The following is a 144,179-nucleotide window of genomic DNA, read 5'->3' on the forward strand; positions in this document are numbered from 1 at the left end:
CTGCTTTCCCACACTCCCCTGGCTGGGATGATGATGATTGCTTGTCTCTGCTTGGTTGCAGTTCATTTCAATGGCTGCTTGCTCTTTTGTGGAGTGCTTTAGCCAAACCAGCATGGCCTACTTGAGGACTCCAGTTGCTGAGGAATTGCCTCTCCCCTGTGTAGATGCTGTCATTAAGAATATATAATCGCTACCCGTCATTATGTTAGCAGCCATCTTACAATAGATGGTAAATAATTCAGTGTAATAATACAAACACAAATACAATGGCTTAGAATTGGAAATCCTGCAATGAACATAATATTGATGGATGCTGCCTGTCTCTGTCAGAATGGGCATATTGTTAGTTGTGGTTCCACACAGTGGGACATTTATATAGTGACTCATATAGTGGGACATTTATAGATTTTTTGGGACAGGCAGCAGGTACCCTAGCAGTTAAGAGCGTTGGGCCAGTAACCGAAAGGTCGCTGGTTCAAATACCAGAGCAGACTAGGTGAAAAATCTGTTGATGTGCCCTTGAGCAAAGCACTTAACCCTAATTGCTCCTCTAATTTGCTTTGGATAAGAGCGTCTGCCAAATGACATAAAAATGTACATGTTAATGAAGTGTACAACAATACTAAATATAGTTACATTGAAATAATTCCTGACAACCATTCAGAGCTGTAGGCTACTTATGTGGTCCATGAATGACTTTTGATATGGTCAATTTAACCATGGCCTCATCCACATGCAGTAAAAGTAACATGACATGACACACGAGCATGTCAACACCTTCATAAAATATTATTCAATCTACATGGTAAACAGCAGTAACATAAATTACGACTGTTTCATATAAATGTTTTATGGCGTACACACATACAGATAAGTGATATGCTTACGGTTGCCTTACCTGGTGTGTGTCTGTCACTTTTGCAGCTTATCTATTTTAAGGGATCTGTGCATTTGTCAGGGGTGCGTAACTGGTGGCATGGAAGTCAACGCAGGAGAGCAGAACTTGGTAAATAGCCGGAGCCGTTTAATGTACATAACTACCGGCATACAAAAATAACAAAACACATCGGCACAAAAACCCGTATCGCACCAGTCACATAAAGCACACGTACTTACAATAAACAATTCCCGATAAGGACATGGGGGAAACAGAGTAAACATATACAACATGTAATTAAGGAATTGAAACAGGTGAGTGTGACAACCAGACAAAACAAATGGAACATGAAAAATGGATCGGCGATGGCTAGAAGACCGGTGATGTCGACCGCCGAACACAGCCCGAACAAGGAGAGGAACCGACTTCGGCAGAAGTCGAGACAGTACCCCCTCCTTGAGAGCCGCGCGACACCGGCCTCGGGGACGACCCGGAGGACGAGGCGCAGGGTGATCCGGACGGAGACGGTGGAAATCCCGCAGCATAGAAGGGTCCAACACGTTTTCCTCCGGAACCCAGCATCTCTCCTTCGGACCGTACCCCTCCCAGTCCACTAGGTATTGAAGGCCCCTCGCGCGACGTCTCGAATCCAGGATGGATCGAACAGAGTACGCCGGGGCCCCCTCGATTTCCAGAGGGGGCGGAGGAACCTCCCGCACCTCAGCTTCCTGGAGTGGACCAGCCACCACCGGCCTGAGGAGAGACACATGGAACTAGGGGTTAATGCGGTAATCAGGAGGAAGCTGTAACCTATAACATACCTCATTCACTCTCCTCAGGACTTTAAATGGCCCCACAAACCGCGGACCCAGCTTCCCACAGGGCAGGTGGAGGGGCAGGTTCCGGGTCGAGAGCCAGACCCGGTCCCCCGGTGCGAACACCAGGGCCTCACTGCGGTGACGGTCTGCGCCCACTTTCTGGCGCAGCACGGCGCGCTGAAGATGGACATGGGCGGCGTCCCATGTCTCCTCCGCGCGCCGGAACCAGTCATCCACCGCAGGAGCTTCGGTCTGACTCTGATGCCAAGGAGCCAGAACCGGCTGATACCCTAACACACACTGAAAGGGAGAGAGGTTAGTGGAGGAGTGGCGGAGTGGCGGAGTGAGTTCTGGGCCATCTCTGCCCAAGGCACGAACGCTTCCCACTCCCCCGGCCGGTCCTCAGAAACCTACCCACATCCTGGTTAACTCTTTCCACCTGCCCGTTACTCTCGGGGTGAAAACCTGAGGTAAGGCTGACCGAGACCCCCAGACGTTCCATGAACGCCCTCCAGACCCTCGAAGTGAACTGGGGACCCCGATCAGACACTTTATCCTCAGGCACCCCATAGTGCCGGAAGATGTGAGTAAATAGGGCCTCCGCAGTCTGTAGGGCCGTAGGGAGAACGGGCTAAGGGAGGAGATGACAGGACTTAGAAAAACGATCCACAATGACCAGGATCGTGGTGTTTCCCTGTGAAGGTGGAAGATCGGTTATGAAATCCACCGACAGGTGCGACCACGGCTGTTGTGGAACGGGTAAGGGTTGTAACTTACCTCTGGGCAGGTGCCTAGGAGCCTTACACTGGGCGCACATCGAACAGGAGGAAACATAAACCCTCACATCCTTAGCCAAGGTGGGCCACCAGTACTTCCCGTTAAGACAGCGCAATGTCCGACCAATCCCAGGATGATCAGAGGAGGGTGACGTGTGGGCCCAATAGATCAACCGGTCGCGGACAGCAGACGGAACGTACAGACGCCCAGCTGGACACTGAGGGGGAGTGGGCTCTGCATGTAACGCCTGCTCAATGTCCGCATCCAGCTCCCACACTACCGGTGCCACCAAACAAGAGGCGGGGAGTATGGGAGTGGGATCCATGGACCGCTCCTCTGTGTCATACTGCCGGGGCGTTAAGTCCACACTTCCTTTATATCGTAAAGATTTTAAATGATTATTGAAGTTATCCCTGTGGTAATGTAAGCACAGTACATGCGTAATTTGGTCAGGTTGAGATTTGGAATAATGTGTCCTTGTGAAGGTTGTCGATAGAGTTATTTGATCATTCCATTGAATCACTGGGGTACTAGCCATTGGAAAGTCCTTATATTGCAAAGCCTTTAAATTATTATTGAAGTTATCCCTGTGGTAATGTGAGCACAGTACATTTGTAATTTGGTTAGGTTGAGATTTGTAATCATGTGATTAACAGTTACGGGGTACCGATGTTGGAATGTTTTTGTCGGTTTTGGATTTGATCAACCTGTCACGATCGTCTTCGGGAGAAAGAGAGGAGGCCAAAGCGCAGCGTGGTTTGAATACATTCTTCTAAGTTTAATGAAGAACACTTAAACAAAAAACAACAAAACGAATAAGACGAACGTGACTGCTATATAAACACTGTGCTAACATGCAACATAACATAACATAGCCGATACGAGGTGCTGTTATGTACCACACCGGGCTATGCCTGCGCACCGGGGACACCGTGCGCATCTCTGCATAACACGGTGCCTGCCCGGTCGCTCTCTCTCCAAGGTAAGCACGGGGAGTTGGCTCAGGTCTCCTACCTGGCTTAGCCACACTCCCCGTGTTCCTCCCCTCCAAGAAATTTTTGGGGCTGCCTCTCTGGCTTCCAGCCGCGCTTACGTGCAGCCTCCTCATACCGCCGCCTCTCCGCTTTCGCTGCCTCCAGCTCAGCTTTTGGGTGGCGATATTCACCAGCCTGTGCCCAGGGTCCCTTACCGTCCAGAATTTCCTCCCAAGTCCATTTCTCCACAAAGCGCTGTTCCTCCATTTCTCGCTGCTTGGTCCATTGATGGTGGGTTATTCTGTCACGATCGTCTTCGGGTAAAAGAGAGGAGGACCAAAGCGCAGCGTGGTTTGAATACGTTCTTCTAAGTTTAATGAAGAACACTTAAACAAAAAACAACAAAACGAATAAGACGAACGTGACCGCTATATAAACACTGTGCTAACATGCAACATAACATAGACAATAACCCACAACCCACAATACAAAACAGGCTACCTAAATATGGTTCCCAATCAGAGACAACGCAAAACACCTGTCTCTGATTGAGAACCATATCAGGCCAAACACATAGAAATAGACAAACCAGACATACAACATAGAATGCCCACTCAGATCACACCCTGACCAAACAAAACATAAAACATACAAAGCAAACTATGGTCAGGGCGTGACACAACCAATACTTTCATTTGATGTGAAGTTGGCTTTTATGTTACTGTACTGTTTACAGCCTCGAAATATATTTTATATTCAACTTCATACATATTTATGACTTGCGTGTTGGATGATTGAAGTAAACATACTGGTTAGTAAGTGAAATATTAGATTTTCAGCACGTTAATATGTTCCCTAAATGTGGTAGGCCTATGGCTTTTAAGACTTCCATATTAGTTACATTGTAACAGGTAAGCTCAGTCAAATTCAGCTAAAATATTATTTGAACCCAGCTCTGGGATCATGAAGGACATGAGAATAACAAAGGAAGATTATCAGGACACCAATAACGTAGTCCACCAATTTGTTTCCACCATTCCATAAGTTATGATATTGTCATGCCTACTCCCGCTCCCATTCTCTGGCACTCGACGGCGCCAGGCGGCCCATCATTACGCACACCTGTCACCATCGTTACGCACATCAGCGCTTCATTGGACTCACCTGGACTCCATTACTTATTGATTGCCTCCCCTATATCTGTCTATTCCTCAGTTTCATCCCTGTGTCAGCAATAATGTTGTTTCGTTCCCCATGTCCAGACGCTGCCCTTGTTTTGCTTCATGTCAGTTATTTATCAAATTTTCACTCCCTGTAGTTGCTTCTCGTCTGTCCTCACAGAATGCTGACACCACAATTTGAAGCATCAGTGAGTATTGTTTTGGTTGGTGGCGTCGGGTCCGGGGCCAGGGGTGAGCCTTAGCTGGCTCGAGAGGTTTCCTTGGCTCGGCAGGCTCCTGTCCCACGTCATGCCTCAGCCGGTTCGCCAGGCTCCCACGCCTCAGCCGGAGGGCGCATTGATGGTACTGTACACCCAGGGATAAAGTCAGTCAGTCAAAAAAGCCGGAGCTGCTGCTGGATTATTTATATGCAAACATTAACCATCCAGCTAGCTAGCTAGCCAAGGCAAACAAACTGATTGAACAATTCCTCTAACTTTGAGATTGAAGACCACCATGTTGATGTGATCAAAACAGCTTTTTTTTAAATGTAACAAAACACACTTAAAAAGTGTTCAAATATTTACAAAAAGTACAGGAGCTCTCTACCTAGGCGACCTCACGTCATCATGGCAAACATGGAAAGCACCATCAAATGTATCATGTTGATGAAATGTACTAAATTTACTGAATTATGTATTTTCAGTCTATCCTCACCACCCCCTCAAGCCAGGCTTCTAGGTGAGAATATGTCTATGTCTGGCTACATAAGACTAACCCAACTCAAAGTGACTTAGATACACCTTCCATGGACATGTGACTGTCCAAAAATGGACACTGTACGTACAGGATGTGAACCTGCAAAACTCAGTAGTGCACTATGTAGATGGTTGTTCTCCCCTCAAGGCTTAAAGCTGGAATCCTTAATGGTGAAACTGCCATGTCCGTTTGGGATATTATATCAGCATAGAAGTTACTTCAAAAATAACAAACACTGTTTTTTTTCCCTCGGACATCATTTCACCTGCGATGGAACAGCAGAATATGTAGCGCATTTTTTTTAACCACATATCTTGACGCACCACCTCCGTTTCGTCCACCCAACAACAACAATAACAAAGGTGCAGGGACAGACAGCGTCGCTGTTTCCCGTAATGCGGATTCAATATTTTAATAGCCAGCCATTTGCCCAGAGGGTAAATATCTGTCTTCAGGGCTGTTATGTTCTGTTAATTACTGATGTCCCCTTTAAGAATGGAGCATCCTTGGTCATGCGCAGTGTTGTTCTATGTTATTCTGGTACTAACTGATTCCAGTAAAATGTGAAGCTCCAGTACCATTTCTTGTATTCAGAGTCTTTCTTATTATATAAATAAGTAATAAGAGCTAAGACACTACAATGGCGACGAGGATGATTACCTGCAGTGTGCATCACGAATGCAGATGGAGCTCGTAGGAAGAGAGGAAGATTTTGACCCTGTAGCACAACAGCTAGCAAGCAGTGACGACGAGGGGAGAGCTAACGAGAACGAGGCGGCAGATCAAAGACCCGTGGAGCCGGAGGTAAAGAGAATGGCTAGCATCGGGAAAATAGATGTGTTTGATGACACGCAAGAAAACTGGGCAACTTACATTGAACGACTGGAACAGTACTTCATTGCAAACGACATTGCTGATAACAAGAGAGTACCAGCGTTGTTGAGTTTAATTGGCCCAAAAACGTACAGTTTGCTAAGAGATCTGACTGCCCCTCTGAAGCCCTCAAATAAAACATTCACAGAGATTGTGGAGATATTGCAAAATCACCTATCACCTAAACCACTCCTCATCGCGGAACGTTTTCGTTTCCACAAGAGAGATCAGAATGAGGGTGAGGGTGTTAGTACATATGTAGCAGAGTTGAAGAAACTGTCTGAACATTGCCAGTTTGGAGAGAACCTAAATGACACATTAAGGGATAGATTTGTTTGTGGACTGAAACATGAACACATTCAAAAACGTTTGCTCACAGAATCAGATCTCACGTTTGCAAAGGCTGTTGAAATTGCTGTGACTATGGAAATCGCGACGAAAGATGCATTTGAGTTGCAAAGTAAAAGAAATACTGACCTATCACAAACTTCCCTGCACAAGTTTTCGCGCAGCCGACAGCGCCCCCGTTTGGCCGAAAAATGCAACAGGTGTGACAGAGATGGTCACAGAGCAGAGGACTGCCGTTTCAAAGACGAAATTTGTCACAAATGCAGTAGAAGGGGGCACATTCAAAGAGCATGCAGAGCAAAATTCAGTCACAACAGGAAAACTGAGAAAATTAAAGGGTCTGTGAATGCACTAGCAGAGAACAGTGGCAGTGATTCAGATGAACGATTAATTGGTACAATGGAGTTAAACACAGTGACTTCTCCCAGCAGTAGCATAATATGGGTGACACCAGATATCGAAGGCAAACCCCTCAAAATGGAGCTGGACACAGGATCTGCAGTGTCTATAATTTCCACTACTGTCTACAATGAGCACTTCAAGGCTATCAAGCTGAAGAACACAAATGTGTTGCTGAAGACCTACTCAGGAGAGAGATTGAGCCCAATGGGGGCGTTGCAGGTCAGAGTGAGCTATGGGGGGCAAACACAGCAGTTACAGCTGTATGTGGTGCCTGGAACTGGCCCCCCATTATTTGGCAGGGAATGGCTTTCAAAAATAAAGCTGAACTGGTGTGATTTGAAAATGCTCCACACGTTCCAGTCCAAAGAGAAAGACACAGACCAAACACTGGAACACTTGCGGAAGAAATACAACACAGTTTTCAGTGATCAGATGGGAACAGTAAAAGGCTTCACAGCAAAACTTGTACTGAGAGATGACGCAACCCCAAAATTCTGCAAAGCCAGATCGGTTCCATACTCCCTGAGACCAAAGGTAGAAGCGGAAATCGATCGCTTGCAGGATACAGGGATCCTGACGAAAGTGGACAGAAGCGAATGGGCCACACCCATAGTTCCTATTGTGAAGAAAGACGGGTCTGTTAGAATGTGTGGGGACTTCAAAGTAACTGTGAATTCAATGTTGCATGTGGACCAATACCCCTTGCCACGTCTGGAGGACATCTTTGCTGCACTAGCTGGTGGGAAACACTTCAGTAAAATCGATCTGAAACAGGCTTACCTGTAGCTACCGGTTGAAGAGAGCTCCAAACAGTACCTGACAATAAACACACACAAAGGTCTATACAGGTATAACCGCCTGGTTTTTGGCATCGCATCGGCCCCAGCCATTTGGCAACGAACTATTGACCAGATTTTGCAAGGAATCCCAGGAACCCAGTGTATCCTGGATGACATGATCATAACAGGATGCACCGACAAAGAACACCTGGCTAACCTGGAAGAGGTCCTGAAAAGACTGAAAGAGTATGGTCTACAGGCAAACTTACAGAAGTGTGAGTTCTTCAAAGACAAGATTGTCTTCTGTGGACATGAAATTGACCGCAATGGATTGCACAAAACACAGGACAAAATCGAGGCAGTGGTACAGGCACCACGACCACAAAATATCACAGAAGTGCGATCTTTTGCGGGACTGATCAATTACTACAGAAGATTCCTCCCAAACCTTTCAGCAGTACTCCAGCCTCTAAATCAGCTCCTGGAAAAGAATAGGACATGGCGGTGGACAGAACAGTGTGAAAATGCATTTCTGGAGGCAAAACGGCTCATCACATCTGAACAGGTCCTGATGCATTACGACCCTGAACTGCCAGTGAAGTTGGCTTGTGATGCGTCCCCTTATGGCTTAGGGGCCGTCCTTTCACACACACTGAAAGATGGGTCAGAGAGGCCAGTTGCATTCGCGTCACGAACATTGAACGATGCAGAGAAAAACTACTCACAAATCGACAAAGAAGCACTGGCGCTAGTGTGGGGCGTCAAGAAATTCCACGCATACCTATATGGCAAGCGTTTCACACTGGTTACGGATCACCAGCCGTTGCTTTCCATTTTCAGTCCAAAGAAAGGCATTCCGGCAATGACAGCAGCCAGGTTACAGCGATACGCCTTGTTCCTTGCCAGTCATATGTATGACATTGAGTTTAAGCCGTCGTCCCTCCACACAAATGCAGATGGATTATCCAGACTGCCGTGTACAAGAGAAAGACAAAGGAGTGTGGATGCAGTGGACATTTTCCATACCGCTCAGCTCGAGGCACTACCGGTCACAAGCACAGTTATCAAACAGGAGACAGGGAAAGATGTGACCTTGTCAAAAGTGTACACCTACACCATGTCAGGATGGCCAGCTACTGGCAGAAAGGAGCTGACTCCGTATTTCCAGCGGAGAAATGAAATTACAACGTACCAAGGATGTTTGATGTGGGGAATGAGAGTCATGATACCCCAGAAATGCCAACATCAGGTTTTGCAGCAACTACATGAAGGTCATGTTGGAATTGTCAAAATGAAGCTGCTCGCAAGGAGCCACTTCTGGTGGCCAGGTCTGGATCAACAGATGTGGCAAAGAACTGTAGCGGATGTTTGGAAACCCTTCACATGCCTGCTCCTGTCCCAGTCCACCCTTGGGAATGGCCCACAGAGCCATGGCAGAGAATTCATGTGGACTACGCTGGTCCCTTTGAAAAGCACATGTTTCTGGTTATAGTTGATGCCCATTCCAAATGGCCAGAGGTGTTTTGCACTGACTCCTCCACCTCAGCTCAGACGATAGAGTGTCTCAGAACAACGTTTGCACGCTTCGGATTGCCGCTGCAGCTAGTAAGTGACAACGCGCAAGCTTTTGTAAGTGACGAGTTTACAAGATTCATGTCAGTAAATGGAATCAAACACTCAACCTCAGCTCCGTACCACCCTGCCACCAATGGGCTGGCAGAACGCTTTGTGCAAACCCTAAAGCAAGGACTCCGTGCAGCAAAACGAGACGAAGGGACTTTGCAAACAAAACTGGCCAAGTTCCTGGTCTCCTACCGAAACACCCCACATGCCACGACAAATGAAAGCCCAGCCGCACTGATGTTCGGGAGGCCTCTCCGCACACGGCTGGACATCATGAAGCCTAACAGGCGTAATGAAGTGCTGAACAAACAAGCCAAGATGCTCTCCGGTGGCCGGGAGCGCCATCTCCAAACAGGACAGGAAGTGATGGTGCGAGACTACAGAGGAGGAGGGAAATGGACAAGAGGGACCGTACATACACAAACGGGACCCAGAACTTACCAGGTTCAAGTGAGCCCAGACATAATGTGGCGGCGTCACATTAACCAAATGCATTCCACGGAAAACAGCACAACAATCGAGAGAGAACAGGCACAGAGAGCTCCTGAGAGTGACACACAGGGAACTGTAGAGGGCGGTGGAGCAGTAAAGAGACCCCAGGCTGAAAGAAGGGAACGTGTTGATGAAGGTGCTGCTATAGCAGAACCTATAAGGGAGCAAGCACACACTGAGGATGTTCAGGAGCCTCCACACAATCCTAGGCGCTACCCAGAACGAAGGCACCGTCCACCAGACAGACTGGACTTATAAACAAACAAACAAAAACTAAGTGTTCAAGTTCAAATTAAAAGATGCAAAATAACTACAACAAGTTCTGGGAAGTGTTTCAGTTGTGGTTTGGTAAAAGTAACTCTGATTGTATAAGAGAGGGAATGTTATGTTCTGTTAATTACTGATGTCCCCTTTAAGAATGGAGCATCCTTGGTCATGCGCAGTGTTGTTCTATGTTATTCTGGTACTAACTGATTCCAGTAAAATGTGAAGCTCCAGTACCATTTCTTGTATTCAGAGTCTTTCTTATTATATAAATAAGTAATAAGAGCTAAGACACTACAATGGCGACGAGGATGATTACCTGCAGTGTGCATCACGAATGCAGATGGAGCTCGTAGGAAGAGAGGAAGATTTTGACCCTGTAGCACAACAGCTAGCAAGCAGTGACGACGAGGGGAGAGCTAACGAGAACGAGGCGGCAGATCAAAGACCCGTGGAGCCGGAGGTAAAGAGAATGGCTAGCATCGGGAAAATAGATGTGTTTGATGACACGCAAGAAAACTGGGCAACTTACATTGAACGACTGGAACAGTACTTCATTGCAAACGACATTGCTGATAACAAGAGAGTACCAGCGTTGTTGAGTTTAATTGGCCCAAAAACGTACAGTTTGCTAAGAGATCTGACTGCCCCTCTGAAGCCCTCAAATAAAACATTCACAGAGATTGTGGAGATATTGCAAAATCACCTATCACCTAAACCACTCCTCATCGCGGAACGTTTTCGTTTCCACAAGAGAGATCAGAATGAGGGTGAGGGTGTTAGTACATATGTAGCAGAGTTGAAGAAACTGTCTGAACATTGCCAGTTTGGAGAGAACCTAAATGACACATTAAGGGATAGATTTGTTTGTGGACTGAAACATGAACACATTCAAAAACGTTTGCTCACAGAATCAGATCTCACGTTTGCAAAGGCTGTTGAAATTGCTGTGACTATGGAAATCGCGACGAAAGATGCATTTGAGTTGCAAAGTAAAAGAAATACTGACCTATCACAAACTTCCCTGCACAAGTTTTCGCGCAGCCGACAGCGCCCCCGTTTGGCCGAAAAATGCAACAGGTGTGACAGAGATGGTCACAGAGCAGAGGACTGCCGTTTCAAAGACGAAATTTGTCACAAATGCAGTAGAAGGGGGCACATTCAAAGAGCATGCAGAGCAAAATTCAGTCACAACAGGAAAACTGAGAAAATTAAAGGGTCTGTGAATGCACTAGCAGAGAACAGTGGCAGTGATTCAGATGAACGATTAATTGGTACAATGGAGTTAAACACAGTGACTTCTCCCAGCAGTAGCATAATATGGGTGACACCAGATATCGAAGGCAAACCCCTCAAAATGGAGCTGGACACAGGATCTGCAGTGTCTATAATTTCCACTACTGTCTACAATGAGCACTTCAAGGCTATCAAGCTGAAGAACACAAATGTGTTGCTGAAGACCTACTCAGGAGAGAGATTGAGCCCAATGGGGGCGTTGCAGGTCAGAGTGAGCTATGGGGGGCAAACACAGCAGTTACAGCTGTATGTGGTGCCTGGAACTGGCCCCCCATTATTTGGCAGGGAATGGCTTTCAAAAATAAAGCTGAACTGGTGTGATTTGAAAATGCTCCACACGTTCCAGTCCAAAGAGAAAGACACAGACCAAACACTGGAACACTTGCGGAAGAAATACAACACAGTTTTCAGTGATCAGATGGGAACAGTAAAAGGCTTCACAGCAAAACTTGTACTGAGAGATGACGCAACCCCAAAATTCTGCAAAGCCAGATCGGTTCCATACTCCCTGAGACCAAAGGTGGAAGCGGAAATCGATCGCTTGCAGGATACAGGGATCCTGACGAAAGTGGACAGAAGCGAATGGGCCACACCCATAGTTCCTATTGTGAAGAAAGACGGGTCTGTTAGAATGTGTGGGGACTTCAAAGTAACTGTGAATTCAATGTTGCATGTGGACCAATACCCCTTGCCACGTCTGGAGGACATCTTTGCTGCACTAGCTGGTGGGAAACACTTCAGTAAAATCGATCTGAAACAGGCTTACCTGCAGCTACCGGTTGAAGAGAGCTCCAAACAGTACCTGACAATAAACACACACAAAGGTCTATACAGGTATAACCGCCTGGTTTTTGGCATCGCATCGGCCCCAGCCATTTGGCAACGAACTATTGACCAGATTTTGCAAGGAATCCCAGGAACCCAGTGTATCCTGGATGACATGATCATAACAGGACGCACCGACAAAGAACACCTGGCTAACCTGGAAGAGGTCCTGAAAAGACTGAAAGAGTATGGTCTACAGGCAAACTTACAGAAGTGTGAGTTCTTCAAAGACAAGATTGTCTTCTGTGGACATGAAATTGACCGCAATGGATTGCACAAAACACAGGACAAAATCGAGGCAGTGGTACAGGCACCACGACCACAAAATATCACAGAAGTGCGATCTTTTGCGGGACTGATCAATTACTACAGAAGATTCCTCCCAAACCTTTCAGCAGTACTCCAGCCTCTAAATCAGCTCCTGGAAAAGAATAGGACATGGCGGTGGACAGAACAGTGTGAAAATGCATTTCTGGAGGCAAAACGGCTCATCACATCTGAACAGGTCCTGATGCATTACGACCCTGAACTGCCAGTGAAGTTGGCTTGTGATGCGTCCCCTTATGGCTTAGGGGCCGTCCTTTCACACACACTGAAAGATGGGTCAGAGAGGCCAGTTGCATTCGCGTCACGAACATTGAACGATGCAGAGAAAAACTACTCACAAATCGACAAAGAAGCACTGGCGCTAGTGTGGGGCGTCAAGAAATTCCACGCATACCTATATGGCAAGCGTTTCACATTGGTTACGGATCACCAGCCGTTGCTTTCCATTTTCAGTCCAAAGAAAGGCATTCCGGCAATGACAGCAGCCAGGTTACAGCGATACGCCTTGTTCCTTGCCAGTCATATGTATGACATTGAGTTTAAGCCGTCGTCCCTCCACACAAATGCAGATGGATTATCCAGACTGCCGTGTACAAGAGAAAGACAAAGGAGTGTGGATGCAGTGGACATTTTCCATACCGCTCAGCTCGAGGCACTACCGGTCACAAGCACAGTTATCAAACAGGAGACAGGGAAAGATGTGACCTTGTCAAAAGTGTACACCTACACCATGTCAGGATGGCCAGCTACTGGCAGAAAGGAGCTGACTCCGTATTTCCAGCGGAGAAATGAAATTACAACGTACCAAGGATGTTTGATGTGGGGAATGAGAGTCATGATACCCCAGAAATGCCAACATCAGGTTTTGCAGCAACTACATGAAGGTCATGTTGGAATTGTCAAAATGAAGCTGCTCGCAAGGAGCCACTTCTGGTGGCCAGGTCTGGATCAACAGATGTGGCAAAGAACTGTAGCGGATGTTTGGAAACCCTTCACATGCCTGCTCCTGTCCCAGTCCACCCTTGGGAATGGCCCACAGAGCCATGGCAGAGAATTCATGTGGACTACGCTGGTCCCTTTGAAAAGCACATGTTTCTGGTTATAGTTGATGCCCATTCCAAATGGCCAGAGGTGTTTTGCACTGACTCCTCCACCTCAGCTCAGACGATAGAGTGTCTCAGAACAACGTTTGCACGCTTCGGATTGCCGCTGCAGCTAGTAAGTGACAACGCGCAAGCTTTTGTAAGTGACGAGTTTACAAGATTCATGTCAGTAAATGGAATCAAACACTCAACCTCAGCTCCGTACCACCCTGCCACCAATGGGCTGGCAGAACGCTTTGTGCAAACCCTAAAGCAAGGACTCCGTGCAGCAAAACGAGACGAAGGGACTTTGCAAACAAAACTGGCCAAGTTCCTGGTCTCCTACCGAAACACCCCACATGCCACGACAAATGAAAGCCCAGCCGCACTGATGTTCGGGAGGCCTCTCCGCACACGGCTGGACATCATGAAGCCTAACAGGCGTAATGAAGTGCTGAACAAACAAGCCAAGATGCTCTCCGGTGGCCGGGAGCGCCATCTCCAAACAGGACAGGAAGTGATGGTGCGAGACTACAGAGGAGGAGGGAAATGGACAAGAGGGACCGTACATACACAAACGGGACCCAGAACTTACCAGGTTCAAGTGAGCCCAGACATAATGTGGCGGCGTCACATTAACCAAATGCATTCCACGGAAAACAGCACAACAATCGAGAGAGAACAGGCACAGAGAGCTCCTGAGAGTGACACACAGGGAACTGTAGAGGGCGGTGGAGCAGTAAAGAGACCCCAGGCTGAAAGAAGGGAACGTGTTGATGAAGGTGCTGCTATAGCAGAACCTATAAGGGAGCAAGCACACACTGAGGATGTTCAGGAGCCTCCAGACAATCCTAGGCGCTACCCAGAACGAAGGCACCGTCCACCAGACAGACTGGACTTATAAACAAACAAACAAAAACTAACTGTTCAAGTTCAAATTAAAAGATGCAAAATAACTACAACAAGTTCTGGGAAGTGTTTCAGTTGTGGTTTGGTAAAAGTAACTCTGATTGTATAAGAGAGGGAATGTTATGTTCTGTTAATTACTGATGTCCCCTTTAAGAATGGAGCATCCTTGGTCATGCGCAGTGTTGTTCTATGTTATTCTGGTACTAACTGATTCCAGTAAAATGTGAAGCTCCAGTACCATTTCTTGTATTCAGAGTCTTTCTTATTATATAAATAAGTAATAAGAGCTAAGACACTACAAGGGCGATGGCGAGGTAACCGCGGTAGTGCTCATCAGTGAACTTTGCTATTTCAACACCTGCTCAAACTTTTGTCAAAGTCCCTTAATTACATAAATGAATGATTTATTTGAAAGTTTTGTCCATTATAATTGGCTGATCAATGTTAGGTTCAGTGAAGCGTCTGGTCCAAGAGATGATGAAGCCTTATAAGCCGTAGTTGTGAACACAACTGCATTTGGTTTAACTACTGAATGTGCCCTCCTCTCTTATTCATTCCTATACAGACTGTATATCTTGATGACAGGTTTATATTGGCTATAATGTAATATAATATAATTAATGGCATCTAATGTCAACGCTTTGTCGTGTTTGATACAGTATAAATCTGATAGTAAACTGTTGAAAGTGTAAAATATAGCCTTCAAATTAAGATACGTAGAAGTTTGCTGGCCACACACCAATACATGGATTTTACAGTCAAACTATCACTTAAATAGCAGCCAACTGTTGATATCCTATGCAGCGTGATTCATTTAAGTTAACTAACAGAAAAGGTGGTCTGGTCCCCTTTCCGTGATGGTGGCCTCCCGAAATCAACATCTGACAATCTAAAATATATACTGTAGACATAAGCTATCTACAAGTACTCGTCTAACCAACCATGTATAGGTTATTCCAAGTTTCTGTGTGGCCTTTGAATAGTGTTTGTTTAAACAGCTCTTCACCCCAAACGTTTGCCCCCTGTTCTATTCAGCGTGATATCGTTCTATTTCAGCGTGATATCGATGGAAGTGATCAACAGAAAAAGTGTAACGTTATAGTTAATGCGTTGGCGACCCACTTAAATTAAAATGCAACACTTCAAAATGTTGTTAGCCCAGGGTTTCCCAAACTCGGTCCTCGGGCTCCCAAAGGGTGCACGTTTTGTTTTTTTGCCCTAGCACTACACAGCTGATTCAAATAATCAACTAATCATCAAGGTATGATCATTTGAGTCATCGGTGTAGTGTTAGGGCAAAACCCGAGAACCGAGTTTGGGAAATGCTGAGCTAGCCGTTTCTACAAATTGTCCTCTAACCAGTGATGTACACATTATTCCCAAATTCCGTGTGGTTTTTGAGCTGTGTTACTTTTAACAGGACGTGCAACCTCATCTCCCCCCTCTCGCGCAATGGATTTCAACGTGATATCGATATGAGTGATTGACAAATACGTGGTGTGTTTCTCTTTCCGTTTTGGCGACCCCCAAATCACAATGCCTCACTCCAAAATGTAGCTGACTGTCTTCTGCAGGTTGTTCTCTAACCATTATTTTGTTTCAACAGCACACCAGCTGATTTCCCCCTAAACTATATCAGTGATTTATTGCCACTTGTCAAAACACCAGGGTTTTTGGTGCGTGTGCAGATTTAAAAAATACAAGTAATATGATTAGTATTGTTGCACATGTACAGTATGTGTAGATAGTATATTTTATGGTTAGGTTTTCAATATATCACAAACTGTTTCTGCATATTGGTTATTGATTTGGACATGTTAAAGCTGTGTTGGGCTATTTATCAACAGGAAGCAGCAACAGCATAATTTTACACTTAAGTTTTAGGAATATAAATGGAACTTTCAAACCTAATTTCCAATGGTATTGTACTTAATTTGATTAAAAAGTGCTGAATGAGTCCAAAAACGTGCTGCAATTGATTGATTTTGATGGTATACCAGAAATCACTAAAACGGGTTTGCCCTGCCTAGTCTCAGCCACCCAGAGATTACAACTATTGAAACTATGACATTATTGTTTGTGTTGAAATACACTGCAGTGCCGTTATTGAAACCACAGTCGAGGTTCTAACCACATGATTATTTTTCTATCTAGTTTGCGAAGGCCACTCGGTAGGTTTGTCTGCGTTTCTGCCTGCATGGCACAGAAAAACCCACATTTAAAAGTGAAATCCCACCGATCCACACGAGGGTCCACTCGCCGCTGTCCGTGCAGCCAACCATATCCTTTCTCATTAGTGTTTGAGAGTACATGGTACATTTTTTTACTCTCTTTTCTCACAAAATACCTCAACATGATCATTTAGACCGGGTAGTGCTGCAGACTCTTTGGAGTTCCACTCTGAAATTTGAATCAAATCCCTCTAGCGGAAAAATTGTCGAAACACGATTGCGTCTGGAATCTTTATGGTCGTTCATGCAATATGAATGAGTGTTTCACCATTGCCTGGTGGTCTTAAGATTTATTGTAATGATATTGGCAAGACTTACTCGGCTCACGCTTTTTAAGTTGCAGCACCATTATTGGTAGTATGGAATACAATCATACTGCCTAATACATAAAGGTGTAGTGGCACTGTCACTTTAATCTAAGTGACGGCAGAGTGCCTCAGGATTCGTATGCACATTTCAAGACAATGCATGCAGTCATCCATATTAGCGAATTAGCTTAAAATGATGTCATTATGCCTATTTCTATGATCTCACATGAGGTACCAATTATTGAACATTAGGTACAGAACGTCATACGCAAAAACAAGGTGAAAGTTGGAAATGGTTCTTGAATGTTTCACTTTCGTAGCCTGACAATAGAAAACAAACTACTGTTTGATACTTCTCTGTTTGCTATGCTGTCATGGACTACTCATCTGAGGCTTTCTAATTCCCCCCCCGAGCTTTTCAAACACTGTCATGTTTACCAGCTTAGGATGCCACTGCGATGACAAATTTGTGTACAAAGAATTTTAAATGGAATGACATATGTCACCACCTCAGTTTCCACTTTTATATTGGAGAGCCACCGTGACAGTGTCAACTCCATGGTTGAAATGGTACACTAATAGGGATGCTAGAGGGGACTTCTGAGACAAGGTGTCAGCTGAACACTTACTCAGCGCCAACATTTGTTTGACACTAGGCTCTAAGGTTTGCTAGCACCGGTAGTATTTATACTTTGACGTTCAGTCGTGAATGAAGTCTATTGAGCTCTACTTACACAGATGTGAAGACTTCTGTAGGTGCACATTTTGTTGTTGTCTGAATGGTTGTGTACAAAATTAGATTTGAGTTATGATGACTGTATTTTGAGCCATGACTGTTTTCCTTGAATTGGATTAGGAAACAACTCAAAGCTCATTTTGTGCACATCACCAGTTCCTAACCACTTACTTGCAATCTGAAGTAATTGCCTATACATTGAAAGGCTTACATAAGACAGACACTGTACATGTTGATGACACACAAAACTAAATGTTAGATAACCATAAGACCAAAAAATAATTTAATCAAATAGCATTCATTTTCAATTAGATGTCAGAGTAGCGATAGTTCCAAGTCTCAATATAATATTAGTGATTTTGGCAGAAGCAGTGTTTAATGTGAATGTCTGTCTTTTCTAATTTATTGTCATGTGGAAAATGGAGTCTGTGTGTGTGACCGAATTAACTGTGATTCATCAATAGATTGTGTAAGAGAGACAATCATATCAACACGGGCGTCAGAGTTGAATCGAAAATAAATGTTAGAAATTCATGCACTCAGTACTGCTTTTGGCAGAATTGATGTCAGAAACATGTCCCCACTAAGTTCCACAGGAATGCTCTCGATGATGTGCACTGAATACGTGGTGTGAAATAAGTCAAGTCTATTTTTTCTATGTTTTTCAAAAAAGTTACTTTCTATTCAAGGGGGCAGATTCTCTGATACCCATCTGGGATACGCTCTCTCCGACTGTGCAATTTCGGTTGCATCTCGCACCTGCACGTATCTGTCCATCAAACATGTAAACAACTATCATACATGTTCCACAGCAACCTACTCTATCCAAACTAATTGGTGGAGTAAATGATTGAGCTAAATGTAAAAACGATGTTTATTTAACAGGGTAAAAAAATGAATGAAAACTATATGAACCATTATTTTTTGGGGGGCTGTGAACGGTTCAGAACTTTATTTGTTTTATTTATTTAACCTTTATTTAACTAGGCAAGTCAAATTCTTATTTACAATGACGGCCTACACCTGCCAAACTCAGACGACGGTGGGCCAATTGTGCACCGCCCTATGGGACTCCCAATCACGGCCGGTTGTGATACAGCCTGGATTCGAACCAGGGTGTCTGTAGTGACGCCACAAGCACTGAGATGCAGTGCCTTAGATCGCTGTGCCACTCTGCGCTGGTCGGTACACTGGAACGGAAATAAAGAAATAGGGGTTCTGCGCAGAACAGAGCGATTGGAAAGAAAATCTGGTTCCAACCGCTGGTACAAACGAACGCTGGACTGACAGGAAATGAAAACGTTTTTTTCCGAGTAAAATGCCCTGGTTACGCTTTACATTAAGTTACCCTTATTACTATGTAACTACACAGTATTAACTGTGGTAACAACATAGTAGTTACATAGGTATTACTATGTAATGACTTGATAATAGGGTTGTAGCGTTACAGTTATTACACAATAGCGGACATGGATAAAGATGGTGAACCCAATGTAGTTATACCACAAATTCCAAAAAGTAGATTGTGCAAATTTTTGGGCACATTGAACTATGTTGCATCCCGTAGTTTAAGAACTCTGTGGGTAGTGAATTCCTCCATCTTTATGCACCTTCGCTATTGAAGGTGCACAAGGACCGTGTAATTCCACATCCACTTGCTGAATGTTAATCCACATGTGTAATTACTGATGGTATTACACATTTTCCGTGTGTATGTTTGAAAGTCACCTGTGAATTACCATGTCAATACCTCAAACCAAAATGTGTATACTGATACAGCCCTTACAAAAAATGTACGATGGTATTACTATGGTACTTTCATTCATACCATGGTACTGGTATGGTACTTTCACTTATACCACAGTATATTCTGAATCATGGAAATGTACCATGATTTTAGCCTTGAAGTATGATGGTACTACCATGGTACTGCCATTGTACCTAAATATTACCATGATATGGCATCATTTATAACATGGTATAGATCTGAATCATGGAAAAGTACAATGGTGTTAACTTTGAAGTATGATGTGACTGCCATGCACCTAAAAAATACCATGGCATTGCCTCATGGAAATACCATAGTTTTAATCTGCATTATACATTCTACCACGGTAACACACAATTATGATAAATGGTAACAAAAATGATCATATTGTACCATCTTTATTAATTGTGCGTTACCATAGTACAATGGCAGTATAATAAATAAACCCACACAAGGTCAAAAGAGGTTGGTTGGTATTATATTGAATGTATATACCTGCATGGGCAAGTTTCTGATAAAGTCACAAGCAGGCTACTATTGTTGGTCCTAGTTTGTCTGTAACGTCAAAGAAAAGGGAAATACTTGCTATGAAAAAAAAGGTAATACTTTCCATTTTTGCTCCAGTTTGGGTTTCCTGTGTTGCCAATATAAAATGTGGGAGAATGTGAGATGTAATCAAATCCAATCAAATATTATTTGTCACATACACATTTCTAGCAGATGTTATTGCGGGTGTTGCGAAATACTTGTGTTCCTAATCTTTGAAATGCTTGTGGTCCTAATGTAATGTAGGCTAATCTTTGGCATATTGTAATCATTTACAGTATTTATAGTCAAGGGTTGCTGTGTTTGTTTCGACCCAGAGAGGCAGCCGCTCGCTCTAGTGCCGCTCGCTCTAGTGGTTGCTTCACGCGCTCTCACTCTACTGTAGAGTGGCTCTCGTGCTGGCCTGCGTCAGTTGTCAGAGTCAGTTGAATGAGAGCCCGAGCCTGTTGGAGAGTTGCAGCGATGAGACAAGATCGTAATTGGATGTGACGAAATTGCGGGAAAAAAGGGTAAATTAAATATTTAATCATCACGTTGACCGAGTTATAAAGCATAGGATAGAAGCTGACTTTGGATAAAGTTACCATTAGAGAGTCATATTTACTGCCGCTGTTTACCCGCTCTTCATTGAATTTCTTCACTTTGACATGAGGAGCACCGGCGAAACGGGACTTGTCTCTTTTGAATGTCAGCCATTACATTCGGTTGAGCCGCATGGCAGAGTAGACTCTTTTCCGGCTTACAGACTGGCCGTCAGTCGACAAGTCATCGATGTGCTACGCACTACTTACGTGGAAACGAGAACCAAGGCTAATATTTAGGTTCCTCCAGCTGGGGTGGGCATCCGATTCCTACTGCTTGACTCCATCTGACACTCCGAAAACTCAGAGAAACCTGAGGGCGACAAAAGAGAGGGATTACTCGGCCTTAAATCGGATGGTAGCGCCTTCTGCATTGTATGGAACTGTATCACTATGTGTGTATCACTATGTGTACGTATGTATGTTGTGTACCGTGTCATCCCTTTCGGCCTGTATTCTTATCCGGTCTAGTCACCATGAGGGTAATTCTTACTCCCAGAGTCCCTGGAACATGGGACACATCCGTAGACGGTATGCTTTTACGCTAAGGCTAGTGGCTAGGCGGTGTTGGGGAGGTTGCCCTCCTTTCCCCCGCCTGCCCTTTACTAGAGCGCGAGGCCATAGTTCACAAAAAGGTTTGAGGTTGAAACGAAAGCATCCGGGTGCTCCACCGCCACTGTCGCCAAGGCAACGGCAAGGGGAAACATTAAACCTCCGCCTGAGCCGGGGCGCAGAGCGGTCGGTTAGGTACCAGGAGCCACGCAAGGGTCTTGGGCAAGGCCCAAGTGCTTGATGTTGGAGACCGAGGTGGGAAGAAACGGTTCACCGGCCACCCCCGTTCCCCTTCGGACGTGCCTAGCAGGGAAAGGGGGATGGAGCCGATCTGGCGCAACCCAGGCAGCATGGACATACAGGGAACCGAGCTCGGGCGGGAGCCGAAGCCACCCTCCCGGGCCAGAACCCCGCGCCAATGGAAGGGAGAAGCGGAGGGCAAGGGGCCCCTGCAATACCCAGCCCTCATAGAGTCATAAATACTCCCGCCATTTACCCACACTTCAGTGGTCTGTTTTGCTTGACGGCCCTCCTACCTGCAACCATTTTTTACGGTTATATATGTGTTCCCTTTCTTGTAGTATATTTTATTGCCCGCTTTACTATAGATCGAGGTAATCCTTATCCTGAAGTCACAGATCTGACTTGCCGACTTCTCTTACCTACATTGTTCTAAGGCTGTTCACCTTGGAGACCTGCTACAGATATGGGTATGGCCCGGCGCGAGATTTACACCCTCGAGCGAGAGCTCACCGTACACCGCCGGAACCGCAACGCTTTCCAGGGCTTGAGCCCCTCTCTCGGGGCGAACCCATTCCAGGTTGCCCTGCCCTTCACAAAGAAAAGAGAACTCTCCCCGGGGCTCCCGCCAGCTTCTCCGGGATTGGTCGCGTTACCGCACTAGATGCCTCGCAGCGCCCGTCTCCGCAACTCCCGATTCGGGGATCTGAACCCGACTCCCTTTCGATCGGTCGGGGGCGACAAAGGCCATCGCCCCTCCCTTTCGAACGGCGTTCGCCCATCTCTTGGGACCGGCTGACCCATGTTCAACTGCTGTTCACATGGAACCCTTCTCCACTTCTGCCTTCAAAGTTCTCATTTGAATATTTGCTACTACCACCAAGATCTAGTCAAGCTAGCCTGTTGTAGTCATGGCAACAGGAACAACAAACCTTCAAACCAAGTATAAATTTACGAATGCGCAACACCCGTTGAATATGACCGGTGTCAGTAAACGTTGGCAGGTGCTGGTTGAGAGAACGTGTGCAAAGCTGTCATCAAGAGTTAAGGGTGCCTATTTCAAGCATCTCAAATATAAAATATATTAAGATTTGTTTAACCCTTTTTTGCTTACTACTGTACATGATTTCATAATTTTGATGTCTTCACTATTATTCTACAATGTAGAAAATAGTAAAAATAAAGAAAAACCCTTGAATGACTAGGTGTTCTAAAACTTTTGACCGGTAGTGTATGCTTGATTTATTCCACAAAAGAGCTTTATGTGGTGAAAAATTGTGCAGGAAACATATTTTCCAGGACATTAAAGCTTGTTGGTGAAACCTAGCCAATTTAGCGGGTAATCTTTCAGGGATATAATTACATTTCAGTAAAAATTGAAGACCTCCCAACTTATTAAAGACATTGTTTGGAATTAAATACCAAATTGATTCTGTATTGACCAAACATCTTTTCAACCAATTGATCTTGAAAGTGTTATTTATGTCAACACTTCCAGACCTCCTTCAGATCTTTTATTTGAGAGGACTGACTTTTAGTTTGAGACTTATTTTTCCACTGAAGTCAAGAAAGGTATTGTTGATCTCTTTACAGGTAGAGGGATTTACAAATAAAGATAATGACGGGTACACAAAGCGAGACAGTCCCTCTGCCTTGGACAGAAGCACTCTCCCAAGTATAGAAAGATCCCTTTGTAGCCAATTATCAAATATATTATTGGTTCTTAATTTTATGAGAGAAATTAGTATGTTGCCTGACTAAGTGTTTTTTTGATAGTCGTATTCCTAAATATTTAACACAGTCCTTTACAGGAATATTTTACATTTTGTTATCATCACAGTCATCTAAACATAAGATTTCACATTTATTTAGTTTTAGTCCAGATGCAGTAGAGAATGCAGTGATAGCATTAAGGGCATGATCTTTGACCTGGTCTTTGTCTTTTTAAAAAAGAATAGTATCGCCAGTTGGGAAGTTTTGATTTCTCTGTTAAAAATGGATAAGCCATGCACATTTGCATTATTCAGAATATCTAGAGATAGAGGTTCCACTACCAAAATGAATAAAAAGGGCGAAACTGGGCATCCCTGTCGTACACTTCTGTTGATACTGAATATTTAGGATTTATTAAGGTTTAGTATCACATAACCATTTTCAATGCAATCTTGAAACATATTAATAATAGGGTATTCTAGTAACTCCCAAAACTGTCTATAGAATTCAACTGACAGGCCATCAGGGCCAAGTGATTTCCCTTTTTTCATTGAATTCAGAGCCTCTAATTTCTTCAATTGACACAGGTGAATCGCAAACTGAGTGGAAATCATCCTCAATTACAGGGACATAATTCTGAATGTGGCAAATGTAGCTTTCACAAGCATCTTCCTGAAATTGTGAGTTGTAAAGGTTTTCATAAAAGGAATTGACAAATGTTGATATTGTAATGGGATCTTTGCATAATACATCATTCATTTTGAGTGCCGTTATAGATTTTATTTTGGAGTTTCTCTTTTCAAGTGCAAAAAAGTAACTGGTGTTTCTTTCCCCCTTTTCAATCAATTTTCCTCTTGATCTGACAAAGGCACCCTTTGCCAGATATGTGTAAAGCTGTTCTAATTCTAGTTGTAAAGATTTAAATACAGACTCTTCTTCTTGAGATAGATTATCTTTCTTTAGAAAACTGTCAAGCTTGCGCATCAAATCTTTTTCTCTAAGGTTATCCAGGTGCTTCAACTCAATGGCTATAACTCTGACTTCATATTTGAAGAATCTCCATCTACTTCCATGACCCAAGTCTTTTCTTGCAAAAAATATCTTTGGCTAACGATTTGATGTTTCCAATGAAAATAGGATCTTTGTGTGTGTTGTTTAATTTCCAATATCCTCGAATACCTTTTGATTTTTTAGTAGCTTGTAAATTCAGGGAAATCAAATGATGATCAGAAAAGGGAGTCAACTGATGATTACATCTATAACAAATTGTAACATAAAGGGGGAAATTAGGAATAAGGTCCAGGTATAACCCTTTGCATCCAGATTGAAATAATGTCAGGCATCATCAACAGAGAGATCCTTGCATAATGTTATGATGATATTGCTATTTTGAGAGCTTTGACTCATTCTAGGAGGAAAATGATCAGCAGATGTATTGTTAAAATCTCCTGAGAGAATTAGAAAAGCCTCTGAGTATTTGTTACGTAAATCCTGGAATGTTCTGGTAAATTGGGCAAAAGGGGTCTTATTTGGGGCATGCGAGTTATGTCCATACTCATTAAAGATGATGAAAATAGCATTGTCAAGTTTAACAGTTACTATGACAGTTACTACATCTGCCATCCTGTGAAGATGTGGATTCTAGAATATCGCCTTTAAACTTGTGGGTTAGCGTCAAAACACCAGCAGAACGGTTTGATCCATGACTGATATAGGCCATGTCTCCCCATTGTGACTTCCAAAATTTCAAGTCACTTTCACACTAATGGGTTTCCTGAAGAAAGACAAAATATGCATTAATGCGTTTACAATATAAAAATAAGGCTTTCCTTTTTGTAACATCTCTCAAACCCCTAGAATTCAGGCTAACAATATTGAATGCGTTGAAAACAAATTCCTGCATTAAAAAATAAAGAGACACAAACTGGACAACTGATGTAGTAATGTGAACAATAAAACAAACAGTAAACCTTGAGAGGGTTACTCCGACGGAAAACTACACTCAGTTGAGATAGCGGTAGTTATCAGTGTAACAAATCACTTTTCAAATTTTTGGGGTAAATTTACTTGTGGCAGTACAGTAAATGTACTCTTGGCAGTACTCACAGTTGTGGGTCATGTCATCAGAGTTAACCAGTAATCTTTCTTCCTTCGATGATCGCGTGACGGCCCTTGAACCCTGCCTTTTTCCCCTCTTGTCGTGCTTTCTGTATAAGCGGCCACAGTTTCTCCCTGGCTGTCTGATCCTCAAAGAGGCTCTGATGCTGAGCTTCTTCTCATCTAGAAACTTGTTCTTCATGACCATTTTCCAGATGATGTCCCTGTAGTGGCGATTAGGGAAGCGCAGAATGACATTGCGAGGGGCTCTATCAGATCTTCGTTTCTCAAGTTGATGTACCACGTCGATCACGTCTCTTAGCTTGTCTTTGATGCACGGAGCCACCTTTCCCAGGATATTGATGACTGATTCCCTAATGTCCTCTCCCTCTACCTCTCTTACAACTTGGATTTTCAGATTCCACCTGCGAGAGTACTGTTGAAGTTCATCTACAATCTCACACAGCTCATTATTTTGGGATTGCAGTTTCTTCAGCTCGTTCTCTAGGAACGTTATATTTTCCTTGTTCTCGCTCACAACTGTGTGAAGCTGACAGACAGTCTCTGACAAATGATCAATCTTCTTTGATGTTTCTTCGGTAGCCAGCTGTCACGACTTCTGCCGAAGTCGATGCCTCTCCTTGTTCGGGCGGTGCTCGGCGATCGACGTCACCGGTCTTCTAGCCATCATTGATCTATGTTTCATTTTCCATATGTTTTGTCTGGTCTTCTTACTCACCTGTCTCCAATCCCATTCATTAATTGTTGTGTATTTAACCCTCTGTTTCCCCTCATGTCCTTGTCAGAGATTGTTTATTGTTATGTTCATGTTTTATGGATTGGTTTGCGACGGGTTCTTGTACCCACATTTATTTTATTATGGACTTTAGTTTTGGAGTTTATGTTTTAATTTATTAAAATACTCAATTTATACCAAGTTTAATTCTCCTGCGCTTGACTTCCCTGCCACCTACATACACAACGTGACACCAGCTCCATGATGGACACTTTGGAGAATGTGGTGTCTTGTTTAGTAGTCAGTGTCTGGATTGCAAAGAAAAGTTCAGACATGAAAATGTCCTCTTTCACTTTTTTCTCCACGATATTTTTAATTGGGGTTCGAGGTAAAGAGGTTGCAAGGATCTCATCCTGGTCCGTCTTGTTCTGTCTCTTGCTTGAGCTAGCGGCATCTTGTGTATCCATGCTGCTCGGGCTCTCGTCGTAGCTGGCATGCCCGCCGTCTTCTGTGAGGCTTGGATATTCCATCTTCTGTTGTCTTTCTGTCGTGTTCTTCCCATTCAATTTGACAAAAATTAACTCTAAACTTGCTATATGTAGCTAAAACAAGTTATAGTTAGTTTCTTGCTACATTGACTGTGTTAGGTTCTAAATAAACAGGGTAAAAACTCGCGGACGACTAGTAAAGCTCAAACCAAGTTTGTTCACCCAATGGGTCAGACAGTTGAACAGAGTAAGACATATTCACACAAGCACTGGTATTTAAACCTTCTTCCTATGCCGGGTCTCCTCCTTACACATATGGACAGCCAATACATCTTTATTACTAGACAGGACTTTTGTGATGCATGTTCTTTCTCACTTCATCTGACCTGACCTCGGCCAAAATTCCTCACTCCTCACCAACTCACGGCTGTCCTGATGATCTGATCCAGACATTGTTTCATTGTACTACCATGGTTAATTTGTGTACCCTGGTAGCTAGTACATTGAAAAAAATGTGTTTTTTTTTTACAGGAAAATACCATGGTAGTTGCACCAGTACCATGGTATTTTCCAGCCATCTAGTGATCAAAAAACATGCAATTTTTTTTTTATTGTACTAGCTACCATGTTACATTTTTGTAAGGGAGGGTGGTAAAAGCTAGCTAGTGTTTCCCCATGGTTCACAAATCTAGATAGCTAAGCCCTGGCACAATCTCAACATGTTTTCCAACTCGGTCAATAAAAATTACAAAATCGTCAAAAAACTCATGACACATTTAGTTAACAATGTTATTTCACTGTTTTGAGACTTACATTGCACTTTTGCACATTACAACCTTTAAAAACAGGACCAATTAAGAGATTAAAAACAGCAAGTATATCCTATGCAACTACATTGTTCTTACATTACACTTGATTCGGTATTAGATTTGAGCCAGAAAGTAACACAGAAATAAACTTGTTGACAATAAGCAGTTGTTAATGAGAGACAATGCCCTGTTACAATTGTTGTTACCAGGTCCTAACCTATTTACATCATTAGATCAGTATGGTATCAACCCTGGTATTACCTGTGGATTTGATGGTAGTGGCACCATGTAGTTACATGTAAAAAGGTCACATTTTGGTTTGAGTTATTAACATGGTAATTCACATGTGACTTTCAAAGGTGTAATTACAAAACATTAGTTACATAGTAGAACAATAAAATGTGCAATAACATCAGTAATGTGTTGTTGTTCCAATTTTGTAATAACTGACACCACTACAACCGTATTACCATGTAATTACATAGGTATTACTATGTAACTACTGTACTATGTTGTTACTGCAGTTATTACTGTGTAGGTACATAGTAATAGGGGCAACATAACGTAAGGTGTTACCAACAGTACTTTAAAGAATGTGAGTCCTGGAATAACAAAGATAAATCGTTCTGGTTAAGAGGGTCTGCTAAATGACAAGAATGTAAATGTAAATATCTATTGTTGCCTCTTACAAGCCAAATTGTAAACATCAGATGTGATAATTAACTTGTTTACTTGCTACTCAGAATGGCGCTGCAATGGGATAGCTGTCGTTTTACGGGCTCCTGACCAATTCTGCTATTTTTTTCTGATCTTAACTTATTTTGTACATAATCGTTTTCTATGACCGAAAAGAGTTTCTGGACATCAGAACAGCGATCACTAACCTCGATTTGGATGAAGATTTATACTTCAGTGAGTTGGCGGCGCTGGACATACTGCTCACCCCGGACCAGGCCTTAATCCCCAAGACATGGAAAAGGAAAAGACAACATAAGACATGCCTACATGCTGGCACCCTGACGAAACTACTTTGCAGAGTAAATAGTCCTCTCTCTGTGTTCTATTGGCGAACATAAAATCACTGGAGATTAAACTGGATGAGCTCCCTTCAATAGTATCCAATCAATAGGACCTATGTTTCTCAGAGTCGTGGCTGAACAAGGACATGGATAATATACATCTAGCTGATTTTTCTATGCATCATCAAGACCATACAGCAGCTTGGGGTATGGTTAGGGAGAGGAGTATGTCTGTTAACAACAGCTGGTGCTCGCTCTAATGCTCGCAATGCTGGCATTAAGATCGCACTCAACGAGCTGTATAGGGCCATAAGCAAAAAAACTTAAAAAAATGCTCATCCATTTCTACCAGCATGTCAACTGTGCAACTAGAGGAGACAAAATATTGATCACCTTAACTCCACACACAGAAATGCATACAAAGCTCTCCCTCACCCTCCAAAACTCTATCCCCCTGGTTCCTGCATACAAGCAAATACTCAAACAGGAAGTGGCATTAACGCCATCAATACAGAAGTGGTCAGATGAAGAAGATGCTAAGCTACAGGACTGTTTTGTTGGCACAGACTGGAATATGTTTCGACATTCATCCAATGGCATTGAGGAGTTTACCACATCAGTCACCAGATTAAGTAATAGGTGCATGGACAACGTCATTCCCACAGTGACCGTACGTACATATCCCAACCCGAAGCCATGGATTATAGGAAACATCCACACTGAGCTAAAGGCTAGAGCTGCCACTTTCAAGGGGCGGGACACTAATCTGGACGCTTATAAAAATCCTGCTACGACCTCAGATGAGCCATCAAATAGGCAAAGAAAGCGTCAATACAGGACTAAGATTAAATCCAACTACACCGGCTCTGATGCTCATCGGATGTGTCAGGACTTGCAAATTATCACGGATTACAAAGGGAAACCCAGCCACAAGTTGCCCAGTGACGCAAACCTACCAGACGAGCTAAATGCCTTCTATGCTCGCTTCGAGGCAAGCAACACCGAACCATGCATAAAAGCACCAGCTGTTCCAGACGACTGTATGATCACACTCTCCATAGCTGATTTGAGTAAGCTTTAAACAGGTTAACATTCACAAGGTCACAGAGCCAAACGGATTACCAGGACGCGTACTCAGAGCATGCTCTGACCAGCTGGCAAGTTTCTTTTCAACCTCTCCCTGACCCAGTCTGTAATACCTACCTGTTTCAAGCAAACCACCATAGCATGCCCAAGCACGCCAAGGTAACCTATCTAAATTACTTTGAAATGCTTTGAAACAGCCTAGACCCACTCCAATTCGTATACCGCCCAAACAGATCCACAGATGACACAATCTCTATTGCACTCCACAATGCCCTCTCCCACCTGGACAAGAGGAACACCTATGCGAGAGTGCTGTTCATTGACTACAGTTCAGCGTTCAGCACCATAGTGTCCTCCAAGCGCATCACTAAGCTAAGGACCCTAGGACTGAACACCTACCTTTGCAACTGTATCCTGGACCTCCTAACGGGCCATCCTTAAGTTTTGAGGGTAGGCAAAAACACATCCGCAACACTGACCCTCAACACGGGGTACCCTCAGGGGTGCATGCTTAGTCCCCTCCTGTATTCCCAGTTCACCCATGACCGCGTGGCCAGGCACGACTCCAACACCATCAGCCTATAGGGAGGAGGCCAAAGACCTGGCAATGTGGTGCCAGGATAACAACCTCTCCCTCAACGTCAGCAAGACAAATGAACTGATCGTGGACTACAGGGACCCAAATTTACATTGACTCGGCTGTAGTGGAGTGGGTCGAGAGTCCACATCACTAAAGATCTATCATGGTCACACACACCAACACAGTTGTGAAGAGGGCATGCCTATTCCCCCTCAGGAGGCTAAAAAGATTTGGTATGGGCCCTCAGATCCTCAAAAAGTTATACAGCTGCATCACTGTGAGCATCTTAACAGGCTGCATCACCACTTGGTATGGCAACTGCTTGGCATCCGACTGCAAGGCGCTACAGAGGGTAATGTGTACAGCACAGTACATCGCTGGGGCCAAGCTCCCTGCCATCCAGAAAGGCCCTAGAAATTGTCAAAGACTCCAGCATCCAAGTCATAGACTGTTCTCTCTGCTACCGCACTGCAAGTGATACCGATGCACCAAGTCTGGAACCAACAGGACCCTGAACAGCTTCTACCCCCAAAGCCATGAGACTGATAAATAGTTAAATAGTTAACCAAATAGCTATTCGGACTGCATTGACCCTTTTTGCACTAACTTTTTTGACTCTTCACATATGCTGCTGCTACTGTTTATTATACTATATATCCTATTGGCTAATCACTTTATTCCTAGTTATATTTACATATTTACCTCAATTACCTCATACCGCTGCACATTGACATGGTACTTGTACCCTGTGCCAAGTTATCGTTACTCATTGTGTATTTATTATTCATTGTATTATTATTTCTCTATTTTCTTTTTTTGCATTGTCGGGAAGGGCCAGTAAGTCTACACCTGTTTACGAAGCATATGACAAGTTACATTTGATTTAATTTGAGGATCTCCCCAGAGAAAGGGAGAAAGCTATTGTCTTTCATTTAAGTACAGTGTTCCACCACCTGACAGCTCTGCGTGTAACAAACACTGTGATGACCCAGTCTTTGTGGCGTGCCAGGATATCCATCCCCTTGCTTTTAGCCCACAAAGCCATAATGTTGTAGGCTACACTTACTCTGTTCAGAATTGATTGTTTGATACCAGTTGGGAAGAGATAAGTGGAATTACAATATTGTCTTTGTAATGGGACACCAACTGTAAACAATTTCTTTATGACACTGTTCTCCGTGTTGAGTTAAGCCTCGCCCTATAACTGCATTTCATGCTTTGCTTTGCATGTCCTGTTGACACTGGTTATTCACATACACTATATATACAAAAGTATGTGGACACCCCTTCAAATTAGTGGATTTGGCTATTTCAGCCACACCTGTTGCTGACAAGTGTATAAAATCGAGCACAAAGCCATGAAATCTCCGTAGACAAACATTGGCAGTAAAATGGCATTACTGAAGTGCTCAGTGACTTACAACGTGGCCCGTCATAGGATCCCACCTTTCCAACAAGTCCGTTCATCAAATTTCTGCCCTGTTAGAGCTGCCCCGGTCAACTGTAAGTGCTGTTATTGTGAAGTGGAAACGTCTAGGAGCAACAATGGCTCAGCTGTGAAGTGCTAGGCCACACACGCTCACAGAACGGGACCGCCGAGTGCTGAAGCGCATAGCGCGTAAAAATAGTCTGTCCTCAGTTGCAACTCTTACTACCGAGTTCCAAACTGCCTCTGGAAGTAACGCTAGCACAAGAACTGTTCATCGTGAGCTTCATGAAATGGGTCTCCATGGCCGAGCAGCAGCACACAAGCCTAAGATCACCATGTGCAATGCTAAGTGTCGGCTGGAGTTGTGTAAAGCTCGCCACCATTGGACTCTGGAGCAGTGGAAATGAGCTGTTTTTCATAATTTGGGCTAGGCCCCTTAGTTCCAGTGAAGGGAAATCTTAATGCTACAGCATACAATGACCTTCTAAACGATTCTGTGCTTCCAACTTTGTGGCAACAGTTTGTTGAAGGCCTTTTCCTGTTTCAGCATGACAATGCCCCCCATGTACAAAGCAAGGGCCATACAGAAATGGTTTATCGAGAATGGTGTGGAAGAACTTAACAGGCCTGCACAGAGCCCTGACCTCAACCCCGTCGAACACCTTTGGGATGAATTGGAATGCCGACTGCGAGCCAGGCTTAATCGCCCAACATCAGTGCCCGACCTCACTAATGCTCTTGTGGCTGAATTGAAGCAAGTCCCCACAGCAATGTTCCAACATCTAGTGGAAAGCCTTCCCAATTCCATATTAATGACCATGATTTTGGAATGAGATGTTCGACGAGCAGGTGTTCACATACTTTTGGTCATTTAGTGTAAGTATCACTCTCAGACTCAGCAAATTTTCGTCTTCCCTGTATTGTATGCCACAGGTCTACATGTACATTGCACTCTAAAAGATAAGCACTGCCACACCCAATGTCCTCTCACAATATGATTATACTACAGCAGACTATCTGTAGAAAATTCATTCTCTGAAAAATTCTTAACATAATCATTCTCAAGAGCCCAATATCTTGAACATAACAGATATTCAGTGGCCCTGAGAACCTTCATGCAAAATGGACACTGCCAAGGGGAATAATCTTCAAGAGAATCAACTCGAAGGCATACGAATACATAGCCATCCAGGTGATTATTGGTGCATACCTTGTAATTGTAATTTTCATAGACTGACTTTTATCTCAGAATGATGACTAATGCATCTTCTGTGAGTCAGGAGGACCACTTTCTGCCATTGTGCGTTTGGTAACAAGGTACTGAAGAGGGCACACTGTACCCGACTCCATTACGTGGTAATTGGTTATCTTTGTGAAGACACAGCTTGTAGATTCACTATGGATTACTGAATTAGTAAAGAAGCTCTCTCAGGAGACTCACATTGACCACACCGTATAGTTGGAGTGCCCGAACCCTGGATAAATGTTTTAGTTATGCCACATACTGTATATAGAGATCGAGAAATTCGATTGATGGATGATTTTCCAAATGTTCATTCATGTCTAACAACAGATCTAATAACTTGTCTGTCCACTGTATGGCTGTATTACAATTTATTCATTGTTAGAACTCCTCTAATAAACCACACATGTTATGTGTAGATTTGCTTTCCATAAACAATCACACAGACATACACAGACTGTTGCCTGATTCAAACTATATTTTATTTTCACATCGTCCTGACCAGCCCGGTTCCAGCAACTACGTTGGATGGCTAACCAATCCCACAGTGTAGTACAGCTCAGCTTAGCTCAGAGGTGTGTTATAAGTATCTTGGCATACAGTATCTAACGGCAATGTTTCTGTCCTTGTTCCAGGAAAACACTACCGCAAGTCCTGCGCCTCGTCTGGTGCCTGCCTCATCGCCTCCTCTGGCTACCAGCAGTTCTGCACAGGGAAACTCAACTCAGTGTGCATCAGCTGCTGCAACACACCCCTCTGTAATGGACCGCGTCAGAAGAAACAGAGTTCCAGAAAAAGAGTTCCCTCTGCTGCCTCGTCTCTAATCCCACTACCCAGCCTCTCCCTCATTTGTATTCCCTTCCTCCTGTACCCATCCTCCATATTCTGCTGACAGAGCTTACGATTGGCTGGTTTGGTCTCATCAAGACTGTGGTCCAGCTTTTTGGACTCAGCCTGTGCTTCAGTGAAAGGTTCTCCAGCCTGTACGGTGTCCATATCTTCAATGGATGTGTGACACTGTCCTAATATGGACACCGTATTTAGAAGATGTCCTAATATGGACAGTGACTTAAGGTCTAAAGACATTGACTGAAATGAGGTACTGATCTTGACAAATATGTTCATTGAGTGAGTCAGGTGCACCACATGTTTGATAGACAATAGGCAGGTTAACCAATGACACAGGTTTATTTGACAAAAGCAAGCTATGTGTAATGGAAACGGAAGATATAGATCGACAACATTTTTATCCATTTGACAGGGGTTGATTTGACTTTTGCTGAACTTTCCTTATTGCCACAATGATGATGGAAACAGTGTTTTTTCAAATAAATGCTGATTGCCAAATCATTTTGAAGGTACCAGTCAAAAGTTTGGACAGACCTACTCATTCCAGGATTTTTCTTTATTTTGACTATTTTCTACATTGTAGAATAATAGTGGACACATCAAAACTATGAAATAACACATATAGAATCATGTAGTAACCAAAAAAGTGTTAAACAAATCAACATATCTTAAATTTGAGATTCTTCAAAGTAGCCACTACTTGCCTTGATGACAGCTTTTTTGCACCCTCTTGGCATTCTCTCAACCAGCTTCATGAGGTAATCACCTGGAATGCATTTTAATTAACAGGTGTGCCTTGTTAATTTGTGGAATTTCTTTCCTTCTTAATGCGTTTGAGCCAATCAGTTGTGTTGTGACAAGGTAGAGGTGGTATACAGAAGATAGCCCTATTTGGTAAAAGACCAAGTCCATATTATGGCAAGAACAGCTCAAATAAGCAAAGAGAAACGACAGTCCATCATTATTTTAACACATGAAGGTCAGTCAATACGTAAAATTTCAAGAACTTTGAAAGTTTCTTCAAGTGCAGTCGCAAAAACCATCAAGCGCTATGGTGAAACTGGCTCTCATGAGGACCTGCACAGGACAGGAAGACCCAGAGTTACCTCTGCTACAGAGGATAATATCATTAGAGTTACCAGCCTCAGAAATTGCAGCCCAAATAAATGCTTCACAGAGTTCAAGTAACAGACACATCTCAACATCAACTTTTCAGAGGAAACTGTGTGAATCAGGCCTCCATGGTCAAATTGCTGCAAAGAAACCACTCCTAAAGGACACCAATAAGAAGAAGAGACTTGCTTGGGCCAAGAAACATGAGCAATGGACATTAGACCGATGGAAATCTGTCCTTTGGTCTGATGAGTCCAAATTTGAGATTTTTGGACTCATCCACTGTGTCTTTGTTAGACGCAGAGTAGGTAAACGGATGATCTCCGCATTTGTGGTTCCCACCGTGAAGCATGGAGGAGGTGGTGTGATGGTGTCGGGATGCTTTGCTTCTGTCACTGTCTGTGATTTATTTAGAATTCAAGGCACACTTAACCACAGCATTCTGCAGCAATACGCCATCCCATCTGGTTTGCACTTAGTGGGACTATCAATTATTTTTCAACAGGACAATGACCCAACACACTTCCAGGCTGTGTAAGGGCTATTTGACCAAGAAGGAGAGTGATGGAGTGCTGCATCAGATGACCAAGCCTCCACAATCACCCGACCTCAACCCAATTGGGATGGTTTGGGATGAGCTGGACCGTGGAGTGAAGGAAAAGCAGCCAAAAGGGGCTCAGCATATGTGGGAACTCCTTCAAGACTTCAAGACTGTTGGAAAAGCATTCCAGGTGAACCTGGTTGAGAGAATGCCAAGCGTGTGCAAAGCTGCCATCAAGGCAAAGGGTGGCTACTTTGAAGAATCACTTTTTTGGTTAGAACAGGATTCCATATGTGTTATTTCATAGTTTTGATGTATTCACTATTATTCTACAATGTATAAAATAGTACAAATAAAGGAAAACCCTTGAACGAGTAGGTGTGTCCAAACTTTTGACTGGTACTGTATGCTGGGCACATGATGTCATCACATAACTTTAAAGCTCCACTCCACGTTTAATTCTAAATGCCAACTGCTTGCAAAAATATATATATACTATAAAATGAATGTTTCTTTGCAGGACAAGGATTGTCCTGACTTTCACAAAGGCCTGAATCGCTTTGCCTTGCTGGCAAGTTTTACCTTCCAATTATTTCAGATCTACAGGAGTGTAAGTTTCACCATGGCACGGACGGTGGCAATACGTTGGCACATGATAGTTAATATAATATGGCAAATATTAGTAAATGATTTCATTTTATCAATGTTGCTGGCTTTTGCAAGCCTACCTGAGAAATGAAACAGATAGGTGGGAGGGCATACAGGCTGTCGCCAAATTATTAATGCGCTATTTGCCTAAATGGGTAATAGAAACACTTAAACCACATTTTGTTCGACACCGTAGGTTTTTGCAACCATTTTTTTTGTTTTAGGTGTGACGTCACTATGTATAGCTGTTTTTATTGACACAAGATAGTTAATTGGAAACGCACCGTAACAGGCAATTGTCACATGTATTTTCTATGCAAACTTTCTAAATGTCAACAAAAAAATCACTGGACAAGTTCATGGAAACATAGCTGTTGACTGGCCAACTGAGGGCACTAGAAGGTAATATGTACATTTATAGATGAACTGGATGAGGTTTATTTGTACAGTAGATGAAATGGAGTACAGAGACATAAGATGAAAAAAACACAAATAACACAACAGAGTAAGTGTCCATTTTTAATATTAAAATAATGATGCAGATACTGTAGTGATGAAACATAAATTACATTTGTCTTGAGATCAAATCATATGCACTGGGTCCAATTTAGGAAGTGGTCAACTCTGTCAGTGGATGCCATACAAATGAATGGAAAAGTATACTTTGGACACAATGTACAATGCAGACACCATGTCATGATGAACAATGTTGAGCTTAGTTTTCACTGGCATCTTAAGTGACTGTGATAATATGAGTTACAGTTTGGCCAAGAGAAGTGTAATCTCATGTAATGGAAACAAATCACTGTAATTAACACTGTTCAAATACCAAGCTTTTCCAATGTTCCAGGTATTACAATGTACAGTATGAGATGAAATTGGTAAAAATGTCCTGACTGTATGTATTACTTAGTATGTTAGACTCCTCACATATTATGTCTGTAGAGGCACCTCTCTGACAAATCAGCTTGTGGCAGATTGTTGGAGTCTGGGTTGGATGATACCTTGTATCCCTCTCCGATGAATTGAATACTGTAATACTGAACACAGCTAAGTGTCTCTCTTGTGGTTCATCTTTCAAAGTCGCATAGAAGTCTTTCTGGACTGTATTGACTCACAACGTCAATCCTACTTCATAACCTCAGCCAAGAAGCATGTTACAGCATAAGTCAAAACAACTGTCATACATGTATTTTAATAAACTTATATTTCAGTCTCTTCGGGGATGTTTCCCTTTCGGACTGAATTTGAAAGTGATTCATCGGTTGTGGGGAGGGCCTCCCCAGGGCTGGGAGGGGGAGTGTCCTTAGGACTATGGAAGGTAGTGAACGTAGGCATCTTGAACTCCTTGCTCTGAGTCTGAGGAGACCTGTTGCCACCACCACGACGCAGTGACTTTAGCAGGGGCCGCAGTGAGCGGGCCGAGTTGGCCTCGAAGCTCCTCAGAGTCCGTTTGTTTACGTGCTCGATGGTGAGGCGGCAGCGTAGCACCTGGACGAAGACCTGTCGGAACTGGCGGGAAGAGAGGTTGTACAGGAAGGGGTTGAGCACGGAACTAAGGTAGAAGAAGGTGTCGGCCACAGGGTGCAGCACCACATAGTTGCGGAAGTAGGACATGGTCCAGCTGGACTTGGGCACGGCGGCGGTCATCAGGCGACGCACCTGGTTGGGCAGCCAGCACACGGTAAGGGAGCCCACGATTAAACCTGAGAAAGAGGGAGGGGGAGCGAGAGAGAGAGCGAGAGGGAAGGAAAGAGAAAAAGTAATTAAGAATATTCGATAATGGGAGAAGGGGGCAGTGGACCACACCTGGGTTAAAATACATGCATATTTAAGTATTTGTTATTTAAATACTTGTTTTCTGTGCATTTTCAAATAATGTGGCTAAATCAGCTACTTCTATTTGAAGTATTTGAAGGTATTTCAAATAACTTCCTATAAATAGCCAGAACTATTTTCAAATACTTATTTACAAATATATTATTTCAAATACCACTAGAAGACCTGGGTTCAAATGCATGGGGTGTTTAAATATTTCATATTTTAAAATACACTGAGTGTGGCAAATAAACCTGATAAATATCTCGCAGCTCTCACAAAACGAGTACATGCTAAACCAGTAATAATTTTAAAAGATGAAGATACAAAGCGGTAATTAGAAACAACAACACAATGACAATTTTAAAAGCTTCTATGAAAATGTATATAAATCAGAATTAAACAACAGTTGGACGGTTCCTATAGCCTTCTTAGACTCAACAACTCTGAAGCAATTATCAGCAGACTGAAAACAGAGATCACCCAAGAATAAACATTAGATGCTGTTAAAACAGTTGCATGGAGAAAAGCACCAGGAATGGATGGCTTTCCCATAGAATTCTATTCAGTCATTTGGGACGAAGTAGCCCCCCTACTTACATATGACAACACGTCACTCAATTCAGTACTTCCTAGTTCCATGTATCAAACAGTTATTTCAGTTCAATTGAAACCAGCAAAATCTGGAGAGTCCCCTGCTGATTAAAGACCCACAAGTTTAATAAATTGTGACAAAATAATAACAAAGATTAAAAGCAATAAAATTGCAAAAGTCATACCAGACTTCATATACACTACCGTTCAAAGTTTGGGGTCACTTAGACATTTTTTGTACATTAAAATAACATCAAATTGATCAGAAATACAGTGTAGACATTGTTAATGTTGTAAATGACTATTGTAGCTGGGAACAGCAGAATTGTTATGGAATATCTACATAGGCATACAGAGGCCCATTATCAGGAACCATGTTAGCTAATCCAAGTTTATCATTTTAAAAGGCTAATTGAGCATTAGAAAACCCTTTTGCAATTATGTTAGAACAGCTGTTTTTCCTGATTAAAGAAGCAATAAAACTGGCCTTCTTTAGACTAGTTGTGTATCTGGAGCATCAGCATTTGTGGGTTCGATTACAGGCTCAAAATGGCCAGACACAAAGAATTTTCTTCTGAAACTCATCAGCCTATTGTTGTTCTGAGAAATGAAGGCTATTCCATGCGAGAAATTGCCAAGAAAATGAAGATCTTGTACAACGCTGTGTAGTACTCCCTTCACAGAACAGCACAATCTGGCTCTAACCAGAATAGAAAGAGGAGTGGGAGGCCCCAGTGCGCAACTGAGCAAGAGGACAAGTACATTAGAGTGTCTACTTTGAGAAACAAAAGCCTCACAAGTCCTCAACTGGCAGCTTCATTAAATAGTACCCGCAAAACACCAGTCTCAACATCAACAGTGAAGAGGCGACACCGGGATGCTGGCCTTCTAGGCAGAGTTCCTCTGTCCAGTGTCTGTGTTCTTTTGCCCATCTTAATCTTTTCTGTATATTGGCCAGTCTGAGATATGGCTTTTTCTTTGCAACTCTGCCTAGAAGGCCAGCATCCTGGAGTCGCCTCTTCATTGTTGACGTTGAGACTGGTGTTCTGCGGGTACTATTTAATGAAGCTGCCAGTTGAGGACTTGTGAGACATCTGTTTCTCAAACTAGACACTCAGTTGACTAACTGTAGCCCGTCTGTTGCTCTGCACAACTCATGTCAGTCTCCTTTGCCTTCTTTCATCAATGACCCATTTTCGACCACTGGCCTGCCGTTGGCTGGTTGTCCTTTGACCATTCTTGATACACACAGGAAACAGTTGAGCGAGAAAACCGTTCCCCGTTCAAAGGCACTTCAATATTTTGTCTTGCCCATTCACCCTCTGAATATCACACATAACAATCCATGTCTCAATTGATTGATGTGGATTTAACAGGTGACATCAATAAGGGATCATAGTTTTAACCTGGGTTCACCTGGTTAGTCTGTCATGGAAACATCAGGTGTTCCTAACGTTTTATACACTCAGTGTACATGCCTATACTTTCCAAATGTATTTCCAAATACATTCCAATACTCAACTACTTGTTTTCTAATTGAAATATCCAAATACTGTACTTACTCTGAAATATATTTGAAAGTAATTGAAATAACCTAAATAGTATTTCAACCCAGGTCGGTGGACTATTGAATAATGCAAATATTTTTGTGTAGATTGGGTTTGCTTTGCCATCTAAACCAGCGTTGATGCAATGATATGCTTTCAAGAATACTCAGAAACAACGCCTTTTGTTGGTGTTTTTGGACATTTTTGTGCTGTCTCTTTACATGAACTTATTTAGTTTCCCCTGATGTTTTGTAATGCTAATTATACTAAGACAAAAACAGCCATTTGAGGTGAAGTGCACTGTTAAAAAAATATACAATTTCTCGGTGCATGGAGGTCTGTGCTGTTGTAAAAAAATACTGCCGGCTAGTCCTTAGGGCAAGGTGATTTCAAATTACATTTAAATTATTTGTATGTATTTAAATTCATATCAGCATACTACTATTATGAATTGAGGACTGAAATTGAAATGCTGTGAAATTCAACAAAAAAAGGGAAAATAGAAATGATGGGGTGTGGAGATATTTTCTTCAGCCCTCTCACAGTAAAGTGGAGCTGAGAGTGTAAGAGGTGCAGTATGGGTCGACACTGTGAGGGGTCCATTAGAGAAATTCCCTAAAGGGTAATTACACTTTCTTACTGTCTCCTTGCTCATTTTAGTGAATGTCAGACTACAACAGTACCCATTTTAATGAAAAACATTATACAACAAATGAAGAAAAAACCTAAACAGGGATATATGTATTTTTATCCGATTTATGTTTTCGTTAATGGGGCTAACTTAGCTGGGTGTAACTGAAGTGTAACTGTGCCAGACAATTATTTTAAAAGAAAACCCCAGAATAAAGGCAACTGCTGAAAACATGGTTATGACTGAACATTATCCTTGCCAAAATAAATTAAATAGGATTTTAATAAGAAGGCCAAAACATTTTCTTGGTAGGTCTCAGACTGTAGAAATCCTCTGTGATGAGGCACAGGTTTTTGATACATTCCTACCTGGCTAATGTTGTATGTACCTCTTTGGGGAAAACACTGCTAAATGGGTTCTACACTGCAGGACAAAGTGGTAACAATTTGCTTGATTGTAAAAAGAATAACTCCCGCACACATAGTTACCGATCCTCATTCACTTATTTGAACACTTTTAAGTATTAAAACAAATAAGTATTAAACAGTCTAACACTTTAAGAATTGAAATAAATAGCTTAACAATTTAGTGTAACAATTTGCTGACAAACACTTACATGAAGTTATAGATTCTACAAGACATAACTATTTACCCTATTCTTATTTCCAGTACATACTCAGCTGCTTATCTAGAATTCCACATGCAAATTACAGTTCCTGTTGGCTTTGGCTCATACATGTTCGTTGTGCAGACTTGAGTCTATTCGAAAGACGTCATTCAGCAGGTTGATCGTCCATTTACAAACAGAATTCTTCCACAGTGTGAATGCACAATGAGGCAAAGTCATACAGTAATCATGGCTGTGAAGCAGCAGGCTAACCTTCACTTTATCCCTGGGGGAACTATGAAGTAAAGGTTTAGTTTGAATCTACCAACTGTTAGGAATGGGTCTTCAAAAACTCAAGACAGAGAAACTTTAAATGTCAAACATACAGTATAGGCTTAGATAATTGGCATCAGCCTGGTGTGTTATGATTATGCTATAATTGGTGCACAAACCATGAGTTATGGTCTCAGCACATCTCTAGCATATGCTTTAAGCGTCATACTAAAGTAGACTAAGCTGACAGTGTAGCACGTGGAGGTTACGTGGAGTGGAACAGGGAAACCCAAGAGCAGACTCAGACGAGGGGACTGGGATGAAGTAACCAAGGTATTTATTGAAACACAGGGGGAAGATGGAGTGCAGGCCAGGGGAAACTCGGGCGGGTTGCAGGAAACCATATGCGGAGGCTGAGGCTAGAGCGAGAGGGGTTAGGACAGGGTAAGCAAGTCCGGAGGGGAACCCAAGGGAGCAGTAGAGTGGGGAATCCAGGGCAAAGTAGCAGGATGAGGAGACGTGGGACTGGAGACATGGACCAGGAGTCAGAGCGGGCAGAACAGTAACGGAGAAGAAAACCGTGTCAGGCAAGGAAAACAGGCACAACAGGGTCTAAATAGTAACAAACGGCTAGAATCGTAGACTGACTGAGCAGAGATTACGATCTGGCAGTGTGGAAGTAGCAGGGCTGAATATTTGTAGAGGTCTTGATTATGGAACAGGTTGCAGCTGTGGGGGTTTGCTCTGACTCCAGCACACCTGTCTCTGCCCACACAATCACACACACAGAGAGAGAGGGAGAGGGAGAGAGCATTGGGGGAGTGGTGGCAGATAATGAGACACAGGATGAGCAGTAGAGGGCGTGGCAGGAGTAGATGTAACAGTGGAGGTTAAACTCCAACCCTGGGTGGTAGTGAGTTTGGACTATTATAGTCTAACTCTTACCTATGCACATGCTAGTATTGTGTTGAAGATACGTTATGTCCAATATCCACACTCAACCATATTTCTAAATCTAAATGAATTATGCTTAGTTACACACCAACAAATGCATCCTGAAGATACAACTTCCTGAAAGCGTTGATTGAATGCATCAAGAACTCATACTTAACGTGTCGATGGGCACCGATTTCCCAATTGACATCAAGTCAAGGAAATAGAAATTGCCAAGGTCCACAGCTCGAGTTACAGACATTGGAGAGGCAAAAAAAAAAGTATGTATACTTTATTCATTACCAACATGTCTCTAGACAATACATGCCTAAAGGGGTAAACAGAATACTGATAGGGTAAGTCAAATGGAAACTTCTCAAATAATATTGAGCAGGAATACATGAATAACAACGCTATTAAATCAGTATTTGCTCCAGTGGTGCTCAAACCTTTTTTACATCTGGACTAATTTTCACTACTCCAAATGTAAGAAAATGTAGTCAAAAACGGCACAATTTTCTGAGTGTATGACTGTGCATGAAATATCTCTCCGTATTACATTATTATAACCAAGGGGTTTGTGATAATTTGACCATCAATAATAGATCTGCTTCTCTGGCTAGTTGTATTGTGCAGACCAAGTTGTTCTTGTGCATGCTGGGCTTTACTTCATAATTGAAAATGAACTTTATAATCCTGAGAGGAATTTCTCATTCAACTGTCATGGTTTGGGCCATATCATTTCTATAGACAAATAATGAAATTACTTTTCAGGCCAGTCATTAGTACTCCATAGCAGCTATTTGTTAGCTACGTACACTTGATTTGTAATTATTTTCTTGTCAAATGTCAATTTTATCTTTAACGATAGATAGGTATGTCAGAGACAAATTGTGTTTCTCAAAATGCATACTACCGTGCTCCGAACACGCAAATTGGAGCACAGAAAGGTTGGAGTATGAGTCCATATTAAAGTATGCGAAACTGAGCACGGAGAGCACTTCTCGGATGCATACTCTGTTTGTTCATGTTTACCTGCCTACGTACCGTAGATGGCAAGCCCATAATAAGTCAATAAGGCTAACTGGCTAGCTACTATTGCTAGTAGTAGAATTGACATCTATCCTGCATAATATTCATTTTGGGTCATTTTTGCCTGGTAAACTATCTGGTTAGCTACATTATTACGATTCACATATAGCTAGCTGATAGTTAAGAAGTAATACGGTTGCTTTGGGTATATCTTGTGTAGTTTAGTGTTGCCATTGTCCTGGCTGGAAGAAGGTCCAATGAATGAGGAGGCGAAGCGTGAGGAAGTAGGGAGAGTGCGAGCGCTTCTCAAATGTATTGTTTTATGCACGCTCCACACTCTCGTCCTCACAAGAACATACTCAAGTGAACGTGGTTGGAAAACGCACTCAGAGCATGAGAGTGTGGAGCGCGGCAGTACGCATATTGATCTAGGTAAAGTATCAATACCCTAAACCATAACACCTCACAGACCAGTGAAACAATACAATTTCCATTAACAAGCTCCAATCTGTGCTTACCAGCAGAACGAGGAACCATGACAGCCACAGGCCCACTTCCACCGGTCACCGTAAGCCACATTAGCTTGTCTCCAGGCAGAGGCCAATCCATTAGCAGGCCACTGTGACCGTAGCATGTTAGCCATAGCAGAGGTCAACCCATTACAGGCTGGACAGGCCACTGCACTCCGCGTCAGCTGATTACCAGCAGGGTCAGTGGCAACGGGGCCAATTCCCTGCCTCAGTCAACGCACAACATGCAGACAGCTAACAAATGCCATCAGTGGCCTCCCTTCCAAACAATGCAGCAGAGGGACAAATGGGACTGGAATTTTAAAAAGGAAAGCCTGCACACGGTACTGTATAACGCTGCTCTCGTGCTTTATTCCTGCACATGCACATTACTCGACATACCTACGAGACTGGAGCATAGCATATGTCTCAGTTAGACTACTGAAGGGGTTGTGAGACATGGGAATGCACTACTCTGTGTATGCTTTTGATGGAGCATAATAAATAGTTAATTTAATTTATATGATTGTGGAGACATCTATGAATACTGAAGAAGCCTGAAAACCGATTGTTTTTTTTTTCACAGCAAAATCTTTTAACCCCTTTGTGTGGAAAATCAACCAGGGGCCTGTCACAATAACCCTTAACAAGACAAGCACGTAACATGAGGATTATGAGAGCGACAGAGGGAGAGCTAAAGAAAGAAGGGATGGAGGGAGAGAGCAGAGAGAGGCTGTACGAAAGAAAAAGAGGTAGACGGGACGAGAGAGTGAGAGGAAGAGTGGGAAGGACAGCGATGAAGAGGAGAAAAGGGATAACAAGAGAGGAGAATAAAGCCAGTGGTGAGATAATGAAGAGGCAGAGCATAACACACCACACACTAAGAGCTCTCTATCCTATAGACACAGACAAAAGAGGCAGTGCTTACACTTTTCAGTGGATGATCATTATTGGCGCTATCCACAGGTCCACTGGTTCACATTAGACTAATACAGTCCCGCAGGTGCAGTATTAGAGTCCCGCAGGTGCAGTATACATACAAAGGTGATGAGAACACCGCTCTCTGATCTGCTACTCACAAACCAAGCCAAGAGTTCATGGTCCACACAACAGAAAATCTTCACTGCCCTACTGCTTTTGAGGAAAGGGTACTAAATGCCAGTTTTCAATTCAATTCAAAATAACTGGGGACTTGTGTTAGGCTATAATGTAATCAAAATAACCCAGTGCAACCAATTGGTTCATTTCTTCCTTGTCAAATGGAAGATTCATGACTAGGATTATAAGCAGTTACACACAAATTAGTAAAGCGTGGAGTTTGTTGCCCTTGAGCATTAAGCACCACTTTTAAATACATTTCTTTACACACACTTTATTACATTTCTGTCAGTTTAATAAAAATCAATGACAATTGCAAGGCTGAGTAAGCTTTGCTTGATTCTTTTAGAATCGATTAAGTCTATCTTTCGCATGACCTTTTAGCTGATACCATGTCCAAATGTTACATTTAGCAGAGAACCATGAAGACAATGCTGAGACAATGCTGACTGCTATTCTTTTGTCTCCAAATTCCTGTGGAGGCAGTCGATCCCCGAGTTTGGTTCCTCCTATCCCATGGCTTCCTCATTCTAATGTGGCCAGTCACCTGGAAAATTGGCATTTGGCCAGCATGGATTGGTGCCCGTGAAACAGCAATAGAAAACAACTGTAAAACATTCAAATGTTATAGCCTCCATAATGGTAGTTGCTTTGTCAATGCATGTTGATTGATGTTTTTTGTTGTTGTCTTGTGGGTCTTTGATTGAATATAGTATCTAGTATCTATCTTATGCTATAACCATATGCCATGAACACACACCACGCACATACAACTCACAACATTTGTAGTCATATCATGTTGTCAAGGCACACAAAAGGTACACAAACGGTGCACATCCACATATGCATATCCCCCCTTCCCTCCCCACACACACACACACTGTATATCACCAGCATTCACCATTATCATACATGCTTGGCGAAACACACTTATGTTCTGGCACTGGGTCTGTTTGTTTTTCTGCTATCATGCTGGGCACTCCTGCTGCCTCACACTGTATATTATGAAAGAACCGTCTGGACAGCCTGGTCCCATGCCACACACACACATACACAGACAGTACCACAGAGCCCCCTTAATAAAGTATTACTTTCTCCTGCCAAGGAGAGTACAGGTCCAGTTACTAATTAGAAAGCAATTAAAGCTGATTATTCAACCAATTAATTCCCTGTCTCGTCTGTAACTGGAGTCTCTCTGATTGAACCTCTCGTATTTATTGTGTGGCTAGATATCGCTCCGTGGTAGTTACACCACTATTGTTATGTAGTACAAACAGGTTATAGAACCTGTAAGCAAATGTGTGGTTTAAAAAAAAAACTAGAGTTGATTGACGCACTCGTGCGTCACACGGTGACGTCAATGTGAATATTGAATAGCTTCCGTGTGTTTATGCCAGGCCCCCAGTGTCAAGTCTGGAGTGTGAAGTCAAGAGCTCTGCTGGTCGACTACTGTGTAGCATCCTAGCAGTACCAAAAGCCCTGGTCTGTCCTAGAAAGCCTATGTCAATTACGATTTCCAGAACGTACGCAATTTTTGGGGGGGATGCCCGTTTTGGGCTCTAACATTAGTTTATTATGATCAAATTCGATCTCCATGATTAATTATTTACAAGTTTGTTACAAGTCAAGATATTTAATTAAATAGTGATCCATTCTGACTAAAACATTTGCCGTCACACAGGACCACGTGCTGACACAGACCAATCACGGGCCGGCAGGCCACAAGGAGGCTCGTTTGCTCTTTGCATGTGTCTGAGGCAAGATGAAAATGACTACATCGGCCATGATCCTTTGCTAGCTACGGCCACTTTCACAGGGATCCTTAGCAATATTTTGGTGCCCTTCAGCCCCATTCAGCAATTCAAATACCTCCGGCTTCATGCACCATTGTGAGTTTTCCCTAGGAATATGTGAATAACGTCAGCGCTATCACTATCTACTGATTTGAATGTCTATGGTTTATGCTAGAGACCTATCGTTACTTTTAGTGGCTGCAGCTCAATCCCCTACTTTTTCCGCCAATATAAAGTTTGCACCTATTCCATAACATGGGGCTTGTGAAAGCCGCCTTTTCGTACACATGAGAGGATCCGGAAAAGAAAATAGTCCAGAACCGTGTGAGCTACAAACTAATGTCACCACCATCGAAAATTGAGGCTCACAAACATGACAATGTCGGTTGTTTGGCTCTACGACATACACAAGCTATACAGCAGTCGTCTGAACTCTCTGTCACGGATGTCCTCATTTCAATAAGGTCTTCTCACAAAACCGACTGTCCAGACCGAACCGTTGGAGTGACAAACGAACAAACACGAAGGTGTCGGTTGTCCTGCTTCAGGGGAGTAGTCTGAAGGTAACCCAGTAAGTACTGGGCTGTAAAAATGGCAAAAGGTGCATAGGGGTACAATGTGCCACAATAACATGACCAAATAAGTGTCAAATGTAGAGATTTTTTCCTGAGGTTTCTTATATCTCTCAGATAGACACGTCAAAACCTTGTTCCTTTGACTGTATGTTTTTCCATGTACAAATGTGTTATTCAATGCATTTCTATGGCCCATAGCGGTAAAGGCCAAATTCAATGTTTCATCAAATACTTGTTTCTATATTTTTTTATATCTACAGACGTCCTAAAATTCTAAATCAAATGGCTAAATGATACATTTTACGATCATCTTTCATACAGTGGCTTCCGAATGTATTCACCCCCCTTGGCATTTTTCCTATTTTGTTGCCTTACAACCTAGAATTAAAATAGATGTTTGGGGAGTTTGTATCATTTGACTTACGCAACATGCCTACCACTTTGATCATGCAAAGTATTTTTTATTGTGACACAAACAAGAAATAAGACCAAAAAAAACGGATAACTTGAGCGTGCATACCTATTCACCCCCCACTCCCCCTCAATACTTTGTAAAGCCACATTTTGCAACAATTACAGCTGCAAGCCACTTGGGGTTTGTCTCTATAAGCTTGGCACATCTAGCCACTGGGATTTTTGCCAATTCTTCAAGGCAAAACTGCTCCAGCTCCCTCAAGTTGGATGGGTTCCGCTGGTGTACAGCAATCTTTAAGTCATACCAAAGATTCTCAATTGGATTGAGGTCTGGGCTTTGACTAGGCCATTCCAAGACATTTAAATGTTTCCCCTTGAACCACTCAAGTGTTGCTTTAGCAGTATGCTTAGGGTCATTTTCCTGCTGGAAGGTGAACCTCCGTCCCAGGCTCAAATCTCTGGAAGACTGAAACAGGTTTCCCTCAAGAATTTCCCTGTATTTAGCAACATCCATCATTCCTTCAATTCCTAGTCCCTGCCGATGAAAAACATCCCCACAGCATGATGAGGCCACCACCATGCTTCATGTGTTCTTGGGGTAATGAGAGGTGTTGGGTTTGCGCCAGACATTGCGTTTCCTTGATGGCCAAACCCAAAAATGTTATCTCATCTGACCAGAGTACCTTCTTCCATATGTTTGGGGAGTCTCCCGCATTCCTTTTGGCGAACACCAAACGTGTTTGCTTATTTTTTTCTTTAAGAAATTGCTTTTTTTCTGGCCACTCTTCCGTAAAGCCCAGCTCTGTGGAGTGTACGCCTTACAGTGGTCCTATGGACAGATACTCCAATCTCCGCTGTGGAGCTTTGCAGCTCCTTCAGGGTTATCTTTGGTCTCTTTGTTGCCTCTCTGATTAATGCCCTCCTTGCCTGGTATGTGAGTTTTGGTGGACAGCCCTCTCTTGACAGGTTTGTTGTGGTGCCATATTCTTTACATATTTTAATAATGGATTTGATGGTGCTCAGTGGGATGTTCAAAGTTTCTGATATTTTTTTTAGAACCCAACCCTGATCTGTACTTCTCCACAACTTTGTCCCTGACCTGTTTGGAGAGCTCCTTTGTCTTCATGGTGCCGCTTGCTTGGTGGTGCCCCTTGTTTAGTGGTGTTGCAGACTCTAGGGCCTTTCAGAACATGTGTATACAGTGGGGAGAACAAATATTTGATACACTGCCGATTTTGCAGGTTTTCCTACTTACAAAGCATGTAGAGGTCTGTCATTTCTATCATAGGTACACTTCAACTGTGAGAGACGGAATCTAAAACAAAAATCCAGAAAATCACATTGTATGATTTTTAAGTAATTAATTTGCATTTTATTGCATGACATAAGTATTTGATACATCAGAAAAGCAGAATTTCATATTTGGTACAGAAACCTTTGTTTGCAATTATGTGCATTTCTAAGTCATTTTTTTTTAGCAAGTGAAATCCCCCCAAAAAGTGTCTGGACCCTTCTTTAAGGGTCACTTTTGCAGAGTCCTATTTGCCATCTCTTCAATCTAAGCCTACAGGAACGTTTGCCTGGAGGAAAGCAAAAGTCATTCCGCCAGGAAAAATAGCTAAGCACCCTTTACTGGCTCAAACTGCCAACCAATCAGCCTGTTACCAACTCTTAGTAAAAAAATAATAATAATTGTGTATGACCAGATACAATACTATTTCACAGTAAACAAATCAACAACAGATTTTCAGCATCCTTTTAAGGAAGGGGATTCAACGGCACTTGTACATTCAACGGCACAATGTACGGCACTTACACAAATTAATGATTATTGGCTGAGAGAAATTTATAATAATGTCACGCCCTAGCCTTAGTATTCTTTGTTTTCTGTAATATTTTGGTTAGGTCAGGGTGTGACAGGGGGGATGTTTGTGTGTATTTGTCTCGTCTTGGGTGGTTGTATTGTATAGGGGGTTTTGTAGAGGTTATGGGGTTGTGTTTAGTGTAGGTGTCTAGGTAAGTCTATGGTTGCCTGAATGGTTCTCAATCAGAGACAGCTGTCTTTCATTGTCGCTGATTGGGAGCCATATTTAAGGCAGCCATAGGCATTAGGCTATTGTGGGTAATTGTCTATGTGTAGTGTTTAGTGTCAGCACTATTTGTTTGTATAGCTTCACGATCGTCAGTTTGTTATTTTTGTTCGTTTGTAAGTGTTTGTTTGTCTTCATTAAAGAAGATGTATCATTATCACGCTGCGCCTTGGTCCACTCTTCCTCAAAGTTACGACGATCGTGACAAATAAATAGATTGTGGCAGCTGTTTTGTTAGATTTCAGTGCAGATTTTTACATTATTGATCATAATCTGCTGCTGGAAAAATATATGTAAATCCCTTGCAATATTGTGGATCGAGAATTACCAATAACATCATTTAAGTATGTGTATGTGACCAATAAAATGTGATTTGTCAACAGAACAAAGAGGGTGTTCTTTAATGGAAGCCTCCAACACAATCCAGGTAGAGTCAGGCATTCCCCATGGCAGCTGTCTAGGCCCCTTACTTTTTTCAATCTTTACTAATGACCTGCCACTGGTTCTGAGTAAAGCCTCTGTCTATGTATGCTGATGACTCAACACTATACATGTCTACTACCACAGCAAGTGAAATCACTGCAACACTTAACAAAGAGCCGCAGTCAGTTTCAGAATGGGTTGCAAGAAATAAGCTAATCCTAAAAAAATAAAATAAATAAATGCATTGTCTTTGGGACAAATTATTCACTAAACCCTAAACCTCAACCAAATCTTGTAATGAATAATGTGGAAATTTAGCAAGTTGAGGACTGTCATGGTCAAAGTATATTGATGCAACAGTAGCTAAGACAACAACGCTATCAACAACGCAGCTCCTACAGGCCCTAGTTTTGTCGCACCTGGACTACTGTCAAGTCGTGTGGTCAGGTGACACAAAGAGGGACTTAGGAAAATTACAATTGTCCCAGAACAGGGCAGCACGGCTGGCCCTTAAATGTACATAGAGAGCTAACATTAATAATATGAATGTCAATTGCTCCTGGCTCAAAGTAGAAAAGAGATTGACTTCATCACTACTTGTATCTGTGAGAAGTATTGACATGTTGAATGCACCAAGCTTTTTGATTAAACTACTAGCACACAGCTCAGACACAAGACATGCCACCAGAGGTCTCTTCACAGTCCCCAAGTCCAGAACAGATTATGGGAGACACACAGTACTACATAGCCATGACTACATGAAACTCTATACCAGATGAAGTAACAAAAAAATTAATAACAATACACCTTATGGAACAGAGTGGACTGTGAAGAGACACACACACAGGCACAAACACATGCATAAACACACACATGATAACATACTGCAAGCACATAGCTCAGACACAAGACATGCCACCAGAGGTCTCTTCACAGTCCCCAAGTCCAGAACAGATTATGGGAGGCACACAGTACTACACAGAGCCATGACTACAACTCTATACCACATCAAGTACGCATACATACACATGGATTTTGTGTTGAAAACAAGTGGTAACAGAGTAGTGGCCTGATGGAACACACTTAATGTGTTGTGAAATGTAATGTAAAGTTTTTAATTGTATATACAGTGCATGCAGAAAGTATTCAGACCCCTTGACTTTTTCCACATTTTGTTCCATTACAGCCTTACTCTAAAATGGATTGGGAAAAAATCCTCAGAAATCTACACACAATACACCACTATGACAAAGCAAAAACAGGTTTTGCAATGAGACTCAAAATTTAGCTCAGGTGCATCCTGTTTCCATTGATCATTCCTGAGATGTTTATACAACTTGATTAAAGTCAACCTGTGGTAAATTAAATTGATTGGACATGATTTGAAAAGGCACACACCTGTCTATAAAAGGTCCCACGGTTGACAGTGCACATCAGAGCAAAAACCAAACAAATGAATTGTCCGCAGAGCTTCGAGAGAGGATTGTGTCAAGGTACAGATCTGGGGAAGGGTACCAAAAAATGTCTGCAGCATTGAAGGTCCCCAAGACCACAGTGGCTTCCATCATTCTTAAATGTAAGAAGTTTGGAACCACCAAGAATCTTCCTAGAGCTGGCTGCCCGGCCAAACTGAGCAATCGTGGCAGAAGGGCCTTGGTCAGGGAAGTGACCAAGAACCCGATGGTCACTCTGAAAGAGTTCCAGAGTTTCTCTGCGGAGATGAGAGAACCTTACAGAAGGACAACCATCTCTGCAGAACTCAACCAATGAGGCCTTTATGGTAGTGGCCAGATGGAAGCCACTATTCAGTAAAAGGCACATGACAGCCCCAAACAGCACTTAAAGGACTCTCAGGCCATGTGAAACAAGATTTGCTGGTGTGGTAAAACATAGATTGAACTCTTTGGCCTGAATGCCAAGCGTCACGTCTGGAGGAACCCTGGCACCATACCTACAGGGAAGCATGGTGGTGGCAGCATTGAGGAAAAGATGAACGAAGCAAAGTACAGAGAGATCCTTGATGAAAACCTGCTCCAGAGCGCTCAGGACCTCAGACTGTGGAGAAGGTTCACCTTCCAACATGACAACCCTAAGCACACAGCCAAGACAATGCAGGAGTGGCTTCGGGAAAAGTCTCTGAATGTCCTTGAGTGGCCCAGCCAGAGCCTGGACTTGAACCCGAACGAACATCTCTAGAGAGACCTGAAAATAGCTGTGCAGCGACGCTCCCCATCCAACCTGAGCTTGAGAGGATCTGCAGCGAAGAATGGGAGAAACTCCCCAAATACAGGTGTGCTAAGCTTGTAGCTTCATACCCAAGAAGACTTGAGGCTGTAATTACTACCAAAGGTGCTTCAACAAAGTACTGAGTAAAGGGTCTGAATAATTATGTAAATGTGATATCAGTATTTTTGCTATACATTTGCAAAACATTTCTAAAATCCTCCTTTTGCTTTGTCATTATGGGGTATTGTGTGTAGATTGATTATATATATATTTTTTTAAATACATTTTCCAATAAGGCTGTAATGTAACAAAATGTGGAAAAAAGTCAAGGGGTCGGAATACTTTCCAAATGCCCTGTAATTGCCTTACTTTTGCTGGAGCCCAGGAATAGTAGCTGCTGCCTTGGCTAATGGGGATCCATAATAAATACAAATAAACAATGTTTATTTAAAAAAATGTAAAACTTTTTTTTTTAAAGCTATCTTCTCCTTTAATATGACATGACACAACAAACTCAAAGTGTGTGTGTGTTTTTTAATTGGAAGGATGACCAGTCACCCTTTCAAAAAATGCAGAACTAAGAACAGATATAGCCCTTGGTTCACTCCAGACCTGACTGCCCTTGACCAGCACAAAAACATCCAGTGGCGGACTGCAATAGCATCGAATAGTCCCCGCGATATGCAACTGTTCAGGGAAGTCAGGAAAGGCTAGCTTTTTCAAGCAGAAATTTGAATCCTGTAGCTCTAACTCCAAAAAGTTTTGGGACACTGTAAAGTCCATGGAGAACAAGAGCACCTCCTCCCTCCTGCCTACTGCACTGAGACTAGGTAACATGGTCACCACCGATAAATCCATGATAATCGAAAATTTCAATAAGCATTTCTCTACGGCTGGCCATGCCTTCCTCCTGACTACTCCAACCCCGGGCAACAGCTCCACCCCCCCCCCCCCCCCGCAGCTACTCGCCCGAGCCTCCCCAGCTTCCTCTCCTTCACCCAAATCCAGATAGCAGATGTTCTGAAAGAGCTCAAAACCTGGACCGTAACAAATCAGCTGGGCTAGACAATCTGGACCCTCTCTTTATCCGCCGCCATTGTTGCAACCCCTATTCCCAGCCTGTTCAACCTCGCTTTCGTATCGTCTGAGATCCCTAAAGTTTGGAAAGCTGCCGCGGTCATCCCACTCTTCAAAGGGGGAGACACTCTAGATCCAAACTGCTATAGACTTATATCTATCCTGCCCTGCCTCTCTAAAGTCTTCGAAAGGCAAGTTAATAAACAGATCACTGACCATTTCGAATCCCACCGTACCTTCTCCGCTGTGCAATCCGGTTTCCGAGCCGGTCACAGGTGCACCTCAGCCACGCTCAAGGTCCTAAACGATATCATAACCGCCATCGATAAAAGACAGTACTGTGCAGCCGTCTTCATCAACCTGGCCAAGGCTTTCGACTCTGTCAATCACCGTATTCTTATCAGCAGAATCAATAGCCTTGGTTTCTCTAATGACTGCCTCGCCTGGTTCACCAACTACTTTGCAGGCAGAGTTCAGTGTGTCAAATCGGAGGGCCTGTTGTCCGGACCTCCGGCAGTCTCTATGGGGGTACCACAGGGTTCAATTCTCGGGCCGACTCTTTTCTCTGTATATATATATGATGTCGCTCTTGCTGCGGGTGATTCCCTGATCCACCTCTACGCAGACGACACCATTCTGTATACTTCTGGCCCTTCCTTGGACACTGTGCTAACTAACCTCCAAACGAGCTTCAATGCCATACAACACTCCTTCCGGGGCCTCCAACTGCTCTTAAATGCTAATAAAACCAAATGCATGCTCTTCAACCGTTCGCTGCCCGCACCCGCCCCCCCGACTAGCATCACCACCCTTGACGGTTCTGACCTAGAATATGTGGACTAGAAATACCTAGGTGTCTGGCTAGACTGTAAACTCTCCTTCCAGACTAATTTTAAACATCTCCAATCCAAAATCAAATCTAGAATCGGCTTCCTATTTCGCAACAAAGCCTCCTTCACTCACACCGCCAAACTCACCCTAGTAAAACTGACTATCCTACCGATCCTCGACTTCGGCGATGTCATCTACAAAATAGCTTCCAATACTCTACTCAGCAAACTGGATGCAGTCTTTCACAGTGCCATCCGTTTTGTTACCAAATCACCTTATACCACCCACCACTACGACCTATATGCTCTAGTCGGCTGGCCCTCGCTACATATTCGTCGCCAGACCCACTGACTCCAGGTCATCTATAAGTCTATGCTAGGTAAAGCTCCGCCTTATCGCAGCTCACTGGTCACGATAACAACACCCACCCGTAGCACACGTTCCAGCAGGTATATTTCACTGATCATCCCCAAAGCCAACACCTCATTTGGCCGCCTTTCCTTCCAGTTCTCTGCTGCCAGTGACTGGAACGAATTGCAAAAATCGCTGAAGCTGGAGACTTATATTTCCCTCACCAACATTAAACCTCAGCTATCTGAGCAGCTAACTGATCGCTGCAGCTGTACACAGTCCATCTGTAAATAGCCCACCCAATCTACCTACCTCATCCCCATACTGTTTTTATTTACTTTTCTGCTCTTTTGCACACCAGTATCTCTACTTGCACATCATCATCTGCTCATTTATCACTCCAGTGTTAATCTGCTAAATTGTAATTCGTTGCTGCTATGGCCTATATATTGCCTACCTCCTCATGCCTTTTGCATTGTATATATACTTTCTTTTTTTCTACTGTGTCATTGACTTGTTTATTGTGGTATTGGCTTGTTTATTGTTTACTCCATGTTATTCCATGTGTAACTCTGTGTTGTTGTCTGTGTCACACTGCTTTGCTTTATCTTGGCCAGGTCGCAGTTATAAATGAGAACTTGTTCTCAACTAGCCTACCTGGTTAAATAAAGGTAAAACCAGACTCTGCTGACTTTCTTCGTTTAGCTAAGCAGCTAGCTAGCTATTTTGATGCTGTTAGCCAGCCTAGCTTGCTGACATTTGCAAGTCACAAAGTGTGCCCTGTTTCTGGTGCATGTATTTCAGGATACACGTTTGCTACAACACCTTGCTAAAACAAGTTGATCTGAATGCCCTGTTTTTAGTCAGCTGTTCTAAAACCGGCTAGTTTTGTCCCATCTCTCCTCATGTCGTATGTTCTATCTGAACTGGGCTAAAGACGGTGACGTGCGTTAATAACAGTGGCATGAGGAAAAATAGATTTAGGGAATAGAAGAATAGAAGAGGTGAAGTTCTAGTCACTGATAAACACGTTTGTAATTTAGTGTTGCAAACAGACAGACAGCCCAGCACAGTTCAGATCAGAAGGCGCAGAGACATACACTCCCATTCAGAAGTTTGGGGTCACTTAAAAACGTCCTTGTTTTTGAAAGAAAAGCCTTTTTTTTTTGGTCCATTAAAATAATATCAAATTGATCAGAAATACAGTGTAGACATTGTTAATGTTGTAAATGACTACTGTAGCTGGAAACGGCAGATTTTTCTAAGGAATATCTACATAGGCATACAGAGGCCCAATATCAGAAACCATCACTCCTGTGTTCCAATGGCACGTTTTGTTAGCTAATCCAAGTGTATCATTTTAAAAGGCTAATTGATCATTAGAAAACCCTTTTTGCAATTATGTTAGCACAGCTGAAAACTGCTGTGCTGATTACAGAAGCAATAAAACTGGCCTTCTTTAGTCGCTATTCATGTCATGAAGAAGTAATCCCTTAAACCACACCCACCTTCGGGGAAGTCAACTGATGTTCACCATCTGTGCCCATTTAACATAGGCTAGATTTACATAGTTATTACTTCTAAACAAAAACATTTTAGGGGGTTGTCATAGGCTTACAATGTTGTTTTTGTATTATTTCTTGAAGTTGTCAAAGACTCCAGTCACCTAAGTCATAGACTTTTCTCTCTGTTACCGCACGGCAAGCGGTACCGGAGCGCCAAGTCTAGGTCCAAAAGGCTCCATAACAGCTTCTACCCCCAAGTTATAAGACTGCTGAACAATTAATCATTGTTGAATTGCTACAAAGATATCACTACTAAAGGACATCAAGGCAAAGGGTGGCTACTTTGAAGATTCTCAAATAGAAAACAGATTTGTTTAACACTTTTTTGGTTACTACATGATTCCATATGTGTTATTTCATAGTTCATGTCTTCACTATTACGCTACAATGTAGAAAATAGTAAAAAGAAAAGAAAACCCCTGGAATGAGTAGGTGTGTCCAAACTTTTGACTGATTTTGTATTTTTGTACATGTATATTAAAGCCGCAATATGTAACTTTTTGAGCGAACCGGCCAAATTCACATAAAAATTGTAGTTATCGATCTGTCATTCTCATTGAAAGAAGTGGTAGATGTGTGTTCTATGTGTGCTATTTGTATGCTTTCCGTTCTTAAGTTCCATTTTTGCATCTTTCACTTTCAGTTTTGTTCACCAGCTTCAAACAGCTGAAAAAATATATATTTCACAGCAGTTTAGATGTTATAATGATTCTTTAAACAATGACTGCTTGTTTAGTCACATAAACTGAAATTAAGCTAAATATTAGAATTTTAGCAACCAGGAAATGGCGGAACAATTTCTGCATATTGCAATTTAATGATACAGGTAACTGCCAAGTGTCTTAATAGGGCGTTGGGTCGCCATGAGCCAGAACAGCTTCAATGCACCTTGGTATAAATTCTACAAGTGTCTGGAAATGTATTGGAGGTAGGCGACACCATTCCTTCACAAGAAATTCCATCGTTTGGTGTTTTGTTGGTGGAACACACCGTCTCAGGCGCTGCTCCAGAATCTCCCATAATTGTTTAATTGAGTTGAGATCTAGTGACTGAGACGGCCATACTCATCAAACCATTCACTTGTGCCCTGTGGATGGGGGCATTGTCATCCTTTGGGCACATAGCCATATTAGGCAAAATAATGTAATGGCTAAGATGGCGCCGACAGATATGCAGCTCTGCTACTAGCTCTTTAAGCAACTTTGCAGTATTCTTTTATTTGTTTTTGGTTATTTCTTACATTATTAGCCCAGAATTTTGGGGGGGTTATTACATACAGTTGGAAATAACTTTTGGATATCAGAGCGGCAGTAACTCACCAGCATAACGACCAGGAATACAACTTTCCCGAATTGGATCCTTTGTTTGTACACCCCAGGGCAATTGAAATTATTCCAGAGTTTGCTCCAAAACACCGCCGGCAGAGAAAAGGTATTCGGAGTGGACTTCGGAGGACTCGGGAGAAGTGCACACACACCATCCAGGGTATCTGTATAATAAAGTAGACAGCCCTCAAATAACTACACTGGACTATGCAAACTGGAAACCACATATCTTGAGGCCGCATTTATTGTAGCTGGGGATTTTAACAAAAATGTTTGAGGAAAACGCTACTGAAGTTCTACCAACACATTGACTGTAGTACTCTCGCTGGTAAAACATTGGACCACTGTTACTCAACTTTTTGAAGAGCCTACAAGGCCCTACCCCCGCCCTCCCTTCGGCAAATCTGATTACGACTCCATTTTGCTCCCCCCTTCCTACACAGGAAGTATCCATGCTAAGGTCTGTTCAATGCTGGTCTGACCAATCGGAATCCATGCTTCAAGATTTTTTTGATCACCGGACTGGGAAATGTTCCGGATAGCCTCTGAGAATAATATAGACAAATACAGGGATACGGTGACTGAGTTTATCAGGAAGTGTATAGGAGATGTTGTACCCACTGTGACTATTAAAACCTACCCATACCAGAAACCATGGATAGATGGCAGCATTCATGCAAAACTGAAAGCGCGAACCACCGCATTTAACCATGGCAAGGTGACTGGGAATATGGCCGAATACAAACAGTGTAGCTATTCCCTTCGTAAGGCAATCAAACAGTCAAAACGTCAGTACAGAGACAAAGTGGAGTCGCAATTAAACGGCTCAGACACGAGACGAATGTGACAAGGTCTACAGACAATCACAGACAACAAAGGGAAAACCAGCCATGTCGTGGACACCAACGTTTTGCTTCCGGACAAGCTAAACACCTTGTTTTCCCGCTTTGAGGATAACACAGTGGCCACCGACCTAACCCGCTACCAAGGAATGTGGGCTCTCCTTCTCTGTGGCTGACGTGAGTAAAACATTTAAGCGTGTTAACCCTCGCAAGGCTGCCGTCCCAGACGGCATCCCAAGCCGAGTCCTCAGAGCATGCGCAGACCAGCTGGCTGGAGTGTTAATGGACATATTCAATCTCTCCCTATCCCAGTCTGCTGTCCCCACTTGCTTCAAGATGTCCGCCATTGTTTCTGAACCCAACAAAGCACAGGTAACTGAACTAAACGACTATCGCCCCGTAGCACTCACTTCTTTCATCAGGAAGTGCTTTGAGAGGCTAGTTAAGAATCCTTTGACCTCTACCTTACCTGACACCCTAGACCCACTTAAATTTTCTTACCGCTACAACAGATCCACAGATGATGCAATCGCCATTGCATTGCACACTGCCCTATCCCATCTGGACAAGAGGAATTCCTATGTAAGAATGCTGTTCATTGACGATAGCTCAGCATTCAACACCGTAGTAACTTCCAAGTACATCAAGCTCGGGGCCCTGGGTCACAAGGGGGCATGCTCAGCCCCCTCCTGTGCTCCCGGTTCACCCATGACTGCATGGCCACGCACACCTCCAACTCAATCATCAAGTTTGCAGACGACACAACAGTAGTATGCCTGATTACCAACAATGATGACACAGCGTACTGGGAGGAGGTGAGGGCCCTGGGAGATTGGTTCCAGAATAATAACCTCTCACTCAACGTCAACAAAACAAAGGAGCTGATCGTAGACTTCAGGAAACAGCAGAGGGAGCATGCCCCTATCCACATCGAAGTGACCGCAGTGGAGAAGGTGGATAGCTTCAAGTTCCTCGGCGTACACATCACTGATGATCTGAAATGGTCTACCCTCACAGACAGTGTGGTGAAGATGCCACTCCGACACGCCTCAATCGAATATTTATATATTTCTTAATTCCATTATTTTACTTTTAGATGTGTGTGTATTGTTGTGAATCGTTTTTAGATACTATTGAACTGTTATATACTACTGCACTGTTGGAGCTAAGAACACAAGCATTTCGCTACACCCGCAATGACATCTGTGTATGTGACCAATACAATTTGATTTGAATAGCCTGTCCATTATTTGTGTACATGGACCCTAAGCATGATGGATTGTTAATTGCTTAATTAACTCAGGAACCACACCTGGGTGGTTAATAGCTTAATTTACTGAAGTGTTTCCATTATTTTGGCAGTTACCTGTATGTGTGACGCATACAAAATATATGGTCACATTTGTGTTAATATATTGTTTCTTTGTATTGGGAAAGAATGCTTTTACTGAAATGTCAGTCCTCCAAGGTTTAGCCATTGTGATGCATTTATACTACTGTTGGCCAGTAGGGGGCAGTGAGACGTGTCCGCTTCGCACTGGGACTATATGCGACCATGCATCCAAAAATGGGATCTGTAACATATGCACCTATTCATTTTTGAAGAATATAACTTGCAAATGTCTCATTGACTTAGCTAAACTGTCATACCACATGAGAACACAAAATAGCTTGTTTTACAATGTTTGTATTAAAAATATATATTTTTGATATCATGGCTGCTCAGTCCTTGCATCCACAGCTCTGTCTACGAATTTGAAAGTGTATGTTTTGTTATTATTTTAACTGCAGTTTTCCCCTTTAACACCCCGGCCGTCCTACAATCTAAGCTAGATGCCCTCAATCTCAAACAAATTATCAAAGAACCTACCAGGTACCACCCCAAATCCGTAAACATGGGCACCCTCATAGATATCATCCTGACCAACTTCACCTATAAATACACCTCTGCTGTTTTCAACCAGGATCTCAGCGATCACTGCCTCATTGCCTGAGTCCGTTATGGGTCCGCGGTCAAATGAACACCCCTCATCACCGTCAAACGCTCCCTAAAACACTTCTGCGAGCAGATCTTTCTAACCAACCTGGACCGGGTATCCTGGAAGGATATTGACCTCATTCCGTCAGTAGAGGATGCCTGGTTGTTCTTTGAAAGTGCTTTCCTCACCATCTTCAATAAGCATGCCCCTTTCAAAAAATGTTGAACTAAGAACAGATATAGACCATGGTTCACTCCAGACTTGACTGCCCTTGACCAGCACAAAAACATCCTGTGATGTACTGCACTAGCATCGAATAGTCCCCACGATATGCAATTTTTCAGGGAAGTCAGGAACCAATATACACAGTCAGTTAGGAAAGCAAAGGCTAGCTTTTCATACGGGGGGGGGGGGGGGGGGGCGCACAGTGAAAATAGTCCGGGTAGCCATTGATTACCTGTTCAGGAGTCTTATGGCTTGGGGGTAAAAACTGTAGAGAAGCCTTTTTGTCCTAGACTTGGCACTCCGGTACCGCTTGCCATACAGTAGTAGAGAGAACAGTCTATGACTGGGGTGGCTGGGGTCTTTGACAATTTTTAGGGCCTTCCTCTGACACCGCCTGGTGTAGAGGTCCTGGATGGCAGGCAGCTTAGCCCCAGTGATGTACTGGGCCGTACGCACTACCCTCTGTAGTGCCGTGCGGTCAGAGGCCGAGCAATTGCCGTACCAGGCAGTGATGCAACCCATCAGGCTGCTCTCGATGTTGCAGCTGTAGAACCTTTTGGGGATCTCAGGACCCATGCCAAATCATTTAAGTTTCCTGAGGGGGAATAGGCTTTGTCATGCGTGCCCTCTTCACGACTGTCGTGGTGTGTTTGGACCATTCTAGTTTGTTGGTGATGTGGAAACCAAGGAACTTGAAGCTCTCAACCTGCTCCACTACAGCCCCGTCGATGAGAATGGGGGCGTGCTCGGTCCTCCTTTTCCTGTAGTCCACAATCATCTCTTTAGTCTCGGTTACGTTGAGGGATAGGTTGTATATCAGTTGTAAATGAGAACTTGTTCTCAACTGGCCTACCTATGGCCTTTCTCTTGCATTTCAAACATGATGGTAAAAAGAAATACAAAAAAGGTTGTTTTTTTCTTTGTATTATCTTTTACCAGTTCTAATGTGTTATATTCTCCTACATTCCTTTCACATTTCCACAAACCTCAATGTGTTTCCTTTCAAATGGTACCAATAATATGCATATCCTTGCTTCAGGGCCTGAGCTACATTAGCTAGATTTTGGTATGTCATTTTAGGCGAACATTTAAAAAAATCGTCCGATCCTTAATTAAGGAGGTTGCAAAGAAGGAGAATGAAGAGGAGAAAGCGAGGGAGGATGAGGAAGATGATTAGGAGGATGATGATGATAAGGAGGAAGAAGTGAAGGAGAAGGATGATGAGGAGAAGGAAGTGGAGGAGGAAGATCAGGACCCCCACCTTCCCTGTCAATATTTCTACATTATATCTAAGTCCATGGATCCAGTAAGGGCACTTATAAACCTGGAAAAATCTCCAGTTGTTTGCTTGTCTGTCGGGCACAAATGTACTTGCTGCCCTCGCATAGCAAATGGGTTAAGATGTGACTGTCTATAATTTTAGGATGCTATCCAGCCACTGTGGATGATCAAATTAATTTGCTAACTAATAGAAAATCCTCCGTCGTTAAACCACTCAAGCAACTTCATTCATTCCGAAGAGGATATGAGTCATATTGCGCTAATCTAAGTGATTTTCTCACAGAACCATAGCTGTTTATTTAGATAGATCAACACTTACTGTTCTCTCTATGTTGTCTCTGTACTGCAACATACAGAGGCAAACAGAGTTTCTACATTTGTTCCATATGCTTTGTGATTTCTTTGGAAGAATCACTAGGCATTGGAAAAGTTCAGAATATGATCTGAAAAGACTGCTATTTTTTTTTCCACCTTTATCTTCTTATGGGCAGTAGCGTCCCACCTGGCCAACATCCGGTGAAATTGCAGAGGGCGAAATTCAAACTACAGAATTATAAATATTTTACTTTCATAAAATCACAAGTGTAATACATCAAAATAAAGCTTAATTCTTAGGGCTAGACCCCTTTTTTCTCAATTTCCGCCTGAATGACATGCCCAAAGTAAACTGCCTGTAGCTTAGGCCCTGAAGCCAGGATATGCATATAATTGGTACCATTGGAAAGAAAACACTGCAGTTTGTAGAAATGTTAAAATAATGTAGGAGAATATAACACAATAGATATGGTAGGAGAAAATCCAAAGAAAAACCAACCAGAATTTATTTTGAGAAAGACCATCCTCTTAGAAATGCAAGAGCAAGGTCATATTGTAGCTCCCTGGGTGCAATTCCTCTGGCTTCCACAGGGTGTCAGCAGTCTATGTTTCAGGTTTCAGGCTTGTAACTTCAAAAACAAATAAGAAATAACAGTTTTAGTAGAAGGACACAGTCTTGGAAATCTGTGTTTGTGTGCGCCATGAAGAAATTACGCACCTGCTAAAATTGGTTTCCTATTGAACATCTTTCCTAAATACATTTTATAGTTTGATTTCATTTTAGGTTTTCTGAGGAGTAAATAGAAATGTATTTTGACTTGTTGAAACAAAGTTTAGGGGTAGATTTTTGGATTCCTTTCTCTGCAAATTGAACGAGTGGATTACTCAAATCGATGGCGCCAACTAAACTGACTTTTTGGAATATAAATAAGGATTTTATCTAACAAAAAGACATGTTATAGCTGGTTCCCTTTGGATGACAAATCAGAGGAAGATTTTCAAAAAGTAAGTGAATATTTAATCTTTATATGTGAATGTTTGAAACCTGTGCGGTGTAAAAATACTTTGATGTGGGGCCCCGTCCTCAAACAATCGCATGGCATGTTTTCGCTGTAATAGCTACTGTAAATCGGAGAGTGCAGTTAGGTTAACAAGAATGTAAGCTTTCAGCCAATATAAGACACTTATATGTACCAAAATATTTTAAATCCATAATATTCATTTGAATTACGCGTCCTCCAGTTTCACCGAAAGTTGTCCCGCAAGCGGGACCCCGTTCCATATTTAAGCATATCCCAATTCAGGTCACCTAGCAGTACAAACTCTGATGATAGATGGGGGGAAATCAATTCACATATGGTGTGCAGGGCACAGCTGGGAGCTGAGGGGGGTCTATAACAACCGGCAACAGTGAGGGACTTATTTCTGGAGAGATGGATCTTTAAAAGTAGAAGCTCGAACTGTTTGGGAATAGACCTGGAAAGTATGACAGAACTCTGCAGGCTATCTCTACAGTAGATTGATGGAAAATGTTGTAATTGGGGATGGAAATTTCAGAATTTTTGGTGGCCTTCCAAAGCCAGGATTCAGACACCATGGTTGGCGGAGTGTGCTAATGCAGTGAATAAAGCAAACTTAGGGAGGAGGCTTCTGATGTTAACATGCATGAACCCAAGGCTTTTACGGTTGCAGAAGTCAGCAAATGAGAGCGCCTGGGGACACACAGGGCCTGGGTTAACCTCTACATCACCAGAAGAACAGAGGAGGAGTAGGATGAGGGTATGGCTAAAGGCTATAAGAACTGGTAGTCTAGTGCTTTGGGAACAGAGAATAAAAGGAGCAGACATCTGGGCGTGGTAGAATAGATTCAGGGCATAGTGTACAGACAAGGGTATGGTAGGATGTGAATACAGTGGAGGTAAACCTAAGCATTGGGTGACGATGAGAGAGGTTGCATCTTTGGAGGCGCCAGTTAAGCTAGGTGCGGTTTCTGCATGTGTGGGGGGAGGGACAAGGGGGCTATCTGAGGCATGTTGAGCAGGACTAGGGGCTCCGCAGTAAAATAAAACAATGAGAGCTGCCCTAAACAACAGTATACAAGGCATATTGACATTAGAGAGAGGCATAAAGCAATCACAGGTGTTGATTGGGAGAGCTAAGACAGCAACGGGTGAGACAACAACGGGTAAATGCCGATAAATGGGCAGAGAGGGTCAGTTAGCTACATACAGGGCATGAGTTTGAGGCTGGGGCCGACAGATAAACAAAATTAAGTACTGTGTTAATGAACAGTCCAGCAGGCATCAGCTGTGTAGCCGAGTGATCATAGGGTCCAATGAGCAGCAAAAGATGAAACAGGGAGTCGTTCGGTAGTCGATTACTACGCTAAGCGAGCGGGAGACAAATTTGATTTGATTTGTGTTCAGGAAGCTAGCGGGCCGGGGATAGCAGATGGATCGTCACCACATCCACGGCGCAGAGGCCGGTTAAGAGCACATTGGCCGAATTACGTCAGCAGATCAGCAGACCAGTCGTGATGGATCGGCAGGGCTCCGTGTCAACAAAGGGTCCAGGCTCAAATTGGCAAGAGAGGTATTGTAGTGCCATGACATAACAGATAACTCCACATTAAATTGTAACTGGCATAGTCGGCAGGATGAATAAAAGTAAAAGGTATAATGACAATACTGCTCCGTTACAACGCCACAAAGGTGGTATGTCAAGATGCCTCAAGCCAATGGAAGAGTTCTGTTTTGGGTTCTACAAGGAACACAAAAGGGTTCTACCTGAAACCAAAAAGGGTTCTACTTGGAACCAAAAAGGGTTCTCCTATGGGGACAAAGACCCTTTTGGAAGATTTTTTTTCTAAGAACGTACAGGCTTGACACTAAAACTAACTACCTCACACCAGAGAGGAGTAGAGCTATGTATTAATTACACTAATGCTGTAGAGGGAACCTGGGCTCCAGCTTCCATTGGTTTTACTCTGATTAATACAGGAGGCCCATAACAATGCTTTATGGAAAACGATGACTGTGGGAGCCGGGAGCCAGAGCCAAAAGAAGAATGCCTCCCTTGCTCCATCCATTCATCTCTCAATTTGACCACTGCTGGTCCTCAAGGCCTTCTACAGCTGAGTGCCAATTAGGAACAGGCATATTCTTATTTTCTGGTCATGTCACAGTCCCAACCTGAAGGTGGAAGGGATGGAGGGAGCGAGAGAAGGAAAGAAAGAGAAAGTGGAGAAAAGTTGTTGGTAAGTTGGTTAAGCAATTCACCTTTAACATCTTTGTGTGTATGGGGAGTGCAACTAACGTGACTGGTGTGGTGAGCATTTCCATACATCTTACAAGGCACTTCTGATGCCAACTGGTAGGCTATAAAACACACAGTTTGTCTGTTTATAGCTTTGACTTCCAGAAGTGCTCTGGTAGCCATGATCAATCTCATCAATGATGACTGACTGAACAGAGGACTGACTGAACATGCCAACAGAAAATGTGCAAACACTGCTCAATGCTAAGCTGATAATATTGTGGACTGTTTCATGAGACTGCAGATAAGACTATGCACCAAGTCTGTAACCAACAGGACCCTGAACAGCTTCTACACCAAGCCATAAGACTGCTAAATAGTTAACCAAATAGCTACCAGGACTATCTTCATTGATCCTTTTTGCACTAAGTCTTTTCAAATCAAATCAAAGTTTATTTGTCAGGTGCGGCGAATACAACAGGTGTGTAGACCTTACAGTGAAATGCTTACTTACAGGCTCTAACCAACAGTGCAAAAAAGGTATTAGGTGAACAATAGGTAGGTAAAGAAATAAAAACAACAGTAAAAAGACAGTGAAGAATAACAGTAGCGAGGCTATATACAGTAGCGAGGCTATACCAGTAGCGAGGCTACATACAGACAATGGTTAGTCAGGCTAATTGAGGTAGTATGTACATGTAGATATGGTTAAAGTGACTATGCATATATGATAAACAGAGAGTAGCAGTAGCGGAAAAGAGGGGTTGGCGGGTGGCGGGAACCAATTCAGATAGCCCGGTTAGCCAATGTGCGAGGGCACTGGTTGGTCAGACCAATTGAGGTAGTACGTACATGAATGTATAGTTAATGTGTCTATGCATATATGAAAAAAAGAGAGAAGCAGCAGCGTAAAAGTGGGCTTGGGGGGGGCACACAATGCAAATAGTCCGGGTAGCCATTTGATTACCTGTTCAGGAGTCGTATGGCTTGGGGGGTAAAAACTGTTGAGAAGCCTTTTTGTCCTAGACTTGGCACTCCGATACCACTTTCCATGCGGTAGTAGAGAGAACAGTCTACGACTGCGGTGGCTGGGGTCTTTGACAATTTTTAGGGCCTTCCTCTGACACCGCCAGTGATGTACTGGGCCGTACGCACTACCCTCTGTAGTGCCTTGCGGTCGGAGGCCGAGCAATTGCCATACCAGGCAATGATACAACCCGTCAGGATACTCTCAATGTTGTAGCTGTAGAAACTTTTGAGTATCTGAGGACCAATGCCAAATCATTTAAGTTTCCTGAGGGGGAATAGGCTTTGTCGTGCCCTCTTCACGATTGTCTTGGAGTGTTTGGACCATTCTAGTTTGTTGGTGATGTGGACACCAAGGAACTTAAAGCTCTCAACCTGCTCCACTACAGCCCCGTCGATGAGAATGGGGGCGTGCTCGGTCCTCCTTTTCCTGTCGTCCACAATCATCTCCTTAGTCTTGGTTACGTTGAGGGATAGGTTGTTATTCTGGCACCACCAGACCAGGTCTCTGACCTCTTACCTATAGGCTGTCTCGTCGTTGTTGGTGATCAGGCTTACCACTGTTGTGTCATCTGCAAACTTAATGATGGTGTTGGAGTCATGCCTGGCCATGCAGTGGTGGGTGAACAGGGAGTACAGAAGGGGACTGAGCCCGCACTCCTGGGGGGCTCCAGTGTTGAGGATCAGCGTGGCAGATGTGTTGCTACCTACCCTCACCACCTGGGGGCGGCCCGTCAGGAAGTCCAGGATCTCAGTGACTTTCAAAGTCATAAGATGCCACCTTTCCAACAAGTCAGTTATCAAATTTCTGCCTTGGTAGAGCTTCCCCGGTCAACTGTAAGTGCTGTTTTTGTGAAGTGGAAACGTTTAGTAGCAACAACGGCTCAGGCGCAAAGTGGTAGGCCACACAAGCTCACAGAACGGGACTGCTCAGTGTTGAAGTGCATAGCTTGTAAAAATCGTCTGACCTCGGTTGCAACACTTACTACCGAGCTCCAAACTGCCTCTGGAAGTAACGTCAGCACAAGAACTGTTCGTCGGGAACTTCATGAAATGTGTTTCCATGGCCAAGCAGCCACACACCAGCCTAAAATGATCATGCGCAAGCCAAGCGTCGGCTGGAGTGGTGTAATGCTCGCCGCCATCAGACTCTGGAGCAGTGGAAACGTGCACTCTGGATCGATGAATCAGGCTTCACCATCTGGCAGTCCGACGGACAAATCTGGGTTTGGCGGATGCCAGGAGAACGCTACCTGCCAGAATGCATAGTGCCAACTGTAAAGTTTGGTGGAGGAGGAATAATGGTCTGACGCTGTTTTTCTTGGTTCGGGCTAGGCCCCTTTGTTCCAGTGAAGGGAAATCTTAACGCTACAGCATAAAATGACATTCTAGACAATTCTGTGCTTCCAACTTTGTGGCAACAGTTTAGGGAAGGCCCTTTCCTGTTTCAGCATGACAATGCCCCCGTGCACAAAGCGAGGCCCATACAGAACTGGTTTGTCGAGATCAGTTTGGAAGAACTTGACTGGCCTACACAGAGCCCTGACTTCAACCCCATCGAACACCTTTGGGATGAATTGGAACGCTGACTGTGAGCCAGGCCTATTTTATTTGATACCTTATTGCACGAGTGGGCCTGGCCATCTTCCTCTGTCGACCATAACGATGTGTGGTCTCTGTGATATTGACTCATATATTTCTGACTAGACTAGGTTGTAGTTCGACTTTTGAGAATATCAAAGGAAAAGGACTGAATCGTCTCTTGGAAAAACACTGCAGGTATTCAGGAAAGTTCATGACCGACCCTTAAATGAGAATATAATACTAAATAAGTCTATCATCCGCATTTAAGAGGAAGGTTTAAAAGCAGCTGCTCTGAAAAATAAAGACTAACCTTAATATACCTCAACACGTCCTGAAGGGCATGTTTTGAGTCTCCCTTTCTGAATGACTTTTTAATTGCTTTTTAAGTGCATATCAAAGTCAAGATTGTACACACCAGGCCACTGTATTGTTTGTTTCCATCGAGTGAAAACTCCTTGAAGCGAATTCCTGGCATTTGCTTATCCTCAAGGAGCTACAGAAAGGAAAACTTGTCCTCCTTGCTTATCCTCAAGGAGCTACAGAAAGGAAAACTTGTCCACCCCCATATTTGTCCTTGTATGCCTGTAGCCCTACCCTCAACAGGTCATCTCAAAGAACCATCAACCATTTTGGAAAAAATAAAGAAAAGGTGTGTCACATATTTATACACAACATTACAGTCTTGAGACAGACATGGACCTACAGGAAAATATGTTAGCCTACCCATACCATTAATGTAGGCTAACGCTGTACAGTAACACAACGATAATAGGCCTATACCTGTCACCGCACCATGGCACTGTAGAGATAGGGCCTAGCTTTCAGGGTCTCTGAGGGGTTAGGTATGGGCAAGATACTACTGCTAAAAGGTAGCACACAAGAAACTCATCTCATTTTACCTGAGGCCTCTCAGTTCTACACACTGTGCAAAAGATCACCACAACCCTGAAGCATTTCCATCGAGAGAGGAAGGCCAGGTCGAAGCTCTCTTATAAACATTGAAATATTGACATTTTAAAAGATCCAACGCAGACGTTTTTTTTTATCTCAATATCAAATAATTTCTGGTTAATAATTAAGTACCCTACTGTGATTGTTTTGAATTAAAATGGTCAAAAAGAAACAAAAATAGCTTCTTCGCAAAATGCAATTTCTCATGCAAGGATTTTGCGAGGACTGTCTGGGAGTGGTCTGAGAAAGGGGTCTAATTGGAGGACACTAATGAGTGGGATGTGTAACCTGAAAACTAGCTGTTATTGGCAGAGGAGAGCAAACTCTCTTTGTTATTCGTCTATTACTGTACCTTATACCGCCTGGTGATGTCACCAGGAGGTCCAAAAAACCCACCCAGGCAAACAAGCTGAAATTTCAGGTGGTCTTTTCAAACAGCTCTTACACAAAAAGCATTATCATAAATTTCATAATTTCACAGTATTATTCCAACCTCATAGTATGGTTTGTTTTTGCTTTGAAATCCAGCACTTTAGATTTGAAATGATGCAACAACTACGAGGTAAAGTGCAGACTATCGCCTGAACCGTTTGGAAATTACAGCACTTTTTAAGGGGCCAAAAGTAATGGGCCAAATTCTCTTATATATGTATTAAAGTTTAGTATTTGGTCCCATATTCCTAGTACACAATGATTACATCAAGCTTGTGACTCCACAAACGTGTATGCATTTGCTGTTTGTTTTGGTTTTGTTTAAGATTATGTTGTGCCCAATAGAAATGAATGGTACATAATGTAGTGTGTCATTTTGGAGTCACTTTAATTGTAAATAAGAATAGAATACTTTTCTAAACACTTATACATTAATGTGGATGCTACCATGATTACTGATAATCCTGACTGAATCGTGAATAATGATGAGTGAGAAAGTTGCAGACGTACAAATATAATACCCCCAAGACATGCTATCCTCTCACCACTACAATAACAGGGGTAGGTTAGCATTTTGGGCGGGGTATGATATTTGTGTGTCTAACTTTCTCAAAAATAATCTGAGACACAAGCAAAACAAACAGCAAATACATCCAACAAGTGTGTCGAGTCGCAAGCTTGATGTAATCATTGCGTGGTAGGAATATGGGACCGAATACTACACTTTTGACTACTTTAATACACATAAGTGAATTTGTCCCAATACTTTGGGTAACCTAAAATGGGGGTACTATGTACAAAAATTCATTTCTAAACGATTCACCTGATATGGATGAAAATACCCTCAAATTAAAGCTGACAGTCTGAATTTTAATAGTCAATGTACTGTATAATTTCAAATCCAAAGTGCTGGAGTACAGAGCCAAAACAACGAGAAATATGTCAAAATCCCTATACTTTTGGAACTCATTATATATAAAACACAAAGAAATCACATTTTTTGACTGCACTGGCCATTTAACAAGGTAACAGTTTGACGAGTGCTACTGAAAGGTATTACAGAAAAATAAAGTGACAAATTCACTAATTTCTCACAAACTACTCAGTGACGTTAGTATCCTCAATGACCAAAACGTGAGAACAATTACAGCAAATTGCGTGTGCTTATAGCATCCACTGTTATGTAAATATTGAGTATGTCATGTAAAAGGAATCAGTCAATGTCAAGTTATGGCAACTTGATTCTTATTTGTATCCCACCACTATCACATCAAGCCCTACATATTGTCAGACAAGTAAACACACCCACACAATTATTCTGTCATTGCCCTCTGTGCCGTCACACTATGAAGCCATGCTATTCTCCCCGTCAGCCATTGTCTCCTGTGTGTGAGTTAGTGACTCGAGCTGTCACTCTGAGGTAGGATCGCCGATAGCAACACCACTAAGGCAGGGAGCCCATCATTAAAAGTATGTGGCTGTCATGCTGCGGGAGGGAGGGAAGAAAGGATGGAGGGAGGGAGGAGAGGAAAGAGGGTGTTAAATCGACCTGCCCGGAGGGAATAGTACATCTCTTGTCACAAATCCTTCCCTGAGGTTTGTTTTACTTCGCCATCCGGCAGGTAAAAAAGGGGACCATCGTCTGTGGTGCAGTTATACACAATAAATAAACAACATCGATCCAATGGACTGCGGTTTAAGAGTTGTGTAGGTGGCAATAGGGTTGTCACCATGTTTATGAAATATGGGCGCATTCTGGCTGACTGGGGATGAGAGAGAGTTGATAGAGGGGAACGGGTCTTTACAGGACTGAGAGGTTTAAAGGATGTAGTCTAAGACTGATTCAGTGAGTAGGAATTCCTTACAAAGGGGAATAGTCAACAGATAGGTGGTGCAGGCCTAATGCACTGTAACTTGATGACAAGCAGACTTGTTTTGAAGAAGTTGTGAAGTCTAGTATTGAGAGTGTGTGTTCACATTAAGAAACCGATGAGAAGCAATGCCTCCATTGAATAAGAGGAGACAGGAAAATGTGAATAAATGGACTTAGGCTACACGTAACAGTGTAGCCTAATTACCAATTGTTAAATGATAATTACACCATTGTGACAAGAGAAGATCGAAATCCCATGTAGCTGTGAGTGCTATTCAACATGGTGTGTGTCAAGTACTTTTACACAACATCCTCAACAAGTCTAATTTACTCTAATAGAAAAATAACAATGTCAAAGCCACCAACCAATAAGTGAAAGGAAGCAAACAACCCACTCTGTATGTTTATGCCTCAAAGCACTTTTATATTTAACCCTTATTTTACCAGGTCAATTGACTGAGAACACATTCTCATTTACAGCAACGACCTGGGGAATAGTTACAGGGGAGAGGAAGGGGGGACGAACGAGCCAATTGGAAGCTTACAGCTTTTACCACACCACATATCTACCCTGTCAGTGTGGAATAATACACGCTGCACAGACAATGTTCACACCACACGTTGGGCTAAAAAGGGTGCGTGTCAAAGGCTGAAGGCGGCAAAACAAAATGAATATTAGTTTCGCAAATGCAAGCCGCCGTGACCGACCAAAAATATCTAAAGCAATTAACCTTATGTCCTATTTGTGATGTGTGGGCAACTTAACGAGTTGGCACACTGCATTTAATTACTCTCCAAAGTCACGGAGTCCACCCAAGATTAAAAAGTTACTTTCAAGGTAAAGTGGCAAGGTGACAGTGGCGTAGCTGAGTCTTTCAGAGGTAACTGACAGCGGTGATTACCACAGCCCAGGTTGTTTTTAATGAGCACTTCTAACAACCCCATACAGATACATTTTGACTAGTCTCACTGAACTCTCTCAGTGTAGCGCAATAGGCCTTGTCTAGATAGTAACGTGCCTATCTACCCCAAGCCACTTAACCATATTGAAGCAGTGGTAAGCAAGTTTGCCTAAGAGCCAGGAGAACTGCGTTCGAAACCCGCATGGAGCATTGCTACAATATTGTCATGTCAGCTTAATTAACTTAAGTTGAAATCTCAGCACAGAAATACAGTATGACACGCAAAGCAAATATATGAAAATGTGTAGACCTCCTGAATAAGGATGTCGCGTTGAGAGAAAAATCTGTCAACGCAAGCACAAAAGTTGACCCTAAACTCAATAAGACCTCTATAGGAAAATGAATCAATGCATTTCTGAATGTATTGCTGCTGCACTTCCTGTCTCTTAATATTGGGCAGTTATGAATTTCAGAGTAGCTGAGAGTGATATGATAATTTTAGGACCCTGAGGGGAGCGAGGTAGAGCCAGGTGAAGTGGATTGATTAAAATAAGCCGTCGGCAATGACACACATTTTTATAGACATCATTTGCACTGCGGGTCTATGCAGTGGTACACGTAGGGCTGTGACGGTCATGGAATTTTGGATTACAGTAATTGGCCAGCCAAATGATGATGGTTCTGTGGATGCCATGGCACCATAAGGTAACCTAGGCAGAGAACTCTGTAAATATTGAACATATTTTGTATTATTTTTTTACATTTTGGGGGGCTTTGGCTACTCTAGGGTTTGACCACTATATCCTGTGGTCTTGACTCTCAGCGTTGCTGAGTAGTAAAGTACAGATACCCCCCACCAAAATACTTAAGTAGTACTTTAAAGTATTTTTACTTAAGTACTTTACACCACTAGTTCTAGTTATATGTTTGCTGCTGTGGCATTGTGGAGGGCGTTGCCTAGGCAACCAAAGACTTGTTTGCTTGTTTCAGCATAGAGCGACAAAGTTTCCTCACGTTGTTAAGAGTCCATGTTATGGCCGAACTGCACAAATGCCCGGCCGCCCTGTCTTGTCAGCTGTTCATTCCACACAAAAATAAGAATAAATGTTAAACAGTTATGACGGTTACACGGTAATTGTGCCAGCACATGCAGTGGCTCTTGTAATATTCACATTTCTGAATATTGCTTTGCTGCACTTACATTTTCAATCAACATGAGTGTCAGCAAAACTTGTTGGATTCAGTATCTTTCAGATTAGCTATCCAAATAATTTGATTGTTTTGTACTTTTCCCCTTGGCCAATGTAGGTTTTTGGGTAATGGGCAAGAAATGTACAGATTAAGGCTATTGTAAGCCTATGAGTCAATCATCGAAACTTGTGTATATTACTATATATTGTTATCAGCTAATATACAGTACATGTTGGACTGCATAATGCAAATATCTTAGTAGAGTAGGCCTATACACAGTCACTAATAAAGACTTAATAATAACAGTAATTCAATCAAATAAAAAGGCCTAGACATGCATAGCCAATTTAAATGTTTCTATTGAAAAGAGAGTGTATTGCCATCTTCTGGTTAAAAGCAATAGATACTGACGTATGTTAGTTTATAGGACCTGAGAGTAAAGCAAGTCTTCCCTGTCAACACTAAACACATTGTCATACAGCACATGAACCATTCTGAATGATTGTCTGTTTACAATGAAAGAGACAGAGGTGAACATCTTTGCAAAAAAGTCAAACAAGTGCTGCGTGTAACTGCAAACACATACAGTATGCTTTTGTACAAAATACAAATCAGTGAAATACTAATGTAAAACTGTTTTCACTCTACCGCGGTGCTGTAAACCTTTATAGAATATGCAAAAAACAAAAAAAACTATTTTAGGGGGAATACAGTTATGACTTTGCACGATTACAAATACAGTATAGCCTATGTTATGGTATAGGATAGGTCGTTTAGTTTAGTTCTTATGAGCACAATAAAAAAGGGCCCAGCTTTTTGGTGCGGAAAAAGAGGCATTATGCTTTTACCCTTCATTTCATCATCCCTGCATACCAGAATCATCTAACGTAATTATCCAATTAGTCCAAAATAAAATCCCAAACATGTGGATTGACTTCAAATTAAATATCTGCACACACTACTAAAGCCTCTTCAAGGACATTATGAACATCAATATTTCACTACTTATTATTTGTGTTTTAGGAAGCAACATTTTTTAGGCAAGATTCACTTTTTTTTTTGCGCTTGTGCCTACTTTTTTCTGAATGAGTTGGGTAGAGCGTCTAATCTGCACCTTTTATAGTCTACCTGTTGATATGCTTTAAAAAAACAAAAAACAAGATGGCATAGCAGTCAGACGTCCTTTGTCCTCGTCTTGTCGTGTCTCGTGTATATATATATTTACATCTTTCTTCGCATATCTTTTATATATTTTCTTTCCAAAAACTCAACTTCAAAACACTCTCCTGCAACCCACCTGACCAGTTTAAAAAAAAAAGTATTATTTACCTCAAATCTGAAATCCACAATAGAAGCAATAGGCCTCCCGGGTGGCGCAGTGGTCCAGGGCACTGCATCGCAGTGCTAGCTGCGCCACCAGAGTCTCTGGGTTCGCGCCCAGGCTGGGCTGGGTTCGCGCCCAGGCTCTGTCGCAGCCGGCTGCAACCGGGAGGTCCGTGGGGCGACGCACAATTGGCATAGCGTCGTCCGGGTTAGGGAGGGTTTGGCCGGTAGGGATATCCTTGTCTCAGTATGTAAAAATGTATGCACTCTACTGTAAGTCGCTCTGGATAAGAGCGTCTGCTAAATGACTAAAATGTAAATGTAAGCTAGCCAGAAGCTAGCCAGAAATAAGCCAGAAGCTAGCCAGTTTACTGGCTAGCGTTAGTATTCAGCTAACCACGGTTTGTGGTCATCAGCTATCCTTTAGCTCGAAAAGCTATCGCCAGTTTTGTACAAAGCGACTCAGAACATACCGGACCTATTTTTCTCTCCATATCCTCGGATTTCAACCGCAAGCTCTGGACATTTACACCTGGATCTCGCAGCTAGCTAGCTGCTATCTGTGTGACTATTGGCTTACGTCGATCCCGGAGCAAACATCAATTATTCCGGAGCTAGCCAGCTGAAGAGTTCCATCAGCCACTCCTGGGCTTCAATCACCTATCCGGACCCGTTTTACTGCCGATGCGGAGCCCCACCGGGCCTTCACGACTGGACTACCGACGTTATCTGCCCGAGGGAGTTATCCAACTGGCCCCTCCGTCGCGACGTTACCTGAACGCCCATCTGCGGCCCGCTAATCGTTAGCTGTCTTATCGGCTGCTATCTGAATAGGTCTATCGGACAATTTTTCTTGGGTCACTATAACTATATCTATTTTGCTAATTGGATTGATCCCCTCTACCAAACGGAACCCCACTAATCTACCGTCGGAAACGCACGAGGTGGCTAAAAACAGACCTCCATTCTATGTTAGCTTGCTACTGATGGCCCGGCTAGCTGTCTGAATTCGCCGTTACCCCAACCAACCTCACTACTCACTGGACCCTTATGATCACTCGACTAAGCATTCCTCTCCTTAATGTCAATATGCCTTGTCCATTGCTGTTCTGGTTAGTGTTTATTGGCGTATTTCACTGTAGAGCCTCTAGCCTTGCTCATTATACCTTATCCAACCTTTCAGTTCCACCACCCACACATGCGATGACATCACCTGGTTTCAATGTTTCTAGAGACAATATCTCTCTCATCATCACTCAATACCTAGGTTTACCTCCACTGTATTCACATCCTACCATACCTTTGTCTGTACATTATACCTTGAAGCTATTTTATCGCCCCCAGAAACCCCCTTTTACTCTCTGTTCCGGACGTTCTAGACAACCAATTCTCATAGCTTTTAGCCGTACCCTTATCCTACTCCTCCTCTGTTCCTCTGGTGATGTAGAGGTGAATCCAGGCCCTGCAGTGCCTAGCTCCACTCCTATTCCCCAGGCGCTCTCTTTTGATGAGTTCTGTAATCTTAATAGCCTTGGTTTCATGCATGTTAACATTAGAAGCCTCCTCCCTAAGTTTGTTTTATTCACTGCTTTAGCACACTCTGCCAACCCGGATGTTCTAGCCGTGTCTGAATCCTGGCTTAGGAAGACCACCAAAAATTCTGAAATCTCCATTCCTAACTACAACATTTTCAGTCAAGATAGAACGGCCAAAGGGGGGGGTGTTGCAATCTACCGCAAAGATAGCCTGCAGAATTCTGTTCTACTATCCAGGTCTGTACCCAAGCAATTTGAACTTCTACTTTTAAAAATCCACCTCTCTAAAAACAAGTCTCTCACCGTTGCCGCCTGCTATAGACCACCCTCTGCCCCCAGCTGTGCTCTGGACACCATATGTGAACTGATTGCCCCCCATCTATCTTCAGAGCTCGTGATGCTAGGCAACCTAAACTGGAACATGCTTAACACCCCAGCCATCCTACAATCTAAGCTTGATGCCCTCAATCTCACACAAATTATCAATGAACCTATCAGGTACCACCCCAAAGCCGTAAACACGGGCACCCTCATAGATATCATCCTAACCAACTTGCCCTCTAAATACACCTCTGCTGTTTTCAACCAAGATCTCAGCGATCACTGCCTCATTGTTTGCATCCGTAATGGGTCAGCGGTCAAACGACCTCCACTCATCACTGTCAAACGCTCCCTGAAACACTTCAGCTAGCAGGCCTTTCTAATCGACCTGGCCGGGGTATCCTGGAAGGATATTGATCTCATCCCGTCAGTAGAGGATGCCTGGTTATTTCCTCACCTTCCTCACCATCTTAAATAAGCATGCCCCATTCAAGAAATTTAGAACCAGGAACAGATATAGCCCTTGGTTCTCTCCAGACCTGACTGCCCTTAACCAACACAAAAACATCCTATGGCGTTCTGCATTAGCATCGAACAGCCCCCGTGATATGCAACTTTTCAGGGAAGCTAGAAACCAATATACACAGGCAGTTAGAAAAGCCAAGGCTAACTTTTTCAAGCAGAAATTTGCTTCCTGCAACACAAACTCAAAACAGTTCTGGGACACTGTAAAGTCCATGGAGAATAAGAACACCTCCTCCCAGCTGCACCTCAGCCACGATCAAGGTCCTAAACAATATCCTAACCGCCATCGATAAGAAACAATACTGTGCAGCCGTATTCATTGACCTGGCCAAGGCTTTCGACTCTGTCAATCACCACATCCTCATCGGCAGACTCGATAGCCTTGGTTTCTCAAATGACTGCCTCGCCTGGTTCACCAACTACTTCTCTGATTAAGTTCAGTGTGTCAAATCGGAGGGCCTGTTGTCCGGGCCGCTGGCAGTCTCTATGGGGGTGCCACAAGGTTCAATTCTTGGATCGACTCTCTTCTCTGTATACATCAATGATGTCACTCTTGCTGCTGGTGAGTCTCTGATCCACCTCTACGCAGACGACACCATTCTGTATACTTCTGGCCCTTCTTTGGACACTGTGTTAACAACCCTCCAGACGAGCTTCAATGCCATACAACTCTCCTTCCGTGGCCTCCAATTGCTCTTAAATACAAGTAAAACTAAATGCATGCTCTTCAACCGATCGCTGCCTGCACCTGCCCGCCCGTCCAACATCACTACTCTGGACGGTTCTGACTTAGAATATGTGGACAACTACAAATACCTAGGTGTCTGGTTAGACTGTAAACTCTCCTTCCAGACTCACATCAAACATCTCCAATCCAAAGATAAATTTCCCAATTTCACAACAAAGCATCCTTCACTCATGCTGCCAAACATACCCTTGTAAAACTGACCATCCTACCGATCCTCGACTTCGGCGATGTCATTTACAAAATAGCCTCCAATACCCTACTCAACAAATTGGATGCAGTCTATCACAGTGCCATCTGTTTTGTCACCAAAGCCCCATAAACTACCCACCACTGCGACCTGTACGCTCTCGTTGGCTGGCCCTCGCTTCATACTCGTCGCCAAACCCACTGGCTCCAGGTCATCTACAAGACCCTGCTAGGTAAAGTCCCCCCTTATCTCAGCTCGCCGGTCACCATAGCAGCACCCACCTGTAGCACGCGCTCCAGCAGGTATATCTCTCTGGTCACCCCCAAAACCAATTCTTCCTTTGGCCGCCTCTCCTTCCAGTTCTCTGCTGCCAATGACTGGAATGAACTACAAAAATCTCTGAAACTGGAAACACTTATCTCCCTCACTAGCTTTAAGCACCAGCTGTCAGAGCAGCTCACAGATTACTGCACCTGTACATAACCCATCTATAATTTTGTCTTGTCACCAAAAACACTCACAAACTTTTACAGATGCACAATTGAGAGCATCCTGTTGGGCTGTATCACCGCCTGGTACGGCAACTGCTCCGCCCACAATCGTAGGCTATCCAGAGGGTAGTGAGGTCTGCACAACGCATCACCGGGGGAAAACTACCTGGCCTCCAGGACACCAACACCACCTGATGTCACAGGAAGGCCAAAAAGATCATCAAGGACAACAACCACCTGAGCCACTGCCTGTTCACCCCGCTATCATCCAGAAGGCGAGGTCAGTACAGGTGCATCAAAGCTGGGACCAAGAGACTGAAAAACAGCTTCTATCTCAAGGCCATCAGACTGTTAAACAGCCATCACTAACATTGAGTGGTTGCTGCCAACATACTGACTCAAATCTCTAGCCACTTTAATAATAAAAAATTGGATTAAATAAATGTATCACTAGTCACTTTAAACAATGCCACTTTATTTAATGTTTAGATACCCTACATTACTCATCTCATATGTACATACTGTACTCTACACCATCTACTGCATCTTGCCTATGCCGTTCAGCCATTCCTTTACACTTGTGTGTAAAAGGTAGTTGTTGTGAAATTATTAGATTACTTGTTAGATATTACTGCATGGTCGGAACTAGAAGCACAAGCATTTCATTACACTCGCATTAACATCTGCTAACCATGTGTATGTGACCAATAAAATTGTATTTAATTTGATTTGAACCAGGTGAGGCAGTCATTAGAGAAACCAAGGCTGTTGAGTCTGCCGATAAGAATACGGTGATAGACAGAGCCGAAAACTTTGGCCAGGTTGATGAAGACGGCTGCACAGTACTGTCTTTTGTCGATGGCGATTACCATATCGTTTAGGACCTTGAGCGTGGCTGAGGTGCACCCGTTAGGAAACCAGATTGCATAGCGGAGAAGGTACGATGGGATTCGAAATGGTAGGTGATCTGTTTGTTAACTTGGCTGTCGAAGACTTTAGAAAGGCAGGGCCGGATCAATATAGGTCTGTAACAGTTTGGGTCTAGAGTGTCTCCCCCTTTGAAGTGGGGGATGACCACGGCCGCTTTCCAATCTTTAGGAATCTCAGACCATACGAAAGAGAGATTGAACAGACTAGTAATAGGGGTTGCAACAATGGCGGCAGATAATTTTAGGAAGAGATGGTCCAGATTGTCTAGCCCAGCTGATTTGTAGGGATCCAGATTTTGCAGCTCTATCAGAACATCAGCTGTCTGGGTTTGGGTGAAGGAGAAGCAGGGGGGTCTTGGGCCAGTTGCTGCGGGGGGTGCAGAGCTGTTGGCCGGGGTTGGGGTAGCCAGGTGGAAAGCATGGACAGCCGTAGAGAAATGCTTATTGAAATTCTCGATTATCGTGGATTTATCGGTGGTGACAGTGTTTCCTAGCCTCAGTGCAGTGGGCAGCTGGGAGGAGGTGCTCTTATTCTCCATGGACTTTGCAGTGTCCCAGAACTTTTTGGAATTAGTGCTGCAGGATGCAAATTTCTGTTTGAAAAATCAAGCCTTTGCTTTCCTAGCTGACTGTGTATATTGGTTCCTGACTTCCCTGAAAAGTTGCATATCGCGGGGACTATTCGATGCTAGTGCAGTACATCACAGGATGTCTTTGTGCTGGTCAAGGGCAGTCAAGTCTGAAGTGAACCAAGGGCTATATCTGTTCTTAGTTCAAAATGTTTTGAAAGGGGCTTCCTTATTTATGATGGTGAGGAAAGCATTTATAAGGAACAACTAGACATCCTCTACTGACGAGATGCGGTCAATATCCTTCCAGGATACCCGGGCCAGGTCGATTAGAAAGGCCTGCTCGCAGAAGTGTTTTAGGGAGCATTTGACAGCGATGAGGGGTGGTCGTTTGACCGCGGACCCATAACGGACATAACATACCAAACATAACGTATCATACTAATGAGGGTCCCTGATTTTCGTTGACTATGTTACGTCTACCCCTATTGTCAGGGTGCTTTCTTCAAATCAAATTTTATTGGTCACATACACATATTTAGCAGATGTTATTGCGGGTGTAGTGAAATGCTTCTTTTGAAACAACTTTGATTGAAACAAACTTTTTGGGGGGGACTGACTGGCTGTAATATGAGTTGAGTTTATATGACCTGATTAAATGTATCCACACATTTACAGTTAACTGTCTGGTCTGTGTTGTTGCTTACTTTGACACTGTTGAATTGTTAACTGCCTGCAAATACACGGAATCAACCAGAACAACTTCTTCACCTTGCTCACCTTTGCAAGACAAAGTAAATATGAAGAACATATTGGCCGTGTGTGTCAGATGATTATGGAGATGCTTTTGTATTTCTTGATTTCAGACGCGGTCTATTGTGCATTTTCATTTGTAGTAAAGTAGCCTAATTTTGCAGGTTTTGCAGAATATATTATTGTCATTTTCTGTGAAGGTCACAGTGGGGTACTGACACACTTTTTTCCAGAAATATTAATATATTGGATCTACTATTATTTTCTATATACGCTCTTAGAAAAATGGTTTCCAAAGGGTTCTTCAGTTGTCCCCATAGGAGAACCCTTTTTGGTTCGAGGTAGAACCAGGTTTCGGTGGCCAGCTATATGTTGTCCTTTTTGTATGTACTATTATTTGTTGGTCACCACTTACTAGCATTGACTGCTGATAGCTACTTTATTGAGGAAAAATGTACTTACTATGACTAAGATGTGGTTGTCCCACTTAGCTATCTTAAAATGAATGCACTAAAAGTAAGTCACTCGATAAGAGAGTCTGCTAAATGACTAAAATGTAAATGTAAAATGTGAACATCAATAACTCGTTTGAGCTAGTCGACCAAGGAGTTAAGACTGAGCTGGCCCTGGATCCAGGTAAGTTTGCTGTCTCCTGGGGAACATGCATACAACACGTTCTGCATACTCCGACTTCTCACGCAAATGCACACATTAAATCAGGTTACAGACCATTTAGCTAGGCCTAGGATCCCTAGACTCAGCGAGTGTTGCAATATTAGTATGCTAGCTAGCTGGTTTCGTAACACCTATGACTAGGCCCAGCAGTGGGGTAGTGTTCATATTATTGATGTTTTTTACAGTTATCTGTGGAAGAGCTGGCCGTTACTCTTCTTTAAAAGGCTTACAAAGGAACTTTGTAAAAGGCTTACAAAGGAACTTAAACTGTTCCAACATTTTCTCAGTTATGCTCAGTCATCCTGCTCCTATTCAGGTTAAGGGGAAGGGGAAGAGTGTTGCATGTTCTTGGCTCAATTTGTTTGTCACACAAAGCTGTGATTTGCCTGCTGTTCCCTCTCAACTGGTGGAAGACGACACTCTGATTGAGTGTCTGTCGCAATCTGAATGAGAACAAAGCTGTGCATCCCAAATGACACCCTATTCACAATGTAGTGCACTACTTTTGACCAGGGCCCATATGGCTCTGGTCAAAAGTAGTGCACTACATTGGGAATAGGGTGTCATTTGGAAGCATTTATATGATTCATCTCGTATCTCCACTTGAGACACTAGTGCTGCTTTCAAACAATTTCAGAATACACAATTCTTAACAAACACTAAGGTGTGGATCAAAGTTTCCATTGGTTTAGATAGAACTGGCTTTCATGTGAAGTTGATCAGACACGAATTCATGCAACATAAGCTACAGTACTTGAGTGTATTAAATACTACTGTAATGAAAGTATAATTAAGCAATAATGCCCGAGGGGGTGTGGTATATGGGCAATATATCACGGCTAAGGGCTGTTCTTAGGCACGACGCAAACGTGGTATATTGGCCATATATCACAAACCCGAGGTGCCTTATTCCTATTATACAGTGTGTTTGGAAAGTATTCAGACCCATTCCTTTTTCACACATTTTGTTACGTTACAGCCTCATTCTAAAATGGATTGAAAAATGGATTGAAAAATCTCACAATTAACCCCATAATGACAAAGCCCCAAAAGTTTTTTAGAAATGTTTGCAAATGTATTACAAATAAAAAACTGAAATACCATATTTACATAAGTATTCAGACCCTTTACTATGAGACTCAAAATTGAGCTCAGGTGCAGGACAACCATCTCTACAGCACTCCACCAATCAGGCCTTTATGGTAGTGGCCAGACAGAAGCAGCTCCTCAGTAAAAGGCACATGACAGCCCGCTTGGAGTTTGCCAAAAGGCACCTAAAGGACTCTCAGACCATGAGAAACAAGATTGTCTGATCTGATGAAACCAAGATTGAACACTTTGGCTTTGAATGCCAAGCGTCACGTCTGGAGGAAACCTGGTAGCATCCCTACGGTGAAGCATGGTGGTGGAAGGATCATGCTGTGGGGATGTTTCTCAGTGGCAGGGACTGGTCTGGGGAAGGGTACCAGACTGTTGTAGTCTCAGGATTGAGGGAAAGATGAACAGAGCAAAGTACAGAGAGATCCTTGATGAAAATCTGCTCCAGAGCGCTCAGGACCTCATACTGGGGCAAAGGTTCACCTTCCAACAGGACAACAACCTTAACCACACAGCCAAGACAATGCAAGAGTGGCTTCGGGACAAGTCTCTGAATGCCCTTGAGTGTCCCAGTCAGAGCCTGGACTTGAACCCGATCAAGCATCACTGGAGAGACCTGAAAATAGCTGTGCAGCAAAACTCCCCATCCAACCTGACAGAGCTTGAGAGGTTTTGCAGAGAAGAATGGGAGAAACTCCTCAAATACAGGTGTGCCAAGCTTGTAGCGTCATACCCAAGAGGACTCGAGGCTCTAATTACTGCCAAAGGTGCTTCAACAAAGTACTTATGTAAATGTGATATCAGTTTTTTATTTGTAATAAATCTACAAGAATTTCTAAAAACCTGTTTTTGCTTTGTCATTATGGGGTATTGTGTGTAGATTGATAAGGATTTTGTCATACCAGTTGTATATACTGTCTGATATACCACAGCTGCCAGCCAATCAGCAGTTTGTAATTAAATATATACTCATAAAATTACATTATTTTTTATAGTGAAGCATTACTATTACTATTAATTCCAAATGAACATGCCCAAACTAGAAGTCTCCAAAATGAATACTTCATCAGGCCTACCCAGAACTCATTTGTAAAGTGAGTTTAGTCAAAGAAGCATGACAATTGTACAGACCATCACTTCAAATGGGTTCCCCCCATATTCATCCAACATACTCGTCAGGAGACAGGGAGGATTTTGCATGACTCCAAGAATTTGCCAGAGAGGCAGATTGACAATTTCCTTAAGGGACGGGCTGGGGGTAAACGCAGTGACCCACGGTCACAGAGCACCAGCATCAGAAGACGAGGGGGGCATCTCCAGTCCGCCCAGAACACTGAGGCACCATGCAGGGGAAGAGCAGATACACTGGCCTCTTCATCATAGCTCTATGTGGGGTGGCCTGGTCTGTTGAGAGAGCTCTTCAACGTGGACAGCCAGATAAACAGCACAGACGCACATACTGTAGGTACTGCAGTGAGCACTACACTGGCTTGGCGTCCATTGAAGATGTAGCGGGTTTGGATGGACCTATTGGTTGGGACACCAATAACCAAATGATAAGGTGTTGGAATAACCACTCAATCAACTCAGTTGAAGACACCGTGAACTGTGTCTTCATTGCCAAAAAGGTACTGACATTGTATCAGTTCAGTGATTTGCAATTCACTTTCTACTGCTTTGAGGAGATGCGACAAATGACCCTGGTCCATGAGAAGACATGGGAGGAGGCCGTGCGTTACTGTAGAAAGCATTTCACTGACATCGTCAGCCGTCTCTCTGAGAACGAGAATAACGTTGCAATGAGAAAGATCCAGGAGGAGATAAAGAATACCACTGATACTGTAGTCCACTGGTGTAGATGGGCCTACGCTTCCTTGGTGGCTACTGTCTGTGGGTGAACAGGGATGCCTTGGATTACGAGAACAGGGAGGGTTGGGATGATAATTGTTCCTCCGCATTTCCTTGTGGAAGCGTTACCACTAAAAAGCTCCATTGGGGATACGTAAAAATGTGAGAGGAAGCCGAGGTTCATCTGCTACAAGGAGTGATTCGGTACATTATGTTTGCTGAGAAGTTGTTAATTACTAATGATCATAATGAATAGTTACCTGTACGACTTTTAAGACAATCGCAGATTGAGAGACAATTCTTACTCGTCCTTTTCATTATTCGCAAATGATATATTAACTGTATAAACATCCTGTTGACTGTATAACCATTAACAATGAAACATATCTTTATGTAAATACATTGATTGAAATAGTTGTTAGAGACAGTTTAGTATAAATAATGCTATCATGTGGTTAACATTATTCGGTTAAACTTGACCTTTACAAAAGGCACTTTTTAATAAACTGCTTATACGATGCCATTAATAGTTTATAATTTCATTACAGAGATTAGCTTCATGTAGTGCAACAAAACGGCCATATATTTACCTATTAACTTGTTATTGGTGTATTCATTAAAGCCGGTGTCCATATTATTTTCATCCTCGTCTGTGTAGTAGTTACACACGATATTATCTCCTTCCTCATTACCATTACCGTCACCGATAATAGTAAGATTTGTCCAGGCCTCAATTGTTCCTTGACTAGCACCATTCATTCTCACTGTCGATTACTCTAATAACTTCTAATAGTATCTGTATCAACTGGCAAATTGGGAGAGAGAGTGAGGTTGTTGGCATCTTAGTCCAAAATGTTGTTGTAGCAGTTCGGCCTGCCAGCAGTAATCTTCTCTGATTGTTTGCGAGATTCAAGTGGTTGTCATCGTTAAGTAACATAATAGATGCTAAGCATTAAATATTTCAATTCATTCACTATGAAATTGTAACTTTCCCCCGGGAAGCATTTAACTGCAGGGCACTCCCACATCATATGAAGTAACGTGCCTACCTGATTTAGGGGACACAGTGAACAACAGTTGGGCGATGAGGCCAATTTAATTGTAAAACGTTTCCTTGGTGTTAAATATAGTCTGTGAACAAGTATGGGAATGCCATTTTGATTCCCAGTTACATTGTTTTTTAATTTAGCACCTAATAGAAATTGTGTGAGCAATAATAGGACCAAAGTGTAGTTTACATTTTTTAAGAGATATATCAAGTGAAGACCAGTGGTGGGAAAAGTACTCAAATATCATACTTTAGTAAAAATAAAGATACCTTAACAGAAAATGACTCAAGTAAAAGTGAAAGTTACCCAGTAAAACACTACTTGAGTAAAAGTCTGAAAGTATCTGGTATTAAATATACTTAAGTACAGTGGTAGAAAAAGTACTCAATCGTCATACTTGAGTAAAAGTACAAAGTAAAAGTAAATGCTATACATCAAATTCCTTATATTAAGCAAACCAGACGGCAATATTTTCTTCTTATTTTTAATTACGGACATACAGGGGCACACTCCATCACTCAGAGATCATTTACAAACACAGTATTTGTGTTTCGTGAGTCCGCCAGATCAGAAGCAGTAGGGTTGACAAAGTGTTATTTTGATAGGTGCCCTAATTCTGTCCTGGTTGAGCATTCTAAATGTAATGAGTACTTTTAGGTGTCAGGGAATATGTATGGAGTAAAAAGTACCATATTTTCTTTAGTAATATAGTGGAGTAAAAGTAAAAGTTGTCAAACATATAAACAGTAAATTAAAGTACAGACACCCAAAAAACCTAAGTAAGTAGTACTTTAAAGTATTTTTATTTACACTACCATTCAAAAGTTTGGGGTCACTTAGAAATGTCCTTGTTTTTGAAAGAAAATCAAATTTTTTGTCCATTAAAATAACATCAAATTGATCAGAAATACAGTGTAGACATTGTTAATGTTGTAAATGACTATTGTAGCTGGAAACGGTAGATTTGTTATGGAATATCTACATAGGCGTACAGAGGCCCATTATCAGCAACCATCACTCCTGTGTTCCAATAGCACGTTGTGTTAGCTAATCCAACTTGATCATTTTAAAAGGCTAATTGATCATTAGAAAGCCCTTTTGCAATTATGTTAGAACAGCTGAACACACCCACCTTCAGGGAAGTCAACTGATGTTCACCATCTGTGCCCATTCAACATAGGCTAGATTTACGTAGTTATTACTTCTAAAGAAAAACATTTTTGGGGGTTCTCATAGGCTTACAATGTTGTTTTTGTATTATTTCTTGAAGTTGTCAAAGACTCCAGTCACCTAAGTCAGAGACTTTTCTCTCTGTTACTGCACGGCAAGCGGTACCGGAGCGCCAAGTCTAGGTCCAAAAGGCTCCATAACAGCTTCTACCCCCAAGTTATAAGACTGCTGGACAGTCAAATGGCCACCCAGATTATTTCCATTGATTTGAACAGTCGCTAAGATTATATTTAGTTGTGATTGTTGCAAAATCCCTATTTTGAATGATTACCATGGAAGTAATGGTTGAGTCTTACTCGATGGATGGCAAATTTTGCTCTTTAAAAAAAAATCTAAACATTAAGTTCTGTCTTGACTTTGGAAAGAGTAATAGCTACCGGGTCTGAAAAGAGTGTTTGTTGAGAACGCTGTAACACAGTTAACAAATGTCCAAATCTGATGTCTTCTTTTATTGTGATTTATTCAGCGAAGATACAAATGCAGTTGAATTATTTTTATAAAACCTTTGGTGGCATCCCATAGAATCCGCGGGTCATTGACAGAATTCTAATTGATCATTACGAATTAATTTAGTGAAATTTCTAATTGATCACAGAATGTATGATTTTGTAGTAATGAAATGTTGAAACGCCACCTTGTGGCTCTTTTCGGAGATTTATACATTTGAAATATGCAGTTGTAAGCGTAGTGGTCAGACAAGCTCATATGTGAAATTTCTATTTTCTTACTTAAAGCAAATATAGGTTTAGAAAATAGTATTAAATCAAGAATAATTTATGCCGGTTTGAGTAGAAAGTGTACTCTTTTGCTTCAGGATTATTCATCATGATATTAATCATCAGAGGATAATTGCCTCAAAACAATGTCATTTAAGTTTTCATTTCCATTGGCTCAGTATGACATGATTGTCACCTGCTCCAGTGATTGGGGTGCACAATGAGTAGGGGCTAATGGATGAAACCCCATTTCACGCCTTCATCACTGTAATATGGCCAGCCATCTCCCTGTCCTGTTAGAACCAGACCCCGTAGGGAGGTCACCGGAGCACATACTGTACACTCAATCTGATTCTCACTCTATCCAATATCAAAGACACAATTAGACCAGTGAAGATGTACGTGCCGACATGTAATTGAGTCCGACTATGAAAATGGCATCTTGTTTTTACACTCCAGGCAATGAGATCATTACACAACAGGGTCAATCAGTTATTACTATGTTTGAGTGTGTTCACTTACTTTAAAATATAACATGAATAAAATAATATTGTATAAAATATACTATACTATGATTTCACCTTTATTTAACCAGGTAGGCCAGTTGAGAACAAGTTCTCATTTACAACTGCAACCTGGCCAAGATAAAGCAAATCAGTGCGACAAAAAAAACAACACAGAGTTACACATGGAACAAACAAACATACAGTCAATAACACAATAGAAAAATCTATGTACAGTGTGTGAAAATGTAGTAAAATGAGGGAGGTAAGGCAATAAATAGGCCATAGTGGCGAAATAATTACAATTTAGCATTAACACTGGAGTGATAGATGTGCAGATGATGATGTGCAAGTAGAGATACTGGGGTGCAAAAGAGCAAAGTTTATATATGATAAGGTTTCAAAAGGGCATGCAAGTCTTAAAATCAATGTGCTACTTTACATCAATGTGTCTTGTGTTAATACAGTAAAAGCATGATGAATGTTGATGGGTCAAAGACGTATAAGGTTTTCAAAGTAGCAAAAAAATAAAACAGCAATTACAATTCTCTAAAATGCTTTTTTATGTTCAATGGAGTGTCACCTATGCCCTTATATTAGTTATATTCAAGAATAAAGCCAATAATAAATTTTTACTGTGATTCATATGAATGTACCCTAGTAAAATGTAATTCAGTATAAGTGTTGTTTTTTTTAATTGTAATTTTATGCCAATATTTCATAATCACAAGGTTATATATCCATGCTTAGACTGGCAGAAATATAACTACCCAGAAAAAAATGACATTTTATTTTGAATACCACATATTTGATGTGTCATGGGTACAACTCAAAATTTGATATTTTTTTTTACAAAAACAATCTGAAAAAAATCATTGAAAATATCTTTCACTTCATCCTTTGAGATTTGTTTTTGTCTCTCTGAGTCAACAACACAAAATGATTGTATTTTAATATAAAATACTGGTGTTATACTGTATGACACTATTTTGTTACCCTGAATGACACATATCACTAAGGCCCACAAGTGATTCCTTCAGCAATAACAATAATGATCATATTAACTATTATTAGTAGCAGCAATAGTATTTTTCTTTTAGCTATTTTTTTAAAGATATAAAACTGTGTAAAAAACAGGATAAGATGTTTAAAATGTGCAGGCTAGCTGAACTTAGATCACTTCCATACTAGAGAGAGAGAGAGAAATGACCCATACGCCACACACATAAAGAACATGGGTTTTACTATGCAACATAGTTTAACTGGCACATGAGATACAATTTAATTCACGTAGGATTAAATTAGCATTGAACATTTCAAACAAAGCATTCATTGAAAAACATTCCGTAAACATTGTGCAAAAAAAGTTTTGCTTAAAATCATCACGAAACAGTGGAGATCAGGCATTTGAAAGAAAATACTTAAAAAATTATCCCACCAACATCAAAACATTTCTGTATTCTGAACATCAGAATATTAACCAAATCCATTGTCTGAACATCAAATGGAACTCATCAACGTTCTCAAACTGAACTCATCATTCAATAACATCTTTAAAACATGGATTTATTTTTAGTTCGCTTGTGTATGTCATTTTCTTGTGTAGGCCTATGTAGTATTCTGTTGCCTAACTGGTGTGTAACTTGGAATTTGGACCAATAAAGCTCTGTAAACTTTTCCCAGTCAGAGTTGCAGAGTTTTGAATTCCTTCGTTTTGTAGTAAACGGCTCTGGTTCGGAGATTACTGCTTGGACATCCGACTTGAAGTAGTATGTGATGTCCTTAACTTGGGACCATGCAAATTAATTAATTATTTCTGCTGCTTGTTGCATGCAACTGATTTCCATCTCCTCTCCCACAACCTTCAGAACTTGGCCGACAAATGGCTGGTAATCGTAATTGACTATTACGAACTTTCCGTTTTAAATCCTCTGGTGGTTTCACCATTGTGGACAAGCTGTCTTCTGTTTCTGCATTTTGCTTCTGAAAGTCCACCTCTGTTGGAGCATTGCACTCACAGGAGATGCATGCTCGGGAGCAGAAGCAGGACACCTCCCGATGGTGGATCTTTCCAGGTTCCTCTGCGATGATCTGGTGGGTTTTTAAGGTTCCTTTGGCAGCTGGCAACTCATTTGGAACTGCTTTATCAAATCGGTTAATCTCATCCTCAGCAATCCAGAAGTACTTTACACGTGACTGCGTTTTCTCCAGCATGGTGTAGAGCTCCTTTGGGCTCTGGAGGTCACCACCGTTTTTTTGACAAACTCATCTGCACAGCGTTTCACGGAACCACCAAACCCAACAGGTGCACCTTTTCCGTGGGACTTTTCAGATTTTTTTTCCCCCTTCTTATTATCCAAGACTGGCTTCAGATCAGCCCACACGGCACGCTCGTCATGCCGAAGCGACTCTGAAATGGAGACATAGGATTGGCATTCCTGTGATGTGTACACAACCCTTGTGTGTACAGTTGCCTGCTTACGGCCGGCCGGCCTCCAAAATGAAAAGCCTGAACCTCTGTATGCAGCTGACACACTTAATTTTCATAAAAGTCCATGTGGATTACAACCTCGTGTTCTTTAAGTGTGTCTTTTAAGTTTCGGCACTGCTCAACTTGATGCAGCCAGTTAAACTGCAGGTACACACATGCAATTTGAGCTACACAAAATAGCTACATAAAATGCCCATCAAACTACTTCAATTCAAACTTGTACAGTCTCAATTTTTCATAAAGTTCCCCAAATGTGAAGCAGCTATTAACGAATATAATTCAAAATAAAAAAAATGATCCATAAATGTGTGTGTGTAATATTATATTAACTAATATAATCCATCAGTTATACCTTAACTGCAGTTCAATAAAACATTGACTACAGTGTAATAGTGCAACTTAATGTTAAGTGTTATCCACCCAGCTTTATATCCTTGTATATCCTATTCTGTTGCTGACAGTAGCATGAAACCATGAAAACAATACCTTGCTTTTCTTCTGGCTAGTCTTTCCTCCCTAGTAACTGGATCTGCGTTTAATATTTTGTCTGTGCCGTGCAGCCCTCTCCTTATTGGACAACGGCATCTACAGTATAAAGATAATGTGCCTTGAAATACGTTAAGATGCCATAAAATAGTTTGAAATGCTAATATTCAGTATTCATACAACAAGTAATTATGAATTGCATGATTAAATGTTGTAAACGAGTGAAAACATGGGATAACAAACTACTGTCATTCAGCATAACGGGTGACATTGTGGTATAACATGACACTTTTGTTGTGCTGAAGGACAAAAGCGTGATACTGAAGAATGGATTTCCCACATAAACATATTTAACAGGAAGTTCCTTGGCCACCTATATAAAGTAATGACCTATAAAGATTATCCTTACTTTTCATATTTAATATAGCTTTTTATAAAATAATAACATTAAAAGTATGTTTTCTGTGTTGTTCTGAAGGACATGTGGATGTTACTAGAGGGTGGAAAGGTGAAATCATCAAATATTTCAGAGAGATTTACTCACCTCATAACTTTGATAGAGGGTCTTTAATTGGTATTATTTGTGATGTCACATGATTACCATCATGTGATATGCTTTAAAATGGCGTTTTACCTTTGCTATATTGAATGACATTGATGAAGCGCAGAAGTCCGGGCAAAAGCTATTCAAGTTTTTAATTTTTTTTTTAGATGCAGTATGTCGCCTATAATTCTATGTGTTGTTGCAAACAATAACACAATTATGCCATGGGTGTTCATTTATATTTTTAGGATGAATTTCTACATTTTAAAAACACTTTCGTCGTTAGAATTTTAACCCGGACTGTTACACTGAAGGACATTTTGACACTTTAGGGCTCAATAACTCCCTTAATGTAATAGTTTGCAACACAAACATTTCTGGGTCAAAAGAAGGGTAAGTGTTGAGTGATTTAACATTATATTTCTACATATTTATCTTTTTTATGTTAAACGAATGGCCTTCGGACACCAAATGTACACGTCTCGTCTTTGACCCTGATACTACAGCACCGTGTTACAGGTAAAGTGGCTAGAAAGGGTAGCACTGTGCCCTCTGAGACTCAAATCATCAGGCTGATGGCATTAGTTATTCTCTCAGAATAGTTAGTGAAGAAAACACTGTTCTAGACCGGCTGATGAATTCTTCCTGTCCTACCTTACCGGGAGGCTGATAAATTACTGAAGCTACTGGCTAAATTACAGTCATGCTATTGGAACCTTATGTAGTCAATCCCTTTGTCATGAAAAGGGGGAGCAGATGGTACAAAGCATGACACAGGATAAATCATCTCACACAATGAACACTAGACTGGAAAATGAGGGTTTGACGAACATATACATCATTTATATAGCAGCAAATTCGGGAGGTAGCCCAGCCTAGGATTTGAACCCAGGACCAGCAATTGTCAACCAGGGACTGCTTTTACAGTTTTTCCCAAAATTGCACTTTCTCCATGACACTGTTCATTTATTTTGACAACAGACATGTACTTAACCTTACTATGCTCCAGCAACTCACCAATGCTTCAAGTCTCCAAGACATGTCTCCGTACTATGGGGGACCAAGCCTTCTGCTCCCGTGCCCCTCGCCTCGGGAATGCTCTCCCTGAACATTTGAGAGCTGCTCCATCGATCAGAACTTTTAAAATTTGCCTTACAACATATTTATACAGATTGTCTTTCTTATAGTCCTACTCTAAGTCCTTTTAGCACCTATTCTACTACTGTACTTCTATTTCCTGTCTTGATGCTAAACGTTTTTATACTGAACAACAATATATACGCAACATGCTACAATTTCAAAGATTTGACTGAGATACAGTTCATATAAGGAAATCAGTTCATTGAAATAAATTCATTAGACCCTAATCTATGGATTTCACATGACTTCCCAGTCATTGTTGGTCACAGATACACGCCCCTACCTTTTTATTTAAGGTATCAGAAAAACAGTATCTGATGTGACTGATGTGACCAGCATTTGCCTCATGCAGCGTGACACATCTCCTTCGCATTGAGATGATCCGGCTGTTGATTGTGGCCTGTGGAATGTTGTCCCACTTCCTCTTCAATGGCTGTGCAAATTTGCTGGATATTGACGGGAACTGGAACACGCAGTCGTAAACATCGATTCAGAGCATTCCAAACATTCTCAATGGGTGACATGTCTGGTGAGTATGCAGGCCATGGAAGAACTGGGACATTTTCAGCTTCCAGGAATTGTATACAGATCCTTGCGACATGGGTGCCGTGCATTATCATGCTGAAACATGAGGTGATGGCAGCGGATGAGTGGCACGACAATGGGTCTCAGGATCTCGTCACAGTATTTCTGTGCATTCAAAATGCCATTGATAAAATGCTATTGTGTTCAATAGCTTATGCCTGCCCATACCATAACCCCACCGCCATCATGGGACACTCTGTTTACAATGTTGACATCAGCAAACCACTCGCCCACACGACGCCATACACGCTGTCTGCCATCTGCCTGGTACAGTTGAAAACGGGATTGATCTGTGAAGAGCACACTTTTCCAGTGTGCCAGTGGCCATAAACGGTGAGAATTTGCCCACTAAAGTTGATTACGACGCCAAACTGCAGTCAGGTCAAGACCCTGGTGAGGACGACGAGCACGCTGATGAGCTTCCCTGAGACGGTTTCTGATAGAAATTATTTGGTTGTGCAAAACCAGTTTCATCAGCTTTCTGGGTGGCTGGTCTCAGATGATCCCGCAGGTGAAGAAGCCGGATGTGGATGTCTTGGGCTGGCGTGGTTATACATGGTCTGCGATTGCGAGACCGGTTGGACATACTGCCAATTTCTTGTGTTGTGTGACCTGTTATTGTCCCCAGCACAAGGTGCACCTATGCAATGGTCATCCTGTTTAATCAGCTTCTTGATATGCCACACCTGGCATATCCAGGTGGATGGATTATCTTGGCAAAGGAGAAATGTTCACTAACAGGGATGTAAACAAATTTGTGCACAACATCTGGGAGAAATAAGCTCTTTGTATGTACGGAACATTTCTGGGATCTTTTATTTCAGCTCATTACATGTTGCGTTTATATTTTTGTTCAGTGTATTTTATGTAATTTTAAAAAAATCATTATTTACGTTTTTGTCTATGTAGAGCATTGAGATAACACTGTAATGAAGTGTTATGCAAATGACATGTATTATTATTATTACATTCTGATTGCAACACAAACTCAAGGATGCCATGTTGCAATTCTAGCTGTTGAATACAACCACACCGCTCTGAAAACAAATACACATAATTACATATGAATCACTTTCAAAGTGCCACTTGTCAAGTGGCAGCAGACCAGCCAGGCACTGAAATTCCTACCTTGCAATCAGTTGAAGGACAGCTCTTCAAGCACTGCTCAGTGAGCTGTTGTACCTTCAAGTAGTGATCACTGGTCTAGTAGTGAAATGGAAGCCATGATGGCATAACCAATTGTGGAGATTGTTGTTGTCTGAAAGGGCTGTGATGGTATTTAGGAATGGAGAAGCCTTAGGATGTACATGAACAAAGTAACTAAAGAAGCTACATATTTCTAAGGCGAATCCAATGATGATTTAGCATATACCTGGTTTCTAAGCGTACACGATATGGTTAGCGTATATGCTACTGTAGGCCTATATTTTACAAATGGACATTCTTCAAATGTATATCACTTATTTAACTGTTGATTTAGATGAATAATATATAATAGATATAATATATATGATATAATTATATTTAATATATGACACACAGAAATGTAAAAATGCAAGGGTATGTTGTCTGTGTTCTAAATATGAATATGTATACATTGAATGGTTCAAGTAGGTGGTTGAGAGGAGCAGAGTGCAGTATTGAGGAGAGATGGGGCTACACGTTCTCTCAGTTTACATTATCAAGTGCCAAATTGAAGTAAATCTGCCCATTTTCAATTTGATAACACAAGTAGCCCCAGCGAGATCTACTGTACCATTAATAGAGTAATTTTAATCTTAATATATCATACTGTTGGGTTCTGAAAATATGAAATATACTTATTCAGGTCACTGAGGGAGAGAGGGGAATGTATAACATTTACATTCTGTCAGGATATATTATTGTTCGCCATCAGGGATCCTATGGGAGAAGAGACACTCTGGTACAAGTCAACATGACAGCCGTGAGTTGGGGAGGCGTGAGCAAAGTCAGGTCAGATGAGGAAGAACAGATATCACTAAAGTTCTGTCTAGCAAAAAAGATGCATTGTCTTTTCAGATGTGTAGGAGGAGACTCAGTATAGGAGAAAGGATTAAATATCAGTGCTTGTGTGAATATGTCTTATGCAGCTGTATGACCCAATGGGTGAATAAACTTGGTCTAAGCTTTACTAATTGTCTGTGAAATTTTATAAGGTTAATTTAGAACCTAACAATACATTATATTCACGTTGACTTCCGATACTCTTTGCCATGTGGTATTATTTGCTGTTGGGATAAACTATTGCCTGGAAACCCTGTAACCAATTTAGAGCAAACACTTCACATGTGCATGTTGACTTGTCTGCATGCAGCCACACATAGTAATCATTATAGTCAATGTTAAGATGGATTACAGGCCTCCAATTCTAGACCGATGTCTCTGTCAACAAATGTACAGTATACAAGGCTTCCTGCTTCCAGCACCCGAGAACTTTACATTCATTCAAGACATGAGAAAATACAATAATACGGTCCAGAACTAATGAAGAAATAACTCTGCATACTTAATGTGTATACACACTACAATGTTGTGTGGTATTTCTTTCTATCCACGTGACATCAATATAACATGGCCAACTACAGGCGTGTTCTTCATGTGAGTTCCCTTGAGATTCTCTGTGGACAGTAATGGCAAAGACCACCCCAAACAGAAGACGTATGTGTGAAATCAATCATTTGAATGGTCATAACATTTAAAAATGGTGTCGTGGAGTCAATCGGAGCTTGGGGCCCGAGAGTGGCATTTCCACTGTTAAGTAAACAGAGGAGTTAGACAGACTCTCAACACAGAGGTGGCACCACATGTCCCAGAGTGGTGTGGTGAGAAAAAACATTCTGGGGCCCATCGTTTTTCCTGATCTGGTAACCTAAGCAGGTAAAACTACGGACATTGTATGGTATGGCATGACTAATCTATTGTAAAAAGGTTTAAAATGGGCTATGATCGAACCAGAGTTTTTCTTATCAGGTTACATGGATTCTAAAAAACTCCTGGAAAAACTCCTGGCCTTGGAGAGGATGAAAAACCTGTCAAACTGCAGCAACAGTACTTATATCTTTTTTTAAAGGACTAGGGGGTTTCCTATGCAGACACAGAGAAAGCAACATGATTGGACAATAGAACGAACAGAGCTTGCTTTATGCAGATTGGCATAGTGTAGTCCTGACATATGCAACTGTAGGCCTAATAAGAAATTGACTTACGGTCTATGTCAGCTATTGTTTTTATAGATTAATTCCAGTTAATACTTTTAGATTGAAAAAGGTAGGTAGCCTAGTCAGCCCAAGTCTGAATATAAACCAAATTCAAACTTGAGCTGACAAAATGTTTCTTCATCCCATTGATGCAGAGGTTCCATCGACTTTTATAGCACTCTAATTCTATAGGGTTGGTCTTTACCTCCTTGTTGTCTTTCAGGAGTAATGAGACCTTCTTTTCCAGGTAAGCACTTTTCGTTTTGCTTTCTTTTATCTCAGCAGCATTGAATTCAAACGCCTTAGATGCTTTCGTGATCATGAGAATGTTCTGTTTGATTTGAGAGTTAATGTCCTCAAGTGTTTTGTCTTGCTTATCGAACCTGTCTTTGAGCATGTTATCTCCAAGTAGTGTTGCATTGGAAGTCTTGTCTACTTTTGGTTAATTTTCATCGCCTTCCCCAGGTTTGCCTTTATCTTTGGGTTGTGGTCTTTAATGGGGGAAACGTGAGAGGAATCCCTGCGTCTGTCTTTTGGTCCTGATGAGGAGGGGATAGCCAGGACATAGTAGTGTAGTGGTCAGATGCTTTTGCTCTGTAGCCTTAGCGTTGTTGCAATGGTTGTTGCTCGCTCCTTTGACACTAGCTTTCAGAGGACCGGATCCTGAGGAAAATGTTGACATTGACATTCTCTTCTAGGACAATAACCAACAGTATAGTGACTAATACGTCTTTTATATTTACAGTATTTTGAATTGAGTGAAGTTCAGGTTGTAAATATAAATTGAGAGACTTCGCTAACTAGCTCTTTGAAGTTTGCGTGCTTAGGTCGTCATCTTGACGAAATACCCAATACCGGAGGAAAGTGAAGAGAGCGCCTTGAGCTTTGTGCGTTGTGTCCAGCATGCACGACCTGTGATCTCCGTGAATCTGATGGGTCAAGACACAGCAACGAGCTTGCAGCAGCACTTCGATGTGAAGGACAGAGAAATTGCGCTCGAGTTGTGAGTTGACAAATCATGAGGCAAATAGAAATAAAAAACAACACTTTGGCCATCTTTTTAACGCTTTGCGACAATATATTTTATTAACCTAAATCAAAATCGCCACACATTTTCCGGCGGCCCTGTCACAACAGCTACACTGTCTACCAGTTGGAATGCAATGGTGTACACGCCCTGTGTAATGCAAACATGCACACGGACACACACACACACAGTGGCCACCAGTTGGCTAAACAAAATGTATCATCATCCTTTCAAAATTGCAATCGGTAACATCTTAGATATTTTAGGTAGAATGTAAAAGTGTCAACTTACCTAGAAAAAGGATGGTTTGCTTCTTGGCGGCTTTGACCCTAGCACTCTCGTGTTTTGGCTTGTCCTCTACTCCGTTGACCCCTCTTCCTATGGGCCCCATGGTTTTCTGAAGGACCAGGATCATGGCCCGACACATGACCCCCACGCTGACCAGCACCACCATGTACACAATGAACGCCACAAAGATACTGGCCCTGTACATCCCCCACTGGTTTCTCAGGTTGGTGCAGAACGTCAGGTTCTGGACGGGCATGATGGCTCGCTCTGGGACATAGCCCTCCATTCCTGTGACGAACAGCAGCGGGAGGGCTATGAACACGGACGTGACCCAGGCGAGAGCGATGAGACTCCCCGTTGTTCGCTCTCTGCCCAGGACCTTGAAGCGGAACGGGTGGCAAATGGCTATGTAGCGTTCAAAGCTGAGCGTCGCCACGTTCAAGATGGTGGCGTAACTGCAGGCCTCAAACAGAAAGTTGTAGATCTTGCAGGAAGCGTCACCCGAGGCTGAGGTGAAGGGGAACCACGTGGCACTGTAGAGCTCTACAGGCATTCCTATGAGGAGGACCAGAAGGTCGGAACATGCCAGGCTCACCATGTGGTCCGTCACGTACTTTTGCAGGTAGCCATTCTGCCGCAGCACCTGTGTCACCCGAATGGTGATTCCATTACCCACGATGCCTGTGAGCAGGATGAGGCTGTACAGGACAGTGAGGAAGACTTTGATGGCATAGTTGGGCTCCAGCTCCTTCCAGTCTTTCTCCTCGGCTATCTCGGCCTCCCCCTCATTCATGGTTACTTAGTTTCGATTTCCAGATATAGATTTTTTCCTAGCGTATCAGTTCAGCAGGGCAGAGTCTGTAATAGAGCCCAGAGGAAATCCAAACAGCCAGGGAGAGATATATTTGTCAGAGATAAAATAATATATTTCTGACACCCTCATCCAAAACCGTGGTTAACTCTAAAAGTAGATTAACTTAACACAGACCTCTTGGTTGCCCAGATAAACCATATCACAGAAGAATATTAGGATCCCATTAGACATACCAGAAAGTTTCTTCCTCGTTTTAGCTTCTTTGATACACACGACTCAACGTGGCAGGACTACCCATTACTGGCCTGAAGTCTGAGTTTTGTACCATCGGCCGTCCGTACAGTTCTTCATCCAGAAAGTATTGGATTTACTCCTTTGCTTGTGCCATGCTTCAAGCTGCACCCTGACAGCAGGCACTGATTTTCTCCTATCTCCTCTCTCCTACCAGTTAAAAATTAAACTTCAGAGCAAGGGAGAGAGAGAGCACGGCCCTGTTCTGTTATCACTACTCAAGTGCAGTATGAACCCTGGCTCTACTTCAGGGACAAGGGTGATTGTGTGTAGGCGGGACCAAGGGTTACTACACATCTCTTTAGTCATACAGAGGTGTGGCCCTTCCCGAATATTATCAACTCCCATTTGGATGAATATAATACTTGCCAGAACTAAAAAATGTAACTTTGCTACATGGCACATTTATTCAAACACTATTCTTAGGCTTATTTACACAAACTAAAACTATTTCAGAATATACAAATGACTTTGACACTCTTCTACATGCCTTCTAAGAAAACAGAAGTGGTGAAATAACTTCACTGTGTAGGATGAATGTAAACAAAAGGCATACAGGTACATGGAAGTTCAAAAGTTCGAATGGAGGAAGTTGTATTGAAACTAGCCAGACACGACTGAATTAAAGTGCACACATTTTCTATTGAGGCCGTATCAAGTGCATATCACTTGACATTAACAATGAGCTGGCTCCAGACAGGAAGTAAATCAAACAAAAACGAACACTTTGATTTAAGACAGGAAAAGTGACTGTATTCATTCTATGAAAACTTGGCCTGCAATCTGCTCTGATTTCACATAAGCATATTCCACAACAATTTGAGGTGGGTAAAGTTATAAAGCAGGTTTTACAAATCTGATTAGAGCACAGACTTGATTGGTTGAGTGCCAATCTCCGTGTCCTCAAAAGCTCTCATGCAGATAAAGCATGATAACCCAGGCCTATCTGCATGACAAAGCGTTGTCAGGCAGGTGCACTCTCAACAGCGAAGCTAGCGAAATCAATTTGGTTTGTTTACAATAATTACCCTACCTCTTCATTTTCATCCCTTTTCTATTTTCCTAATGATCTATCATTATGTTCTGTAATTGCCCTGATTGTAAATGTCTCTGTAAAACTGATATTTTGAATGTTGTATGAGACGAGATGCTGACGTGCGTTTGACAAAACAGCTGAACCGAGTGCACGACGAATCACGAAAGAAATATATCGCTGCAAGTAATGTACAAATAGTACAACGGGCAGAACACAGAGAGACAGGTATGACGTTTCCCAATGTCAGCTTATGAGGATAGGTGAGAGCTGTATCCTCTTATGAGCCTTTCACAATTATGGTCCAATTCCATTACTACAATTCATGCCAGCTGAATTTGGATATGGAATTTGCCCATGTAACTGCAATTATCTTCAATGACTAGACAGATTGGATCCAAACCAGAAATGTATTTGGAAGCCATAACGTTATTGACGTAATTACACTGCTAGCTTCTGTGTTCATCTTTTGTAGCTAGTATAAATATACACTCTATAAACAGGAATGTGGTTTCTATTTAGTGTTGTCATAAACACCAAAGATCATACAATACAAGAGTTGATCTATTGTTTTTCCTCTGTGCCAGTTTTTGACTCGTAAGTTGGTCTTAAAAAGTCTCTCAAATGTTTTTGGCCGGATTTCTTGGACATAAATTGATAATAGCTTATTGTGGGTCAATGCAATGATGTACAGTAGATTACACTGTACATACGATACTAAAAACAACACTCATACTATCACTATTGTATTAGTCTTTCAGGATGGAAAACCATTGTACAATTCAATTGTGTAGGCCATAGAGAAGTCTGAAAAATGTATAAAACTGTTAAGAGATGGTGTTAGGTGGAGATCTGCTCCCCTGATTTGGACTTCCTTACCTCTCAGGCTGAATTAAAAACACTATCTGGCCAAATGAACGACCATGAACATACTGCTATCTTCCAACCTAATCAGGAAGCGGAGTGGAAGAGGATTCACTGAATACAACACAACTTCTGAACTGTAAACCAGAAGTCGTCCTGAGTTTTGAGTTTAGACTTGGGTCTTCTGTAGGTAGTCCTGTGACCAATAACAGAGATACAGAACGAAATTATAAAGTGTGAACCAACACACACAACACAAACCTTAGCTAACAAATCCTAGGTAACCTGAGCCCTACACTTACAAATCATGTTTGAGGAGAACTTTGGTCAACTCTTAGTTCAACTCAGGATAACCGGTACCACGAAAGTGGCTCACCTTTAAGCCAGGTACATTTCTATGGCAACAAATCCTTCAGAACAATCCTGAATGAAGTATCTGAGCCTAGAATTGAGGAAAAATGAAATCAGACTCCCTCCCTCTCGCAAAGATTGCATCATCATCCCCTTCATTTGAGGAAGACGACTGATATTTTCTTGAATGTTTTTGTGTTAAAAAATAGTAATGTTAAAATACATATCACATTACAAATGTAGTAATGACAGAATACATTTGAAACGTCACGCACAGTAAAACTTTTCTATAACTAAATACAATGAATGCATATAGTTCGGAGTGGGAAAAAAGCTGCTTGTGTATTGATAAGCACACCAAAGACGACATTAACAATAAGTAATCAAATAAAGACGGCACTTCTAAAAGCCTATTTCACATCAAAGCCTGCTGAACTTCCAAAATAACTTTTTGACTTCACCACAAATTAAAATGTGACACTGACCCGCCTATGGATTGATGTTCCGGCATTGTCTCAAAGAAGAGTTTGGCGTTCGACTCGCCATGTGCGAGAAGCACGTGCAGGTACAAGCTTGCTAGGGTTAGCGGCAGGCAGACGAGCAATATCCACCTGCGTAGTATGGATGAGGCCTGAGCTGGAATGTTTAGCTAACTGAAGCTGGCTAGCTTTATAAGTAAATCTAGCTTGCTTCGTAGTGTACCACTCTGCCCTGTGGTGAGTACATGTTGTTTGAAGCACAGTAGACCAACATAGCTACAGAAAAGTGGAAGGTTTTGAAGCTGTGTGCTGGAAAGTCTTGGTAGTGCACAGTTAGGGCTGTGGTGTACATTTGAAAATTGGCTATTTCAGCTTTTGACCAGCTTTAACTTTTTTGTGATGTTATTGAAATAGGTTTAGATTTCAAAATAGTAAATTAGATGGCAAAAAAAAAGGTATCTTAACTGAGGGAAAGTAGGGATAAAAGGACAAACCTTATGAAAAAGCACTATAGCATTCCTATAAGATTCCATTAAGAAACTGTAAGTTTTTTTATAATACCCTATAGTTAGCTTATAGTATGCTATGATATACACTGCTCAAAAAAATAAAGGGAACACTAAAATAACACATCCTAGATCTGAATGAATGAAATATTCTTATTAAATACTTTTTTCTTTACATAGTTGAATGTGCTGACAACAAAATCACACAAAAATTATCAATGGAAATCAAATTTATCAACCCATGGAGGTCTGGATTTGGAGTCACACTCAAAATTAAAGTGGAAAACCACACTACAGGCTGATCCAACTTTGATGTAAAACAAGTCAAAAATGAGGCTCAGTAGTGTGTGTGGCCTCCACGTGCCTGTATGACCTCCCTACAACGCCTGGGCATGCTCCTGATGAGGTGACGGATGGTCTCCTGAGGGATCTCCTCCCAGACCTGGACTAAAGCATCCGCCAACTCCTGGACAGTCTGTGGTGCAACGTGGCGTTGGTGGATGGAGCGAGACATGATGTCCCAGATGTGCTCAATTGGATTCAGGTCTGGGGAACGGGCGGGCCAGTCCATAGCATCAATGCCTTCCTCTTGCAGGAACTGCTGACACACTCCAGCCACATGAGGTCTAGCATTGTCTTGCATTAGGAGGAACCCAGGGCCAACCGCACCAGCATATGGTCTCACAAGGGGTCTGAGGATCTCATCTCGGTACCTAATGGCAGTCAGGCTACCTCTGGCGAGCACATGGAGGGCTGTGCGGCCCCCCAAAGAAATGCCACCCCACACCATGAGTGACCCACCGCCAAACCGGTCATGCTGGAGGATGTTGCAGGCAGCAGAACGTTCTCCACGGCGTCTCCAGACTCTGTCACGTCTGTCACATGTGCTCATGTGCTCAGTGTGAACCTGCTTTCATCTGTGAAGAGCACAGGGCGCCAGTGGCGAATTTGCCAATCTTGGTGTTCTCTGGCAAATGCCAAACGTCCTGCACGGTGTTGGGCTGTAAGCACAACCCCCACCTGTGGATGTCGGGCCCTCATACCACCCTCATAGAGTCTGTTTCTGACCGTTTGAGCAGACACATGCACATTTGTGGCCTGCTGGAGGTCATTTTGTTAGGGCTCTGGCAGTGCTCCACCTGCTCCTCCTTGCACAAAGGCGGAGGTAGCGGTCCTGCTGCTGGGTTGTTGCCCTCCTACGGCCTCCTCCACGTCTCCTGATGTACTGGCCTGTCTCCTGGTAGCGCCTCCATGCTCTGGACACTACGCTGACAGACACAGCAAACCTTCTTGCCACAGCTCGCATTGATGTGCCATCCTGGATGAGCTGCACTACCTGAGCCACTTGTGTGGGTTGTAGACTCCGTCTCATGCTACCACTAGAGTGAAAGCACCGCCAGCATTCAAAAGTGACCAAAACATCAGCCAGGAAGCATAGGAACTGAGAAGTGGTCTGTGGTCACCACCTGCAGAACCACTCCTTTATTGGGGGTGTCTTGCTAATTGCCTATAATTTCCACCTTTTGTCTGTTCCATTTGCACAACAGCATGTGAAATTTATTGTCAATCAGTGTTGCTTCCTAAGTGGACAGTTTGATTTCACAGAAGTGTGATTGACTTGGAGTTACATTGTGTTGTTTAAGTGTTCCCTTTATTTTTTTGAGCAGTGTATTATTTTGCTATGAAAATACTATAGAATGATTATAGGAGTCTCTATAGTATGTATTTTTGACCTATAATGACTTCAAAATATCCAATAAGATTTCAATAGTATAAATGTTATGCAGTATCTCTATAGTATTCTTATGAATTTAAATAGCGTTCCTGTATTATTTTCTATAGTATTCCACTGAAGTTGTTGAGAGAATTCCTACAGGCTATTCCTGTCGGGTTTGTCATAGTGTTCTAATTGAAGTGATGAAAATTATCCAAGAAAAAACATTTCCTGCAAGCAAAAAAAGAAAGCCAACCACTTTTTATTTTATATGCCAACATGGGTATAGCCAGGTTACTTTTAAAGTAGTGTGGATTTTTGGGATGGATACTTTCAATACATTACATCAATTAAAAACATGTTGCATCTTAGTAAAAACAGACAAGTAATATTAATGTTAATGTATTTTAATAAAAAACAAAAAAAATAACATGAATTAACATAAATACATTTACACTTGATATCGTCCAAAGAAAAAGCTTTTTTTTGGGAATCGACCTCTCAACTGTCACACATTTTTTTTATGACATGCCTAGATTGCGGTTAATAAACAAACTGTCAGCTTGAATTGCATATGGTTGAACCACAACAATGGGAATAGGCTGACATAAGCAGTTTGTTTGACAAATGCAATTCAGTCGAACAAAGAAACAGAACAGCAGTTGGGCACAACGTCCATTTTTTTAACACGACTGAGGTGTCATCCCTTTTTTCTGAGATTTTGTAGTTAGTTGTGTGATAAACAATCTGTTCACAAATGAATTGACCGTATGACCACAGGTTGGGACGGGACAGATCAGGTAATTAGTTCTTCTACAGAAAGTTTTACAGAAGCTGATCACTTATATACAGTGATCGCGGTATTCTTGTAATTTCCTTTGGCGGCTTGAGATTTAGCAGTCGGGAGTCTAATTCTGTAATTTGTCGACCTATGTACCATGGATTCAAACAGTTGCACGTGTCCAATCAAAGAGACAGAAGTTGTCGAGTTATGCCGAGGAGAACAGAATGCATGTAGTCAGGCACAAAACCAAACAAAATGTTGAACAATGGAAGCAAAAACAGTGTTGACAACCCCTTTACACCATTTTGCGGAATGTCAGTGTGAGCAGCGTGAAATGCATTATCCTTAAATTGAGTGTGTGATCTTTCAATTTGCAGTTGTTGACAGTAAGGATATGATCTTACATATCCCTCTGCCTTTGGGGACAACTTTACCAGGGTGCAAGCACCAATCACAACCATATTCCCCATTGAATTGCTTACAGTAACGAAGGATTGGCCTGGCTATTGCATCTGAGGAACAAATCAAGGGGAAGACCTTTGTCCTCTTCAAAATCCCACTGTTATCTCTCTAAAGTAATGGGTTTTGGGATAAATTGCAACATTCATCAATAAAAGGTTTTAAAAAGGTATCCATTCTGGGGTTTTCTGGGCCAAACCAAAGTCCTGCAACCATCACATTTTCTTTCCGATGTATGGTAAATTGAAGGGGCCAAACTGAGTAATTTGAGGAGTTAAAAATGAGTACTCCACAGTTCCAGGTTAATGTTAAATCATCAGCAGATAGCCTCTTGTCTTTCAGTAATGTCTGGTACATCTTTCCATCCATGACATCCTCAATTTCATATTCTTCTTCCTTCACTGTTTTCCTAAAAACATCTATTCCATGGTTCTCCAGTGAATCTCGCAGAAGGTCCCTCAGAGGTATTGACAAAAGTTTTGTTTCTCTGATGAAGGACGTTCCACAGTGTGAGCAATTTGTGTCTTCGGGTTGCTTTTCTAAGTTGTTTTGGCATTCATCACAAAATAAATGAGACAACTGTCAGAGCTGGATTACCCCACAACTTTTTGAAGAGATATTTAGATGTTGGAACCAAGCAAATTCAGCAAGGCAAGTAGGTCTATCAGGGCAGTTCCAGTCAGGTGATGAGGCAGAACAAAGAGCATTATTGCCATAAGGCATTGCCCTTTTGTTACTGATGCCCCAGGGTAAATAATTTCTTTGTTCTGAAAAGATTTAGATTCAAGGTATTTTTAAACATTTGTTGAAGCGAGAAGGAAATGTATTATACATCTGCAAAGGTAGAACAGATTGCTAAGGCCTGAGAGTTGTGTGTGTTTGTGCACCTGACACTAACCATCTCAGGGGCATCATCACGGTCTAAATCATCAGAGCCAGGTTGATTGGGGTGTGTTAGAGGGTCCTAAAAAATTAACAGAGAAAAACAACACAGAACATTATCTAATGAGAATATTCGCTAGAATACGTGACACTGACTTCACAAGGGTGAGGCTAAGAAACTGAATGTCTGTGTGTGTGTGTGTGTGTGGGGGGGGGGGGGGGGGTGTACCTGACATGCGACTAAATCCTCATTAAACTCTAAATAATCAGAGCCATGTTGATTGAGGTTTGTAAGTAGCTAGCTGGAAACTAGAGACTGAATACAAACACTGACAATGTACCATCTAGCTAACAAGTTAACTAGCTACTGTATCTAGCTAGCAGATATACAGCTAGTGTATACATACCAGTAACAGCATAGCTAAGCAATTGAACACCCCAAGCAGTAATATGGTTGTAGCTACATTAAAAAATAAATCTAGTTTTCTAGAGCTCACACCTAGCGAAGGCAATATAACAACAACAATACCTTAATATTTCTCCTTGACCTGGTCTGTCGAGGAAAAGGGAAGTTTTCATCACGCATCCATTTTTTATATGGTCCCCTTATCACTCGGACTGGAGTCATTTCTTACAAGGGTAAGCAAATTAACTAATTGTTGAAAACTGCTTGCATTATGTCAACTGCTAATGAAACTGATTCCGTAGCTAGCTATAAAAAAAACTTGCCGGCAAAGCATAAAAGGCGCCAAGCTCTACGTAACTAAATCGTGTGCATGGGCGAAATTCAAAAAACTAGGCGCGAGCAAAACAAATAACGGTTTACTCTCAGTTTGCACTTTGCAGCAGAAGCAAAATATCACCAAACATGTATGCACTTGTGGATTTTTTTGAAGAAGGGACATCAGAAATTGTTCCAGTGGAAAATATTGAAGAGTTTGATCGGACGTGCGACAATTGTCGTGGAAATATTCAGTCAATAATATTTCTCAAATACCGGAGCCTGTGAGTTCAAATTGACTTTTATTACAGAGTAATATAAGCCGAGCTGGTTCATGAAAACAACTGCCTTTCGAGCCTTGGCACACACTTTTTATACAGGTTTCATCCTTATGTCACACACATAGTAACTCCTCTTTATGTTAATGATTCATCCCCTCTGACATTTAGCCACCGTTATCTTTTAGCCTTGCACTAATTTTAGTTTGGTTTCACATTAGAGCATGGACACTTTAGAGCCATAGCAATGGTTAAAAAATAAATAGACATGTACACTCCCAAGACAGGTGCATGTCTAATGGTGCCTAATGACCTATATACACATACAGAGTGCACTTATTCTGCTGACCACTCTGAGATGAGCACACATGTTCTGGAAAGTTCCCAATATGTGTAACCATAGCAACAGTAAATATTAGGCCATAGCACTGGTACAGAAATAAACAGTCATGTCCAGTCCCCAGACAGGTGCATATCTAATGGTGTCTAATGACACAGACACACATATGGAGTGCACTCATCCTGCTGTCTCCTCTGAAATGTATAATGGACACATATGTACTGGAAAATGTCCAATACAATTTGAAAGAATGTATTGTTAATTGGCAGCGTACGGGGAAGAGATATCCCGCCTATGTCATGGCTCTGGATGGTAAGCTAACTAGCTAGTTAACGTTACCCAGATAATGACACAGTATAACGTAGCTAGATAACAATATATGGTTAATGTTATCAATCGTTAAACTTACGTTATTAAAAAGTTATACCGCCAAGACATTGGCTATAACAATAACAACTAATGTAGCTAACGTTAGCTAGCTAAGGAGCTAGTTATATCACTTAAGTTCACTAGTATGTGTAGGTAGCATGCTAACCACTGGCTAGTTAGCTGTTCGGCAGGCCGATCCACCAGCTTACTAGCTGCTGGTTAGCACGTAAGCTAGCTAACACATACTAACTAGGCTGATTGCCAGGCCGTTGTTGTAAATAACAATGTGTTCTTAACTGACTTGCCTGGTAAAATAAAACAAAAGATATAACTAGTAAGCAAAGTTGGGGTATGTAACATGGTGAGTGATGTGAGCAGCTCTTAGCTATCACCTAGCTAATAATGTAAATTATTACTTTGTAGAAGATCGCAAGAGACTAGTAGAAATTTCAAAAAAAGGTCAGAATGTGCAAGATAAGAAAGGGAGAGGAATGAGGGACAAAAGAAAGAGCCCACATTATGTGGAAGAAGCGGAAAATACTACTCAAAAGGTATGCTTAGTTGTGAAGTTGACTAACGTTAGCTATATCTTTGCGCAAAACCTGTAATTTCCTGACTGTAGCTATGTTACTCTACCAGAGTGTATCACAGGAAAAGAAGAGGGCCCGAGTCTGAAAAAAAACATCAAGGGGAACTAATGACCAGTGTATCACGTCAAGTAAGTTCCTAACACTTTGTAGCATTAGTTGTGCAATTAAAGTTGATGCATTAAAGGTGAATTTAACCCTGTCTCATCTACTTAATGTACTAATCACGAATATTAGCATAACACTTGTCATAAAAATCTGATTTCTCCTCAACGCAACCAAATACATGTAAAAAAATTGTTCTGTGGTAAATAATTATGCCTGAAACATCTCCAACCATTGAGACTAAAAAACACCACAAATAGTGTCAATTGCTGGTCTTTAAAAAATATGTTGCCTATTCATGTCTAAATTTGTAAGCTGTACAAAGAATCTTTGTCCTTCCAGGCCAGACCTCAAAGTGACACAGAGAGTGAGGACCTCACCTTAGTGTCAAAACAGAATATGCAAATGCAGCTAACAATGAAAACTTTCAAATAAGTGAGCTCAAAAGAGAAAATACAGCACTCGGACAATCTCTCTCCGTGATTGAAGGTAAGCATTCCTGTGGATGCTCCCACAGAATATTCTCACCCTGCATGCAAGTCCGGGTTTAGTTTGGTATATATCCATAGATATCAAATCAAAGTATATTTGTCACGTGCGCTGAATAGAACAGGTGTAGACCTTACAGTGAATTGCTTACTAACCAATAGTGCAAAAAAGGTATTAGGTGAACAATAGGTAGGTAAAGAAATAAAACAACAGTAAAAAGACAGGCTATATACAGTAGCGAGGCTACCTACAGACACCGGTTAGTCAGGCTGATTGATGTAGTATGCACATGTAGATATGGTTATAGTGACTATGCATATATGATGAACAGAGAGTAGCAGTAGCGTAAAAGATGGGTTGGCGGGTGGTGGGTGGGACACAATGCAGATAGCCCGGTTAGCCACTGTACGGGAGCACTGGTTGGTCGGCCCAATTGAGGTAGTATGTACATGAATGTATAGTTAAAGTGACTATGCATATATGATAAACAGAGACTAGCAGCAGTGTAAAAAGAGGGTTTGGGGGGGGGAACACAATGCAAATAGTCCGGGTAGCCATTTGATTAGCTGTTCAGGAGTCTTATGGCTTGGGGGTAAAAACTGTTGAGAAGCCTTTTTGTCCTAGACTTGCCATGCGGTAGTAGAGAGAACACTCTATGACTGGGGTCTTTGACAATTTTTAGGGCCTTCCTCTGACACCGCCTTGTGTAGAGATCCTGGATGGCAGGCAGCTAAGCTCCAGTGATGTACTGGGCCGTATGCACTACCCTCTGTAGTGCCTTGCGGTCAGAGTCCAAGCAGTTGCCATACCAGGCAGTGATGCAACCAGTCAGGATGCTCTCGATGTTGCAGCTGTAGAACCTTTTGAGGATCTCAGGACCCATGACAAATCTTTTTCGTTTCCTGAGGGGGAATAGGCTTTGTCGTGCCCTCTTCACGACTATCTTGGTGTGTTTGGACCATTCTAGTTTGTTGTTGATGTGGACACCAAGGAACTTGAAGCTCTCAACCTGCTCCACTACAGCCCCGTCAATGAGAATGGGGGCGTGCTCGGTCCTCCTTTTCCTGTAGTCCACAACCATCTCCTTAGTCTTGGTTACGTTGAGGGATAGGTTGTTATTCTGGCACCACCCGGCCAGGTCTCTGACTTCCTCCCTATAGGCTGTCTCGTCGTTGTCGATCAGGCCTACCACTGTTGTGTCGTCTGCAAACTGTGATACGGTGATTAGGTTCAGTTGTAGGTGTATCTGTGAGTAGGTGCAGTTGTCGTGTCTACCAATTGATAGTTGAATGCATATTACATGCAAGTCTAATGATAGCATGTGTTCTAAATTGTCAGTTGCCAGGTTTGCTCCAGGAGGTGAAAAACCTAAAGAGGGAGAGAATGAGACACACAACTTCAAAGGGTGTCTGTGTGTTTGGTTTACGCATGATGACCAGAATGAGGAGTAGGAAAGATGATTAGAAGATGGAAGGAGGTGGTTGAATTAATCTGTATTCACTTTCTCTAACTCTGTCGTGTGTTCCCGGACATCATGGCTAGTGGATCCACACCCATCTCCAAAACTCACATCGGTGAGAGAGGAAACACAGTTTCTAACAGTGAGTGTGTTTGGTTTAAGCATGATGATCAGAATATGAGGAGTAGAGATTGAGAGTAAAAAATATGATTAGAAGTTGGAGGTTGAATGAATCTGTATTAAATCTCTTTAACTGTCTGTCATACTGTGTATTCCCAGACATCATGGCTGGTGGATCCACACCCTTCCTCCAAACCCCAAAAGCAGCACTCCAAGACATAGCCGTCACAACCCTACGAGACAGCATGGTAGGGTGACTTGAGCTGTACAGCGGGGATGCAAACTAGTCACAATTCGAATACAAAAGCAGGTGTATTAACATTGTAACAATACAGCAAGCAGAAAAATATTGTATGGATGTGCAGTTTTACTTAATTTAACGTAAATGTTTAACGCATATTGTAGTACAACGATCATTTGTCTTATAAGTGTTTTAATTTATAGAGCGCCATATAGGATTATGCAAAACATATTCACGAAACTATTTCTCGTTAACTACTAAAACTGTCTAACGGAGTACAGCAAGCAAACAACTTGAGTCATGGCAGAAAGGACGACGAGAACTGTTTTATAATTCAAAAACATTTACTTACTTAAAAAGGGGTGGTTCATCAAAAATATTTTAACCTCCTTAGAACATTTGCTTAGGCATTAGCCTTTACCAGAGACCGTTTTTAGGCTAGTTGGATCAGTATTTAGAATTCTACAATTTTATTTCAAAATGCGACATTTACGATTGTATCTAGAATGTATGAAAAACTATGTATTTATCCTCACTTTATGCAACAAATGTTGTCTTGTCATTGAATTGCACAAGAACAATCTTTTTTGCTTTGAAACATGTTACAAAAATCGACCTACTAGGTTAATGTTTTCTTCAGTTTGTGTCATCTGGTTGATACTCTTCCTCTTGTTCCAAAGATTTATAAGTAAGTTCTGACTCTGACCCAAGTCGCGGCTCGGCGCAAATTAATCGAAAATTACTTCCTGGATTTTAATGAAAAAAATTACCGATATCATTGGGAAATATTAGGCTAGGTAAATATTTTAGCAAAGTAATTTTATTGTTTTAAGAATACTATAGTATGTCCCGAATTTACCATCAGAATATTTCTATAATAATCTTATAGGATCACTATAACATTGCTATAGTTATTGCTATATTTTTACTATAAGAATGCTATATTCTATAGTATGTCTGAATTTACCACAAGTTTTTATACGTTTTTCAGTTATATATGTATAATACTCTTTTACTGCTTTCGTAAGGGAAGAATCACAATTTAAAAAAATTCTTACAATCTGATTTGGGAAAATAGCACTGGAGTCATACCTACTAAAAAAACGATATTTGAGACAAGAATGAAAATCTTCAGTTTTAATAGTGCAGCATAACATTAGAAAAAGTACTTTACGCAATTTCACCAAAGACTCTTAAAAGAGCCTGTGATGATAGGCTAAACTACGATAATCACACTTAGATAAATCTGTATACATCTTTTTAAAAGAGATCCATTAATAAAGGACAGGAAATTATCAAAACAAAATCTGATTGGACAGAGGAAAAAGTCATCCTTCCACCAAAGTACCTGAGAAAGAAAAAAACAACCTTCATACGATATACGCACATTTCGTAAGAACCGTTGAAAAAAATACATTTTTTAAAAAACCTTTTAAAAACATGAGCTTTGAGAAAATATATACAATGCACTTATGCATCTGGCACCTCGCCCATGAATAAGAGACTTCAACATGGATGATATGGGGGGAAATCTGATAAATGTTTAGATAGGAAACAAATGATCAACTTTCTTAGGATGTATAGTTCCAGAGTGGCTGGGTTTTTCGCAAGTAAAAATAGGCTACAGGAACCACATGTTTTAAACATCCAAATACATCTCACGGCTGGTTTCCTTTGTGCATGAATCATAGCTGATGGTAATAAGAGCTACTGGCTAGGGTAGATGATTATTTTATTTTTTTACAATGTGAAAGTAACAACCGAGTTGGACAAAGGTAAAACATGCACTTGATGGGCTGAACTTTTTTCACTTTACAGGGCAAGTTATTACTTCCTGCAGTGAGCTCAAGTCATAAAATGTCTTCCATCCACAATGGGTGCTGGGCAAACACTCCATAAAGTTCTGTACACAGGTTGACAGCTGGTGGAATAACATTGATAACATGCCCTTTGTCATGGTGTACATCAAGGGTTACAGAAGAGACAGTTCACTTTAACCGATCAAACATGTGTTTAAGTCAAATAAAATCAGCAATAGAATAAGGGTGAGTGGGTGATTGATTTGAATTTCATGTGCTGATCAAACAAAATGTGTCTAAAATACAATTGTTGGACATAGAAACTCTATTATAGCATAAAATTGTCCGTTTTCAACAGGTGAAAGATATTCAATCAGATCAGGTCCCCGTTCGTAGCTCTGCAATACCCAGCGAAGTGGTATGAATAATCTCAGATGCAATAACATTTTCTATTTACGACTATGGGAATCTAATTGGATGAAAAATAGTGCTTCTGTAACATACTGGAAAATCCATGTACTTGGTCTGTCTTAAATCCTTTTTAGTGTCATAACAGTCAAGACTTTAAAAGAACAAAAAACATTGGAGTAAACCATTTTTTGGAGAACACGAAGGCTAGATACTCAGAGGGTCTTTGTAGTAGTCATTTTTCAAAACACAAACTAAAGTAAGAATACTTCATTCGAATTTCATGGCGTAGTACAGTATTTAGACCTGTTTTGAGATGGTTACTGTTTTCGGTTGGAAAGGCAACAGCATTATAACTTCTGTATAGCAGCTTAGCTTAGTCGAGGGGTTAATGTTCGTTCCCATTCTAACACACAAAAGGCTTCATCACAGTTTGCCTTCATGATCCAGCATTACCTGGCTGCCAGGGGCCAGAGATGGAGAGATGTAGAATATGGGGGAGAAATCAAATGCGGTAGTTCATAGGCTGTAGTGCCGTCTCCTACTCTCAAACTTCTGAGACTGCTTGTTCACAGGAACTACTACTCTGTGTCTCAGAGTAGCAGTGCTGATCAAGGGACAGGTCCTCCCTGTCTATATAATCTTATTCATTATGATCTAAAAAGGCAAAACGGATCCTTTATCAATACTTTAACTCTGAGACTATTTGTGAATACGCCAAGATCTCTACATCAGATGTGTAAATCACCTAATAGCCTGATGATCAAATCCATGACCGACTTGTTCCACCCATACTATTTCTACATTAACGAGAATTAATTTTGCCTGCTCCCAAACCTACTCCTGTGAACAAGCAGCGACCCTTTCATTGTTAAAAATCGCTGCCACGGGAATAACAACCTTGCTCTTTTCCTTATGAAACCACTCTGTCCGATTATTTAAACGTGTGGCATTTTGAAGTGGCCACATGACACTATGAATCATTGATAAAAAGGCCGGCATCTTCAGTACCGTCAAGTTTTTCTTTTTACACATTCAACACAGCAAAACACACAATCTCAGTCAACGACGAGTCGCATCAACGCTGTACAAAGTAAAAAGAGTTCATCTTGTAGAGATGGAGCGTCAATTCCACACGGCAGAGAATAAATAGGTTGAATAAGAGGCACTGGGGGTAGTTCAAGGTCTCTGTTTGGTTGCTTCAAGATTGTCACTTCAGCAAGCCGCTCCGCGCTGTATTCACGATCTGGTGAGAGACAGAAAAAGGTGAGAGAGTACACCTTGGTTTTCTATTGGAGACAGATGTTTGCAGGTCTCACTGACTTATTCTGATATAAAAAGGGAGATCTGAAAGACATCCATTTCATGTGCCTGTTGTTCACATTGTCATATTTTTTTATCTTGCCGATATCAGGTCGTTAGATGCCCCACGGAGGGTCTCAAACGCATTGTGACTAAAGCGGTGTTGCCTGTCTACCGGAAGTTGATGCTGTTGCTATGCAACTTCTTGTTAGCATACAACTTCATTAACAATATCCATTGAGAACACACACCTATACCACTTAGCTAAGCTAAGAATGACGTGAATAATCAAGTCATACGCTGGGTAGTTAGATAGCATATAGTTAATATACTAGTAAGTTCTATATATTAGTAGCCAACTAACGTTAGGATGGTAGCTAGCTAACATACCGGTACATAAAAGCAACTGCTGTAATGATATGCTACGTGCTTCGTAAGGCTAGCGACGCTAACAAATTGCCAGACAACGTAACTTCTTTGAAAAGGCATTACTTTAATACATTGCTCAACATTTACTTAATATTTGTCATAATTAGTTAAAGCAATGAATTTCAATACACGGACTTCGGCTGCAAATCTTCCGCCATTTTCTTAAAATCTGAAATGTTGTGAAGCCACGCCCATTTGCTGAAGAATTGCATTATGTGCTCCAAAAGTACAGAAATAGTGTAAACTGCTTGTATACTTCGTATTTTGGCGAATGTATTACGACATTGGGGAACTTTTGGCATACTAACTATATCCATACTATGACCAATAAGCATACTACATTCTCTATTTACGTCACAAATAGAACGGTTAGTGCGGTTAGTATGAGTATTCAAACACAGCTTAAGTCGTCATTGTTGCTATGAAAACCACTGACAGCCTCCAGCTGGTTGCGTTGAGAAAAAAAACCTTGCTACATCATCATCAGCATAAATCCAGCAGAAGACTAGCTGCATGTCTACCTTGGTAAAAGGGGGAGGGTATTTATCAGACAAATCCTGGATAGTCTGGAAGCTCAGAATAAGTACTCAATGGTTAGCTCTAATACAGCATTCACCAACAGCACATCTACGAGACACCATGTCTTCATTTAAAATGTATTGAAAACCCTAAAAAGGGAAAACTAATTACATTTTTTCACATGGTGAAATCCAGATCCCTTGGAGTCTTATCTAAAATATTTACTTGATGATCATCCTAAGTCATGTCCTTCCTCTCTCACGCAATACTGTGTCTAAACATTGAAGTAGATAAAAGCGAGACAGATGTTCAAAGACAAACAAATTACATGATTATAGGAAGTGACTTAATCCAGTGTTTTCCTGACGATAAGTGGCAAATATCATTGGACAAATAGAGCAAATACTTGTGTCTGTTATCAAATCAAATGTTATTAGTCACATGCGCCGAATACAGTGAAATGCTTACTTACGAGCCCCTAACCGACAGTGCAGTTTAAAAAAATAGAATAAGAGATAAAAGTAACAAGTAATTAAAGAGCAGCAATAAAAAATAACAATATATACAGGGGAGTGCCGGTACAGAGTCAATGTGCGGGGGCACCGGTTAGTTAAAGTAGTATGTACATGTAGGTAGAGTTAATTAAAGTGACTATGCATATATGACAAGAGAGTGGCAGTGGTGTGGAGAGGGGAGGGGGGGCGTCAATGTGAATAGTCTGGGTAGCCATTTGACTAGATGTTCAGGAGTCTTATGGCTTGGGGGTAGAAGCTGTTTAGAAGCCTCTTGGACCTAGACTTGGAGCTCCGGTATCGCTTGCCGTGCGGTAGCAGAGAGAAGAGTCTATGACTAGGGTGGCTGGAGTCTGACAATTTTTAGGGCCTTCCTCTGACACCACCTGGTATAGAAGTCCTGGATGGCAGGAAGCTACCCTCTGTAGTGCCTTGCGGTCGGAGGCCGAGCAGTTGCCATACCAGGCAGTGATGCAACCAGCCAGTATGCTCTCGATGGTGCCTCTGTAGAACCTTTTGAGGATCTGAGGACCCATGCCAAATCTTTTTAGTCTCCTGAGTGTGAATAGGTTTTGTCGTGCCCGCTTCACGACTGTCATGGTGTGCTTGGACCATGTTAGTTTGTTGGTGATGTGGACACCAAGGAACTTGAAGCTCTCAACCTGCTCCACTGCAGCCCCGTCGATGAGAATGGGGGTGTGCTCAGTCCACAATCATCTCCGTTGTCTTTATCACGTTGAGGGAGAGGTTGTTGTCCTGGCACCACACAGCCAGGTCTCTGACCTCCTCCCTATTGGCAGTCTCGTTGTTGTCGGTGACCAGGCCTACCGCTGTTGTGTCATCGGCAAATTGAATGATGGTGTTGGAGTCGTGCCTGGCCGTGCAGTCATGAGTGAACAGAGAGTACAGGAGGGTGCTGAACACGCACCCCTGGGGGGCCCCTGTGTTGAGGATCAACGTGGCGGATGTGTTGTTGCCTACCCTTACCACGTGGGGGCGACCCGTCAGGAAGTCCAGGATCCAGTTGCAGAGGGAGGTGTTTAGTCCCAGGGTCCTTCGCTTATTGATAAGCTTTGTGGGCACTAAGTTGTTGAAAACTGAGCTGTAGTCAATGAATAGCATTCTCACATAGGTGTTCCTTTTGTCCAGGTGGGAAAGGGCAGTGTGGAGTGCAATAGAGATGGCATCATCCGTGGATCTGTTGGGGCGATATGCAAATTGGAGTGGGTCTAGGGTTTCTGGGATGATGGTGTTGATGTGAGCCATGACCAGCCTTTCAAAGCACTTCATGGCTACAGACGTGAGTGGTACGGGTCGGTAGTCATTTAGGCAGGTTACCTTAGTGTTCTTGGGCACTATGCTGGTCTGCTTAAAACACGTTGGTATTACAGATACGGACAGGGAAAGTATGAAAATGTCAGTGAAGACACCTGCTTGTTGGTCAGTGCATGCTCGCAGGACACGTCCTGGTAATCCGTCTGGCCCTGCGGCCTTGTGAATGTTGACCTGTCTAAAGGTCTTACTCACATTGGCTGTGGAGAGCGTGATCACAGTCTTCTGGTACAGCTGGTGCTCTCAGGCATGTTTCAGTGTTATTTGCCTCGAAGCGAGCATAGAAGTAGTTTAGATCGTCCATTAGGCTCATGTCACTGGGCAGCTCTCGGCTGTGCTTCCCTTTGTAGTCTGTAATGGTTTGAAGGCCCTGCCACATCCGACGAGCGCCAGAGCCGGTATAGTACGACTCGATCTTAGTCCTGTATTGTCCCTTTGACTGTTTGATGGTTCGTCAGAGGGCATAGCGGGATTTCTTATAAGCTTCCAGGTTAGGGTCCCGCTCCTTGAAAGCAGCAGCTCTAGCCTTGAGCTCAGTGTGGATGCTGTCTGTAATCCATGGTTTCTGGTTGGGGTATGTACGTACGGTTACTGTGGGGATGATGTCATCGATGCACTTATTGATGAAGCCAATGACAGATGTGGTGTACTCCTCAATGCCACTGGAGGAATCCCGGAACATATTCCAGTCTGTGCTAGCAAAACAGTCCTGTAGCTTAGCATCTGCTTCATCTGACCACTTTTTTATTGATGTAGTCACTGGTGCTTCATGCTTTAATTTTTGCTTGTAAGCAGGAATCAGGACAGAATTATGGTCAGATTTGCCAAATGGAGGGCGAGGGAGAGCTTTGTATGCATCTCTGTGTGTGGCGTATAGGTGGTCCAGTTCTTTCCCCTCTGGTTGCACATTTAACATGTTGATAGAAGTTAGGTAAAACTGATTTAAGTTTCCCTGCATTAAAGTCCCCGGCTACTAGGAGCACCGCCTCTGGGTGAGCATTTTCTTGTTTGCTTATGGCGGAATACAGCTCATTCAATGCTATCTTAGTGCCAGCCTCTGACTGTGGTGGTATGTAAACAGCTACAAAGATTATAGATGAGAACTCTCTCGGTAGGTAATGTGGTCTGCAGCTTATCATGAGAAACTCTACCTCAGGCGAGCAATAGCTTAAGACTTCCTTTCGATATCGTGCACCAGCTGATGTTTACAAAAATACATAGACCAGACGGTGCTGTTCTATCCTGCCGGTACATCGTATAACCAGCCAGCTGTATGTTGATATTGCCGTCTTTCAGCCACGACTCCGTGAAGCACAAGATGTTACAGTCTTTAATGTCCCGTTGGTAGTTTAATCTTCCCAATAACTCGTCCATGTTATTGTCCAAAGAATGCATGTTTGCGAGCAGAATTGAGGAGAGTCGGGGTTTATTAGATCGCCTCCTACTCTTCAGAAGGCAGCCCGCCCTACGGCCTCTCTTTCTCTGCCTCCACGCAGATCACTGGGGTCGGGGCCTGTTCCCTAGGGTATCCATGTGTATGTGTGTATATAGTGCGTATGTTATTGTGTGTGTGTATGCATGTGTCTATGTTTGTGTTGCTTCACAGTCCCCGCTGTTCCATAAGGTATTTTTTTAATCTGTTTTTTAAATCAAATTTTACTGCTTGCATCAGTTACTTGATGTGGAATAGAGTTCCATGCAGTCATGGCTCTATGTAGGTAACCTCAGATTGTAGCAGGACATAGAAAAAATAAAGTTGTGTCTCCTTACCCTGTGACTGGCTGGTGGATCACAAGCAGAAGCTTTCGTTGTCATGGGAGACAGTGTGTAAGGGAATAAGGCTTTCACACTGTTCACTGTCCTCTGGCAATCTGAGGGAAGAGGATTATCCTTATCATCATGACCATGATCATAAACACTACCTGAATGGGAACAACTAGCATTCAGATAAGAATTGAGTGCAATCACAATATATCAAATTAGCGCCATAAACGCAAAATAATTTAAATACAATCCCAGCAAGCCTAAAGGCAACCAACACTATCCATTGTCCTGGATTCAATGGGGCACATTTCAATTTGGGCAAATTTAAGTGTGTATGTGTATACACAATTCCTGTGAAAGTAAAACCTTACAAAGCATTGGCCAAGTAAACAGTAGGCAACAATACAAAGAGTAGCGTGTTTTTCCCAGTACCTTTGAATCCGATGTTTCGAGCGGCATATGAAGGCAAACACTCTTCGTAGCCCCACCATGACGGGGTCCCAGTTGTTGTAGTGGCATAACAGAGTGGCGATGAAGAAGGAGAGGAAGACGGGAACCGCTCCAGCGAAAAACAGCCAGGAGAAACTCACCTGGGGACCGAAATATAGCTGTAAAGAATGTGATAGCTGCTTATATAGTATACCTATAGATGTACAGCAAGTGCCGGCTGCCTAACAGTGGGTCAATAACATTCCAAAACTTGCAATACAGCTACATGTATAACAATCACCACCATCTCAGAAGGATGGCTTCTTACAAGATGAGTGCATTGTACTTGAACTTCAGTGTTACTAGCTAGCATGTACTGTATTTATGAAATGAGAGTTGTTGACTTGACATCTCAGCAGACTGGATATCCAACATCAGAAGCACGGGAGTTGTCTAACTATTGCCACAAAAAAAGAATGCTATTTTTAAACTTCGAATGATGCTATATCCCATGCAGTCTACTAAGGGAATAGCTTCTAAGGTTTCAAAGTTAGATCCCCACAGGCAGACAGACAAAACTCACTCATAACCTTGCTAGATGATGCCCTGTCATAAAACTCATTACGCTAAGTGCCATGTGACAAAGCATCCATCACAAACCAATTCCACTTTATTTGACCTATAAACTGACACTCCACCTTTGGTAGAGCAGCCATGCTCAAGGGTGTGATAGCAACATAGACATGCAGTAATAATAGTGCCCCCTCTTACCTTCTGCATGCATATGTCTGCTATGATGGACAGTGGGATGGTGAGGCTGAGGGCCAGAGTGCCTATGAGGGAGGAGGTAAGGAAGCAGCCCCTATGGAGAGAACACACAACATTATATTGAACACACAACAAGGTTACAATTAAATCAAATGCAAAAAAGCTCCTCTTATGCAATAAAAAAAATTGTATCACTTGGCATAACTCTGCATATCACACTATAGCCCAGTGGTCACCAACAGGTCGATCTCCTACTGCGCTGGCCAATCGGGTTGCTCAAATCACCGTGCCTACAGCTTCCACGACCAAAATTGGATACCAGCCTACTGAGATTCCATAACTTTTAAAACCATGAGCAGAGAAAGACTGTTCATGAATACAGCAAAGAGCTGCTGTTTTTAGGAGTGAGTTCATGTCTAGGTTTTTATTGCAGCCCCATCAACACTGTTTTTATTCAACATCATTACATAACATGCTTCTCCATACTTCCACTCATGCTGCAGCTGCAATGAATGAGTAGCCAAGTGTATCGATAGGCCTGCGTTTTTTTATATTATTATCAGCGTGTCGTGTCTATTTTAATATTGAGGAATATTTCACTTTCTTTGCTCATAGGAACAACTTGAATTTGTGCATGACGCAGATGCGGTCTGACTTGAGTTTCACCATCAGGTGGAAGACTGTGTCCCCTCTCCCTGGTCAGTCTCACCGGAGGAAAGGAAGGAGAGAGCAGGGACCGTGAGAGGCGGACCCTCTGCTGCTCTCTCCCCCCTCCGCTGAGACTAATGCCGTGTTCAAAACAACTGGGAACTTCAAAATCTCCGACTTCTAACATTCAAGACAACTGAACTCTGAAAAAAACGAGATCCGACTGGACAAAAAAGTTTGGAACGGTCATCCAACTCGGAATTCCAAGTCAGAAACTCTGGCATCTTTCTAGAACTCCGACTTTCCGACCTGAAGATCACTGACGTCATGATTTGACCTTGTTCCCCCCCCCCCCAGAGTCCAGTAAAATAAAAAAGCTTACAGCACAAACCTCAATACTACAGAACAGTTTTTATTTTGGTAACGTTACATTATCTATTTTATTAATATGAGCGGTAGATCTCGACTTGCTTTTTGACTGTGAAAGTGATCTTGACTGGTGACCACTGCTTTAGACAAAGGGACGAATCTTAACCCGAGATATGTGTGGCTAACTTGCATTTTGGTGCATATCTCCCATTCACATCAATGCATGATTTACGTGCAAGTCCAAGTTACGCACACATATATAATTTTCCGATTCAAGATACGTGTTTCTGCACAGTGTGTGTTTCTGCAGTGTGAATAGCAGAGTGGACAAGGAGTAGTAAACATATGTGGTCATTCAATCAATCAAACCATCCATTCATCAACCGAGACGCACCAGAGCCAGAGGAACTCGGAGAGCACAGTGCCGATGAGGCCGTTGATGAGGATGTAGGTCCACACTAGCTTGCTGGGCAGCTCAAAGGCCTCAAAGCCTGTGTAGTGAAGCACAAGGAAGCCTGGCCATAGGAGGAGCAGGTTGAACAACCCCACAAATCCTAAGAGACACAAATAAGAGAAGATTACTACTTTATTAATACTGATATGTTGACATTTAGCGCTATTTGCAGGTGAAAATGTTATATATTACATATTACAAACATTTAATTGAATATAATTACTGTATATACAATTCAGGATCATTATATGGAGTTATATCAGTGAAGAAAAGACCATCTGAAAATCAGCAACAGACCAAGCTGCCACACCTGACTCTAGTAAGATGTTTAAGACCTAACTATGATCTACTTACCAAAGAACATAGGGATGTCCAGCTTGTCCTCCCGGTCCACCTTCCTCTTGATCATGACGATGTAGACGGCGTACAGCGCAGCCCCAGCCAACGACCACAGGGAGCCTGAACATTACACGACTTCATCATGTTATGTTATGCTAATACATCCCTTCCTCATGGTTACTCTCCAAATGTTTTTTCTGCAATGCAAGCAAACGTGACATCGAGGCATGGCCTGCACGTCTAGAGATGATTTAATGCTTAAATAATACATTGTATTTATATAGCACATTTCTAGGACACAAATCAAGTACGGTGCAAGGCATGACAAATACATACAATATGAAGTGGGATAGAAAAGTAACAGGAGGAAGGGAAAAAGACAAACAAATACAAAAAGGTTTTGAGGAATGATGTTTATCTGGAGCACTTCTATCTCCCATTGTTACCTGTAGCACCGTTCCCATCGGGGCTGTCCATGCTGGAAAAACTGACCAGAGCCACTCCTCCCATGCTATGGGGAAAGGGACCAGACAATGTAACTACAGATAATAGTAAGAAACCAGAGTAACTACAATAATTCAGCTGATGTCATGGCTTACCTCAGAGCCACAGCTAAAAGCTTGGACAGAGTAAAGCGGTCACTGCTGTTACTGGGAAATACGGCCGCCAGGATGAGGGTGAAGAGACCTGGTGAGACAAATACCAGCGAGAATACCAACAACCTGTGTAAGGTGACATGTTGAAATACCCATTCTGTAGTTTTCTAACATCGTAACATTTCTTTGCAACAAGTTATTACAAAGGAACAATACTGACTTAAAAAATTTTTTTTTAGAAACATCCATGTTTTTTTCATTGTAAGATCCTACATGTAAAATTAGCTGTGTAAAGTCATATTTAGTCTACGGACTCACCTGAAGTGGAGGACAGAACGTTCACTATGGCAACCGGAGTGTCAGACAGGGCCTCTTGGTAGGAGAGGTTGGCTAGGAACCACTGTGAGGGAGAGCAGGAGGCAGATACGGGTCAGCATGACACTTTTAATGTGTGATTGGTAGATTCACGATTACTCATGTGTGTAGTTTTCCCTCAGCTCTGAGTCATTGCTCATGTGGGAAATGAGTGATGATACAAAGATTTGTTTACAAGCGCAAAGTTTGTAAGATAAACGAGTTCAGGATTCTGCATGCATAATGTGTTAATTGACACTAATTTACACTATTCATGAAGGGCAAACCACAAAGCCATGACTTCTTGGTGGGGGGGGGGGTCATTCCACCTCAAAAAGCACAAGAAAGAGGTTTGACACCCGCCATCTCAGATTGTTCTTAAATCGTTTCTGTAGTTAGAAACAGATAAGATTAGCATTCCTGTAACATTTTATTGAAATATAATTTGATCTCTGAGAAATTAAGAAAATTGATCGCACCCAAATTGGCTACTTTCAATGTTAGGATTCATATAATATTCAATACATTAAAATAACGTCCGATTTGGACCTCCAAAAATTCTAACAATGAGTAAGACCTGATGATTCCAAAGAAATGGTAAAAAGCCACCCACGGAACCCACCCGCCAATCCCACCCTAACAACGAGTATATACAGTCGTGGCCAAAACTTTTTTTCAAATAATGCACCATGTCTATCAGAAAACTATTGAAAAAATATTTTGGTATCCACATATGTCTTTGGTTTACAGTTGAACAAAACAAGAATAATTTACAACATCTTAGCTTATTCCACAAAGAAGTCCTAAAATGACCCAGACAATATTATTGGCACCGTCTGGAAGTAGTTACAAATAATTCGATTTCAAGCAGGTGATTCTCCTCTACTTTGGAATTAAACTCACCTGGGGTGCCTGCAATATAAAAAAACACTAATTCAAACCGTTTTAATAGAGAAAACGACTCATTCTTCCTGTTTTGTGTCACTTTGTGTGTACCGCAATGAGCATGGAGAAAAGAAAAACAGAATTATCTGAAGAGGTCAGACAATAATATATATTTTTTAAGTGTTTTTTATTTTATTTAACTAGGCAAGACATTTAGGGACAAATTCTTATTTACAATGACAGCCTACCGGGGAACAGTGGGGCAGAACGACAGATTTTACCTTGTTAGCTCTGGGATTCGATCCAGCAACTTTTCAGTTACTTGCCCAATGCTCTGTCCACAAGGCTATCTGCCGCCCCCATGTAGCCAAACATGGACAATCTCGAATCTCCAGAAACCTTGATGTTCCGGTTTCCACCGTACATGTTATCAATATGTTTAAGGCCCATGCCTCTGTAGCCAACCTCCCTGGACATGGTTGCAAGAGACAACTTGATGGAAGCGAAGGATTGGTGGAGAAAGCACCTCGATCAACTGCCACACAGATTCAAGACATTCAGACCCAAGTTAAGAGAGTTAACTCGCACCATCCGACACCAACTCAATGAAAGGGGGTTATATGGTAGGAGACCCAGGAGGACCCCACTGCTGAGAGAGAGAGATAAGAAATCCCGACTGCAACTTGCCAAAACACACCTGAACATGCCAAAATCCTTCTGGGATAATGTGCTGTGGACAGATGAGACCAAATTAGAGCATTTTAGTAAAAGCACACCATCTCTATGTTTACAGAAAAAAAAAAAAAAAAAAGCCTTCAAAGAAAACACCTTCCGTACAGTCAAACATGGAGGTGGTTCAGTGATGTTTTGGGGTAGCTTTTCTGCCTCTGGCACTAGGTGCCTTGAACATGTGCATGGCATAATGAAATCAGGAGAACACCAAGGCATTTTGGAGCGCAATATCAGACCCAGTGTCAGAAAGATGGGTCTTTGTCGAAGGTCACAGGTCTTTCAGCAGACGCCCAAAACACTTTAAAAAGCACCCAGGAACGGTTCAAGACAAAACGCTGGACTGTTCTGAAGTGGCCAACAACTTGTGGAGAGATCTGAAAACAGTAGTTGGGAGAAAGCACCCTGGAAGAAGTGGGCCAAATTGCCAGTACAGAGGTGCAGGAAGTTCATCGATGGCTATAGGAAAAGCTTGATTGCAGTTATTTTGACCAAAGGCTGTGCAACAAAATATTAAGACTAGGGTGTCAATAATTTTGTCAATGCCATTTGTTTATTTAATGATTTAAATTGATATATTAAGTTCTGAATCCAAAAAAAGGTTCTGCAATTTTAACAGTGAAATAAAGAATTGTGGAGACCAAATACTTTGGCCAATTTCAACTTATTTGTTGTGAAAATTGTGAGTTACTTGAAAAAAGTGCAAGGGTGCCAATATTTTTGGTCACAAATCGACCGATTACGATTTTTCAACGCCGATACCGATTATTGGAGGACCAAAAAAAGCCGATACCGATTAATTGGGCGATTGTTTATTTGTAATAATGACAATTACAACAATACTGAATGAACACTTATTTTAACTTAATATAATACATCAATAAAAATCAATTTACCCTCAAATAAATAATGAAACATGTTCAATTTGGTTTAAATAATGCAAAAACAAAGTGTTGGAAAAGAAAGTAAAAGTGCAATATGTGCCATGTAAAAAAGCTAACGTTTAAGTTCCTTGCTCAGAACATGAGAACATATGAAAGCTGGTGGTTCCTTTTAACATGAGTCCTCAATATTCCAAGGTACGAGGTTTTAGGTTGTAGTTAATATAGTATTTATAGGACTATTTATCTCTATACCATTTGTATTTCATATACCTTTGACTATTGGATGTTCTTATAGGCACTTTAGTATTGCCAGTGTAACAGTATAGCTTTCCGTCCCTCTCCTCGCCAATAACTGGGCTCGAACCAGGAACACATCAACAGCAGCCACCCTCGAAGCATCGTTACCCATCGCTCCACAAAAGCCGGGTAACTCCCCTCTGCAAGGGGAACAACTACTGCAAGTCTCAGAGCGAGTGACGTTTGAAACGCTATTAGCGCGCACCTCGCTAACTAGCTAGCCATTTCACATCGGTTACACCAGCCTAATCTGTGGAGTTGATAGGCTTGAAGTCAATAACAGCTCAATGCTTGAAACACAGCGAGGAGCTGCTGGCAAAACGCACGAAAGTGCTGTTTGAATGAATGCTTACGAGCCTGCTGCCTACCACCGCTCAGTCAGACTGCTCTATCAAATATCAAATCATAGAATTAATTCTAACATAATAACACACAGAAATACGAGCCTTTGGTCATTAATATGGTCGAATCCGGAAACTATCATTTCAAAAACAAAACGTTTATTATTTCAGTGAAATACAGAACCGTTCCGTATTTTATCTAACGGGTGGCATCCCTAAGTCTAAATATTACTGTTACATTGTACAACCTTCAATGTTATGTCATAATTACGTAAGATTCTGGCAAATTAGTTTGCAACGAGCCAGGCGGCCCAAACTGTTGCATATACTCTGACTCTGCGTGCAATGAACGCAAGAGAAGTGACACAATTTCACCTGGTTAATATTGCCTGCTAACCTGAATATCTTTTAGCTAAATATGCAGTTTTAAAAATATATACTTCTGTGTATTGATTTTAAGAAAGGCATTGATGTTTATGGTTAGGTACACGTTGGAGCAACGACAGTCCTTTTTCGCAAATGCGCACCGCATCGATTAAATGCAACGCAGGACACACTAGATAAACTAGTAATATCATCAACCATGTGTAGTTAACTCCGTTCCATCGCTCAACTGAAGTCAATCTAATTCTCCGGTTGGAACGTTATTCAAGATGTATGTTAACAACATTCTAAAGATTGATTCAGTACATCGTTTGACATGTTTCTGACTGTTATGGAACTTTTGGACATTGTCATGTTATAGTGGACGCGCTTTGTGACTTTGGAATTGTTTACCAAATGCGCTAACCAAAGTAGCTAATTGGACATAAATAACGGACATTATCGAACAAATCAAGCATTTATTGTGGACCTGGGATTCCTAGGACTGCATTCTGATGAAGTTCATCAAAGGTAAGGAAACATTTATCATGTATTTTCTGGTTTCTGTTGACTCCAACATGGCAGCTAATTGGGCTATTGTTCTGAGCGCCGTCTCAGATTATTGCATGATTTGATTTTTCCGTAAAGTTTTTTTAAAATCTGACACAGCGGTTGCATTAAGGAGAGGTATATCTATAATTCCATGTGTATAACTTGTATTATCATGTACATTTATGATGAGTATTTCTGTTGAAACGATGTGGCTATGCAAAATCACTGGATGTTTTTGGAACTAGTGAATGTAACGCGCCAATGTAAACTCTGATTTTTTTATATAAATATGAACTTTATCAAACAAAACATGCATGTATTGTGAAACATGAAGTCCTATGAGTGTCATCAGATGAAGATCAAAGGTTAGTGATTAATTTTATTCTATTTCTGCTTTTTGTGACTCCTATCTTTGGCTGGAAAAATGGCTGTGCTTATTGTGATTTGGTGGTGACCTAACATAATCGTTTGTGGTGCTTTCGCTGAAAAGCCTATTTGAAATTGGACACTTTGGTGGGATTAACAACAAGATTACCTTTAAAATGATATAAGACACATGTATGTTTGAGGAATTTTAATTATGAGATTTGTTGTTTGAATTTGGCGCCCTGCACTTTCACTGGCTGTTGTCATATCGATCCCGTTAGCGGGATGCAGCCATAAGAAGTTAACTGACTTGCCTAGTTAAATAAAGGTGTAAAAAAAGATATATCATTCGGCCAAATCGGTGTCCAAAAATACCGATTTCCGATTGTTATGAAAACTTGAAAATCGGCCCTAATTAAATCGGCCATTCCGATTAATCGGTCAACCTCTAATTCAGAGAAATTAGTCACTGAAGTTGTTAGGTTTATGTCCTATCCTGCATCCTGATATTACCAGGTCTGACCACTAGATGGCACTGTTCCGGGTGTTTGTTTTTAAAGAATTGCTTTGTATTTGTGCCACAAATGCAAAAAAGTTAGCATTTGAAACAGTGGGCAGGTAAACAAAACCAAAGTATGGGTGACATGTCTGGTGAGTATGAAGGCCGTGGAAACCTGGGACATTCTCAGCTTCCAATAATTGTGTACAGATCCTTGCAACATGGGGCCGCGCATTATCATGCTGAAACATAGGTGATGGCAGCGGATGAATGGCACGACAATGGGCCTCAGGATCTTGTCACGGTATCTCTGTGCATTCAAATTGCCATCGACAAAATACAATGGTTTTCAATGTCCTTAGCTTATAACAGCTCATACCATAACCCCTCCGCCACCATGGGGCACTCTGTTCACAACGTTGACATCAGCAAACCACTCGCCCACAAGAGGCCATACACGCTGTCTGCCATCTGCCCGATACAGTTGAAACCAGGATTCATCTGAGAAGGGCACACTTCTCCAGTGTGCCAGTGGCCATCGAAGGTGAGCATTTCCCCACTCAAGTCGGTTATGATGCCGAACTGCAGTCAAGTCAAGACCCTGGTGAGGATGACGAGCACGCAGATGAACTTCCCGGAGACGGTTTATGACAGTTTGTGCAGAAATTCTTCAGTTGTGCAAACCCACAGTTTCATCAGCTGTCTGGGTTGCTGGTCTTAGACAATCCCGTAGGTGAAGAAGCCAGATGTGGAGGTTCTGGGCTGGCGTGGTTAAACATGGTCTGCGGTTGAGGCCGGTTGGACGTACTGCGAAATTCTCTAAAATGATGGCTTACAGTAGAGAAATTAACATTCAATTTTCTGGCAACAGCTCTGGTGGACATTCCTGCAGTCCGCATGTCAATTGCATGCTCCCTCAAAACTTGAGGCATCTGTGGCATTGTGTTGTGTGACAAAACTGCACATTTTAGAGTGGCCTTTAATTGTTCTGAGCACAAGGTGCACCTCTGTAATGATCATGCTGTTTCATCAGCTTCTTGATATGCCACACCTGTCAGGTGGATAGTTTATCTTTGCAACAGAGAAATGCTCACTAAAATTTGTGTGCAAATTTGTGTGCAAAATTTGAGAGAAATACATTTTTTGTGCATTTAGAAAATGTCACGGATGTTTTAGTTCAGCTCATGAAACCAACACTTTACATGTTGCGTTTATATTTTTGTTCAGTGTAACTTCATTTCTCAGAGGTCCAATTTTATTTCAACAAAATAATAATCTTATCTGTTTCTAACTACAGAAAGGATCTCAGAACAATCTGAGATGGTGGGTGTCATGACTTGCTGAAATGACATGGAACGACCCTGGGGGTGTTCTTCAGCAAACACACTGCAGCAAAATTAGTAGTACTACCAGCAATAACTCATCAATGATAATAATAAACTTTGTAGGTAACTCACCTACTACTGACAGTTAACAGTAATGTGACAAGTTTAACTATTTAGATTAAGTTGACAGACATTAAAAATAGAAAAAAAGCCTTTATTGCCTTATACATTTGGGTTTTGGTTCAATTGCCTATACTCCAAAGATGTATTTAAGATACTGACTTTTCTTCCTCCAACTTAATACGGAGGTGCCCAGCTAGTATACTAAAGTTCGAGAGACTACCAAGTCAGTAAGTCTACAGACACTAACAAAACAAGTTCTCACACTCTGAAAATGTGACTCACCACAAAGCAGAAGAAGAAGCTGATCTTGGCCACGTCGGTGACGGTGAACTTGCCCACAGTGCGGAGCACGGCCTCCTGGTCCTTGGCGGCGGGGAAGGACATGCGGGACAGCTTGGCTTCCAGGGCCTGTGTGGACGGGAGCTGGCGCACCTCCATGATGTTGCTGAAGCGCACCCGCTGTTTTTTAGAGGCTGAGAGGTGGGAGGATGGAGGGGTGCAGAGAGAGCGAGAGAGAGATCAGCATTTTAGGCCTTTGTGTCTTTGTATAAGAAGTTAATAAAGTGGTAGCTAGATGGATCACAGCATGACAAATGAAATGAACGAGACAATGAACCCTTCATCTAACGCATGCTTTTATTCTACTTATGTAAAAAAGCAATGAGTGTGAGTATTTAGCGCTCATACAATGAGTATTTAGCACAGGCGTTTTCTAAAAACCATCCGGTGCCCTATACTGGGCTTTTGGCACAATAATAGCATGGGATTGAATGGGGCAGCTTTGATTGGACACTTGAAAGTGTAGGACCCTGAAAGCAAAAATGTACGTAATCTCCAAATGTACTATAATCATTCTATAACGATCAACACAGACAGAGCAATATGTAATTGTTTCATAATGAGAAACAATAGACGAAACTAAGCCAGAGGGTCACTCAAAAGGTCAGACCCAGTTCTCATGAGACAACCTTTTCTTTCACATTATTTATCAACTCACTCTCATGGGTCAAACTTGATGGCCATCACATCTCACAGCTCATCAGAAATACTACACCAAACATCTCGGTTAGATGTAAAATTACGCAAAGACGACCTCCTAGGCAAAAACATCAAAATGACTTAGATTTCTTGATTCGTTTTTAGATTCATTCTGATTAAGTATATACTGGCTATTTTGTTGCTATGGCATCTCAAGAGGGACAAACGGTAATATTGCCACGTTTTTCTAGATTTTCAAGCGAAGGTCTTTTAATGGAGTATGCGAGACAGAGACGTTAGCTTCGCCTAGCCGAGTTCTGCTAGGAGCAAACCGAACCTAATATGTGGGCGCCTTAAAGGTACATTTCATGGCTGCTCTATTTCACTATATATGTCTACATATCATATGCGCCATAAAAAGGTTGCACTTTCTCACTACACGCATATACGAGCGTTTCTGCATCCCACCAGTAGAAACGGGCCAGCTACATTTCCTGGTTGTAAGCAAACCACAAAGAGAACAGCCCCGTGGAGGTGTATCGAATTGATGTGAGACATATCAAAATGTCTGTTTGTTGCCAGCACTTTCAGCCAGAGGACTTCGAAACAGAACAGTAATCTCAACTGATGGGGTGGCCATGTCATCAAACTTTGAAAAGTGATGCTATTCCATCGATGTTCTCCTTCACTTCAAAGAGGAAGGCATCAGCCAACATTAGCACAGTATAAAATAAGTCAAACTGAGGTAACGTTACCTGGCTAACGAACTACATGTGTTTATCTAAACCAACATCTAGCTAGCTTTCATAAGACGCTGGCTAGACATTCCAAATAATATGAATGTAATTAGCCAGCTGCTATCTGGTGATGTAACTTTGCAAGTTAACCTTAGCTTCGTTAGGTTACATTAGCTCGCTAGCCAACTGCCGCAGAGGATAATATAACTAACATTGTGTTCTATTTAGAGTCCGATCCCATCAACACCTGCAGTGGCATCAACATCAAGCTCAGTACCAGGAACATCTATCACCTAAAATCTTACTAAAATCGCACAGAAAACAGTACCGGAGCGCCAAGTCTAGGACCAAAAGGCTCCTTAATAGCTTCTACCCCCAAGCCATAAGACTTCTGAACAATTAATCAAATGGACACCGGACTATTTACATTAGATACATTTTTCCATGACTCAATGATGAAGAAATAAATATACTGGAGCTTCTAGGGCACTGCATCGCAGTGCTAGCTGTGCCACCAGAGTCTCTGGGTTCGCGCCCAGGCTCTGTCGCAGCCGGCCGCGACCGGGAGGTCCGTGGGGCGACGCACAATTGGGCTAGCGTCGTCCGGGTTAGGGAGGGTTTGGCCGGTAGGGATATCCTTGTCTCATCGCGCTCCAGCGACTCCTGTGGCGGGCCGGGCGCAGTGCGTGCTAACCAAGGGGGCCAGGTGCACGGTGTTTCCTCCGACACATTGGTGCGGCTGGCTTCCGGGTTGGAGGCGCGCTGTGTTAAAGAAGCAGTGCGGCTTGGTTGGGTTGTGCTTCGGAGGACGCATGGCTTTCGACCTTCGTCTCTCCCGAGCCCGTACGGGAGTTGTAGCGATGAGACAAGATAGTAATTACTAGCGATTGGATACCACGAAAATTGGGGAGAAAAGGGGATAAAATTTATTTTAAAAAAAATAAAAAATAAAAAATATACTGGAGCTAGGCATAAACATAGTCCGTGTCTTGTCATAGCTGGTGTGTTTACAAATGGGCTACAACTTGTACTGTAGTTATCTCTGTATTGTGGAGGCATAGTTGATTGAAGGCTTGGAAGACTAAATTTGAGAAAAGGCAGTAATAGTAAGGAGCTGGTGTGGGTGACTGACTGGTGGGTATTGTGTTTGAAGGATAGTATGCATGAGGGGAGTGGGTGGATATAGTACCTTGTTTGAGTGTGTATTGATGGCACCGCCCATGGCAGCATTTTCTGAGCTAGACGCACCAACAACACATAAAGCCTCACATAATTCTGCCCCAAAACAACAAAAATGTCTCTCAACTAATGGCATATGGGCTTTTTAGGTGAGCGCTGAAACCTCCCTGTGATAAGCAGTGCCACTTTGTCAAAGGCGCAAAATATTTTTCTTGTCCATTCCCAGCGAGCCTCTCCAGGGTGCTGTTAGGAGAGGTCGCAACGGCACTCCACCAACGTTCCGTCTCAAAAATAATCTAACATAAATTATGTAGCAGATAGAGTATGTGGACTTTTTCTGTAGCCTACAGGCTGGAGATAAAATGTAATGAGATGGACACTTCATACATCATGCAGGTTTCTCCGATCAAATAGCCTAACCTAAATGGCGCTCAATCAAAAGAAAATGCGCTGTAATGTTAACATATCCTAAAAAGAGGACAGGTCAAAGTAAAATGGACAATCTGGAATGGACAATCACAACAATGAGTTTAACCCCATTGTCATGATCAGTGGTTTCAAGTTTTAATCTGTACATTTTTGACAAGCTGATCATAGCGAAAAAGAAAATACTTCTGCATTTCCCACTGTGTAAACACATTGCAAATAGGCTCACGATAATTCCTGATAAAGTTGGGTAGCTGATATTAAGAGCTTAATTAGCCCAATTGATTAGTCACAGGAATCAGGACCAATAAAGCCAATGCTACAGGCGGTAGCCCATCCATCTACCACATGGATGGGCATTCATAAAATTCCATTGTGGGCAGACATGGTAGGCTACACCCCAGTAAGCACAAGCCAACGTCTTTTGGAAGGTAAGCTTACCACATGGATGGGCATTCATAAACTGTAGGCTAGTAAGCATGGACCGATGCCTTTTAGATGTTTATTTTTGTGCAGTTCGGCCCGGCCTTGATTTCCACATCCACGGACATTGGTTTTTGGTCCAGTCCAGACCAAACATGAACCAATCACAGATGTCTATGTTTGGTTCAAATTTTGTCTGGTCTGGACCAGCCTTGATTTGGCCCCCCAAAAAAAAATGTTTTCAACTTTCATTCAGAACCAAAAATTTGCCTGATTTCAACAACCGGGAAAAAAGTATTTTTCAAAGTCCGGAAAAATATATATTTTAAACATACAAAAAATACTTTTTCACCTTTCATTCTGAACCTAAATCGAACATAACTTCAATGTCATTTTGGTACTGGGACTACTCTAGTTTTGCAGGGGGCCTGCGTTTTTTTGGTTTCGCCTTGGGCGGCAGAACAGCAAGGACCAGCTCTGATTGATGGGAACAAAGTAGTAAGATGTTGGCTAATCACTGACTACTGTGTGTCCTACAGACTAATCCTTCTGCTGCTGCTAATGACCTTGACACCAGTTTTAGTAGTACAGCGCCCGTAGACCCGTAGAATAAGCTCAACCTCATCTGATTTTGAAACAAGCCAGGACAGCCAAAGGTATTTATGAAAGCACAATACCCTCAAACAAAATAGCCATTATAAACTGGGTGGTTCAAGCCCAGCATTATGTTGGTAAACCAGTTTAAAAATAGCAATAAGACACATCGGGGGCTTGTGATATATGACCAATATACCATGGCTAAGGGCTGTGTCGTAGCACTCCGTGTTGCATCGTGCTTAAGAACAGCCCTTAGACGTGGTATATTGGCCATATACCACACCCCCTCGGCCTTATTGCTAAAATATACTAAACTGTCCACAAGACCTCCTCAAATTTTTACACCTTTGCAGTCAGTTCTTTGGCATGGGGGAGAGGGGCTGTTCGTATACTCTCCTAGCTTATTCACACTGTAGGTGATCATACACAACTAGACTGTCTACAAGTCAAGTCCCCCTCAAACATCTCACATATTTGCTAACAGTCCATTTCAATGCCCCACTATTGACTGAGTACAACCAAACACATAACAGTCTACTGTACCCTTTTTTGTGTACAGATGAACATGGTTTAGTGTATGGCTACACATCAGTCTTCATGTTTTATACATCCTCATGATCAGTCTTCAGGTCAAAGCAGTGGGTGGTGAAGAACATTGCCAAAGCCTGCTAACCAGCTGCCATTACCCAAAACACAAGAGGTTCAACCAGTTGAAGAACATTCTGGAACCTGCCTGGAATTCACCCAACACAACATCCATATTCAGTTAGACTGATGTAGTATAATATAGAATGCCTAGTATGCTCACAACTGCATTGCAGTATAGACATTGCTAGCTGTTGTACATAATATTTTGTGTGTACTGACAAGTGACTAAATTATTCCGGCTGCATCTGAAACCAATCAAGTGTTGACTTCAACTTCAGGATCAAGTCATTGTGATATTCATCAAATGTATTTGGATAAACTAGCTACAATCTTATTGCTAAAACAAATGATGCAGGGAGTTGGTTAATCATTTAAAATAATTTGTTGGCAAGTAAACATGTTTCAATAAAACAGTAGATTAGTCTGTCAATATAGCATATAAGTAGACATGGCTTGTAATCAAGACAGCGTTTATTTGCTCTGGAGACAGATGAGTTTACACAGCAGTATGCAGGAACAGTTATGGCAATGTATGACATACAGTAAAAGAAAGATACCATTAACGCTTATAACACTAGTTCTAAAAAGGGAATACTTGCATATGGTGTGTTTGGGTGCTGCAGTGAGGTGTTCGGAGTCACTTTGACACAAGGAAAGATTGTTGTTAGGGGACCTTTCACATCTCCTCTTGAGAGTCAACTTCTTTGTGTCCAAGCGGTATTGTCTGTGAGAGAAAGGCAAAAACCACTATTAGACATTCATAGGCAATCACTGTGTACTGTTTGTATTCCTACTGTAGCAGCATGGTGTAGAATGAGACATCCCACAGACACACACTAGCTAGCTAGAACACACGGGTATAGTTACTCCAAGACTAAAGAAAGCCAAAGTAATTTCTTTACTCTCTGCCATCATCATCAAAACACTTCTCCAGTTTTGCTCTTAATGACAGGCACTGAGGCTAACTAGGCTAGTTGGTTAACTAGCTATAACGTTAGACTACAGTACATTTTAGGTTTAGCAAACACAGCTAGCTTGGCTTGTAGTGATACTAGCAAGCCCGGTTATTGCAGAATCGATCATTAAATTGTACTGTACTGAACAACACTGCCACGTGTAAAATGAAAGGTTATATTGCTACCTGGCTACTGACAGCAAAACAACTTACTCGTTTGTTACTTGCCTCCTGAGTCCTGGTCCAGCTGGTCTAAGCTGCCACCGCTGCTTGCCGGTCTCGCAATTATTATTTATCCTTGCTGTCTCAACTTGTCTTCAGTGTATTCCGACTCAAATAAATAGGGCTGCATGTTCCTAAAGAAAAAATAAATATTGTCCAGCTCTTCTTGGAAAGAGGAATCATCAGTAGCAGCCATTAGCTAGGTTTCCTCCAATTGGCGACAGATTCTCATGAAAAAATAATCATCTGCATTAAGAAAATATGCGCATTTTACCACCAGTGGTGCGTTTACACCAAACAGACTTGTGGATAAAAATTTGTGCACGATGACGTAGTGCACACAAAATTAACTTTTTATGTACCGAATAAAAATCTAATGTTCAATGTGTTTCCATCACATTTTCAACTCGACCAATACTTTTGTCACAAAAACTTTTAGGGTAAATAAGAATGTTTCTAAACACTTCTACATTAATGTGATTGCTGCCATGATTATGATAATCCTTAATGAATCGTGAATAATGATGAGTGAGAAAGTTAAAACGCAGAAATATCATTCTCCCAAGACATGCTAACCTTTCATCAGTGGGGGGGTGCATCTAACTTTCTCACTCATCATTGTTCACGATTCATTCAGGACTATCCGTAATCATGATAGCATACACATTAATGTAGAAGTGTTAAGAAACATATTCTGTTCGTATTTACAATGAAAGTGACTCAATACATTATTTACAATTAATTTCTATTGGGTACAAAATAATCTGAAACACAACAAACAACAAGTTTGTCACAAACTTGCTGTAATCATTGCGTGCTAGGAATATGGGACCAAATACTAAACTTGACTACTTTAATACACATAAGTGTATTTGTCCCAATACTTTTCGTCCCCTAAAATGGGGTAATATACACAAAATGTGCTGCAATTTCTAAACGGTTCACCCGATATGGATGATAAAAATACCCTCAAATTAAAGCTGACAGTTTGCACTTTTAACTTCATAGTCATTGTATCATTTCAACAAAAAATGTGTCACTGTCCTAAAACTTTTGGAGCTCACCATAGCTCCAGTGAACCTGTAAACGAGTACATCCACTGTTTTGAAAAGCCAGCCTTCGAGGGTCGGGAACAATTCATTGGGCTCCCGTCAGGCTGTATTTAGTCTCTTTACAAAGCCAGGCAAAATGAGTCAACCTAAAAATCCAGCAATGTCCTGGCAGATAGTCCAATGGCTCTTTTTTTATTTAACCTTTAATTAACTAGGCATGTCAGTTAAGAACAAATTCTTATTTACAATGACGGCCTACACCGGCCAAACCCGGACGCCGCTGGGCCAATTGTGCTCCGCCCTATTGAATTGAATTTATTTTGGGTAACAGACATATACAACAAAATGTACAATGTGGATCCAGAGGATATCACTTGAAAGCATTAATTAAAACACTTGTTTCCTAAGTGGCCCTCGATGGTAAAAACAATAACGCATATAATGGGACTCCCAATCACGAACAAGGACAACCATATCTACTCACTGGTAGCGTGATCATGCAATTGGCAAAACACAAAGGACACACTAATTGCAACAAAACATGACTCCATTCAATTTTAGATCAGACATAATAATTTTAGATCAGGCTTAATCAATCAATGACGTCATTGGTTGAACTCTCCCGGCGCCAAAAAATAAATTCCAGCTATAGTGCATAATTATGTGTGGGGCACCCTCTTATCACTCATAATTATGTGGAGGCTGGAAAAACACCCCAAATAGTGTCTATTGGTGAAACTTCCCTTTAACAGTCCCATTCTACAACCCCATTATTTGCCAAGGTCTTTACATATAAAGATCAACCTTAGCCAATAGCAATGTGTGCAATGATTATGATGTGCAATGTCTTGACTTCTGTGTGGAAACGCATCTGTATGTCCTGATCTTTTTTTATAAAACATTTTTATTTCATTTATTTTTATGTTTGTATATATAATATTTTTCTTGTTTGTATGTTCACCTGCCCAGGGACTGCAGACAGAAACGAGCTGTTGGCTAAATCTGGTACAACAAATGTGTACTGAGTGTGTACTGAGATTGTTGTACTGTACATTGTCCCTCTTCAAATAATGTATTTTTTCAGAGAAAAATGAAGAATTTAGAATGTTTGCTTGTGATATAAATCATTGTTGCTATGGCTTTGCAATTCATATACAAGGGACTCTAGATTTCTAAATGTTTGGTTAAATTGTTGCGACAAGATGAGGAGCCAATACAACGAGGGAGGGAGGCAGGTGGGCACAGGTTGCCAGTCAAATCACAGGACCATTTGTGTTTGTAGCCAGCGTGGGAAATGAACACCCGCCAAATGAGGGTCGATTTTGGCATTGGCGGGTAAGAATGTCTGTTTCACAAGCCACATTGGCAGGTGGTCATACACAGCATTTGGGCACAGTTTTTTTCATTACAAACCCCAAATGTAGAAGCTGGTGAAATTGACCTGAAAGCCTACTAAAGTGTGACTTTGTCCTCGTGTTTCTTGGTTAGTTGCATCGGTTTGTCACACACTAGGTTGTTTTTCAATATTAGTTTGAATTTGCTGCAACTCTCTGCTGCTAGCGCAGACACAGATTATCATCTCTGACAGACAGACACAGAGATTATCATCTCAGACAGACACAGAGGCCAGCTGAACATATTTGTTTTGCTCCTAAATGTATTTGTGTGCTCCTAAATATCAACTCATGTAGTCCTTGTAAAAAATGTCAGCGTTACAGCCCTGAACTAATAATAATAAATAAGCCATATCACTCAGCATTTTGTTGGCAGGGCAGGCACTTTGTTTACTCTGATTGATGTTCAGTTGTAGAACTGTTTATCAGGTTTTACGTTTTTAATCAAAGTTATTTATTTTAACCTACAGTACATTGGTTAAAACACTCTGGTCACAAAAATGTAATTAGCGATATACCACATTACTTCTTACTAGTAATACATTTCTTGTTTTAGAAATATTATAAAACACGCTCATCAGTTATTTGCAATACATTTTTGGTGTAATTATGGCAAAAATATATATTTTGGCTGGTAAAAAATCTGAGTGGCTGGTAGATGTATAAATCCCACCCTGGTTGTAGCCTGTCGAGAGGGCCTATGTTATATCTAAAAACAATGGATATCAATAAAGAAATTCAAGTTATGTGAGGCACCTTATCCTCACTGTGGTCAGGATTATCATATTCTGTCTGTCAATCATGAATTTAACCACATCTAAGCACTCTTAGTGCTTAGAGAACAAAGATTGCCCATAGGGTGAAACAAGTAGCCTAAATGATTGAACATGGAAAAGATAATCTCAATCAACAAGAGTCCACAGGATTCCTACTCTCTAACATGATGAAATATTGATTATTGAAGGTTTCTTTAAAAAAAAACACTCATTAAACAAACGCTGCTCCCGAGTGGCGCAGCGGTCTAAGGCACTGCATCTCAGGGCTAGAGGCGTCACTACAGACATCCTGGTTTGATTCCAGGCTGTATTACAACCGGCCATGATTGGGAGTCCCATAGGGCGGCGCACAATTGGCCCAGCGTCGTCCGGGTTAGGGTTTGGCCGGGGTAGGCCGTCATTGTAAATAAGAATTTGTTCTTAACTGACTTGCCTAGTTAAATAAAGACATTTAAGAAAATATATTTTAGACTTTGTTTACCAGCTAAATAAGGCAATATGATTATTTATAGATCTTCATCAAATATTTAATCTACATTCTTAGTCTGTTGGTTAGTCTGCTAAAGGTTTTATTTCTATATATAAAAAAATATATATTTTAATACTCACTGGAATCACAGTCTTCATTGGCACAGTTTGTCTGTTCTGTGGGAAGGTCCTGAAACTTCACAGGAACGTACAGGGGTTCACTCTGAAGTAAGAAAGAAAGTCTTCAACTAATGCACTCAACTAAAAGCATTTCTTATCATCACATTCATTACAGTATATTCAGCCAGCCAACAGTAAAATCTAAATGTGAGTCAGGGAGAATACAAAAAGCAAATCAATTATACTCACTAAGGTATGGTCATTCAAACTGGTGTCGTTGATACAGGGGGTAAAGTAGGCCTCGGCATCAGCAAACTGTGGGAAAATACTGTAGGTTAGACTGGGCTGTTTCATCATAGCAAATCAACATTACCTTAGTATCAACAACCACTACAAATATACTGCATGCGCTAAGCAACAATTTATCTTTAGAGGGAAACAACAATGTTTCGTTGCCCCCATGTGGTTGTGGGATGTCAGTGCTATACATACAAAGGCTGCGTGTCGTCCCCGGAGACTGCCCGTGCACTGCTGCCTCCATGGCCTCCACAGCAGGAACCCCAGCAGGTACAGCACAAACATGGAGGTCTTGGTGAACGTGCTGAAGAAGGGCTTATTGTACTCCTGCCGCTTGAATATGTACTGGGGGAAAATAGAGGTGAAAAAAGTATGACTTACTGTTCAAATGTCTGGCACTTCAAACTGATCCAGTGCAGATTAAAGAAAAAAAGAATTAGGGTGAAGTCACTTTGAAACTATTGAGATGTGGCTATTCCTAGTACAGGGCGGGGGGTATTAAAAATGTCTGGATAGACATTATGAGCAACATGGCGAAAACATGACCCCACTAGTAGGCAAGGTGGAGCTACTACCATATTCCTAGTCAATCCTTTCAAATCTACACAAGTGCCTATGGGGTAGGGGTTAGCGGTCAAGCATTGTCGTGTAATTGAGCACTAGTCTTAAGATTGAGCATATTATCCGAAATAAAGGGTGCCTATCCCAGGCCACCCATTTCTGGATTGGTGCTGGTTTCCATTTCTCCCTGTACACTGTAATTGTCTGTAAATTGCACCTGCCAATCAGTTCCAAGCTTAAAAGCAAATACAAGAAGTAGGAATATGGCCCACGAAACCAGGGGAGATGTGCACCCCTGGTCTACAGGAAGTGCTAGTGTCTTACTGAGGTGAGCTCAGAGGAAGCAACCCAGATGATGTCCACCAGCACGAGGATGACTACCCCCAGGGCCATGCGTCTCTGCTGGGCCACCGTGCTGCTCTGAGAACCAATCCGGTTCATGATGAACACCCACACCATCTGGACAAACACACAAACATGTTATTACACACACACATTTCAAAACTGTTCATAAACAAATACCAAAAACAGATGTCTGGGAGATGTTCTTCAGATGTGACAGTACCTGGAAATTCTAATACAGGATTCTTCAGAGTTTTGGACTTTCTGACTCGGAACAGGCAGGAATCTGAAACCGTGTCAAAGTAGATAATGAGAAACACTGTCCAACAATCCTATAGGGAGTGCACAAAACTCATCAACCGCAATCTACTATACGTCATATTGTTATACAACACCGAACGTTACTGTTTGGGTCAAAATCCATATAGATATCTGAAACCCAGACAAAGATGTTATAGGCTATGCCTAGCTGTTTGGTGACAATGGTTTCACAGGACACAAGACACAAGAATGGGGGTTTTCTTCAGAGCTGCCTCAACCAAAAATGATTTGTGACGTTACAAACTAATTTTAACACATTCTAACATCTGTACACTTTTCAACTGGTTTACCCACAAATATTAGAGTTTACAATTACTTTTTAAGAACTCTTTAGGATCTTACCGGGTCGACCCCAGGAAAGGCGCGTTGGCTCTAGGAGTTGCTGTGCAGACCAGTTCAGGAAAGAGGAACACCAACATGGGGCTTCACAGGCACCATACTTCACATGCAATGAAACGGGGAAAACAAATAAGAACCTGACAATGTTCATTATCATAGCTAAGACCATTCGAAATCTATTTTTTTAACAGAAAGACAGGCAGGAGAAAAATAATAAGAAATCTATCAGCAGAAAAGAGGTAGGCCTCCACACAGACGAGTATGACGGGACTATTCACTGATTAGTCTGAAAAGTCATTGATGAAATATGCTATGCTCTCCTAATAAAAACACATAAGCCTACATCATTCCTACTAGATTTGACTAAATGCTCATTTTTGCACCACCTGAGTAAACACATCTAGTTCTCTCATGGGTGTACTTACTAGGAAGCAAACAGGCCAAAACAGGGACCAACCTGAACTTGTCCATTATGAAACTGTTTTAGTTGGAAAATGCACCAGCACTAATGCACCAGATCTTGGAGGGGAAACCAGAGGTGCCTAAGGGTCAGAGCTAGGTCCCTTTGAAACATGGCCTATCCACAGGGGGACTTGAGAAGACTCATGAGACCATAGACCTACTGGTAAAATGCACCTGACATGAGGGGGGTACTTCAGGGGTACTCTGGGTAGAGAAGAAAAAAACAGTTGGTGGTACAGTAACCGAAAAAGGTTGTGAACCACTGGATTAGCAGACAGGGAGCGGCTCATGAATGAACGCATTCATTGTTCTAATGTTTGCTCAGTGTTGCCTTAGCTATGCTAGTCTACTAGGGAGGAATCATGTATGCTAACGTTACAACTATGCAGAAGATTTGCATTATTTAACTAACGTTACAAAGTAGCCCTTCATCCATAGCAACATCAAAGAACTGTGGAGTAAATTCCCGAAGGTCCGAAAAAAATTCCTGGTATTTTTAGCCAAGTAGCTAAATCGAATAATCACGGTCAAGGAGGCATGCACAACATACATTTGTCAAAGGGGTGAGAGGAGTTTGACACGTCACTCTGAGTCTGACAGATTACTGTCTGTAACACTATAACGTTAGTTAGTGGTAGTGATTGCGGAGGTGCCCTTCATTTTATAATCAGATCTTTCTAAGCAGTTCACTAGCTCGATTCATCACTCATAGGACAAACAAGAGCGAAAGAGGGGGTAGTTAGCTTGATAACTTACTAACAAGATAAACCATTTATTCCTCTGCTCGCAATGACTCACGAGCTTGTTAACTAGCTGCAACATAATGCCGATTAGACAGCAGTTATCTAATTTAGCTAGTTAGTTTACCTGAATTAGTTTAAAATTCATGTAAAAAGTTATTTTTGCAATATGGGAACTGCAGTACTAGAGCCATTATTAGCCGACGCGTGAACTAGCTAGCTTTCTCGATGTTTACAGCTAACGTTGGCTACAGAGTAGCTAGTTACCGTCAACAAATCATTCGTATTAAACGTTACCTAGCTAGCTAGATGGTAAGTAGGTTTCGTTCTATTTGACGTGGTCGTTCATTCTTCGTCTTTGCAGGAAAATAAAATTGCTTGATCATCGGTAATACATGTACAGTGTGCGATGATAACACATATCTAAACAAACTGGTTTTGTTGTAAACATTAACAATCCTTATGATTCCTGCTCAGGTGACTCTGCTTAGTCATTTAATTAAGACGCAGAGACTTCTGGTATATGCAGTCTTAATTTGGCGCCATGTAGAATATTTTATACTCAACAAGACTTCACTTCCCATGAAGCAGCTAGAGTGCAGCTGGCGTTGGTAGAAAATCTACATTTGACATGTAGGCCTACACAGAATCAAAACATGTATATGGGATGTATATTTTGTTGACATGTACAGTATACAAAATATATACATTAATAAAATCAAGACATATATTTTAGGAAATACTATATATCACAGTATTTTTTTTATTTTAAATAACAGTTAAACCACCATCAATCTAAATCTACATGTCATTGGAGGGATGTGTCAACATTAATTTATCAAATTTTACACAATGAATACAATTGTTGAAGCAATACTATAATGGCTACCATATTCCACACAATAGATTAATTGCATTTGTTGAAGGAATACTACACCATATATCAGAGTTATTTTGAATAAAATAATTGCAATAGACTAGTGCACACGCCTGAGAAGAGGACCATTGTGATATTGCAAGCTTTTAGAAATCCATAATCCATGCCCTTTTTCTCAGATTTGTCAGAAAAACAAAGACAGTGGGAACCAGACAGATCTTTTAGAGGTCCTCAGGTGCAAGTGCTATTTGACATACTGCATCTGTCTGATGATAATGATGACCCATTGTATCTGATGACAATTTTGGAAAGGTCTATAAAAAAAAAAGTGAATTTTTTTGGCTCTGATTTGAGGAGAATTATGGAATTATATGAAAATTAAGTGGGATGAAAACAACACACAATACAAATTAGTATATGGCAACATAGACAAATTGGAAGGAAGTCAAGTATATATTGACAAATTAGATTAATCCATTGGCTAATTTCAAACTGTCTAATGCATATTTGTATTAGAATGCAATGGCTTAATTATGTAGCTAGCACTGTAAAACTCATTCCTGGCCCAGAGCTCTCTGTTCATCATATATGCATAGTCACTTTAACCATATCTGCATGTACATACTACCTCAATCAACCTGACTAACCGGTGTCAGTATATAGCCTCGCTACATTTATAGCCTCACTACTGTATATAGCCTGTCTTTTTATTGTTGTTTTATTTCTTTACTTACCTATTGTTCACCTAACACTTTTTTTTGCATGATTGGTTAGAGCCTGTAAGTAAGCATTTTACTGTAAGGTCTACACCTGTTGTATTCAGTGCACATGACAAATAATCTTTGATTTGAGCATGTGTGTGTATATAAATTAGGCCAAAGGTCAGTGACTGAGATGTTGTGTGTATCTCACACTACTGCAAAATTATATTATTTTATTAGATGTTATTAAGGCACAACCACCTAAAATAAAAAAGTAAATTACGTCATAATTTCCTCAAAGTTTTTTTACCAACAGATGTAGCCTATTTAATAGACTATCATTTTAGAATATGCATAAAATGTATCTTCCAATTGCAACGTCTGCCTATGCCCACACATTCTCCCAAGAAAAGTTTATATTTTTAATACCCTCAAACACCAAGTTAGGCATACCTAATTTTAAAATAGACCATCATCACTGTCAATTGTGAATGATAATTCTTCACCTTTTCATTTGATTGATCTCAATCAGTTTCATGGGAATATG

The 144,179-nt window shown here is 41.8% G+C and overlaps 2 protein-coding genes across 4 annotated transcripts; both read right to left on the reverse strand.

The window, feature by feature from the left end:
* Positions 1 to 36,404: 36,404 nt before the first annotated feature.
* LOC120058194 (G-protein coupled receptor 39-like) lies at positions 36,405 to 99,058 on the reverse strand. Of its 2 annotated transcripts, XM_039006681.1 has the most exons (3): positions 98,793 to 99,058; positions 97,749 to 98,603; positions 36,405 to 37,604 (listed from the first exon to the last, which is right to left on the reverse strand). In XM_039006681.1, the coding sequence occupies exons 2-3, from the start codon at positions 98,536 to 98,538 to the stop codon at positions 37,102 to 37,104; spliced, it is 1,293 nt and encodes a 430-aa protein (XP_038862609.1). In that variant the 5' UTR covers positions 98,539 to 98,603; positions 98,793 to 99,058; the 3' UTR covers positions 36,405 to 37,101. The 2 variants fall into 2 exon arrangements, with proteins under 2 accessions (XP_038862609.1, XP_038862608.1); XM_039006680.1 differs by having other exon boundaries at positions 97,749 to 99,058.
* A 12,695-nt stretch (positions 99,059 to 111,753) lies between these two features.
* LOC120058195 (solute carrier family 35 member F5-like) lies at positions 111,754 to 142,541 on the reverse strand. Of its 2 annotated transcripts, none has more exons than XM_039006682.1 (17): positions 142,352 to 142,541; positions 140,856 to 140,952; positions 140,416 to 140,478; positions 140,175 to 140,309; positions 139,485 to 139,634; positions 139,242 to 139,307; positions 139,014 to 139,095; positions 129,300 to 129,490; positions 122,618 to 122,699; positions 122,303 to 122,390; positions 122,150 to 122,214; positions 121,719 to 121,823; positions 121,305 to 121,464; positions 119,897 to 119,987; positions 119,129 to 119,286; positions 118,703 to 118,803; positions 111,754 to 114,084 (listed from the first exon to the last, which is right to left on the reverse strand). In XM_039006682.1, exons 4-16 carry the CDS (start codon positions 140,307 to 140,309, stop codon positions 118,722 to 118,724), a joined length of 1,455 nt encoding a protein of 484 aa, XP_038862610.1. In that variant the 5' UTR covers positions 140,416 to 140,478; positions 140,856 to 140,952; positions 142,352 to 142,541; the 3' UTR covers positions 111,754 to 114,084; positions 118,703 to 118,721. The 2 variants fall into 2 exon arrangements, with proteins under 2 accessions (XP_038862610.1, XP_038862611.1); XM_039006683.1 differs by lacking the exon at positions 142,352 to 142,541 and adding an exon at positions 141,310 to 141,504.
* Positions 142,542 to 144,179: the final 1,638 nt, after the last annotated feature.

This window comes from Salvelinus namaycush, chromosome 13 (assembly GCF_016432855.1).
Source record: "Salvelinus namaycush isolate Seneca chromosome 13, SaNama_1.0, whole genome shotgun sequence".
Classification (NCBI taxonomy): Eukaryota; Metazoa; Chordata; class Actinopteri; order Salmoniformes; family Salmonidae; genus Salvelinus; species Salvelinus namaycush.

Excerpts from the sequence above, each read along its gene's own strand:
- LOC120058195 (XM_039006682.1), bottom strand. The coding sequence starts at position 140,309 with ATGGTGTGGGTGTTCATCATGAACCGGATTGGTTCTCAGAGCAGCACG. Across the intron at positions 139,308-139,484 it reads GGGGACGACACGCAGCCTTT|TTTGCTGATGCCGAGGCCTA; the intron begins GTATGTATAGCA and ends ATTTTCCCACAG. Across the intron at positions 122,700-129,299 it reads GCTTCTTCTTCTGCTTTGTG|TGGTTCCTAGCCAACCTCTC; the intron begins GTGAGTCACATT and ends TCTCCCTCACAG.
- LOC120058194 (XM_039006681.1), bottom strand. The coding sequence starts at position 98,538 with ATGAATGAGGGGGAGGCCGAGATAGCCGAGGAGAAAGACTGGAAGGAG. Across the intron at positions 37,605-97,748 it reads GCAAACCATCCTTTTTCTAG|GTTTAATCGTGGGCTCCCTT; the intron begins GTAAGTTGACAC and ends CCTCTTTCTCAG.